This window comes from Pseudorca crassidens, chromosome 13 (genome assembly GCF_039906515.1).
Source record: "Pseudorca crassidens isolate mPseCra1 chromosome 13, mPseCra1.hap1, whole genome shotgun sequence".
In the NCBI taxonomy this organism is placed as follows: Eukaryota; Metazoa; Chordata; class Mammalia; order Artiodactyla; family Delphinidae; genus Pseudorca; species Pseudorca crassidens.
The window spans coordinates 16,015,563-16,134,720 of record NC_090308.1 but is presented as its reverse complement, the minus strand read 5'-3'; the positions used below and the strand labels follow the sequence as shown (position 1 = coordinate 16,134,720).

General features: G+C 37.1%; 1 protein-coding gene and 1 pseudogene across 4 annotated transcripts; one reads left to right on the top strand and one right to left on the bottom strand.

Annotated features, from left to right (window-relative positions):
- Positions 1-31,234: 31,234 nt before the first annotated feature.
- On the top strand, positions 31,235-117,935 carry TAB2 (TGF-beta activated kinase 1 (MAP3K7) binding protein 2). Of its 4 annotated transcripts, XM_067701808.1 has the most exons (9): positions 31,235-31,646; positions 56,283-56,431; positions 70,562-70,616; positions 79,408-79,598; positions 87,183-88,683; positions 104,530-104,690; positions 104,906-104,999; positions 106,254-106,334; positions 115,885-117,935. In XM_067701808.1, the coding sequence occupies exons 4-9, from the start codon at positions 79,497-79,499 to the stop codon at positions 116,025-116,027; spliced, it is 2,082 nt and encodes a 693-aa protein (XP_067557909.1). In that variant the 5' UTR covers positions 31,235-31,646; positions 56,283-56,431; positions 70,562-70,616; positions 79,408-79,496; the 3' UTR covers positions 116,028-117,935. The 4 variants fall into 4 exon arrangements, with proteins under 4 accessions (XP_067557909.1, XP_067557906.1, XP_067557907.1 ...); XM_067701805.1 differs by lacking the exon at positions 70,562-70,616; XM_067701806.1 differs by lacking the exons at positions 56,283-56,431; positions 70,562-70,616.
- LOC137205119 (large ribosomal subunit protein eL30 pseudogene) lies at positions 74,553-75,921 on the bottom strand (annotated as a pseudogene).
- Positions 117,936-119,158: the final 1,223 nt, after the last annotated feature.

Sequence of the window (119,158 nt, the reverse complement as noted above, 5' to 3'; positions counted from 1 at the left end):
CAACAATGAGCTTATTCAAAAGTTAAAGTTATTTCATAGCTAATCATATGACCTATTTCCTTGACATTCCTAATTAAATTCCTTTGTTTTTCTTTAATAAAAATATCATATAATTCAAGCTAATTACGAAAGTTTTCATTGTTACTCAATATATGAGGATTGAATTAAAATATTTTGACTAGATGAATAAATTAACTTTTCCAGGCACATATCTTTATTAGTTCCCCTGACTGAAAAGTTGACAAATTGGGAGTTTCCAACTGAGTTTTGCTTCCCAATGAAAATAACCCTGTGAACTCCAGAAATTGCTTTCTTGGGCCAGGCTTCATGACCAACAGGCCTCTCGTTATGGGGCTTACTAATTACAACAGGACATTAGAAAACTTTTGAATTGTCTCTCTTCTTCTTCATTTAGAATTGGGGACAGGGGATGGGGGGATGGAGAGAGGAGAAATTTGTAGTGAAGTGTAAATGGAATTATTTTATTTTGAAAGATCATTGAGTATAAAATGTTCTGAAATATTTTCTTATATTTAATGTAGAATAAATTCATTTTATATAACTCTACCATCTCATTCGGGATAATTATTAACCCAACTGTTGATTCTAGAGAGAAGTCTGGAAACTACTATTGAAATTTTTTTCTTTTTGAGTTATCTCCAGCAAGCTGTCATTAATTCACTCCTTATGTGTGTTGCTGTTTATTTGCATGGGTTTTCTGGTTTCAAAACAAAACTGGTCTCAGATGCAGGTGTCCTGGCTTGTTGTTTGAATCTTTGCACATTCCAGTAGCATTTTCCATTGGAATGTTGAATTTAATGAATGACAGACCAGATGTTCCAGGTACATCAGCCTGGGTTGAGAAGGGCATATGTGACAGTAACACGATGCCTTTTTTTTTTTTTTTTTTTTGCGGTACGCGTGCCTCTCACTGTGTGGCCTCTCCCGTTGCGCAGCACAGGCTCCGGACACGCAGGCTCAGCGGCCATGGCTCACGGGCCTAGCCACTCCGCGGCATGTGGGATCTTCCCGGACCGGGGCACGAACCCATGTCCCCTGCATCGGCAGGCGGACTCTCAACCACTGCGCCACCAGGGAAGCCCAACACCGTGCCTTTTAAAAGCATTAATAAATTACAATTCACTTCAACTCTTCAAAATTACCATCCTCTAAATATAAGCTTAACATGATCTTTTAAGGAGAAGTTTACGATATCTTTCAAAATGCTGTAAGATCACTTCACAGACAATATGACTTCATTTACATCATCTGATAATATTAGACGAATCATCATAAAAATGTTTATTCTGCTGTGATAATTTAATTACTGTAAAACGTCAATAATTCAATACAGTGTTATAAAAGCGATTGTTTCAATGGTAAAAAGGCAGAGATCTAGAGAGTGATCTTTGTTTAATAACTTTGTTTAATAACAAAGTTATTAAAATAACTAGTTAGTTAATAAAATAACTTTGTTATTAAACACTCAATAACAAAGTTATTTTCCCTGAAAAAAAATCTTAACAAATAGAAAGCTTTTAAAGCTATATATAAGTGAACAGCTATAAATCCTAAGTGTCATTGTACAAACCCAGCATCTGTTTTGCTCAAGAGTAATGGCATTTATGTATGTACGTATGTATGTCACTAGCTGTATTAGTTTGCTAGGGCTGCTGTAACAGAGTACAACAGACTGGGGCAGCTTAAACAAGAGAAATTTATTTTCACACAATTCTGGAGGCTGTCTGTAAGACTGATTCTTTCTAAGGGCCATAAAAGAAGGATGTATTCCACATCTCTCTCCTTGGCTTATAGACGGCCATCTTCTCCTTGTATCTTCACAGAGTCCTCCCTCTGTACCCATATGTGCCCAAATTTCCTCTTCTTATCAGTCATATTGGATTAGGGCCCACCCTAATGACCTCATTTTAACTTTACCTCTTTAGAGATCTTATCTCCAAATAAAGTCACGTTCTAGAGTAGTGAGGGTTAAGACTTCAACATATAAATTGGCAGGCGAGGGGCTAGGGGTCGCAATTCAAATTACAACACTAGTTTTATCAATGGTTTCTAACATAATTTTACCACCTGCTGTTTTGATAAGCCAAGACACTCAGATAAAGCAGCTGCATTGGTTAGGTTATAGCTTCTTTCTCTTATCTAATTGCAAGGTCATGTGTTGTTTGGTATTACTCTATAACAAATAGCACTGCACATAATATAAATTATGTTCCCGAATAAACAGATTGCTTTATGGACAACTGTTATTAAAATGGATGCCACAGTAAAAATACCTATGAACTGGAAATGCTCTTAAAGAGTCAGTAGAGAGTAAACCTGGGTTCTAGTGCAGCTTCTACCATAGACCAGCTTTGTGACCCAACCTCTCTGAACTTGAGTTTTCTCACAGACTTGTGATGATCAGATACAACCATTAATATAAGAGAGCACTGAAAACCATACAGCGCTATGCAATTATAAGGCATTTAAAAAACTTTTTTAGAGTGAAATATAACGCAGATATAGAAAAGTACATAACCATGCCATCTAAATTACTGTTTTGTTTCTTCCTTTCCAGTCATTACACTTTTATTTTTCCTTCTCACCTTACTGTACCGTCAAAACCTCCAGTACAATGTTGAATAGTTTTCATCATGAGTGGATGTTATAGTGGACTCTTAAGATATAGTGGACTCTCAAAATTCTCTGGACGGATTTGTGGAAGATCTGATTTATTTCTTTCATAAATATTTAGTAGAGCTGCCAGTGAAGCCATCTAAGCCTTTACTTAGCCCAACTGTCTCTCCTTTGAAGATAATCTATCTTTTTTTTCTCTCTGCTTGCTTTAAAGACTTTGTTTTTGTCTCTGGTTTTCTGCTGTTTCGTTACAGTGAGTTTAAGTGAGGTGTTTTGTTCTTCTTTTAACTTACCTGGCTTGAGAATTTATAATGTGTGGATATCTTTCATCAGTTCTGGAAAATTCTGAAGCATTATGTCTTCAAACATTACTCTTTCCTATTGTCTCTCTCCTCTCCTTCCAGAACTCCAATTAAACATGTTAGATATTCTCTCAGTATCGCTGTGTTTCAACCCTCTTCTTGTTTCTCTCTTCTCGGGATAATTTCTTCTGACCTATTATATAGTTCACCAATTCTATTTTTAGCTGCCTCTGACCTATGGTTAAAACCATCCATTTAAATGGTTAAAACCATTTAAACTAAATTTAAACTAATTTTTTAGTTTAAAAAATTAAATTTTTTCACATATGTGTTCATCTACTTCTGGTTTTTATAGCTGACAGCTTCAAATCCACCACGATTGCTCTTCTCAGTTATGTTTGTGCCTGGTTATCTTTAACCATGCACTACATATTGCATTTGTAAAAGGAATAATTTATAGGAATAATTTGAGGCTTACAGTGAAGGCATTTTCCTCCAATGAGGATTTGTGCTTACTTCTGCCAAGACTGGCATACTACCAACCCAAGACCACCTTACACCAAATTCAAGGTTTGGCATTCCCAAAGATCTGAAGGAGGTCAAGCTGATTAGGGGATTTGAGTAGAGCTCAGTATCTCTGAAAATACACATGATATTCCTAGGAAATGCATTTTTGTTGGAGAAAGATAAGTAGTTTTAAAGTCAGAAGACATCATTTTAAATCAAGACTGTACTACTTACTACATGTGTAACCCTGAACCAGTCATTTAAGCTCTTTGAACTTCAGTTTTGTAATTTATAAATTGGAGATTATAGTATTTACTCTTCAAGGTATTCTAAGGGAGAATTAAAATACGGAGGACATTTTACAAAGTCTAGTACACATACAGACACAGAGAGAAACGTTATTTTTCCTTATTTCAGGGGCAAATCCCATAAAATGATATTATATTCTCCCACTTGACAGAACCTTTTTGAGAATTTTGAAGATAATCTCAGCTAAAAGGATTAACTCTGTAACTGGCTAAGTACATTCCTTCCCCTTAATGTTGTTTTTGAATTAAAAATATATGCCTAGCTCCATTGTTACTATCAATCATAGCTTTTCACTGGGGATTTATTTAAAGAATCTTTTTCATGCTAAATAAATACAGAGATTTAATTTTTTTCCTTGACTGGACAGCTAACTCTGAACGTTTTTACATATTTCAAATACAACAGAAAATGAAAAGTGTTACAGTGGAATAGAAATGCTATGTTAAGAATCTGTCTAATTTTAGTGGAAATGTTCATCTGTGAATACAGCATTGGTTTGAAATATTTAATTCTGGTCAAGAGACTATAGTAATTACATTAGTGTATCTAACGTCAGCTGCCATTATAAGTTGCAACAGAAAGAAAGTTAATAGTGCAAATTAGGGGAAATCTATTTTTCCTATACCCAGGTTTTTGCTAGATAAAAATGAAGCTAGATAAACTAGATAGCATTTTTGCTAGATAAGTGTCTTCGGGATGAAGAAAGAATCATTTTTTTTCTTTTTATTGTTATTAAAGAATGTTGGTCTTGAAGTATTAACAATATAGGAAGAATAACTTATATAGGACTAGAAAGATGGTAAACTGAGGATAGACCCTGTGATCCTGACCATTTGTGAGTGAATACAGGTAAAGGGATTCATCCTAAAAAGTCTATATATTGTTAATAGTTACTCTGATTAAATTTAAGCCCTTATTTGTATGTTTGGCTCAAGAGACCTCAAATGTCCTATTTCTCTCATATAAAAGGAAAAATCAGACAGAATGGTTTTGATCAATAAGACATGTTTGCTGAATCATGGGTATAAGATTGACTGGAGTCAGATAATCTCGATTCTAGAACTGATTCTGCCAATAACTCTGATCTTGAGCAAATCGTTTAGTTTCTGCACAGGTCAAGTGAAGTGCATGAAATGGTCTTTAAAATCACTTCCAGCTGTAAAATTCTGTAGTTCTGTGGGTTATTTTAAAATTCAATTTAGGACTGAAAGTGACGCTTTAGGATCATTCTCTTTCCTTCCACCTTTTTCTGATTGAATGTTATTCTTAGAGAACAGTTTAGTGTTACGCAACAGAACTTTTTGTCAGTCATGTGTCTAAAATCAACTCTCTCCCCATTACCATGTCCCCCCCACCTCACCCTATCGCCCCCCCCCCCCACACACACACACACTCCACTGCAGTTAAAAGACAGGCCCAATGTCAGACTGAGGAAAGGACCAGGGGTTCCAGCATGAAATTAAGGAGGCAAAGACAGGGAGAGGTGGGCTGAAAGCTGAGAGAGGGGTTGTCAATACCAATGATCCTTAGCTTCAAGGCCTAAGTCACTGGCATGGAATATCCTGGACTCTGCATCTTTTGCTGCATGGAAAGGGAGGATCCTGCCTCAGTTACCCAAGGGCATTCGATGCACCTTGGCAAAAATGAACCCGTGTGTAAATTGAATGCTGTACCATTCAGGGCTTGGGGAGTTTTGCTATGAGATAACCGGGATAGAGACTGAGTGATGACAAGAGACTGCCTTCCCTCTCAGCCTTGGAATCATCGTGAACTGGGATAACTGGCAGAGGTCCACAGTGCGGTTGGCCAGAGACAGATCTCTGTGGGACAGTGCGGGCTCTTGACATGGTGGTCAGCAACCATATAACACCACCAGTGACACAAAGGGCAAATCTCTAGCACTTGAGGCAGCCAAAAGCAGAAGGCATGGCAAGGAGCCAACAGCTGCGGAGTTTAGCCCCAAGGAACATTTGAGTTCTCTCTCCTCTAATGGATATTAACGGGAATTACAATAACCCAGGGAAAAAACTCAAAAGCCTACTAATCAAGTCATAGGTTCTTGGGGACATTATAATGTAGAGTATTAAGGTCATTGTAATCTTAATTATACACTGAGGTTGTTGAAGCCTGCAGTATAAAGATGATGTTTTCAACTATTAAAATTTCTTAAAATGAAGTCCAGCAGGGAGTTAATAAGGGGATGAAATGGTCATTTCTGCATATTACACTTAAACATTCATCAAAAAATATATGGTTAGGAGTAATAAGAACCCATGTTTATAAATCCTAACTCTATGAATGCCAGTCCACATTTTAAAATCTCTTTTTATTTATTTGTTTCATCCATGTGAAAGTTATTTTGTGTCCAAAAGCTGTAGTGTCTTCATCTATTGTTTCCATATAATATTTTGTCTTCACTAAGAAGAGTGCTAGGTATTCAAAGAATACTTGTCAGAAAACACTATACTGAACAGGTCAACATCCTTTCAAATCTTATTTTTGTGATTGCAAAATAAATCACTTTATAAAACTATCGACTCAGAAGTCACTGAGCCACCATTTTGGAGAACAGAAGGAAACTTTGAAGGATTAAGACATATCTACTCATTACATTCTTATATTATTTAATATAAAACTATATATGCCATTTGAAAAGCAGTTTTGACAAAGAGGTATAAAATTAAATCTATTTTCATATCCAAGAAGGAAATCATTGACATATACAAAGTCTTAAAGTCCTGCCTGTTGAAACCTCTCGATCAGCTTCTATGAACTTACAGCCTGTTCTGTTTCACATAGCCATTCAAAAATATGCCCAAGAAAGGCTCAGGAGCAGATCCCATCATTCTCACAAATGCTAGAAAATTATGATCATATATGTGTATGCATATTTTGTGTGTGTATATGTATACATTATACACACAAATATATAAGCCTGTTTTGTTTATATATGCATATTTGCAATTTTTTATCAGAAAAGTCATATACCAAAATGTTAACAGTAGGTAATTCTAGGCTTAGAATTATTAGTAAGTTTGATGTTCTTTCAGGTATGGTCCAGTTTTTCTAAAACAGCCATGTATTACTTGTGAAATAGAAATATTTATTAGAACACTATAGACGAATAGTTTATGGTTTGGAAAGATGTTCATAACAAAAAGTGGGTATTTGGCATCAGACTTCCAACTTCAGAGAGTATAACTGACCAAGGGCCTCGGGCGGCTGCTCTGAGAAATCTGTCCACAGCGTTTGTGCCAAGGCCACACCCCCACTGTCTGCTCGCAACCAATGACAGCCGGACAGGGTTAGTAAGGCAGGCCTCTTCCCCGGGGACGTGGGACTCCTCTGATGGCCAATTTTCAGTCCTGGACTCCCCCAGAGACTTGCTGAACTTTCCCTAGATGACACCACTCAACCTCCTGTCTTTCTCTCCTTCACTTGGGATCAGACCTAGATCACACTCTGATGCCCCTCCAGCCTCTCCCAGCTCCCTCCCCATTTTCTCTCACAGGTGTTTTCCTAATGAGATTCAGGTACCTTTAGTCCTATCTTGGTGTCTGCTTTTCAGAGAACCTGAAATAACACAGGCTACAAAGCAATATAGCATATTATAATACTTTGGTTAAGGAGAAAAATATACCTGTGGGTGTGTATGTGTGTGTACGTGTGTATATTTCCATTATGTATATACACATATACGTTTACAAATAGAAAAAAGCATGGAAGAGTTTCTCTCTCTGGATAGAAAGAGTATAGGTAATTTTGGGCTTATCTGTATTTTCTTAAATTTCTAAGTATGTGTTACTGTGTAATAAATGAGAAGTAAACTTTTGCATGTTACTAATTTAGTTCGATCAGTGACAGATACATTTATGCCTAATTTTACGTTTTTCCAGATTGGTTAAAGATACATCCATTCATTCATTTCTTCACAGAAACATCTGTTACTCCTGTTATGTGCAAGTCCTGTACTAGGAACCACGGCAGATGCAAAGATAAAGGTGAATCAGTGAAGTCAAGGAAGGAGGAACCTGAATGGAGATGAGTTGTCTGTGGGAAGTGCCCTGAGACAGGCACAAAGCAAGTGCTGTGAAGGTCCAAAAGATGGAAAGAGGACCCCTGTTAGGAAGACCAGGGTCTCGCGTTTCAGCTAGACCCCGAAGGAACAGGTAATTTTTTTTAAATTTTGGAATCTTATTGAAACCACCTCAGGAGTTTGGATCACAGTTCGGGAGTGCCTCAGAGTTTGAGTGCCTTGTTTATACTCTCTCATGTGTCCCAGTGCAGGTAACATTGTTCATGGCACTTTGCACTTTACATCGCCATTTTCCCATCCACCAACTTTCTTCTTCTGGGGGTTTCCCTGCCAGCCCAGGCCTGCACCTGAATCAAGGAGTCATTATCTAAGGTCACTGTATTCTTGGTTTTCTGGCCACCTAGTACAGTTTCCTCAAATTCTTCTCTCAGCTTAAAGGAGTTCTCATTAATTTGAAAGATACTCTTGGTTTTTACAGTGATCTCGTCTTCATTTGTACTGATGGGCACAGTGGGTTTTGCCAGACAGCTCAGATTCCTGCTGGCGCCTCCTATTCTTTCAGTAACAGGAGTCTGGGAATTCAGTCTTCAACTGTCTGTTTTAGTCAGATAAACTCTCTTTCTGGAGCTTCAGAAGTTGGGCGTGTCCTTCACCAAAGACAGACACATTATAGAACAGCTCACACTTTGATGGGTAAAGATGGAAAAAATGACAGGTGCAACAGCAAAAGGTTAGATCCCAATGCTCTACCAATGTTCACAACGTAGTTGATTTTACAAATTAATAACATGTACCCTGGTTTATCTGTGGAAAATGGCACAGGTGAACCACGACTAGGATCTCACAGGATCTCCCATCATTTCACCTAAAGGACTAGACTCATTTGTTTAAAAGTGACTCAGTACTGCGGTCTTTCCAAATTTGGGAGTATCACTTGAAAACTGTTGAAAATCATTTTGTCATGATTAGAACATCTTTTTTCCTGTTCAAATATCTTACTGAAATGTCGAGTATTAATATAAGTAGGGGAGAATTGGGGTGGGAGTGTGCGTCATTAAGATAATCTATTATTAAATTCTGCTACATGAGCCCATCATGTTACTTGGCTCACCACAAGCTTGAAATTCAAACACTGCAATAGCTTGTCTCTTTGAACTCATTTCCTTTTTCTAAGGATACCATCCAAAGTTCACAAGACTGTTCAGACTCAGGAACCATTAAACATATAAAAGCACCTCCAAGTCATTTTTTCTTATCTCAAATGTCCTGCCTGTTCTCTGCTGTTAATAGATGAGGTGTTAGAAATGAAAAATCCTGACGTTATCATGTGGAAAGAAAAGTAGTTCAAAGAAAAAAACAATAGAACACAAAATTTTTCAGTGAAATGCTGACTTTGAGTGTAACATAGACAAAGCAGTTACTCATAAATCTGAGGTAACATTCTTTTCAATTTTTTTTAAAGAAATGCTATAGTAGCTGAAACTAGAGTCTAAAGTGTTTCCTTCACATGTCATTTTTTTCCTCCAATTCAGATACATAGACTTATTATTTTAAAATTCTTCAGAATTCATAAGGTTTCCATTTTATAATAGTGAGCATTTCAGCATTTATTTTGGAAAAAATTGTTTAGAAAAATTTGTGACTTTTTCTAGTAAGTAAACCAATAACTAGGTCTAGGAACATGACAATTATTCAGTGCCTCTCCTCATCCCGCCTCTGAACAATCAAACTTGGTTTTCATTTTTTATTTTTTGTTCTTGTATTTATATAGGAATTTTGCTCTAAGAGAAATAAGAGGAAGAGTAAGAGGGGGTTCTGTTCTACAGATCTATAGAATTTGGACTAAACAGTCTTACTGAAAATTTACTGTGTGCTTGGCGTCATGCTCCTGCTGGATTCACCAGGGCAGGAAGGTAGGGTGGGGTGGGAGAGACCCTTCATATACAGAGACATATGAAGGCATGAAAGACCATACAAAGTTTATCATCTTAAGTTTGTAGTTGGTAAACTTTCTGACAATAAGAACTCCTTTTTAATCTAAGTATCTTAATAATGTGGCCCTCTCCATACAGCAGCAGTTGTACTTTGGTCAATTTCGCTTTCAGACTAGGCTTGGGACCTATACGAAATCACTGTCTCCTTACAATAACCCCATGGTCTGCGGAGTTGGGCCCCTTTCTCCGACTCCAAGATCTGAGGCTGAGACACAGTTCTTCTCTGTCCAAAGATGGGTAGCGTTGTGAGTCACAGAACGATTCTGTTGCAAACATGATAAGCATTAGGCCTCTGAATCCCATAGCAAAGTGGGTTGAATTAAGGATTTTCAGTCATTTTTGCGTAATAATGTCTGCAGAGCCGAGAGGACTTAATGTCCAGATAACAGTGCACATAAGACCTGGTTCAACAAGGATAGAAGAGTGACAGGGACAAGGAGAGGAGTTCTCTTGTATCCTAAAGACTTACATACGTGGAAATTTACACAGTTTGGGGAAGGGTAAGTATGGCTGGCAAACCAAAAAAGAGGCAAACTGCCTGTCTCTCCTCCATTCCACCCACCCCCTGCCCCTGCCAAAGAACCTGCTGCAAACCTCAGGCAGCCGGTGCCGCTCAGACTTCTTGTCTGCTGCCCTGTCAAGGTTTCCTTTCCTTCGATTCTTTTAACCATCGTGGAAACGAGGTCAGTACTCTGTGATTGTCATTTCATTCCAAATTCTTGAAATATTTTATTATTTACAAAAGATTTCCCTACTGACTTAGGACAGGAAAAATTATGCATGTGCAAAACCTGAGAGTCCTAATCATAAAAATTTCAATCGTCGTGGCTTTAGTTAAACAAAGATTATTCCTAAAGAACTTCTGAAGGAAAATGTGTAAGAGACATAGCTTTACTTCGTTTATTTTTATTGGAGTTTCACATTGTGTGTGTATGTATAAGTAACATATTCATTGCTAAAAATTCAGAAAATACCACCCCCGGAAAAGTATAAAACATAAAATAAAGGTGACCCCTCTTGTCGTCACCCAGTGTTATGTTTTGGAGCCTATCTTGCAAGAATGTTTTCTATACATATACATCCACTGTTTTCAATGTGATCAGTTTTTTTAAATTATCTGTCACGCAATCTGCCTTCCTCACTTAATATAATATTGTGGCATCTTTTCATGTCAATGTGTGTAGTACATCACCCTTTTAATCTTTGCATCATATTCTTTATAAATGCGCCAGAATTTAGCTGGTTACTCATTAAGATATATTCTGGTTGTTTTCTATTTTTTTGCTATCATAAGGAAGGTTGAAGTAAACATCGTTGAACATATACCTTCAAATATATGTCCAATTTTTTCCTCCTAGGAGTGGAATTGTTAGGTCAAACAGTTTGCATATTTAAAATTCCAATACATGTTATTAAACAGCTTTGTGGGAAGCTTATACTATTCTACTCCCAATCCCAGGATATAAGACTGCCTCTGTCTCCACCGTGCCAACATTGAGTTTCCACATTTTTTAAATTTTCACCATTAATAAACAAAAAATTAAATCTCATTGTTTTTGAGTGAAATTGACTAGTGAGAATGAATTTATTTCTCTATGTTTATTGACCATCAGCAATACTTTTAAAAACAACCCCTTTATGTCCTTTGTCCATCTCCTGTTGGCCTGTAGGTTTCCCACCTTATGACTTTTAATAAGCCTTTATATATTAGGGATAGTAATACTATTCTATATAGACTATAAACTCCATGAGAGCCAAGACCATCTTCTTCATCACCACGTGGCCAGCCTCTAGTGTAATGCCTCACCCAAGGCAGACACTCAAAAAATATCTGCGGAATGACTGACCTTATCCCTCATATATGTTGTAAGTATATTTTTCCAGTTTATGTTTTTCTCAATCTTTTTTCCCCATCCACAAGTTTTTAAATTTCATGTCGTAAAAACTCTATCAATATATTTCTTTACATATTTGAGTCATGTAGTTCCCATCTAAAGATTATTAAAAAAAATGATATCAACAAGCATTTGTGTGTACACCACATGTTCCAAGAACTGTTGTAACAACTTTACCTATGTTCCTTCATTTAATCCTTATAACAAGCCTTTTGTCTAGTCATTGAATCCCACCCTACCCCCACCCTAATTATTTCTCCTTAAAAAAACCATTCTAGTTCTTCCTCTCAATTGATTTCATTAATTTTGATGTGTAATGCTTTCACATTTTCTAAATCAGGAGGAAAGGGAATAAAATGAGATGTCTCACAAATATCATATGATATCGCTTATATGTGGAATCTAAAAAAAGGGCACAAATGAACTTATTTACAAAACAGAAATAGAGTCAGAGATGTAGAAAACAAACTTATGGTTACCAAGGGGGAAGGTGGGGTGAGGGATAAATTGGGAGATTGGGACTGACATGTACACACTACTATATATAAAATAGACAACTAATAAGGACCTACTGTATAGCATAGGGAACTCTACTCAATACTCTGTAATAACCTATATGGGAAAAGAATCTAGAAGAGTGGACATATGTATATGTGTAACTGATTCACTTTGCTGTACAGCAGAAACTAACACAAAGTTGTAAATCAACTATATTCCAATAAAAATTAATTTAAAAAAAATTAGATGTCTCACTCTCTCCCCCTCATCTCAGCTGCCCCCATTTTCCTCCCCAGTGCATGTATGTGTGTGTGTGTATGTGTGTGTATTTCCCCTTTTCTTTACAAAAACTGTAGCATGCTATACACACTGTTCTGCAACTTTTATTTAATGAAATATCCAGATGCTCTTTAAAATTACTTTGTCAACCTTTGATTGTGCTTGAGTTAAATTTATAACATTGGGGATAATTTTGTCCTTAAAATATTATCTTCCAACTCAAGGTATATTATTTCTAGTTTTCTTCTAGTTTTTCTTGTTTTCTTCAGCAGAGATTTTCATTTTCTTATAAATCCTAAATATTTCTTAAGTTTGTTTCTGAATAGTTGGTCTTTTTAATCTTTCTCCATCTGATACACTGGAAGAAAAAAATACCTCTTTTGTTTTTTTAATGTCATTTACTTTATTACCAATGAGGTAACATATTTTCATACATTTATCGGCCATTCGTATTCTGTGACAATTCATCCTCTCATCTTTAAACATCTGAATGACAGAGGCTTGGAAAGCTGCAGAGGGCAACTAAAACCATTGTTCAACACATTGAAAACCTAATTCATTATTTCCACCAAAAGCACTTCTCCGTTTCTGTTAATGTGATAACAATTCACCATTTTGTAGGCTCAAAATCAGTCTTCCTTTGATAAGTTTTTTCTTCCTTACCCCTTTCATTTGCCTAAAATGATTTGATAAAAAATCTACCATCTGGGAGACCTTCAAGATGGCGGAGGAGTAAGACGTGGAGATCACCTTCCTCCCACAAATACATCAGAAATACATCTATATGTGGAACAATTCCTACAGAACACCTACTGAACGCTGGTAGAAGACCTCAGACTTCCCAAGAGGCAAGAAACTCCCCACATACCTGGCCGTGTGGCTGACAGGACCTTGGTGCTCCGGCCGGGTGTCAGGCCTATGCCTCTGAGGTGGGAGAGCCGAGTTCAGGACATTGGTCGACCAGAGACCACCCAGCTCCACGCAACATCAAACGGCAAAAGCTCTCCCAGAGATCTCCATCTCAACGCTAAGACCCAGCTCCAATCAACGACCAGAAAGCTACCGTGCTGGACACTCTATGTCAAAAAACTAGCAAGACAGGAACACAACCCCACCCATTAGCAGAGAGGCTGCCTAAAGTCATAATAAGGTCACAGGCACCCCAAAACACACAACTGGACGTGGTCCTGCCCACCAGAAAGGCAAGATCCAGCCTCACCCACCAGAACACAGGCACCAGTCCCCTCCACCAGGAAGCCTACACAACCCACTGAACCAACCTTAGCCACTGGGGTCAGACACCAAAAACATGGGAATTACTAACCTGCAGCCTGTGAAAAGGAGACTCCAAACACAGTAAATTAAGCAAGATAAGACAGAGAAACACACAGCAGATGATGGAGCAAGGTAAAAACACACCAGACCAAACAAATGAGGAGGAAATAGGCAGTCTAACTGAAAAAGAATTCACAGTAATGACAGTAAAGATGATCCCAAATCTTGGAAATAGAATGGAGAAAATACAAGAAACTTTTAAAAAGGACTCAGAAGAACTAAAGAGCAAACAAACAATGATGAACAACACAATAAATGAAATTTAAAATTCTCTAGAAGGAATCAATAGCAGAATAACTGAGGCATAAGAATGGATAAGTGACCTGGAAGATAAAATAGTGGAAATAACTACCGCAGAGCAGAATAAAGAAAAAAGAATGAAAAGAATTGAGGACAGTCTTAGAGACCTCTCAGACAAAATTAAACACACCAACATTTGAATTATAGGGGTCCCAGAAGACAAAGAGAAAAAGAAAGGGACTGAGAAAATATCTGAAGAGATTATACTTGAAACTTCCCTAATATGGGAAAGGAAAAGTCAGTCAAGTCCTGGAAGCACAGAGAGTCCCATACAGGATAAATTCAAGGAGAAACATGCCAAGACACATATTAATCAAACTATCAAAATTAAGTACAAAGAAAACATATTAAAAGCAGCAAGGGAGGGCTTCCCTGGTGGCGCACTGGTTGGGAGTCCTCCTGCCGATGCAGGGGACATGGGTTCGGCCCCAGTCTGGGAGGATCCCACATGCCACAGAGCGGCCGGGCCCGTGAGCCATGGCCGCTGAGCCTGCGCATCCGGAGCCTGTGCTCCACAACGGGAGAGGTCACAACAGTGAGAGGCACGCGTACCACAAAAAAGAAAAAAAAGAAGCAAGGGAAAAACAACAAATAACATAGAATGGAATCCCCATAAGGTTAACAGCTGATCTTTCAGCAGAAACTCTGCAAGCCAGAAGGGACTGGCAGGACATATTTAAACTGATGAAAGGGAAAAAAATACAACCAAGATTACTCTACCCAGCAAGGACCTCATTCAGATTTGAGGGAGAAATTAAAACCTTTACAGACAAGCAAAAGCTAAGAGAATTCAACACCACCAAACAAGCTTTACAACAAATGCTAAAGGAACTTCTCTAGGCAGGAAACACAAGAGAAGGAAAAGACCGACAATAACAAACCCAAATCAATTAAGAAAATGGTAATAGGTACATACATATCACTAACTACCTTAAATGTAAATGGATTAAATGCTCCAACCAAAAGACATAGACTGGCTGAATGGATATACAAACAAGACCCGTATATATGCTGTCTACAAGAGACCCACTTCAGACCTAGGGACACATACAGACTGAAAGTAAGGGGATGGAAAAAGATATTTCATGCAAATGGAAATCAAAAGAAAGCTGGAGTAGCAATTCTCATATCAGACAAAAGACTTTAAAATAAAGACTATTACAAGAGACAAAGAAAGACACTACATAACGATCAAGGGATCAATCCAAGAAGAAGATATAACAATTGTAAATATTTATGCACCCAACATAGGGACACCTCAATACATAAGGCAAATGCTGACAGCCATAAAAGGGGAAATCAACAGTAACACAGTCATAGTTGGGGACTTTAACACCCCACTTTCACCAATGGACAGATCCTCCAAAATGAAAATAAATAAGGAAACATGAGCTTTAAATGATACATTAAACAAGATGGCCTTAATTGATATTTATAGGACATTCCATCCCCAAAAAACAGAATACACTTTCTTCTCAAGCACTCATGGAACATTCTCCAGGATAGATTATATCTTGGGTCACAAATCAAGCCTTGGTAATTTAAGAAAATTGAAATCCTATCAAGGATCTTTTCTGACCACAATGCTATAAGACTAGATATCAATTACAGGAAAAAAAATCTGTAAAAAATGCAAACACATGGAGGCTAAACAATACAGTACTAAATAACCAAGAGATCACTGAAGAAATGAAACAGGAAATCAAAAAATACCAGAAACAAATGACAATGAAAACACGACAATGCAAAACCTATGGGATGCAACAAAAGCAGTTGTAAGAGGGAAGTTTATAGCAATACAATCCTACCTCAAGAAACATCTCAAATAGACAACCTAACTGTACACCTAAAGCAATCAGAGAAAGAAGAACAAAAACACCCCAAATTTAACAGAAGGAAAGAAATCATAAAGATCAGATCAGAAATAAATGAAAAGAAATGAAGGAAACGATAGCAAAGATCAGTAAAACTAAAAGCTGGTTCTTTGAGAAGATAAACAAAATTGATAAACCATTAGCCTTACTCATCAAGAAAAAAAAGGGAAAAGACTCAGATCAATAGAATTAGAAATGAAAAAGGATAAGTAACGCAGCTTCCGGGAAGATGCCGGAAGAGTAAGACGCGGAGATCACCTTCCTCCCCACAGATACACCAGAAATATATCTACACGTGGAACAACTCCTACAGAACACCTACTGAACGCTGGCAGAAGACCTCAGACCTTCCAAAAGGCAAGAAACCCCCCACGTACCTGGGTAGGGCAAAACAAAAAAGAATAAACAGAGACAAAAGAATAGGGACGGGACCTGCACCAGTGGGAGGGAGCTGTGAAGGAGGAAAGGTTTCTACACACTAGGAAGCCCCTTCGCGGGCGGAGACTGCAGGTGGCGGAGGGGGGAAGTTTCGGAGCCGCAGCCGCGGAGGAGACCACAGCAACAGGGGTGCGGAGGGCAAAGCAGAGAGATTCCCACACAGAGGGTCAGGGCCGACCGGCACTCACCAGCTTGAGAGGCTTGTCTGCTCACCGGCCCGGGCGGGTGGGGCCTGGAGTTGAGGCTCGGGCTTCGGTCGGAGCGCAGGGAGAAGACTGGGGTTGGCGGTGTGAACACAGCCTGCAGGGGGTTAGTGCGCCACGGCTAGCCGGGAGGGAGTCCGGGGAAAAGTCTGGACCAGCCGAAGAGGCAAGAGACTTTTTCTTCCCTCTTTGTTTCCTGGTGCGCGAGGAGAGGGGTTTAAGAGCGCTGCTTAAAGGAGCTCCAGAGACGGGCGTGAGCCGCAGCTAAAAGCACGGGCCCCAGAGACGGGCGGGAGACGCTAAAGCTGCTGCTGCCGCCACCAAGAAGCCTGTGTGCGAGCACAGGTTACTATTCACACCCCTCTTCCGGGGAGCCTGTGCAGCCCGCCACTGCCAGGGTCCCGGGATCCAGGGACAACCTCCCCAGGTGAACGCACGGCGCGCCTCAGGCTGGTGCAACGTCACCCAGGCCTCTGCCGCCGTAGGCCCGCCCCGTACTCCGTGCCCCTCCCTCCCCCCGGGCCTGAGTGAACCAGAGCCCCTGAATCAGCGGCTCTTTAACCCTGTCCTGTCTGCACGAAGAACAGACGCCCTCCGGCGACCTACACGCAGAGGCGGGGCCAAATCCAAAGCTGAGCCCCGGGAGCTGTGAGAACAAAGAAGAGAAAGGGAAATCTCTTCCAGCAGCCTCAGAAGCAGCGGATTAAAGCTCCACAATCAACTTGATGTCTGTGGAATACATGAATAGACAACGAATCATCCCAAATTGAAGAGGTGGATTTTTTTTTTTTTTTTTTTTTTTTTTTTTTGCGGTACGCGGGCCTCTCACTGTTGTGGCCCCTCCCGCCGTGGAGCACAGGCTCCGGACGCGCAGGCCCAGCGGCCATGGCTCACGGGCCCAGCCGCTCCGCGTCATGTGGGATCTTCCCGGACCGGGGCACAAACCCGTGTCCCCTGCATCGGCAGGCGGACTCTCAACCACCGCGCCACCAGGAAAGCCCGAGGAGGTAGACTGAGAGCAAGATTTATGCTGTATAGCTTTGCTTCCACCATTTGTCCTAGGGTTCTATCTGTCCATTTTTTTTGTTGTTTTTTTAATTTATTTTTTCTTAATAATTATTTTTTTATTTTAATAACTTTATTATATTTTATCTTACTTTATTTTACTTTATCTTCTTTCTTTTTTTCCTTCCTTCCTTCCCTCCTTCATTCCTTCCTTCCTCCCTCCCTCCCTCCTTTTTTTCTTTCTTTCGTTCTTTCTTTCTTCTACTAATTTTTTCTTTCTACTTTTTCTCCCTTTTATTCTGAGCCGTGTGGATGAAAGGCTCTTGGTGCTGCAGCCAGGAGTCAGTGCTGTGCCTCTGAGGTGGGAGAGCCAACTTCAGGACACTGGTCCACAAGAGACCTCGCAGCTCCACATAATATCAAATGGCGAAAATCTCCCAGAGATCTCCATCTCAACACCAGCACCCAGCTTCACTCAACGACCAGCAAGCTACAGTGCTGGACATCCTATGCCAAACAACTAGCAAGACAGGAACACAACCCCACCCATTAGCAGAGAGGCTGCCTAAAATCATAATAAGTCCACAGACACCCCAAAACACACCACCAGACGTGGACCTGCCCAACAGAAAGACAGGATCCAGCCTCATCCACCAGAACACAGGCACTAGTCCCCTCCACCAGGAAGCTTACACAACCCACTGAACCAACCTTAGCCACTGGGGACAGACACCAACAACAACGGGAACTATGAGTCTGCAGCCTGCAAAAAGGAGACCACAAACACAGTAAGATAAGCAAAATGAGAAGACAGAAAAACACACAGCAGATGAAGGAGCAAGATAAAAACCCAAAAGACCTAACAAATGAAGAGAAAATAGGCAGTCTACCTGAAAAAGAATTCAGAATAATGATAGTAAAGATGATCCAAAATCTTGGAAATAGAATGGGAAAAATGCAAGAAACATTTAACAAGGACCTAGAAGAACTAAAGATGAAACAAACAATGATAAACAACACAATAAATGAAATTTAAAATACTCTAGATGGGATCAATAGCAGAATAACTGAGGCATAGAACAGATAAGTGACCTGGAAGATAAAATAGTGGAAATAACTACTGCAGAGCAGAATAAAGAAAAAAGAATGAAAAGAACTGAGGACAGTCTCAGAGACTTCTGTGACAACATTAAATGCACCAACATTCGAATGATAGGGGTTCCAGAAGAAGAAGAGAAAAAGAAAGGGGCTGAGAAGATATTTGAAGAGATTATAGTTGAAAACTTCCCTAATTTGGGAAAGGAAATAGTTAATCAAGTCCAGGAAGCACAGAGAGTCCCATACAGGATAAATCCAAGGAGAAATATGCCAAGACACGTATTAATCAAACTGTCAAAAATTAAATACAGAGAAAACATATTAAAAGCAGCAAGGGAAAAACAACAAATAACACACAAGGGAATCCCCATAAGGTTAACAGCTGATCTTTCAGCAGAAACTCTGCAAGCCAGAAGGGACTGGCAGGACATATTTAAAGTGATAAAGGAGAAAAACCTACAACCAAGATTACTCTACCCAGCAAGGATCTCATTCAGATTTGATGGAGAAATTAAAACCTTTACAGACAAGCAAAAGCTGAGAGAGTTCAGCACCACCAAACCAGCTTTACAACAACTGCTAAAGGAACTTCTCTAGGCAAGAAGCACAAGAGAAGGAAAAGACCTACAATAACACACCCAAAAAAATTAAGGATATGGGAATACGAACATACATATCAATAATTACCTTAAATGTAAATGGACTAAATGCTCCCACCAAAAGACACAGATTGGCTGAAAGGATACAAAACAAGACCGAGATATTTGCTGTCTGCAAGAGACCCACTTCAGACCTAGAGACACATACAGACTGAAAGTAAGGGGATGGAAAAAGATATTTCATGCAAATGGAAACCAAAAGAAAGCTGGAGTAGCAATTCTCATATCAGACAAAATAGACTTTAAAATAAAGACTATTACAAGAGACAAAGAAGGACACTACATACTGATCAAGGGATCAATCCAAGAAGAAGATATAAGAATTGTAAATATTTATGCACCCAACATAGGAGCACCTCAATACATAAGGCAAATACTAACAGCCATAAAAGGGGAAATCGACAGTAACACATTCATAGTAGGGGACTTTAACACCCCACTTTCACCAATGGACAGATCATCCAAAATGAAAATAAATAAGGAAACACAAGCTTTAAATGATACATTAAACAAGATGGCCTTAATTGATATTTATAGGACATTCCATCCAAAAACAACAGAATACACCTTTTTCTCAAGTGCTCATGGAACATTCTCCAGGATAGATCATATTTTGGGTGACAAGTCAAACCTTGGTAAATTTAAGAAAATTGAAATTTTTTCAAGTATCTTTTCCAACCACAACACTATGAGACTAGATATCAATTACAGGAAAAGATCTGTAAAAAATACAAACACATGGAGGCTAAACAATACACTACTTAATAACGAAGTGATCACTGAAGAAATCAAAGAGGAAATTAAAAAATTACCTAGAAACAAATGACCCAATATCTATGGGATGCAGTAAAAGCAGTTCTAAGAGGGAAGTTTATAGCAATACAATCTTACCTTAAGAAACAGGAAACACCTCAAATAAACAACCTAACCTTGCACCTAAAGCAATTAGAGAAAGAAGAACAAAAAAAACCCAAAGTTAGCAGAAGGAAAGAAATCATAAAAATCAGACCAGAAATAAAAGAAATGAAGGAAACGATAGCAAAGATCAATAAAACTAAAAGCTGCTTCCTTGAGCAGATAAACAAAATTGATAAACCATTAGCCAGACTCATCAAGAAAAAAAAAGGGAGAAGACTCAGATCAATAGAATTAGAAATGAAAAATGAGAAGTAACAACTGACACTGCAGAAATACAAAACATCATGAGAGATTACTACAAGCAACTCTATGCCAATAAAATGGACAGCCTGGAAGAAATGGACAAATTCTTAGAAATGCAGAACCTTCCAAGACTGAATCAGGAAGAAATAGAAAATATGAACACTGAAATTGAAACTGTGATTTAAAATCTTCCAACAAACAAAAGCCCAGGACCAGATGGCTTCACAGACGAATTCTATCAAACACTTAGAGAAGAGCTAACACCTATCCTTCTCGAACTCTTCCAAAATAAAGCAGAGGGAGGAACACTCCCAAACTCATTCTACGAGGCCACCGTCACCTTGATACCAAAACCAGACAAGGATGTCACAAAGAAAGAAAACTATAGGCCAATATCACTGATGAACATAGATGCAAAACTCCTCAACAAACTACTAGCAAACAGAATCCAACAGCACATTAAAAGGATCATCCACCATGATCAAGGGGGGTTTATTCCAGGAATGCAAGGATTCTTCAATATATGCAAAACAATCAATGTGATAAACCATATTAACAAATTGAAGGAGAAAAACCATATGATCATCTCAACAGATGCAGAGAAAGCTTTTGACAAAATTCAACACCCATTTATAATAAAAACCCTGCAGAAAGTAGGCATAGAGGGAACTTTCCTCAACATAATAGAGGCCATATATGACAAACCTACAGCCAACATCGTCCTCAATGGTGGAAAAACTGAAAGCATTTCCACTAGGATCTGGAGCAAGACAAGGTTGCCCACTCTCACCACTCTTATTCAACATAGTTTTGGAAGTTTTAGTGACAGCAATCAGAGAAGAAAAGGAAATAAAAGGAATCCAAATCGGAAAAGAAGAAGTAAAGCTGTCACTGTTTGCAGATGACATGATACTATACATAGAGAATCCTAAAGTTGCTACCAGAAAACTACTAGAGCTAATCAATGAATCTGGTAAAGTAGCAGGATTCAAAATTAATGCACAACCATTGTAAAGCAATTATACCCCAATAAAGATGTTAAAAAAATTAATGCACAGAAATCTCTGGCATTCCTATACACTAATGACGAAAAATCTGAAAGTGAAATCAAGAAAACACTCCTATTTACCATTGCAACAAAAAGAATAAAATATCTAGGAATAAACCTACCTAAGGAGACAAAAGACCTGTATGCAGAAAACCATAAGACACTAATGAAAGAAATTAAAGATGATACAAACAGATGGAGCGATATACCATGTTCATGCATTGGAAGAATCAACGTTGTGATAATGACTATACTACCGAAGGCAATCTACAGATTCGGTGCAATCCCTTTCAACCTCTCAATGCATTTTTCACAGAACTAGAACAAAAAATTTCAAAATTTGTATGGAAACACAAAAGACCCCGAATAGCCAAAGCAATCTTGAGAAAGAAAAACGGAGCTGGAGGAATCAGGCTCCCAGACTTCAGACTATACTACAAAGCCACAGTAATCAAGACAGTATGGTAGTGGCACAAAAACAGAAATATAGATCAATGGAACAGGATAGAAAGCCCAGATATAAACCCACACACCTATGGTCACCTTATCTTTGATAAAGGAGGCAAGAATATACAATGGAGAAAAGAGAGCCTCTTCAGTAAGTGGTGCCGGGAAAACTGGACAGGTACATGTAAAAGAATGAAATTAGAACACTCCCTAACACCATACACAGAAATAAACTCAAAAGGGATTAAAGACCTAAATGTAAGGCCAGACACTATAAAACTCTTAGAGGAAAACATAGGCAGAACACTCTATGACATAAATCACAGCAAGATCCTTTTTGACCCACCTCCTAGAGAAATGGAAATAAAAATAAAAACAAACAATTGGGACCTAATGAAACTTAAAAGCTTTGCACAGCAAAGGAAACCATAAGCAAGAAGAAAAGACAACCCTCAGAATGGGAGAAAATATTTGCAAATGAAGCAACTGACAAAGGAATAATCTCCAAAATTTACAGCTCATGCAGCTCCATATCAAAAAAACAAACAGCCCAATCCCAAAATGGGCAGAATACCTAAATAGACATTTCTCCAAAGAAGATATACAGATGGCCAAGAAACACATGAAAGGATGCTCAACATCACTAATCATTAGAGAAAAACATGACAGTGAGGTATCACCTCACACCAGTCAGAATGTGCATCATCAAAAAATCTACAAACAATAAATGCTGGAGAGTGTGTGGAGAAAAGGGAACCCTCTTGCACTGTTGGTGGGAATGCAAATTGATAAGCCACTATGGAGAACATTATGGAGGTTCCTTAAAAATTAAAAATAGGACTACCATACGACCCAGCAATCCCACTACTGCACATATACCCTGAGAAAACCATAATGGAAAAAGAGTCATGTACCACAATGTTCATTGCAGGTCTACTTACAATAGCCAGGACATGGAAGCAACCTAAGTGTCCATCAACAGATGAATGGATAAAGATGTGGCACATATATACAATGGAATATAGCTGAGTAATATATATAGTTGAGTAATAACTCAGCTATAAAAAGAAACGAAATTGAGTTATTTGTAGTGAGGTGGATAGACCTAGAGTCTGTCATACAGAGTGAAGTAAGTCAGAAAGAGAAAAACAAATGGTGTATGCTAACACATATATATGGAATCTAAAAAAACAAACAAACAAACAAACTAAAAAAAATGGTTCTGAAGAACCAGGGGCAAGACAGGAATAAAGACACAGACGTAGAGAATGGACTTGAGGACACGGGGTGGGGGAAGGGTAAGCTGGGACGAAGTGAGAGAGTGGCAGGGCCATATACACACTACCAAATGTAAAATAGATAGCTAGTGGGGAGCAGCTGCATAGCACAGGGAGATCAGCTCCGTGCTTTGTGACCACCTAGAGGGGTAGGATAGGGACGGTTGGAGAGAGACGCAAGAGGGAGGAGTTATGGGAATATATGTATACATATAGCTGATTCACTTTGTTATAAAGCAGAAACTAACACATCATTGTAAAACAATTATACTCCAATAATGATGTTAAAAAAAAAAATCTACCATCGAAATTTCTCTTTCTCCTGACTTTTTTTTTTTTTATTGCCACAGGTTTGTTCAGGTTGTCCATACCTTTGCCTAGAAATGATTGACTTTGTGGTCTTCCCACCTCCAGCCTCTTCTTTCTCCACCGAATAGAGGACAGATGAAGTACAGATGCAAGTATATTCAGTTGCTCATAAGACTTCAATGGTACACTACTGCCTACCAAACTTAGTTCGTAATGCTACCTTTTTCTGTTTTCTCTCTTACCACTATCCTACGTTTTTCCTACAGTCAACAAAACCAAACTACTGAACATTCCCAAAATATGGTCTATGCTTTTCTGACTTTATGACTTTGCACCTACTATTACATGCACGTGCAATGCCTTCCCTTGTTTTTGTTTGTTTGGTTTGGTTCTGGGGGGGGGTTGGTCTTTTGCAATCCCGTCACCTCTTCAAGGCCCATCTGGAATATAATCCCCAAGAAACCTTTCCTGTGATCCCCTCTTCTTCTGAATTTCCAGAGTAACTTTGTTTCTCTTAAACTTCCCACCCTATTATTATCATCATTGTAAATTTTTTAAGCAAAGAGAAGATGTCTTGCTGGATGGTATGGTGAAAAGGACCTGGGCTATGTGGTCAGAGGATCTGTTCAAAGTCCCACTGTTCACTTAATAATTGTTTTAGATTACCCAATCTAAAGTAAGTCATTTAACCTGTTGAACCTTAAAATCTTTAGTTGTGAATTGGTGGTGGTAGTAATGATGTAGAAAACAAAAGAAACTGTGACAAACAGAGAAGATAATATATGTGAGAAAACCTTGTAAATTGTAAAGCACTGTATAATAAATAGTGGTTTATAACTGGGTTATAAACTCTGGGTTCCTATCACATTTGTGCATCGCGCCAGTGTATCAACGTGCCATATTCTACATCAGACAGTCGCAACATTTTCTGATAAGCTCTTGCATCATGATCTAGTCTCAAAAATGGAAATCAGCATGACTGGTTGGCTGGGAAGATAACAGACTTTTTAACTAATGGTTATCTAAAGGTGAAAAAGAGCCTTAAAAGTACTGAGCACCCCAGTCCAGCCTAAAGCTAGATTATGGAATTTAAACACTAGCTTATTATGCTGGCATAAACTATTCTGAATGAAACAGATTTTTATTCAAGAGTTTATGATCTAGGGTGAAAGGGAGAGACAAAGATGAGAATATTAGCCATTCTAATTCTCTCTGTTTTCAAGTCTAGTCCTGAGGCAAAGGGTAGCTGAGTCCATGAAAAAGACTGTTGATTTCTCATGGATCTGCCTGTTATTATTATTCTCCTGGAATAAGTTTTTAAATTATTCATAAAAACTTCTGGTGCTTCTACCCACAGTGGCATCACACAGCACACACATACCATATTTGGTACACATGAGAGCATGTGACATAAATCACATTGTTTATCCTAGAGAGAAATAAGACAACAATTAATGAGTGACCCTCTTCCTTCATATCACTATCTCCTTTCCATAAGTTTTTAATCCCCTACCCAACACTCTTACTCTGAGCAAAGGACCTTGCTTTCTGCATATTCAAAAGCTTGGAGGCCACCACAACCTCTCTACTGTCCCTCTTTCTAAGATTAAATTTCTCTACATTGTCACCCATTGTTCTCCTTTTAGAAAATGTTTTTATTGAAGTACAAAATATTTTCAGTAAAGTGCCTAAGTCACGCTTAACTTTAGTGTATATATAACTCGATGGATATTTGCATGTGTTTAAATCCAAACAATCACCACCCAGATCAAGATGAAGAATATTTTAGTGCCCCAGCAGGCTCCCGCATGAGTCGTCCTAATCAAAACTCCTCATCCTGTACCCCCCAGAGGTAACCACTATTCTGAATTGTATTACCATCAGTTTCTTTTGCCTGTTCTTGCACTTCACATATACAGAATTATACAATGTGTATTCTTTTCTGTCTGTTTTCTTTTTCTCCTCTCAGAATGTGCATGAGATTCACTGATTTTGTTAAGTGTATCAGTAATTAATTCGTTTTTAAATATGTAACTGTTTTATTAAGATATAATTCACATACCATAAAATTACCCTTGCAAAGTACAAAATTCAGTGAGTTTTAGTATACTCAGAGTTATGAAACCATCACCAATATATAACTGTAGAACATTTTCATCATCCCCAAAGGAAACTGTGTACCAATTAAAAGCCACTCCATGTTCTACCCTTTCCTCCAGCCTCTGGCAACCACTAATATACTTTCTGTCTCTATGAATTCACCTATTCTGGACAGTTCATATAAATGGAAACATACAATACGTGGTCCTTTGTGACTCGCTTCTTTCATTTAGCAGAAGGTGTTCAAAGTTCATCACTGTTGTAGCATGTATCAGTGCTTCGTTGCTTTTTATTGCTGAATAATATTCCATTTATCGGTTTTTTGATGGACACGTGCATTTATTTCTCCTGAGTGTATACCCAGGAATGAAATTGTTGGTGTATAAGAATTCTCCAGAGAAACAGAACCAATAGGATACAGAGAGAAAGAATGATGGAGAGATTATAGGAAATTGGCTCACATGATTATGTAGGCTGGCAAGTCCAAAATCTACAGGATGAGCTGGCAGGCTGGATAGCCAGGGGGAGCCAGTGTTGCAGTTTCTGTTCAAAAGCCTGCAGGCTGGAGAACCAGGAAGAGCCTATGTACCAGTTCAAGTCAGGAAGCCATCCAGTTGGGGAAATTCCTCCTAGTGGGGGAAAAGTTGTTCCTTTGTTCTATTCAAGCCTTCAGTGATTGAATGAAGCCCATCTACATGGTGGAGGGCAATCTGCTGTATTCGATGTCCACCAATTTAAATGTTAATCTCATACAAAAACGCCCTCACAAAAACACCCAGAATAATGTTCAGCCAGCTGTTTGGGCACCATGGCCCTGCCAAGTTGACACATAAAATAAAACAACATAGTTAGGTCATAAAGTAGGCATATGTTTAGCTTTAGTAGACACTGTCAAAGAGTTTTCCAATGTGGTTGAACCAATTTACAATCCCATCTGCAGTATATGAGAGTTCAGGTTGCTCTACACTTTTCTTTGCTAACACTTGGCACTGTTGGACTTTTTAACGTTAGCCCTTCTGTTAGGTAGGCACTGATATGTCATTGCGTTTGTAATTTGCATTTTCCTGATGAGAAATTATGTTGAACACTTTTCTGTGAACTTATTGGCCATTTGGAAATCATCTTATAGGGTACTTCTTCAAGAGTTTTTCCTTATTTTAAAAATTGGGTTGTTTGGTTTTTCTTTTTGATTTATGGAAATTTTCTCATATATTTTGAATGTGAGTCCATTGTCAGATATATGTATTGAAATATGTTCTCTCTTTCTTATTCACTTTCCTGATAGTGTCTTTTGATTAACAGAAGCTTTTTTAAACTTCCCATTTAGGTCTATGATCCATCTTGAATTAATTTTTGTATATGGTGTGAGGTAGGAGTCAAGTATCCTTTTTTTCCATATGAATGGCCAATTGTTCCAGCACCATTTGTTGAAAATATATCCTTTTCTCACTGAATTGCAGCAGTGCCTTTGTCATAAATCAAGTTCTATTTCTGGATTCTCTGTTATGTTCCTTTTGTGTATTCATCTGTCTCTGTGCCAATACCACACTGTCTTAATTACTGAGACTTTTAATGAGTCTTTAAACGTGGTAGTGTTAAGTCTTAAGTTTGTTCTTCTTCAAAATTGTCTTGGTTACTATAGACCCTTCTATTTCCACATAAATTTTAGAATCACCTTTCAATTTGCACACACACATGCACAAACACACACAAATATTTTAGGATAGTCTTCCTTTCTTAATTATTTTTGTCTCAGAAAATGTCCCTTGTCCTAAAAAGCTAAACTCTTCTTGTGCCTTCAATATTATTCCTATAAGTTTCTCTTAGACGCTCAAGAGTCATCATCTCATTCTTGCACCTTCAGTCTTTCCCTCTACTTTGAATCTGTGCTCCAGACGCGCAGGCTCAGCGGCCATGGCTCATGGGCCCAGCCGCTCCGCGGCATGTGGGATCTTCCCGGACCGGGGCACGAACCTGTGTCCCCTGCATCGGCAGGCGGACTCTCAACCACTGCACCACCAGGGAAGCCCCCTAAGCCATTTTAAATTGGAATTTGTTACATCCTTACTGATAGACCGCTTTATATAAATTCATTATGTCTCATTTGGGCTATTGCAATGCTATGCAGTCTTTATGCCCTCAACTCTAATCCATTTCATACATGTGCTGCTAGATTATCCTTCCTAAAGAACTATTTGATCATATTTTTTGTCTTGTCCAAAAGACAACTTCTTTAGTAACTTCCCGTTGCTTAGAGAATTAGTCCAAGCTCAGCAGTTCAGCATTTGTGGTGTTGTACAGCGCTACACTCTGTTACGTACCTTGCACTATGGATACATAGAACTAAGTGCGATCCCTTGAATATGCCTCTCCCTTTCCCGCTTTGTTCATGTTGTCTTTGCCTGGAATTCTCTTGCTCCATCTCCACTTGCCTGTACACAATCTTCTTGAAACTGTCCCTGACATTTCCTCTACTGCCACCCCCTGCAAAGTAAACTCTCCTTCTTCTAAGCTTCTATGGTGTTTATTACCATCTACTTTGTATTGGTGTTATTTACATAGTGTATTCTCTTCTACTACCAGTGCTGTTCAATCATAGAACTTTCTGTGAAGACGGTTAATGAGCACTTGAAATGTGGCTAATGCAACTGGGGGCCTGAACATTTCATTTTGCTTAATTAATTTAAATGTAAATAGCTACAGGTAGCTAGTGGCCACACAGCACTAGACTAAAAGACTCTTGAATGTAGTATAGGGATTATATCTTGTTTTCTCTCTCTAATCATTACAGAGAGCATCTGAAAGGCACAGTCTGCTTTGTTCCCTCATGTTTTCTCCACAGAGCCTTGTGGATAATAGACACTGAATATTTATTGGATCACTAAATATGGATATCACATTTACCAAATATATAGTAAGCGTTCCTATTTCTGTTCCAAATTCAAGTAGATTAAATAGGTGAGAAGAAGGAAAAGTTGAATGACCAAAACTCCCATCTGTCACTGAGAAACAGATGGCTAGTTCCATTATGAAAGGATATCTATTTCTCTATCTCTACCTGTCCATCTCACAACATTCCTTCTCTTGGTTAAGTAGGGAACTCTGCAGTTTAAAGCTCTTTGTTTTTTAAAACTTATTTTGCAATAATTTCATACAGTGAAAAATTGCAAGAATAGTAGAGAAATTCCCATATTCACCAAGTTTTTTTAAAATATTTAAACTATTTTAAAATTTAAAAATAACCAAGGGGACTTCCCTGGTGGCCACAGGGAATATTTCAGTGTGTTTTCCGATGAACAAGAATATTCTCATACATAATGTATTCAGGAAACTTAACATGGATAACGTACTTTAATCTACAGTTCATATTCCAACTGCATCGATTATCCCAGTAACATGCTAAAGTATAAAATTTTCCTCCTCCAGTAAAGATGTAGTTCAGGGTCACATATTGCATTTAGTTGTTATGTCTTTAGTTTCCTTTAATCTGCAGTTTTGTTTTGTTTTCATGACATTGAGCGTGTTTTAAGAATATGGGCCAGCTATTTTGTAGAATTTTCCTCTATTTGGGTTTGTTTGATGCTTCTCATGATTAGATCCAGGTTAAAGCTCTTCAGTGTTGGTGCAAGGATGTATTGTTATACATACCTTCTCTGCCACCCACTGGTTCTTAGACTTGAGCTATTCACACCTATCGTGTTCATAAGTTTACAAAGCATTATATTTCTATTAAAATATGTATATATACATTTCATTAAATTTCTAACAATATTTTGTATAAAATATGTAATTCTACCATTTCAAAAGCAATTTTTGGCTCTATATTTTATAGTGGTTTCAAAGAGAAGTGAAATTTACTTAATAATGGATTCAATTTCTCTAAACTCATTTCATTAATTACCTTAACATTTAGTTCGGAAATAGTTTCTCAGAAAGGACTACGGTGAAGTATTAAGGTTCAGTGATTTTTTTTATTACCAAGCATTGCATACATTAAAACTATAGTCTTCCCATTTTTTAAATCCTAATTTACTCCTCTTAATATCGACAATGGAGAGAAAAATACTTAAATTCTGATACAGTAAGTAATAATAAGTACTTCCGGCTTCTGACGTGGTAAAGGTTTTGAATTGGTGCCCTATCCCAATATTTCAGGTATTTTTAAATGATGAGTGAGGGGAAAAGAACTGGCAAAAGTACCTTAACCGTAGAGAAGCCTGTACTTCTTAAGAGATTTTTGTTTTGTTTTGGGGGTGTGTGTGTGTGTTTAAAGGCTCTCGCTGTAACTACAGCGCTCATACTGGAAATAGAAAAATAAAAATGGTCCTTCAGGATTTTTCTGGGGAGTAAGAATTGTTTCAAGGAAGAAACTGGCAGAGAAATGGACAAAAATTTTAAAAATGTAGTGTTTTGGACACCATTAAAGCGCTAGAATGTTTAAATAAATATCTTACATTGTGAGAAACGTGTGAGTGTTAAACACGTTTCATTTTAGGGGGAAATTAAACAAATATTTCTTTAAGAAGATAGAAACAGAAGTCTTTGCTTCGCCTGCCCCCCCGCCCGAAGTTAAAGTGTCTTTGGCTCTGCTTCTAGGACTTCTAGGAACGTGCAATTTAAATAAAATCGAAACAACAAAACCCTTGCAGTATTTAGACTGGTTTTTTCTTTCCAGCGCTCAAGAAGACTCAGAGCCCAACATTTTTTTCCAAACTCGAAGCTGCGAGTTCCGAGCCTTCTAGGACGTGTCCCGCACACTCTCGGGACGACTCTGGTCTCCCGCTCTGACCACAGTCAGCCAGCGGCTCTCGGCGCCGCCTGCCTCCAAAGGGGTGTGTCCCCGCCCCGCCGCGGCCCACCTGCCGCCCTCGGCGGCCCGGGCCCGGGGAAGGCGCGGAGCTGCTGCAGTGCCGCGGCATCGGGTCCGCCCCCCGCCCGGAGCTCGAAGCCCCCTTCCCGCGCGGCGAGGCCAGCAGCCCCACTGGTCCCGCCGCCCGCTTCCGGACGGGCCGAGCCGCGGGGAGCTGAGTTCTTTTCTCCTTTCGACCTAAACTGCTATCGGCCCCCGTTGGGGGGTAAACCTGCTCTTTCTCTCCACACACACACCCCCTCCAAGTAACGGCGGCCGGGATAAAACTTAAAAAGTAGGATCGGGCCCTCCTCTGGCCGTTTGCCTCGGCGCCCCCTCTAGCACGGCCCCGGCGGCTGCCCGCGCCAGTCCGCGCGACCGGGCAGCGTTCTCCCTGCAGCCTTCGCAAGACGGGTGTGGAGTCTGCGAGAGTCGGGGGAGGGGTGCAGGGCGGAGAAAGAGCATCTCCGCGCCGCCGCCACCGCCGCCGCCGCCGGCCGCTCCCCCGCCGCCCGACTGGGGGAGGCCTAGTCACAGCCGCCGCCTCAGCAGCGCCCACAGATCTCGCGGTGTTTGCCGGCGGCCGCGCCGCCATATTGTGTGACAGTATTTTGATTTGCACTGGACTGGCGGAGCCGCGGCGAGAGCGAGCGAGAGCTGGGGGGGTGGGGGGAGGGCAAGCAAGCGCGAGGGGGGTGGGGGCCGAAGGAGGTAGGGAGGCCGAGCGAGCTGGAGCCGAGGAGCGGGGAGAGGCGACGCCACCCAGCCATCGTTTTTGATCTGCAGCAGCCGCCGGCGGGGCGACCCAGCCCGACCCCCTCCCCTCCCCCTCAGCCACGAGCGGCGGCGGCGGCGGCGGCGGCAGCCGGAGGGAGTTGGCGGCGGCGGCCGATCGGAGGGGCTGAGCGGGGAGGGAGGGAGAGCTGAGGTGTCCCCCCTGCCGGGTGGAATCGGAGGCGGCGGCGGCGCTGGCGGCGGCTGTGGTGGTGGAGGCGGCGGCGGCGACGGTGGAGACGGCTGCCGTAGTGGGAGAGGCGGCGGCGGCGGCGGCCGAGGAGGAGGAGGGGGAAGCGGCGGCGGCGAAGGGTAAGCGGACAGCGCTGCCGGGCCTCGGCGGGATCCCCAATCCCGGCTCTCCCCTCAGCTCCCCGCACCCCCCCCTTCATCTGGAAGGGACTCTGCCGACTCGCGAGGCCCTTGCGGGGCGTCCGCTTCTTCCTCTCGCTCTTCCTCCCTCCGCCTCCTTCCTTCCCCAGTGGCGAGGCAGAGAGGGAGGCCCCCCAAGTCCTCCAGACCGGGCGGGGGTGGGGAGCATCGGGCCCGGCCTGGGCTCCCGGGAAGAAGTGTGTAGGGGGAGGGGGAGATTCATTGGAGTCGGGCGCCGGGGAGAGCCCCGGGTGGGGGAGGGTGCCGGGGGCGGGGAGGGCCCCTGCCTGCACGGGTGCCCCCGGCCCGCCCCTTTGGCATGTGTGAGATATGGGGGGGCTGGGCCGGGGGGGACGGAGATCTCCTCTGGGGGAGCCGTGGCCCGAGGAGGGATGACTTAGGGGCGAGGGTGTTGCGGGGAGAGATCGAGGGAGTTACGTGGAGGTCGAGGGGAGAGCGTCTTTCCTTTTCCGTTGTGGGTTTTCTGCAGCCTTCTGGAAGTGGGGAGCCAGCCCCGCTGTGAGTGTGTGGCCCTTAGATTTCAGAGGATAGTTCTAGCTTTCTGTCCTGTCAACCTCAAACCCTAAGATTGGGGTTGGGGCCGGGAGGCTGAAAGGGTCTGGGTATCGCTGAACAGGTGACAGGTGTATCTTCCCGTTGCTGATGCTGTAAGGCTGCTCGGGCTGGGTAGTATAGCAGAGTGGCGGAGCCCATGTGGCTTCGTATCTATGCGTTTGGCCATGTTTCATTCCATATATAGTATATTTGCGATGTTCGGTTTCCATTCTTCAAGTCAGCTTAATTGTCGTGGAGGAATTCTTCAAATGTTTCTGATAAGCTGGGTTTCCAGGAGAGTGGAGGGAATTTGCAGCTTCACGGGGGTTTCGCAGGAGTTCATGCGTTTCGGGGTCTCCAGTGCGAGGCTGTTTTGAGTGCCTCTCTTCATTGGAAAGTTCTTGAACACTAAGGTCGTATTTGAGGCAACAGTGAGGCAGTATACTTTTGCATCCATTTTGTCTGTTTTAGGTAAGTTTGTAAAGTGTCGAACTTTAGGGTCAGGTTGATTCGCATTTTATAAAAGGAATTCGTTTGTGCTTTAGCTCACTCTTAAAGAGTACGTTGCTCATTATGCAATTTCAGATTTGGCCGGGAATTTTGGTGGGCATGGAATACAATTTTGCTTTCAGTTTTTACACTACTGCTGCTTACCACACTCTTCATACAGTAGCAGAGTATTGACACCTTTTTAAAAGTATCTTTGAATTCCTTGGAACAGTGAAGTCGTGATTGGTTTTAAACCCTGACAGTTTGAAACTTCAGATTTTGAAACCACTGCATTTTCTAATAAAGACAGACACGCTCTTCATCTTACTGTAAGCTTTGGCTGAGCACTTAAATTAGAAACAATGGGAAGAATTGTCAGATAAATGAGTTACAAATTAAAATAGGGCCAAGTTTAAAAAGGATTCAATAGCTTTGAAAAAACGTGTCTGGAAGGAATATATTGAATGATGGCACTATCAGTGTGTTAACAGGAAATAGAACAAAAATTCCAGTGATTCAGAACTTCTGTTGGGGTTTTTTTCCCCTTAAATCTAATCAGTTTCTAATAGAGGGTGCTTAAGATTTAAATCTTTAAAGGATCAACTGAAAGTTGAATGCGTTAATTAGATGAGTAAGTCATCCACTGAATATACTCCGTTATTTCATTTTTCTCTTGGGCACGTGGAATACCTTTTCTGAGTTCAAAAGTATTCTCAGGGGACACTGATGAAATGCAAGTGGTTCAACCCTCTTTAGTGAACTGTCACATAGTAGAACCTGTGCCTTTGTAACTTGTTAAGAAGTGGATAAATGATCAGTCTCATCTGATACAAATTTCCTGAAAAATAAGTTTTTATTTAATCTGATTTGATTGAAATAACACCTATATTTGGTCCTCTCTTTACTGGAAAGAAGCGCTTGCCTTCAGCTAGTGATATTGTTTAAAACTTGCATACAGTTATTGCATCTAATGAAATCAGGAGGTTTTTAAACTCTGCAGAGTTAAGTGGGCACAACTACTCAGATCCCCAGTTACGTTATTATTGAGAATTGCTTGTTTAGTATTAGTAACACGTTATACTTGGGTAAGTGTCATAACATGTCTTACCCAAGACACAAGACATAGTCTTGTGTCTTGACAGAAATAAAAATTTATTCTACTTCTGTAGTTTTCTCTGTAAGGAAAATTCTTTTCTCAAAATACTGTTGAGGATGAAATCTACATATGTATCTATGAACATATGGCATTTTGCAAAATGGGTGTGATGGGCACCACTTACATGAAACTTTGTGAGTTTCGCGCCAAAAAAGTCCCATGAGGAATGTGTGAATTTTCTGAAACAGCATTTATTTTAGTTGTATAAATTCATCAAGACTAAAAGTGTATTTTTTAATGGTTATCAACTTACTTAAAAGGCACTGTTTGCCTTGTTATAGATGTTTTGAAAAAAAGTTCCTGATAATCTTTACAACATACAAAGTTTGTAAGTTAAACTGTAATTCAGAAAAGCTTCAATTTCATTATATCTCTACTTGGCCATGCTCCTATGACCCAAGAGAGAACGGTAGTAGCACTTTTCCGTTGTTTCACTTATGTCATCTTTATTTGGTCCATCTAAGATTGGGACTCTATAAAATAGAAGGATTATGAGGAAATAACAGAGGCAAATGTGAAAATGGGGCAAAACAGTAATAAGGAGGAGAAGCTAGGGGATAAGATGCTAGTAGAGGATTAGATGAACAGTTTTAGGCAACTAGGAAAATGGAAATGTGGGTAGTGGTGGGTGCCAAGCACAGGAAGGTGATCATGCTGAACGATTCTAAGGAGGTTTGGGCTGAATCCTTCGGTAGACTCTCACAGTCTATATGTCATTTTATTTTAAGTCCTCTGTATTAAGATGGTAAGGATTTGGAGACTTGGAAATTGTATGAAATCTAAACGTATGCATGTTCATATTTATTTGCCTCTGGCTCATATTTCCAAAATACTTATAATATTTTAACATTTCATTTTTTTATGATTCTGACCCTAAAAATCAAGGACACTTACTTAATCAGAAAGCTAAAATCCCTGAGTAAGTACTCAGGGGTGGCCAGTACTGTACTTTTTTGTTTGTTTGTTTGTTTGTTTGTTTTTGCGGTACGCGGGCCTCTCACTGTTGTGGCCGCTCCCGTTGCGGAGCACAGGTTCCGGACGCGCAGGCTCAGCGGCCATGGCTCACGGGCCCAGCCGCTCCGCGGCATGTGGGATCTTCCCGGACCGGGGCACGAACCCGTGTCCCCTGCATCGGCAGGCGGACTCAACCACTGTGCCACCAGGGAAGCCCAGTACTGTACTTTTTACATTCCCTTTAGTAAACTGCTAAACTCGCCTGTGATCTTGATAAGAGTCAGAGATTAAGAATGGCTGTCTTGGAAGCAGCCGCATGGCACAGGGATATTGGCTCGGTGCTTTGTGACAGCTTAGAGGGGTGGGATAGGGAGGGTGAGAGGGAGGGAGACGCAAGAGGGAAGACATATGGGAACATATGTATATGTATAACTGATTCACTTTGTTATAAAGCAGAAACTAACACACCATTGTAAAGCAATTATACCCCAATAAAGATGTTAAAAAAAAAAAAAAGAATGGCTGTCTTTTTCTTCATTTTCTAAGTATTCCATCCCTCAAAACACAATGTTTGGTACTAAGTAGTATTTACTACTAGCCTTCTAGCGTTAAACTTATGCATTTTACTTAGACTTTTCACTTTGATTTTTATTGACTCATTTTACAAAGTATGCTTAGTTTCTAATTTCTTAATCCTCAGAAGGAATGGGCTACTGTTAAAAGCACAGTAAGATGCGTCAGCTGAGAAGTTGATGTTTTAGAAGGAGATCCAAGTCAGAATTGCCACAAAGCAAAATTGTGAATATTAATATCAGTAAAAGATCTCTGTGAAAATTGATTAAAGTTTTGCCACTTAAAAGTGCTTTGTTCAAAATATAATTCATGTAGACCCCCGTATCTCCTGACAGTGCTTTATAAATGAGGCTTTGCCGAATGTATCTTTTTGATTTGCCTCAACATTTTTAATGTAAAACTTGAGCAAGAAATTCTATTGGATTTCTGATAATGTTTCAGTTCAAAATTTGGTATCAAGGGAGTAGTAAATTTCTTTAGACCTTTAATATCTTAACATTAACCTTTTTAGTGTTTCCTGCATAGTAAAAGAGAAACTAATATTTATTGAATACCTACTAAGTGCCAGGGTTTCTATCGTTTCACAGATATTTATTGAGCACAGGGTTCTTTGAGATATTGGAGATGGCAGCAGTGGATAACACAGACAAAATTTCTGTCCTCATATAGTTTACATTTTAGTAGTGGAAGATATAATAAATGAGTAAAATCAAGCGTGTCTGGGAGAAAAAAGTACTGTGGAGAAAAGTAAAACAGAACAGGAGGTTGGGGAACAGACATTGCATATTTGCTCTTTTAAAAACTACATAGTGGATATTATCTTTGATTTCAAAAACAAAAACTTCCATACATAAATATTTTTCTTTAAGAATATACTTCAAAACTAACACAACATTGTAAATCAACTATACTCCAATAAGAAACTTTTTTTAGAAATATACTTCATAACTTGGGAACAACATTATGTTTGTACTTCAGAGTTTTAGTTAATAGCGATTTCCTATTGTTAGTGCTTCAGAAAGCTGCTTTGTGGCTCAATAGAAAATTTGGAGTCTGATATCCTGGTTTGAATCCTGGTTTGCCACTTACTAGCTTTGTGATTTGGGGCCAACTACAATTTCTCAGCCTCTCTGAGCTTGTTTTCTTCTCTGTAAAATGAATAGAATACCTATAGGGTTGTTGTGATGCCAAATTATACATTTTGTGTAAATTATCTGATATATAGAAGGGGCTCAATAAACTGCAACTTTTTTGTCTGTTGCTTATCTGGAGTTATAAAACAAAATAGTTGATGTTGGTAATCTTTCCAAGAAGCTTTCACAGCACTGTGGGGGACATTGTTTAATACACAGTTTATTTGAACAACTAAAGCACTCTTCTCTGATAGAATAAGGTTAATTAAAACTCAACTGTAATTTATGATCACTAATACTTTCTGGAGCGTTTGCACATGTTATCTAGTCAATATGCTGTCAGGAGTAAACCTAGTCTTTATGATGAGGAAAAGTTGTGACATATCTTGATGAGCTGGATTTCAGCATTTTGACAAGTAGATAAAAATGTCGTATAAGATCCCAGTTCATGGAAGTACTTGTGAAACATTTAGTACAGTTTACATATTCAATAAATGTTCGCTTTGTCATTAGTTTATACCTTTATTGTGTGAAAAGGGGTAATTCAGAGAATTCACAAAGTATTAAGGAAAACTTTTATGAAGAGAAAGTAATGCAAATTGTGCATAAGTTTTATGAAGAAAGAGTGGAATAGTCAAATTGCAATATTTGTTTTTCATTTTTAGCCTGGGAAATCACTAAACTGTCTCAAGGACAAACCGTGTCTTATTTTCCTTTCAGTCTTGACTTCACCATATCTTCAGTGCCTGGCCTGTACTTAAGGAGCTCAAGGAATACTGCGCGTTCAGTGCTGAATGGCTCTTAGTGATAGTTTTCCTGTGTATCACAACTCTTTTTGGTAGTAAGCACCTTCTGGTTTTGAAAAGTGTTTGCACTGGACTTAAGTCTTTGAATCTCTAGTTTTAAGCACAGACTCAGATATCACACAAAATCTTCTGAATGCTATTTTTTTGAATCTAGCCAAAAGTTTGAAAAAACATCCTAGAAGTTAAAAGGAAGAAAAGAAAGAAATTATTTGCAGCTAAATTAATATTTATTAACCTATTCCTATGAAATTGTTGACATTAAAGTGAAAAAGTGAATAGAAATGTTTAAAAGCAGATTAGAAAAAATAATTCATGTATAATTATGTGCTCTTAACCAGCCTTTAAAAGACAAGTTTGTCTTACCTCTTTAAGGCAATTTCAGTGAAACTGTACATTTATACTGACATTATGGATTAAATGGCTCAGTCACTTTCTTACATTCCTGTGATGTGGGGAATATTGGTGTTTTCACGGAAAAGGGAAAACATCCCACCCCACCCTACCCTACTTTAACAGTAACCATTTTTCAGATGTTTGAATCTTAGTACCAGGAAGCTTTTTCCTGTTCTGTAGCAAGTTATTCTCTGCCTAATGAATAATAATTTTAGCTTTCCTAAAACTGAAGACTTCCCTTAAGTTCTAAGATCTTTAGTCATTTATGCAAAATATTTCTTGGCTTTTAAAAAAATTCCCCTTGAAGATGTATGGAAACAAATTGCTTCATTTTTAAACTTGGCATGACACAATACTGTTTTAGAAATGAGATAAAAATATCTACAATTGGATATTTTTATACTCTTGTGGGTTTTTGTTTGTTTGTTTGCTTTGGACTGTAATAACCTACCACTGGAAAGGGATACTACTACAGGGTGTCAGTTTGAGTGGCTTCAGAAAGAAAGTCAGTCTGATTTATCCACAAACAGGTACAACATAGACCAGGGCATTTTAAGAATTTGTAGTATTTTAATTGCCTTGTTAAAGAAAGTGGCATTCTTGTTTCACCTAAGAAGAAAAACAAAAAACAGTCCTGGTACAAGCCTCAGAAGCCAAATAATAAAGTAGAGGTTGGAATGGTCCTGCAGAGAGAGACAGAGAGAAGCAAGAGTAAAGAAGTGTAGAATTTAAAAGATTTTGGTGGAAATATATGAATGCTGATTGTTTTTAATAAAATTATTCAAAAGAATTACTCTGTTAAAGAAAATTCGTGGTCTCTGCAACCAGCCCCTGCCCAAGCTTGCCAAAATAGTAAGTCAAAAGCAATGCCACATTCCGAGGTATAGTATAGAGATTGGTGCTACCATCAAAAACTTCAGAGTTTCTGGGGGTTGATTCTGACCATTTAACTTGTCTGTTTGGCTAGTGCAGAAGACAGGTTCTGGGAGAATAACAGATGACAGTGAATTATTGAGGGGGAAAAAGTGCACAAAAAGAGTAAATTTTCAGTTAGTAAATTCTTTTTATTCTTTGGTTTATTAACTATACTTTCATCTGAATTATTAAATAATACTCTTCTTTTGAGTTTTAATGTTTAAAGTTTTCCTCTAACATTTATATTAAGGAAAACTTATTTTGACCCATAATATCTTAATGTTAACCTTTTTAGTGTTAGCAAAATGGAGCACATCACAAGTTTGCTTCCTGTCGGTTTGCCAGTCAGGCAGGCCAGATACTGCTTGTTTCATTAGTATAGAGCCAATGGCAGTTCAGCGGAATGATTTTCCATTCCCTATCAATGGGAGGAAATACTTGCCAATACAAATGAAAACTTGAAATCTGCAATTTGACCTTGCTGAACACAGTTCTCACACCAGGCAAGTTTTGTTTATCAGAGAAATCAACAGAAACAATCATTCTGATATGAACTGGGAAAATAGGAGTAGAAGGGAGTTTACCTAGTTTTAATTCTCTCAGCTGCTGAAGAAAATACTACTTTTGAGTTTGAGTTGGTCTCTGTTAACTTGTCAACTTGTCAACCTCCTCCCTTTTAACTAAACATCTTAATTTTATCGTGTTGGGAATCTGTGACGTATGATAAGAAAAGACCTGGTCTTTAAAGTCAGATGAGCCCAAGTTCAAATGTGAGTTCTATTACTAACTATAGCTTTGTGGTCTTGGGCTAATCACTCAAACTCTTTGACTCTAGGACTTGTCTTTAGAAAAATACATAGGTATAATAATACCTACCTTGCATGGTAGTTTTAACTACATTATCTGTATTTCTTATGTTAGCTAGCTCTGTATTTATGTTACCTAGCACAGTACTTACCTCAATTTAGTAGACATCAATAAGTAGTCGTCAAAATGTCTGATATATCCTATGCTTTTTGAGGCAGATTTTCTTCCCTGTAACTTTCTTATATCAATATTAGCTTCTATTTAGCGAAGCTCAGTTTCAAAAAGTATTAATCTTTCAAACAGAACAAGGTGAATTATTTTTTCTAGTAGACATATAGCTCAAATAATGGGAGGTAATCTTACATTTGGAATTTAGCTTTGTTAGGTTTTTCTTTCAGAATACCTGTTCAATTCATTTTCCCCAACAAGTAGAATAAAAGGGAAATAACTTCTATACTGTTTAATTTACTGTACCTCTTCAGACCAAGGGTGAAATAAACAAAACATCACCATTATTATTTTAATTACAAAATAAACATGCACATTATTAATTCTTTGTATTTTTCTTATCTGTTCCTGTGAAAAAGCCCACATTTTTAATTTGAAATTAGTTCACAACCCATGATTTAGGTTTTTTTATGAAAAGCATTAGAAAATTGGCATGGATCGGATTTTGAAAACACTGAAAATATATGAGCTTAAATATAATACTATAAAACATATACCACTTTATCTGTATAAGGTGACCTTCGTAATTTTTTGTTTTAAATTGCTAGTTAATATTTTTTCAATTATTTTAATAGTATTATTTTCTGTGTCCATATTTCACATTCAAAAAAGATACAGTGCTGAATTTCCTGATGTTCATTACTGGGTTAACTGTGATTTTTTGCTTTGAGTTTTCCTAAAAGTTTTTTTATCTTAATTCATTGAGTGAACTGGTGATTGTTGTAGAATATTTTGCTGTACTAATTAGTATTAATTGCTATTGTATAAGTAATATTTTAACCTACTAATAATACAGTTTGTATTATACAGTGATGCTTATACAAACATTTTCTGTTCATCAGCTTTTATTGGTGCTATGTTATCACTAGAAAATAGTAACAAAGAAGATAGCAATATAGGCAAGAAAGTTTGCTTTTTAAAAGGGCTTCAGAACAGAGTGTTTGTTCCATTTTAATTCATTGAGCACAGATTGTGGTATAATTGCTTGGTTAATTTTTAAAAGACTGTTAGTGACCTGACAAACATGGGCGTCTACTCTTTGGAACTCAAGCAGATGCATGTAGGCATCACAGTTAAGTAGTTACTAGAACTGAAGAGAAAAAGTACTCACGATATCTAAGGGACCATTGACAAACAAAAGTTGGTGAAAATACAGGTACTGTGTGTTTGCATTGAGAGTAACTTGCTGTTTACCTTGTGACTAGCATATACCTGAACTGTACTTAACTAAGTACTGTTTGCTACTTTATGATGATTTTCTAAGGAAATGGAAAAATAAACATGTGGAAGTGGGGTTTCAAAAAATAGAAAATTTCCATTTCCACAAAGCCAATTCTGCTTTTTTACATATGAAAATGTATTGACATGTATTGGTTGGGCTTGACTTTTCTTTTTCTCTTTTGAGATTTTTCTAGCTGAGGTGGTGCTTGGGCCTGAGTGAGACATCCTCATTCTCTTCATGAGATTTTCCCCTCATGAACAATGGTATGAATTTACAGGATGACTGTTCAGAGCCGTTGCTGTAGCTCTGTGAGTGGAACAAGAAGTACTCTTTTGAGGAAGGTAACTGGTTCATGGGAAAAGTGAACTGGTGATCTTCGCCAAACCAAGCTACGGAAGCAGTACTTCAGTTTCTATAGGGTATCACATGACCAAAAGAATAGAAAGAAACTCCATAGAGTTTGTTTCATATGGCTTCTATGATATACCTGTGCAAAATAGCTAACCCAAAAAATCTTGCCTGACTCATTCTTTCACCATGCCTCATCTCTACCTTCTTTATTGGTCAACCTAATTCACCTATCCAGTAGTTTTGAATTAGTTTTGAGTCCTGCTGTGTGCCAGGTATTTTGCTAGGTGATGGGATTGGAAGGATGACTAACATATTGTTCTTGCCCTCAAGGGACAGGTATACAAGCTATCAATAGTGTACTAACACTAGCAAATGCAGTGACAAGGTTAGACATAAAACACTTTAGGAATCTACAGGAGGGAGTGTCTGACTCAGTGAGGGAAGGAGGGATATAAGAGGGAATTCTTCATAGGAAGGGTGACACAATCTGTTTGTGTCAGATAGGCAAGGAAGAGGAGGACAAGTTGGGAGAAGAAAGGCCATTGCAGTCAGAGAGAACAACATGCATAAAGGATGGAGGTAGCAAAGTCCACACCTATTCAATACTGTGAATAGTTACACAGTGCATTAGGTACCAGTGGTGGGTTAATTGGAAGTGAGGTGGAAAATGAGAAGAAAGAGCATGAAAATACTTGTATGCTCTGTAAAGTAGATTTGACTTCATCCCATAAATGATGGAATGTTTAAATTAACATTCTAGAAAGATTTCTCTGGCTGCAGTGTAGAGAATATTTAGAAAAGAGTGGGGGGGGGGCGGGAGGTAGCCTTATAACCGTTTATTTGAGAATTGATAAAGACGTGAGTTAAGGCTGTAATTAGGGAGAAGAGTAGGTGATGAATTTGAGAAGAGAATACTGAGTGTGAAGTAAGTAAGTAATCACACATGCCCTGGCTTGAGTACCTGAGTGCATAGTATAATGCCTGCCATTCATCAGCACAAGAGCATACCAGGGGCAGTAACAGGTGAGGAAGATGTTTGAGTTCTGTTTGTTGGTTTTAAGGTTCCTAGAGAGAGAAAAAGAGAAAGAAGACATCATTTTATTTGGGAGGCAACACGGAAGTCTTCTCTGATTAGATGACATTTGAGCAGGTGCCTGAGTGAAGTAATAAAGGGAAAGAGCTTTCTAAATAGAGAGGCAGGAGCATGCTTGCCGTGTTCCAACAGCAAGAAGACCAGTGCAGTTGGAGTTAAGAGAGCGGGAGAAGAGTGGATGAGATCCTCTCATCTACTGATGTGCTTTCCATGTAGCTATTTAGATCGTAGAAAGGATTTTAGTATTCAGGATGAAATTAGAAGCCACGGAAGGATTTTAAGATGTGAGCTATTTTCCTTTTTTTCCCCCTTTCACTCTTCAAGAATTGCTATAAAAATGGAATCATGTGTTGTGTTATATATTTTGAGATTGGCTTTTTTTCACTCAGCGTTATGCGCTTGAGATACATCCAAGTTGTTTCGTGTATCAGTAGTTCATTGCATTTTAATGCTAAGAAGTATACCATTGTATGGATGTACCACAATTTGTTCAACCATTGATTGAAGGAATTTTGTGTTTCCAGTTTGGGGCTCCAAAACTAAAGCTGCTGTGAACAGTTTTCCACAGGTTTTTATGTGAAAATACTTTTTCATCTCTCTAGGATAAATCCCCAGGAATACAGTGGCTGGGTTGTATGATAAATGTATGTTTAACTCTGTAAGAAACTGCCACTTTTCCAGAGTGGCTGAACCATTTTACATTCCCATCAGCAGTATATGAGAGATCTAATTTCTCTGCATCCTTGTCAGCATTTGGTATTGTCAGTATATTTTTTATTTCAGCCATTCTAATAGATATGTAGTGACATCTCTTTGTGGCTTTAGTTTGCATTTCCCTAATAGCTAATGACGTTGAATGTATTTTCATGTGCTTGTTTGCTGTCTGTGTATCCTCTGTGGTGAAGTGTCTGTTCAAGTCTTTTGCTTATGTTCTGATGGGATTGTTTGTTTTCTTGTTGTTGAGTTTAGTGAGTTCTTTATATATTCTGGACACAAGCCCTTTGTCAAGTATGTGATTTGCAAATATCTTCTCCTGATCTGTGCCTTATCTTTTCATCCTCTTAATGGGGGCTTTTGCGGAGAAAAAAAAAAATTGATGAAGTCTAATTTATCTTTTTTTCTTTTATGAATTGTGCCTTTTGTTGTCAAGTCTAATAAGAGCTCTTTGCTTAACCTTAGGTTTCCAAAGGCATTCTCCTATTTTCTTCTAAAAGTTTTCTAAAAAGCTTTACATCTTGCGTATGTAGATCTATGATCCAGTTTTACATAATCTTCACATAAAGGTGTGAAGTTTAGATTGAAGTTCACTTTTTGTCTGTGGATTGTTCAGCTGTTCCAACACCACTTGTTAAAAAAAAATATCCTTCCTCCATTGAATTGCTTTTGCACCTTTGTCAAAAGTCAGATGGCTGTGCTTGTGAGCGTCTGTTTCTAGATTCTTTATTCTGATCCACTGATCTTTGTGTTTATCTCTGTACTACTACCACACTGTCTTGATAACTGTAGCTGTATGGTAAGTCTTAAAACCAGGTAGTAAAACTTCCCTAACTTAATTCTTCTTTTTCAGAATTGTTTTAACTATTGCATTTCCTTTCCATGGAAAATTTAGAATCTATAAAAAAATCATGCTGGGATTTTGGTAGGAATTGCATTAAACCCTTAGATCAATTTGGGGAAAATTGACATTTTTATTTTGTTAAGTCTTTCAAGCCATAAACAAGTTTATCTCTCCTTACAGTTAGGTTGCCTGATTTCTTTCATCTGCATTTTGTAGCTTCCAACACACAAATTCTATACATGTTTTGCTAGGTTTATAACTAGATACGTTTTTTTTTTTTTGGAGCAGTTGTAAATGATACTGTGTTTTAAATTTTGGTTTCCAGTTGTTTATTGCTAGTTTATAGCAATATGGTTGATTTCTGTGAGTTCACCCTTTATCCTGAGACATTGCTAAACTAATAAATTCTAGTAGTTTTTTTGTGGAGACTGTGGGTTTTCTAATGTGTGTATGAATAGAGACAGTTTTATTTCTTCCTTTCCATTCTGAATGCCTTTTATTTCCTCTTCTTGCCTTACTGCTCTGGTTGGTACTTCCAATACTGTGTTTAGTAGGCGTGGTGACATCAGACAAGCTAGTCTTATTCCAGATCTTAAGGGAAAGCATGAAGTCTGTCACCATTAAGTACATGTTAGCTGTAGGTTTTTTGTAGGTGCCTGTCTCTTCCTAATTTAAGAATCACTTGATATGACCATACGGTTTTTCTTCTTTAAACTGTTAACTGAAGGTAACTTTCCTTGTTAAAAGATTCACTCTGGCAGCTCTTTGTGGAATAAACTATAAGAGCAGGGCAAAGATGTCAACAGGGAGGCCATATTGGAAATTACTGCAGTTATCCAAATGAGAGCTGATGGTGGCTTAGACCAGAGTAACAACAGGAAAGAGTGTGAAGAGATCATATTTTGGATATATTACAAACCATGGGTGGGCAGAAATTGCTGATGAATTGGATCTGAGGCATAAAAGAGAAGTCAAGGATGACTCCCAAGATTTTTGGCCCAAGCAGTTGGGAAGTATGGAGTCGTTGTTGGCTGAGTTGGGGAAGACAGTGAAGTAACAAGTTTGGGCTGGGCAATCAAGAGTTTTTTTTTTTTTTTTGGATGTGTTAACTTTGAAAGGCCTACTAGACACTTAACTGGACCTATCAAGTAGGTAATTTGATATGCAAATGGAATTCAAGCAAGAAATTCAGGCTAGAAATAGAAATTAGAGAGTCATCAGTTGAGTTGATATTTGAGAAATTATAGTGATAGTTATTAAAAATTATACCTGTAACCTTTTTCTTTTTACTGTGCCATTGTTTAAGGCTTATTAGCAAAAAGCAAGATTCTCCTAGCACGTGAAGAACTTTGTGAAAATTTTGATTGGTTCTGTTTATCAACACTGTTGTTTATCTCACATTGAGTGCACCAGAAATTATGTGGTTGGGAGACAAATTTGGGGGATATATATTTATTGTAATGTGTATTTAATCATGCTTATTTGAAAAGTAGATGGCTATAATAGTAGTATAGACACATGTGCTTTACTAATTTTCAGAGCTTTGTCCTAAATCTTTGTAAATGAAGTAGCTTTATGCGTATTGTGAAAAGGGTTTGACACTATTATTAAGTGACTGAAAGGCTTTCTGTGGCAACATTTCTTTTGTAGATAAAACAGATAGCCAAAGAGACAGGTCAAAAACAAAAATTTAAAATAGGAATGCAAAATAGCTAGCAAGGAGAGACTTAGATTTCTGACTTAGAGCCAGAATTAAATTGGTAAAGGGAAAGGGTAAGCCTCAGTTTACAAACGTGGTAAAAAGATCTTCTGAGTTCCATTCAGGTATGTTTTCTTCATATTAAGGTATTCTGGAAAATACTTTTTTAAGTGGCATGATATTTTCTGTTGTAACTGATTAATGCTTTTTCTTATTTATAATTTAAATATCTCAGGACTTTTTTTCCCCTATCACAGGATTTACCATATTTTATTATAATATTCTGTTTATTTTTCAGTTTCTCCCACTAAATAAGTTTTTACAGCATCAGTACAATGCCTTGACATTTAAGCTCTATGTAAATATTTGTGAATGAATGAGTGAACACACATACTACTAAAGTTTAAAGCTAGAAGATTTGCTTGCTTTTAAAAGTAAGTGAGTTTTTGAGATTCCAGAGTATAGGTTTTGGTCAAATGTCTTTTCTGGGGCTTCCCTGGTGGCGCAGTGGTTGAGAGTTTGCCTGCCGATGCAGGGGACACGGGTTCGTGCCCCGGTCCGGGAAGATCCCACATGCCGCGGAGCAGCTGGGCCAGTGAGCCGTGGCCGCTGAGCCTGCGCGTCCGGAGCCTGTGCTCCGCAATGGGAGAGGCCGCAACAGTGAGAGGCCCACATACCGCAAAAAAAAAAAAAAAAAAAAGTCTTTTCTGAGTAGTACCCTGATGCTTTCAAACAAATATTACACTCCTGAAGAATGCACCCAAACATAGCAACATTACTAACCCAAGGTCAGTGAAGCACACATTTTGCCATTTGTTATTTGTTCTTTTTTCCGAGTGGTAGTGGATTTATGCAAAATCATCTAAAGTTGGCCCAGACTTCTTGTACGGAATGGAGCACACATGGCAAATAGTAGGCTGGGCTTAGAGTTTAGACCATAGTAGTATCTCATAGGAAATTTCCTATACACATTTGAAAAGAAAGTAACTTTCATCTGCCTTTAGGAGGACTAGGTCCTCCCTATTTCCAGGTAGATGGTAGGGGTATAAGCCTCTTTTCTCTTCAGTTAAAAACATTTTTATTTACCTTCCCTCTTTGAGCTTTACAAGACAAAAATACCCTGAGCCATTACTGTTCCAATTCAGATTTAAGCCCCAAGAGAAGAGTTATTTTTGAAAGCCATAATATTTTATTTCCAGATCCCTAGTGTGTTTGTATGTGTATGTTTACGTACGTGTATGTATGTATATAGCTGTATATACATGTATATATTGTGCTAGTCAATGACATATTAATGAAATTAATAGGAAAAATGGCTTTCCTCTGGTATTGTTGACACCAACATAGTAAGAATGTAAATTGTTTGGTGCTCTGTTTTAGGCATTGTGGGGAATAAGGCTGGGGCCAGAGGGGGGCGGGGCGCTATATAAAATAATCCTTATTTTCTCTGGGAGAGAACAATGTGTAGTCAGCTGAGTCTGATACAGAGGTACCTACTTCTCATGATTATTGAGAGCATTAAATGAGTGAATGCATTATAAATCATTTGGCCCCGTGCTTAGCACACACATAAATGCTTAATAAATGTTAGCTATTCATTGTTACAAAATTATTATAAAAATAATAAAATTAAAACTTTATTGTTATTCCTTTTTTCATTTGGCTTTCTTGATTCCATTCTTTCCTGCATTTTATCTAACTTTTCTGACTCCTTTGTTGTAAGTTCTTGGTCTTTAAGTCTCCTCTCTTCCTGCCCAACCTCTTTTCCATTATTCCCTTGGTCAATGTCATCACCTTCTACCAAAACTCAGTACAGTCTAATTCTACAAAATCTTTTACCTCTCTTGGGGAGGAAAGTGACATGATCCAGCTATGTTTAGGAGCTAGAAAGCTTGTTACCACTGTGAAATATAGCTTAGAACGGCCTAAGAGTGGAATGAGCCATCAGATAAGAGATTATTGTGTTACTTTGATTATCCAGGTAAAAGATACCTGAACCAGGAGGTTGTGGGACTACAAAAGGGGATTAATGCAAGAAACATTTGTGGGAGTAATCAGTAGAACTTTGCCAGTGATTGTATATGGTGAGGAAAAGAATTGAAGACCCTGAGATTTCTAACTTCAGAATCAGTGCTCTGTTATTAGTAGTTAACATATAGCTATATTATTGCGTGGGAGGCAGTGGGTTGAGTTTTGGATAAGATGACTTAAGGTTACTAGCATGGCACTGTCAGACTATTTATTTGTTCCAGTCCCACCCACTTATCCTTCCCCCTTACTCACTCACTCAGTCTCTGAATTCCATTGCTATTAGTCTAAGAACTTTCCTTTAAGAAAAGTAATTTCTATTTGGTCATAAACAGCACTAGAGATTGAAATGTGTGGAGAGCAGTTCCTTGTTTCCTACCCGCATTCACATTATCCTCCTCTTTTGGGCTCTTCCCTCCGATGAAAAAGATTACTTCGAATAGTATTTACCACCATGACTGCTATCACCCACCCAACTTCTGTGATATTGGTATTTAAGTTTTTATATTTTTATATAAAGTAAATGAGGCAATTTGGCAGAGCTCTTTGAAGAAGAATAAAACTTCATGAAGTGTTTGTGATTAAAATATTAATCAGTGAGTAGAGTAATACCTCATTCATCTAGTATCATTAGGCAATAAATATTCTACAGACAATTGAAACTTATCCCCAAATCTATTTCTTTATAGACTTTATGTATAGAGATTTTAATGTTATATTTATATACTATGTAGATTATATATATATTTTTAATAGCTCCAAATCTTTTTCTTTATAATGTTTTATATGATTTACTGCCTTCTGAGAACATTTCTCCACCCCAACTTTACCTATTCTGAAAGACAGAAACAGCTTTTTGTTCCAGAGCCTCATAATGAGAATCAGGAACCCCAGGTTCTAGTCCAAGGCCTAACAGTAAATTCTTGTGTGCGTTTTTGTTTTTCATTGTTTTGGGGGGTTTTGTGGTTTTTTGTTTTTTGTTTTTTTACCTTGAATCAGTGGACTCTGGAATTGTGCCTGGCATGTAGTAGATGCTTAGCAAATATTTTTTGAATGAATCATTGTTTTATGCCTACTTTAGCACTCCGTTCCTGATTTATTACTTGGAATTCATTACTGCCAGGTAAATAAGTTTCTGAGTTTTTAATATAATATGACTATCTAGGTTCTGATTGAGGTGAATTATTAATATTAAGCTTAATTTATGAGTCTGTTTTTGCTGCTTAGTGGAATTTTCAGTCCTCTTGATGTATTTTCTGGTACTTAAACTTCCCAAAGAAATTGTCTTCTGATACTTGGTTTATTGAGAATAGTTTCTTTATTGAATACATTTGATGTGCCTATATTATATGTGCAGTGTCCTGTATACAAGCATGTCACCCATGTCCCCAGGGATCTTACACCTTGGATGAAGAGATGCGGAAGTGGAACTCGAAGAAAATAATTACATGTTGGGTCATGAAGCATTGACCCACAGGTACATTAGGAGTTCTAGGAATAGAGAGATCCATGTGAGCTGAAGAAGTAGAAAAAGAATTCGAAAAGGAGATGGAACATGAATTGCTTTTCAAGAGATAGTTAAGATTTTGATAAGCATGCAGGTGGAGAAATGATATCCTAAGCTAGAGCAGTAACATAGTCAGGAATGAAAGCAGGGTTGAACATGTTCAGACAAAACCTGACTGAAGTTCTCTGACTGTGGGGACTAGTGGGAAATAAAAGTAGGTGGATTTAATAGGGTTTAATTCTAGACTCCATAACCCTGAAGAGCATCTGAGGAGAGAATTTAAAGGAGTCCCTGAAAAAAAAAATCTGTATATTTTTACCAACGAATAACCTGTAACTGAAATTTAATATTTCCTTCCATTATGATTTTAAACAATAAAGCACAGTAGTATTAGCAGTACCTGTGACTTTATTACTAATAGAAAAAAAGCACAGATATTTTCATATTACTTTACTGTTGTGGCTGTCTCTGAGTACAGTTTATGTAGATTACTACTTCAAAATTATAGTTGTTATTAGACCCCTGCTGGATTTTATTGTTGAGTGTTAATAAAGAAGCAAATATATCATAAATATGGGTTCTAAAGAACACTTGATTACTGTGCTTTTCAGTATAATTGATTTTCTTTGTGATCATTTATTTTACTCATTAAAAATCATTCTTTTTAAAAAATAATTAGCTATATTTCAGTAAAACTGGCCTTTACTGAAAAGCCGGGGTTGGCCAGGGGGGTGTCCGTGATACCAGTCCTAGTGGAACCAAACTGGAGAAGACCTTGAAAACCACACTGAGGAATTTTAGTTGAAGTGATAAATAGGGGAGCGGCCTAGTATATTTTTCATTTGTTTGTGTTGTTTTAATTACAGAATAAATACGTCAATTTAGAAATTTTTAAAACTTCATAAAGTTTTAAAAAAAAGAGAACCTCTTCTTAGCTTACAGTTATAGATAAGGTAACAAAAATTCATCTATAATCCCACAATCACCATCTTTACCCTCTTATTATGTATCTGTTCCAGTTTATTAAGTTCTTGTGCAAAGCAGTGAAATATTTTAAGTGGTTATATAGGAGCCTTTCTTAATCTGCTTGATGGGTCTGATGGAAAGAACTTAATGGTAGGGAGGTAAACCATGGGTCTGGTTGTTTAGAAATTGGATGATTGGGATAGTGTGGTAGCAGTAGTTGTGGAGTAGAATTGGCAATTGTGGTGTTTGGAAAGAAGAACCTATAGGACTTGGTGGTAAATATGGAGGCTGAAATGCATGGAGTGGTGTAAGGGGAAGTATCAAAAAGAAAGTTAAGAATAGGGTGCCTAAATTAGGATTCTTGGAACAATATTGTACAGGTCCATGATAACTTTTCTGAAACCCTGGGGCCAGCTATGTTTTGGAATTCATAATTTTTTGAATTTTAGAAAGGTAACATGTGTATATATTGTATACTATGTAACATGCCCAGCAAGGTTTGAGGCATCACCCAGTAGTTAAACACTAGTATCTCTGCAGTGAAAAATGGAAATGTTTACAGTAAGTGGCTAAATAAAGCCTATAAGTAGCTTCACGTCAGTTCAAAGCAGATTTTTGCCACTACCAGATGAGTTTTGACATGAAGCTTCATAAAAAATCTTTTCAGAACTTTTTAGATTTCAGAACTGTGGAAGTGATTGTGAACTGTACTGACTGTAATATCCAGTGAGGAGAGTCTCAGGAGTTGTGTTTTGAGGAATGTTAGTTATTAAATGGATGAAATTTGAAGCAGTTGAGAAAGGTAAAGGAAGGCAAGAGAAAACTTAAGGTAATTTCAGTTTTCAGGCTAACAAGAAAATTGCTATTTCTGATAAAAATGGGAAGTTGAAGAGGGGAAGCTAGTTTGGGGAAGAGTTTAAGTTTAAACTTAAGCACAATTAAGAGGAAAAAAAATCTTCCTGCTTCACATGAGATTCCCTTTTATTTCTCATGCATTCTGTATCATGGGTAAATGAGCTTAAAAGTTTAGAAGTGTTGGAGTAGAAAATTTCCTTTTAAAATGAGCTGTTAATTTTCAGAGCCTATAGACTCTGATGTTGAGATATTAAAGTACTTCTAGCTTGGGAGTTGTTGGAAAGGTATTCCTAGATAACAAAGGGTTGTGGCCCTGCTCACTAGAACAAAACTTGGACAATAGACCAAAAGGAGAAGAGTGAGGTACTGGTCCTCTAACAGGATACTTGTCTGTATGGCTGAATCATTAATACGGCCATATTTATAATCATATGAATATATTCAGAAGTAGTAATTGGTGGAGAAGCAGTGGTAGCTGACACGTTTTCAGTGCTTAATACATGTACCAGGCACTGTTCTAAGTGGTGTTCAGCAAACAGTCTAGTGGTATCTGTTCCTGCCTTGTAGACTAGGTCATGATTATCAACCTAGGTAGGAAGCATTAGGCTAGGTAGTGGTGTGATTTTGATTCCCAGTTCACTCTAAAAATCTGGAAGATAGATAATTAATGCACGAATATATAGAATTGAGTAGGTTTTAACTTTATTGCCATTCCATGATTTTTTTAAAAAAATTACTTTGATAAATGGACTCATACATTAGTATTGTCATATTAGAAATATGGACAAGTATCTTTAACAAAAATGAAACAGGGGCCAGTAATTACTCTTGAAATTTTAGTTGCTTTCTATTTACTATATATGTATATATTTGTTTTATGATTCATAAGTTTAAAAAGGCAAATTTTGCTTAAACTTTTATTCAAATTCTGCTACTGACTTGTGTGAGTTGAACTTTATATTTTTCTTCTGTTAAATAAAGATGTTGGACTTAATAATCTCTAAGATCCTTTCAACATCAAATTCTATGATTCTGAATGCTTACGTTTCATCAAGTAGAACAGGAAGGTTAAACTACAATTTAAAGGAGCTTCTCCCTAGATGATGCTGTAACTGTAGATGAGATGCCAGAGCAAGAAGTGAGAGAATAAATGTCATAGATTTTACTTATACATCCTTTTGACAAACATTAAGAAGTACCAAAATAAGGAACCTAGGACGCTAGAAGAATATGCAATATTGACCAGAAAAGTTTTAAAGAAGAGAATGATCAGTAAGTATTCAAGTTAGTAATTAATCAATCAAGTTAATAAAATATAGAGGAGGGAACCCTGGACCTGGAGTTAGAAAGCCACAAATACATCTCTGGCCCTAACTCTGCTGCTTATTGGAGTTTTGATAATCAGTAAATTGATGTATTTTTCTGAACCTTGCAAATGAGAGTAATAATTACCTAGCCTTACTGGGTGGTTTTTCATGAGCATCAAATGATATGGTGAATTAAAAGTGCCTAGTAAAACTTAAAATATTCTATGGGAACTTCCCTGGTGGCGCAGTGGTTAAGAATCTGTCTGCCAGTGCACAGGACACGGGTTCAATCCCTGGTCCGGGAAGATCCCACATGCCATAGAGCAGCTAAACCCGTGCGCCACAACTACTGAGCCTGCTCTCTAGAGCCTGCGAGCCACAACTACTGAGCCCGTGTGCCACAGCTGCTGAAGCCCGTGCGCCTAGAGCCCATGCTCCACCACAAGAGAAACCACTGCAATGGGAAGCCCACGCACCGCAACGAAGAGTAGCCCCAGCTCACCGCAGCTAGAGAAAGCCGGCGTGCAGCAGTGAAGACCCAATGCAGCCATAAATGAATAAATTTTTAAAGAATAAAATATTCTATGAATTTCCTTTAAAAAAACAAAATTTAACAGTACATTTGAAGATCTAATTGGATTTATTAAAAAAATATGAAACAAGCCGCAAAGTTTTTGCAAAATGGTGGGTAAGGCTCCTGAAGAGGTTATTGGATTTGGTGATTTGAATAAAACTTACCAAGGGATAAAACTTGAAGGCAGATTAAAACAAATTTGAGACCATAGCATAACTACTCAGTAGAGAAGTTTGGCAAGGCACAGATGGTGAGAGAGAGATGTCCTAGCATAACTTGTTTATTCTTTGCATTGCTATTGCAGTTTTTTGTATGCATGGTTGTGCTCCTTACTAGATTAGGAAGAGAGGGCAGGAACTGCAGTTCATTCTCAGTTCCTTGAATAGAGTAGCAGTTTTAATAAACAGCTTTGTGAATAAATACTTGCTGAACAAGACTTAACTGATAAGGAAAGTTTTTGTGGTATAAATGTGTTCATGGATATATGTTTAAGATGGTTAAGACTTAAACAGGTTCGTAGGTTGAAGTGAGAGATTGAAAAGAAAGGGTGTTGTGGAAATGTGAAAGAAAGGGATAGGATCCGGAGCCACAAATGAAAATGCTGGTCTTAGCTGATATGAGACTCTTTCCTGCAAAAAGCACTAGATAATTAGCTGTGTATATCAGAATATAGAGAAGAAAAGGTAAACTTCCTGGTTCTTTTTATAAAGCCACGTAACGTAAAATATGAACATAAAAGATTGCACATCAGTCTCACAAAAGTTGGTGCAAAAAATGCTTAATAAAACTGTCAAATGGAATCTAGCATTACATTAACAGAATAATACTATAACTGAGTAATATTCACTCTAGGAATGTAATGATAAATCAAGTTAAGTCATATTAGTAGGTCACGGGGGCTATGAATATCTTGACGGATATCAAAAAAAAGGGAAATCAACATTTATTTCTAATAAGAATGCTTAGTGAAACAAGAACGAATGAACATAGCCAAGATTTTATATATCTCAGACCGGAAGCCAGCATTTTGTTACTAGAAATGGTAAAATACTAGAATTCCTATTTTAGTATTTAGTGAAATACTAAATTCCTTTTTAAAAGTCATGAATCAAAAAAGGTCTGGCCAGCATTACTGTTACATAATATTGTCTTGGGAATGCTGGCCAATATAATTAGACCAAAAAACAAAACAGGAGGTGTAATTATTGAAAGGGAGGAGGCACATTTATTTGTAGATGACATTTTATATCTGGAAAATCCAAAAGAATCAACTGAAACATTATTTGAGTAATGAGATTTCAATATGATAGTAGTTATAAAATAAAAACAAAAATTAATGGTTTGTCTATAAAAGTGTTTTTCTTGATGTCTTTAAACTGAAAGTCTATCCATATGGGTTAATGAATAGGAATCCTCATTTTTAAATACTTTTTTTTTCTTTTTTTTTGCCTTCTGGCAAAATTTAGTTTAATCTTTTCATCTCTAAGTAAATTGCAATCTCTTTTGAGTAAGACTCTTTCTTTCCATGTTAACTTTTAAAAACTATTTGAAATAAAGTTGTAGCAGTGAATACATTTCGAGTAACTTTAAGGAAATTTCTTTTTCTTTTTCTTTTTAAAATTCCTTGTGGCCTGCGATAATGCTCTATTACTTGGTAATGCCAGGGAAGGTGTAATCTGATCTTTGAACCATATTTGGTAAATAATAATTTTGTGTGGAACCCACTGTTCTATCAGTAAGAGGAAAATTATTGCTCAAATGTAAGGCTTTTCTTTGCCCTTAAAGCATTTCCTGACTTAAAGACCTAGTTAGATCATACATTGATTCCTTTTGTTTTTTAAAAGGCACTGTATCCCAGATCTATAACCTTTTAACCTGTTGACAAACGTATTTTCTCCTTTACTTGGAGGAGGAAGAATTACATGTCTACTTACTTGTTTACCACTAATTCTCTTTATATCCTAAATGTAAACTGTTATATTTTTATTTATCATCAATTCTCAGAACTGAGCGTTCTTACATTTGCTTTGTTCTGAAATCAGTGTTGATGAATCAGTTATATCTCTTAGGATGTGACACAGTTGAGTTATTTAAACCTAAAGCTTGTTACACAGCTGTTGCTTTAGCATTTATTAAAATGAAAGCTTAAGTATACTCATATGTTTAGAACAAAAAAATAATGTTCCATTATGCAGAAAAATGTATTGAATACCTACTGTGTGCCAGGTCATTAGGTGCTAATTCTCATGACAATCCAGTGAGGTGGGGGATGGTATCCCATTTAATAGACCGGAAACTTCTGCAGAGTTTTAGTTTATACTGGAACCAGATTTGAACCTAGATCTTTCTCCACCTGAATATTTTCACCTGCAACATGCCATCACAGAAGGTGGAAAATTGACATTTTTCTTAAAAACTACTTTCATTTTATTTTGCTTTGTTGTGTTTCTAGTTACTAGAAATGCAGGGAGTTAAGTTCTTTGAATCCTTGTCTTCACTACTTTTTTGTCCTGTTACAGTTCTCACAATCTGCCATCATTTGACAGCAGCAGAGGGTTCAGTTTATTTTGACTGCTGTGGGATTGATTCGTTTCTTAGAGAGACTCCTAAGGGTATCAGCTCACCAAACATAAGGACATCATTTCCAGGCCCTAGTAATCTATTTAGTACAACAGTCTAACATTTTTAATAGCCTACCATTTCTGTAACCTTTGTAGTTGCAAGTTTTGTGTGTGTGTGTTTTTTTAAATAATGTGGACCTAACCAAAAAAAAAAAAAAAAAAATCATTGAATCTGTTTTGGTAATGGAAAAAAGAATTTCCAGTGTGGTTAAGAACCACATCTTATGAGCTGTTCTTTGCCTCCCTCTTTAAGAATTACAAAGTATTTTTAAAAATTGGAACTTGAAATTCAGTTCATTGCTTGGATATATATAAAGCATTTCTTAAGAAACCTCTGACAATTGATTGTAGGAATTTAGGGGAACAATTAGAAGATGATTGGAAATAAGATAGCAAAAGAGAAAACTGACCTGAAAATGAGGACTTTACAATTCCAGTTTTACCAATGAAAGTGAATTTATTGTTGTTTTTCTCGTTCTTTTATACTCTGTGGTTCCATATTGGACAGTCTATTGCTAAAAGCCAATAGAGATTTCATAAAGGCTACTGTTTTAGTTTCTAGAGTTAGGAGTTCAGAGTGGAGTTGTGTAGATTAAGACAATGACTGAACTAATGCAAATAGCATCTTCTGGTAACTTGTAATTTAAGAGATTCTTTTCCACTTAAGAATATTTCATGTGAGAGACATTGGGGACTACCTCACTGCTATTAGATCTCAATGTTATCTGGTCACGTTTCTTGTTCTGCCTACCCCTAGTTTACTCTAGTTTCTCTTCTGCTTTCAAGGCTCCAGACCCAGTTCCTGGACCTGCCCTGGAAAAGAAGTATCCAGTAGAGATGAGCTCACTGCAGTTACTTAATTAAAAATTTGTAAGCTGCAAAAATGGCAATGGGCCAATCAAGAACAGCTACCATTTGAATTTTTCTATTTCCAGGTATGCTAAAGTCCATGGTACCAGCCAAGCTTAGCCATGTAACTGCCTTACTATGAAATCTATAATAACCAACACTTTACTTTCAAAACTTGTGGTCATCTTGCTTTAAAGTTTGGTAACATCCCTAACACCTAGATAACATGCAGCTAGTATTGACTTTAATGTACCTTTGCCTGAATATTTCTAATTTAACTTGTTTGCTAGTAGTAGCAAACTAATGCAAAAACCATTTAAGAAAAATAAATTTGACATGCTATTGAGTTAAGCCCTGTAAATCTCCAAAAAGTACTCTGGTCTTCATTGAAAAGTAAACAGTAACCACAAAACTGTCTTCCTTTAAGAGGTTCACATGTGGTACAAGTAGTTTAGAGAATTAAATGAAACCAGTTCTCTGTCCTGAGATCCTCAACTATTCTGCACTACGAATGCCTTCACATAAAGAGTTAATATGGCTTTCAAAAATTGGAAGAAGATTCCTAGATAGAATCAAGTAACGTATTATGTAATACTTTTGCCTGAAGAATTTAATTATATTTTAAATGTACGTATATAACTAGTATTTGCTATGTTTTTACTTGATTGCTCAAAAGAAACCAAAGTCATTAGTAGTTGGAATGTCGTGAAATTTAACAACAAAACTAAAAACTAAGGTTTCTTGCTACCTTAGATTTTAACCGAGAAAAAACCACTTATGAATGGTTAGAGGGCTGAGGTCACTTAGCTTTTAAGGACATTTACTGCTTTTACCAATTTGTATAGATTTAGAAATAATTAATCCATAAAAGGTGACTTTATTTACTAAATGGGTAGATGACCTTACACATCCTTTGATTTTAAAGTTCAATTCAGTTAGGTTAGAGATTACCCAAAATTGAACAGAGGAATTTTATATCCCAGTTGTGATTTTAAAAGATGATTCCAATATTCTAGCTTATGCTTTGTATTCCTTCCTCCAGTGTTAATGCATAATGAATTTAATGTCAGCCAGTCTTGTCAGCATTAGGTCACTGATTATGTGCCACTTCATTTGTTTGGTATGGAAATAATTATATCTCACTGAGTGTTGAATTAGGACTGGAAAGAGTTACTACCAGAGTTACTATAGGGTCATTACCACTGGTAGGTGAATTGAAGGGGAAATTAGAGAGAATTGCTACAGAATTTCAAGTTGTACTGGTTATCACTGGGGCTATGAGTAATGGTGAAAGTTTTCTACATTATTAAATGCAAATTGTGTATAAAACACTGTGCTAGGCACAGTAGGGATGTAAAAATAAATAAAACTTGCTTTCAGTCAGTTTACAAACAAGTGATACAAAAAAAGTATCATAATAGAGATAAGCAATGTACTTGAGAGTGCCAGAGAGAATCAACTTTGTAGAGAAGGTAATATTTCTACAAAACCTTGAAGAGTAGATAGAACTGTTTAGCGAGAGTGACAAGAGTACTCCTAAGTTATGGAAGTCAGAGTATATAATATATGCTGAAAATTGTGAGCACTCCAATGTGCCTACAGAATAGTAGGGTACAGAAAGAACATGATGGGTGATGGAGCTGCGTCACACATGCTTTCAAATGTCTGATGAAGGAGTTTGGATTTAGTCCAGTAGGTAATGAGAATCCATTGCAGGTTTCTTAGCATTGGCACACTTAAGTCAGTGAGGCTTTTGAAAAGCTGACTGCAGTACAGTGAGGCTTTTGAAAAGCTGACTGCAGTACAGTAATTGATAAGGTTAGAGATTAGGCAGTAGGAACACCTATAAAGGACAACACTTATTGTTATGTGATTGGGCATTATGTGTGAAGAGTTTTACCTGCAGTTTCTCATTTAATCCTTACAAGAATGTTGTAAGAAGTAATTGAAATAATACAGGTTAACAGCGTTCATCACAGAGCCCAACCTGTAGTGAGGCTAAACCAGAGTGGTTATGCTATAGGTTCAGAGGAGAGTGCTCTTGTCCACCTTTATGTATGGACGTTTAAATCTCGTCTGTCAAGACTCCTGATGATTGAGCGTTGTTGCAGTTGCTAACTGTATCGGTAACAGTTTCAGCATTGATAACATAGGCTTTGAGTTATTTGAAAGTACATTGAGTTGGCTCAGTTCAGGTACTTGCAAATAAATTCTTTCTATTCTGCTCTTACTCTCCTACCCACATATCAGAATACAAGTAGTGTTATGGGGAAATATGTAGGAAATAACTTTATAGGGAAAATATTCTGCTTTAAGCTCAATTGTTTATGCTTAATTATACAAGTAATACATGAATATATATCCTTATAAAAAATTCAGACATAACAGAGATGACTAAATCTCCTTGGTCCATCTTCCATCCATGTGTCCCTTTACCCAGCCGGCTCTCATTAGTGTTACCCTTTCAGAGCATTTCCTGTGCATTCATATAAAAATAATCTGTCTAAAAATTTTTTTGTATCCTTTTTTTTTTTTAACACAAAGAGTATCATTATACATGGGTTTTGCATCTTTTTTCATTCAGTAATGTCTTATAGGTCTTTGCATATAATTACTTGGATATCTTACTCCACTTAAAAAAAAGTTGTATGATGTTCTTTAGTATTGCTATACAGTAATTTATTTATTCATTCCTCAATGGTCATTCAGGTTGTTCTTTTAGTAATATACACTCCAGTGACATCCTTATGTGCTCCTCTTTAAACACATGTGTTTGTCCATAGGTTAGATACTTTATATTGTTATAGATAGAGCTCTGGTACTTAATGATCAGCAACAAATTTCATTTACAACTGATTGCGCTAGCACTGGGTAGTGACACCACAGTTGAGAACTGCTGGCCTAGAATACTGTTCTGCTACTGACTTAGTTGGAACTGTAGATATATCTCTTAATACGTCTTTCCATGATTCTCTTCAGTTAAAAAGAAAAAAAAAGTGGTTTACCTGTTGTCTTCTCTGCTTCGCATGTGGGGAGGATGAAGTAAGATAACAAATATATGCTATAAGAAGTCCAATATAAATCTGAATTCTACTAATTTATAATCTCAGAAGCAGGGACCATATTTTATTCATCTTTGCATGTTTAGAACACATTACCAGGCTTATAGTGGGCAATGTTTGTGGAATGGATCCCAGATATCAAGGTGAACCAAAAAGTAGATCATATTTATGAGGAAGTTCCAGGCCACTATAATTTTCTTAGCTCTTTTACATTATCTAGAATCTGTACATTTTTCACTGAAAACTTTCTACCTTTTTAGCCTTATCTCACTTACCCTTCTACACTACAGCTATAATTCTTCAAATTTATTCTTTCATGGTCTTTCCCGCAACACAAACAGTAGTCAGTGATATCCTGCAAGACTTTTATGATTCATCTGTAGTGGCTAAGTTCAAGCACTACATTCTTTGTGAAGTTTCTCCTGCCTCTCCTTAATTCCTAAGTTTTAGACACTTCCTCCTGATCTCCACTGCAGCTTATACACTGCTAAATGGCACAGAGTGAATGTTGCTGAATGAATGCATGCCCACCTCTGGGACTTGGTGGAATGTCACAGAACCAGGCAGGGCTTGGAACTTCAGAGATAAATTATCTGAATCTGGAAAGTGAGAGGCATGTTGTTCTTGCTGACTTGTGGGATTCAGCACATATGGTGCAGAGGAAAGCAATTAAGATCATCTATGATATGCCTGTGCCTACCCTACTTCTTCAGCCTCTTCCTTTATCACACTTTTTCACTGTTAGTCTCACTCCCTGCACTTCAACATTAACCAGCTTCTTGTGGTTTTCCAAACTTGCCATGCATTTAAAGTCTTTTCCCAGACAACTACTTATGTTTGAAATATTCTTTCCCTCTTGCCTGACAATCTAGCGAACACATTTTTATCTTCCAAGACCCAGCTTAGGTGTTGCCTTCTTTATTTTATTTTTTTTAAATTATAATCTTGTGATCGTTTTGTTTTTCATGTCATCATTCTTTTTTTTGAATTTTATTTATTTTTTTATATAGCAGGTTCTTATTAGTTATCCATTTTATACATATAAGTGTATATATGTCAATCCCAATCTCCCAATTCATCCCACCACCACCATCCTCCCCACTACTTTCCCCCCTTGGTGTCCATACATTTGTGTCTCTATTTCTGCCCTGCAAACCGGTTCATCTGTACCATATTTCTAGGTTCCACATATATGCATTAGTATGCGATATTTTTTTTTTCTCTTTCTGACTTACTTCACTCTGTATGACAGTCTCTAGGTCCATCCACGTCTCTACAAATGACACAGTTTCGTTCCTTTTTATGGCTGAGTAATATTCCATTGTATATATGCACCACATCTTCTTTATCCAGTCGTCTGTCAACGGGCATTTAGGTTGCTTCCATGTCCTGGCTATTGTAAATAGTGCTGCAGTGGACATAGGGGTGCAAGTGTCTTTCTGAATTATGGTTTTCTCTAGATATATGCCCAGTAGTGGGATTGCTGGGTCATATGGTAGTTCTATTTTTAGTTTTTTAAGGAACCTCCATAGTGTTCTCCATAGTGGCTGTATCAATTTACATTCCCACCAACAGTGCAAGGGGGTTCCCTTTTCTCCACACCCTCTCCAGCATTTGTTGTTTCTGGATTTTCTGATGATGCCCATTCTAACTGGTATGAGATGATACCTCATTGTAGTTTTGATTTCCATTTCTCTAATAATTAGTGATGTTGAGCACCTTTTCATGTGCTTCTTGGCCGTCTGTATGTCTTCTTTGGAGAAATGTCTATTTAGGTCTTTTACCCATTTTTTGATTGGTTTGTTTGTTTTTTTTTTTAATATTGAGCTGCATGAGCTGTTTATATATTTTGGAGATTAACCCTTTGTTGATTCATTTGCAAATATTTTCTCGCATTCTGAGGGTTGTCAATTCGTCTTGTTTATGGTTTCCTTGGCTGTGCAAAAGCTTTTAAGTATCAATAGGTCCCGTTTGTTTATTTTCGTTTTTATTTCCATTACTCTATGAGGTGGATCAAAAAAGATCTTGCTGTGATTTATGTCAAAGAGTGTTCTTCCTATGTTTTCCTCTAAGAGTTTTATAGTGTCCGGTCTTACATTTAGGTCTCTAATCCATTTGGAGTTTATTTTTGTGTATGGTGTTAGGGAGTGTTCTAATTTCGTTCTTTTACATGTAGCTGTCCAGTTTTCCCAGCACCACTTATTGAAGAGACTGTCTTTTCTCCATTGTATATCCTTGCCTCCTTTATCATAGATTAGTTGACCATAGGTGTGTGGGTTTATATCTGGGCTTTCTATCCTGTTCCATTGATCTGTATTTCTGTTTTTGTGCCACTACCATGTTGTCTTAATTACTGTAGCTTTGTAGTATAGTCTGAAGTCAGGGAGTCAGATTCCTCCAGCTCCATTTTTTTCCCTCAAGACTGCTTTGGCTATTCAGGGTCTTTTGTGTCTCCATACAAATTTTAAGATTTTTTGTTCTAGTTCCGTAAAAAATGCCATTGGTAATTTGATAGGGATTGCATTGAATCTGTAGATTGCTTTGGGTAGTAGAGTCATTTTCACAATGTTGATTCTTCCAATGCATGAACATGGTATATCTCTCCATCTGTTGGTATCATCTTTAATTTCTTTCAGCAGTCTTATAGTTTTCTTTTGTCTTTTGTCTCCTTAGGTAGGTTTATTCCTAGGTATTTTATTCTTTTTGTTGCAATAGTAAATGGGAGTGTTTCCTTAATTTCTCTTTCAGATTTTTCATCATTTGTGTATAGGAATGCGAGAGACTTCTGTGCGTTAGTTTTGTATCCTGCAACTTTACCAAATTCATTGTTTAGCTCTAGTAGTTTTCTGGTGGCATATTTAGGATTCTCTGTGTATAGTATCATGTCATCTGAAAACAGTGACAGTTTTACTTCTTCTTTTCCAATTTTTATTCCTTTTTTTCCTTTTCCTTCTCTGATTGCTGTGACTCGGACTTCCAAAACTATGTTGAATAATAGTGGCAAGAGTGGACATCCTTGTCTTCTTCCTGATCTTAGAGGAAATGCTTTCAGTTTTTCACCAGTGAGAATGATGTTTGTGGTGGGTTTGTTATGTATGGCCTTTATTATGTTGAGGTAGGATCCCTCTATGCCCACTTCCTGGAGAGGATTTTTTTTTTTTTTTTTTTGCCATACTTGGGCCTCTCACTGTTGTGGCCTCTCCCATTGCATAACACAGGCTCCAGACGTGCAGGCTTAGTGACCATGGCTCATGGGCCTAGCCGCTGCACGGCATGTGGGATCTTCCCAGACCGGGGCACGAACCCGTGTCCCCTGCATCGGCAGGCAGACTCTCAACTACTGCGCCACCAGGGAAGCCCATCTGGAGAGTTTTTGTCATACGTGGGTGTTGAATTTTGTCAGAAGCTTTTTCTGCATCTATGGAGATGATTATATGGTTTTTATTGTTCAGTTTCTTAATATGGTGTATCACATTGATTGATTTGCATGTATTGAAGAACCCTTGCATCCCTGGTATTAAGTCCCACTTGACCATGGTGTATGATCGTTTTAATGTGTTGTTGGATTCTGTTTGCTAGTATTTTGTTGAGGATTTTTGCATCTATATTCATCAGTGATACTGTTCTGTAATTTTCTTTTTTTGTAGTATCTTTGTCTGGTTTTGGTATCAGGGTGATGGTGGCCTCGTAGAATGAGTTTGGGAGTGTTCCTCCCTCTGCTATATTTTGGAAGTGTTTGAGAAGGATAGGTGTTAGCTCTTCTCTAAATGTTTGATAGAATTTGCTTGTGAAGCCATCTGGTCCTGGGCTTTTGTTTGTTGGAAGATTTTTAATCACAGTCTCAATTTCAGTGCTTGTGATTGGTCTGTTTATATTTTCTATTTCTTCCTGGTTCAGTCTCGGAAGGTTGTGCTTTTCTAAGAATTTGTCCATTTCTTCCAGGTTGTCCATTTTATTGGCATTTAGTTGCTTGTAGTAATCTCTCATGATCCTTTGTATTCCTGCAGTGTCAGTTGTTACTTATCCTGTTTCATTTCTAATTCTATTGATTTGAGTCATCTCCCTCTTTTTCTTGATGAGTCTGGCTAATGGTTTATCAATTTTGTTTATCTTCTCAAAGAACCAGCTTTTAGTTTTATTGATCTTTGCTATTATTTTCTTTGTTTCTATTTCATTTATTTCTGCTCTGATCTTTATGATTTCTTTCCTTCTGCTAACTTTAGGTTTTGTTTTTTCTTCTTTCTCTAGTTCCTTTAGGTGTAAAGTTAGGTTGTTTATTTGAGATTTTTCTTGTTTCTTGAGGTAGGCTTATATTGCTATAAACTTTCCTCTTAGAACTGCTTTTGCTGCATCCCATAGGTTTTGGATCATATTGTTTTTGTTGTCATTTGTCTCTAGGTAGTTTTTGATTTCCTCTTTGATTTCTTCAGTGATTTCTTGGTTATTTAATAACATATTGTTTAGCCTCCATGTGATTATGTTTTTTCGGGTTTTTTTCCCTGTGATTGATTTCTAATCTCATAGTGTTGTGGTCAGAAAAGATGCTTGATATGATTTCAACTTTCTTAAATTTACTGAGGTTTGATCTGTGACCCAAGACGTGATCTATCCTGGAGAATGTTCCTTGTGCACTTGAGAAGAAAGTGTAATCTGCTGTTTTTGGACAGAATGTCCTATAAATGTCAGTTAAATCTAGCTAGTCTGTTGTGTCATTGAAAGCTTGTGTTTCCTTATTAATTTTCTGTTTGGCTGATCTGTCCATTGGTGTAAATGAGGTGTTAAAAGTCCCCCACTATTATTGTGTTACTGTTGATTTCCTCTTTCATAGCTCTTAGCAGTTGCCTTATGTATTGAGGTGCTCCTATGTTGGGTGCATATATATTTATAATTGTTATATCTTCTTTTTGGATTGATCCCTTGATCATTATGTATTGTCCTCTCTTGTCTCTTGTAATATTCTTTATTTTAAAGTCTATTTATCTGATACGAGTATTGCTACTCCAGCTTTCTTTTGATTTCCATTTGCATGGAATATCTTTTTCCATCCCCTCACTTTCAGTCTATATATGTCCCTAGGTCTGAAGTGGTTCTCTTGTAGACAGCATATATATGGGTCTTGTTTTTGTATCCATTCAGCAAGCCTGTGTCTTTTGGTTGGAGCACTTAATCCATTCATGTTTAAGGTGATTATCGATATCTATGTTCCTATTACCATTTTCTTAATTGTTATGGGTTTGTTTTTGTAGGTCCTTTACTTCTCTTGTGTTTCCCACTTAGAGAAGTTCCTTTAGCATTTGTTGTAGAGCTGGTTTGGTGGTGCTGAATTCTCTTAGCTTTTGCTTGTCTGTAAAGCTTTTGATTTCTCCGTTGAATCTGAATGAGATCCTTGCTGAGTAGAGTAATCTTGGTTGTAGGTTCTTCCCTTTCATCACTTTAAATATATGATGCCACTCCCTTCTGGCTTGTGGAGTTTCTGCTGAGGAATCAGCTGTTAACTTTATGGGAGTTCCCTTGTATGTTATTTGTCATTTTTCCCTTGTTGCTTTCAATAATTTTTCTTTGTCTTTAATTTTTGTCAATTTGATTGCTACGTGTCTCGGTGTGTTTCTCCTTGGGTTTATCCTGCCTGGGACTCTCTGCGCTTCCTGGACTTGGGTGGCTATTTCCTTTCCCATGTTAGGGATGTTTTCAACTATAATCTCTTCAAATATTTTCTCAGGTCCTTTCTCTCTCTCTTCTCCTTCTGGGACCCCTATAATGTGAATGTTTTTGTGTTTAATGTTGTCCCAGAGGTCTCTTTGGCTGTCTTCATTTCTTTTCATTCTTTTTTCTTTATTCTGTTCCATGGCAGTGAATTCCACCATTCTGTCTTCCAGGTCACTTATCCGTTCTTCTGCCTCAGTTATTCTGCTATTGATTCCTTCTAGTGTATTTTTCATTTCAGTTATTGTATTGTTCATCTCTGTTTGTTTGTTCTTTAATTCTTCTAGGTGTTTGTTCTTTAATTCTTCTAGGTCTTTGTTAAACATTTCTTGCATCTTCTCCATCTTTGCCTCCATTCTTTTTCCGAGGTCCTGGATCATCTTCACTATCATTATTCTGAATTCTTTTTCCAGAAGGTTGCCTATCTCCACTTCATTTAGTTGTTTTTCTGGGGTTTTATCTTGTTCCTTCATCTGGTACATAGCCCTCTGCCTTTTCATCTTGTCCATCTTTCTGTGAAGGTGGTTTTTGTTCCACAGGCTGCAGGATTGTAGTTCTTGCTTCCGCTGTCTCAGTGTTGCCTTCTTTAATTAATCGTTTCCATAAACCCTCCACTTCCCTCAGAATTGATGGGTCCCTTCTTTGTTTCCCATGTATACTGCAGCACAACTCAGTTACAGTTCAGTTATTATATTTACTTGTTGATGTATTGTCTTCCCCTACTAAAATGTAAATTTCTTGAGTGGAGGCAACTGTGCTTTTATTAATTTTAATATTTTCAGCACCCATTATCATATAGAGTGACTAGTAGACACTCAACAAATGTTTATTGAGTAAGCAAAATATGTATACTATATAGTACATATGCAAATATAATATATAACAGTAATATATTAGAAAATGTGTCATTTCATAAATCAAAATATGAAGTAGATGATCACTTTCATATATTTTTGCAGTTCATATTTTCTTATTATGAAAGTCTCTAGATTTATGGATAAGCATTGTATAATGAGATTTCTGGTTCTTTATTCAACTATATTATACAATTAAAAATATTGAGTATTCTCTAAGGGTATCTATAATTGTTTGGAGAATTGTGAAATAGATTTATATGTAATAAATCTGCTGAGATAGAAGTTTCTGTACAGTTTTGAGATTATTCTTGACCATCTAATATAAAATTCATTCCCCATAACTATAACAAGATTAACAGCCATCTTTTCAACAGTTTTGTAGTGTTAGATTTGAAAGACTGGCACATAACTTAACAAAAAACAAAATTACTTTATTTTAGAGAGTTGATTCAATTTAATATTGTTTCACTGTTTTAACCACTCATTTTAAATACACTGTAATTTCTTTTGAAGATTCTGAATACTGTTATAGTAATGAAATCTTTCTTTTAAATGTTTTCCTTTGCACATAGATCCTTATGTACTTTCTCCATTAGCAGGCTTAGCAGTCTCATGATTCACCACAGTTGTCAATTACCAATCAAGTGTATGTATATGATTTTAAAATTACTGATATAACTTTTTGTTAGTTATTAAAGGTTTTGGAGATCAAGAATAACTGTCCATTTATACTGTGTCTAACTCATGAAGTTAATCATCACACTCTCAGTGCCGTAACACACACACATACCTAGCATCTGGCCAGCAGTCTACACTGGGGAGAAGTCAGCTAAGGGCCATGACAGTAGAAAGAAGATGGGCAAAGTTAGATGAGATGAACAGAAAAAACAGGGGTCAAGGAAGGGGTTGAAACTACATGGAGATGGTGAAACTTCTTATAACTTTCTCTGAATCTTCATCTTAAAATGCCATTCTAGATTAATATTTTAACCACATTATTATAATTTTTACATGTCACTGAGACTGTTAGTTCATTCCAAATGTTTATGGTTGATGTAAGATGTAAACTGGTTCTTTCAAGTGCTTTCATTTCTTTTTCTCCTCTTTTTTTCCCTTTTACCCATAAATAGGAGCTTATTATCATATCACATATTTATATCATGTTTTCTTTTAAAGATATTTGCATACAGGATGCATTATCCAAAAATTACATGAAAAGGGGCTCACTCAGAAGTAACTTTGTTTCCATCTTAAAGCCCTAATGTATTGAAAGATAATAATGGGGTATGAATTGGAAAATACACACAAGGTAGTTAGTTATATAATATGTTTTGATGGATTATAACCATTCTGCCTTAGATTTATTGCACTTTTCTTGATCCTTAGAAAATGGTAGCACTCACCACAAAACCACAATACATAAATTGCCAAGTGTGGCTGACTTGCACATTCCTTTTAGAGGAACTTATAACTGGTAAGCCTTTTAACCATAAGAAATGGTCAACATTCAATGAACTTGAGGCAGTGTATTAAATGAGAAAATTGGGAAATTTTTTTTTAAGAGGAGGTAATGTGGATCATTATGTTACTTCAGTTATTAATATTTACTGTTTTTCTTTAGAAAATAAATTACTGTAGGCTTATAAAGTTGAGAAATACATTTTCTGGTAACATAATCCTTTGTTCCCTTTAATCTTTTAACTAACACTAAATCTGAACATGATAGGTAAAGTAAGTAGCATTTAGGTGACTAACTTGGTGTGTTTCTGTTATTTTATTTTTGCAAATATCTATGTAAAATGATTCAGTATTACAGCTGTTTTATGCTAAAGTTTATGCTACAGGTGAATTATACTTACCCTGTTTTTAATTGTAGATGATGATAGTATTTGAATTTTAGATTTTTAATTGCCATAGCTATAATTCTTACATTTTAAATGTTAGGAAAATAACTTGATATTATAGAATTTGGGGGGCAGTGAGTTTGCTTTGCCTTAATAAAGATGTAATATCATGCTCCAAGAAATACAGTTCTAAAAATTTGCTGTTGAAGTTAATTTTGAGATTTTTCATTATTCAATTAATGGCATTTGTAAATTCTTTTAAAGTTAATCAGATGTGAAGTGCATCAACGATTACCTACTTGGCATTTGATGAGATACTTACATATTACACCAATAATGAAAAAGGTATTTTAAATAGTGTATATAATTAGGAAGGTAATACTTTTTTTTTAAGTTTAATTCTGAAATCTTCATTGAGGCCAAAAAGTTTCAAAACTTGCTTTAACTTTAAAAAAGTTATAGCTAACTCACTGCACAGTCTGATCCTGTCAGCCAGTCCACAGAGAGACACAAGTTAAAATTAGTAATAAGAAACTGTTAACATCATATTGACAACCAAATATGTAAGTTGAAACATTCTACCTTCCAATTAGGCATCCTGGGGAGTTGAGTAACCGTTGTTGAGGTCAGGGGCTTTGCAGTACAAACAGTTCTGTTAAAATTTGACATATGTGTTCCTAAAAAACACCATACTATGGAAAATAATACAGTCAAAAAATAAAAAAACAAAACCCTACAAGACTTACGGGAAACATGGAATTGGGGTACAACACTCAAAATGTCATCAGTGAACATTTAGAAAGATAGGAACCTTAAAAAACATGATAGTATAGTTTTACACATGTTAAGTGGCTAAGAAATATGTAAATACTTGTACAATATTTATACAAATAAATATTGTATTTTGCTTTTAAACCCTCCTGAAGTTTGCCTTGTAAAAGAAGTTTCCACATAGTTGTGGAAGCTTGCTATTGTGAAGTGGTTGAAGAAGGGTTTTCTGAAATCACAAGGGAAGTTGAACACAAGTTGTGGATGGGTGTGACTGATTCCACGAAGATGCAGTGAGCTGAGGTAGCTGGCAGATGGTTGAGGTGTGTTCACATTCACATTTTGTGTATTCACATGCAGCTTGTTTCAGCTGAGTATGGTTTTCTGCATTCACCTAGTGTTTCTGGCAGATAAAATCACAGCAAAATTCATTTAGTGTTCAAATTGTTCCCTAACATATCAATTGCATTGAAACAAATTTACAGTTTCAAAACAAGTATTACAGCAGCACGGACATAGCCAGGGGTAAGGCAGACACTTTAGTTTGGAGGGATAGCTACCATTTTTTATAGTAGTCTTTAATCTAGATGTATTCTGATCTGTATTTAGAGATTTATTGCAGCAATATTTTTTGAACATCTACTACTTGCCTTACACTTTCTAAGTGTTTAGGGTACAGCAGCAGTGAACAAGGTAGTCTCTCCACTTTGAAACTAACATTACTTGTGTAAAAATTTCTGTTTGTTGTCAAGGGTTAGTTTTAGGAGGTAAAATTGGATAGATGAATGGAAGAGGAAGTCTGGTAAAAGGAGTCTACTGGGCAGCAAGGCTTTTCTCTTACCTCTTAAATATATATACTTTTATAAGACAATTTCCTAGGGTTCTATCCAACTCAAGATTTCATTGTTTATAGAAAAAATTATCGTCTCTGGAAGTCACTGTGGAAATCAGAGTTAAATTTTAGGATGGTATATATGGTTAAAGTGGAAAGACCTTCTTGTCCACAAGCTAAAGGAGAATCCTAATGCAGTTGAGAAATGAACTTTAGTTTTATATATTTCTTCCTATTTCTCTGTGATATTTCAACATGAACTGTATTTTTTTTTGTTATAATAATTAAATTTGTTCCAGCAAAACTCAACCATGTACAAACTGGGCAAAGATAAAATATGTATACCAGTTTACATAATAATACTAAACCGTTAGTGTTAACTCAAGATCTTCTATGATAAAGGCCACTGTACACTTGCAGCCTTCATTGGCCTTTCTCGTCTTCTCTTGTAGATACTCACCACCCCAAACTCCTTCTTCATAATTCCCTTTCCTCCTGTCCCTCCTTCTTTTAGCCAGACAGGTGACTGACTCATTGTCTCCAGAACCTGCCCAGTATTTGGTTGCCTTGCTTCATACTTTAACCTTATTTAAGTACCCATGATTCAAGACCCTCCCACACCTTCCCTCAGCCCAGAGAGCCCTTTAAACACCTATAGCACAGTTTATATCACTTATCTGGCACTTATATGCAACCTAATATTTGGTTTTCAGGTAGCTTTATCTGAGTTACCTAATTAAAACAAATTATTTGTCCCATATACATGGGAAAGGAAGGCCTCAAAGGCTCAGTCAACTCCTTCAATATTCTGCAGCCAGAGTGGCCTGCAGCTGTGTTTGCTAAGGTTTTGTTCCTTTGTACTTTGTGGAAATTCATGATATTTAGAATAAATAATTATTACTACTAGTGTTTGTAGTTTTTGCTACAGGCCAGGCAAGTGTAATACCATTAATTTTCACTGTTTTATCACTAATCCTGTAAATTCTTGGAGTTTCCTTCATTTTACAAGGAAGAAATGATAGTGTTAATGGCTACCATTTACATAAGCTATTTTATTTACTTGTTTGCTTGCTCTGTGTTCCTTTTTATTATCTTATGTGTATTACTCAAAATCATGTGAGGTAGCTACTCTGTCATCACCATTTTGTAGGTGAAGAAACTGAGACACAGAGGAGTTTAATGATTTGCCCAAGAAGACACTGCAAGTAAGTGACAGATTAAATTTCATAAATAAATGAGCACAAATTATAGAATCCTAGAATTTATACTTAACCAGCCATTTAATTGTCTCATCTTATTAAATGAAACAGTGCCCACTAATGTAGAAATTGAGGGTGAAATATTTAGCAGTGTTATTTCTGTTTTTAACTATTAATATGTTCTTTTGCCAGAAAATTTTAGAAACAGATGGTTAGAGTATTGTTTCTTGAAATTCTGCTTAGGAAAGTTTTAAGCTTATCTGAGAGTTACATTTAATTTATTCATTGATTTCTTTTTTTTAATAAGACTTTAATAATAAAGGCCAACACTTTGTCAAGTTTAAATTACATAAATCTAAGTAGTTTATATAAGATACATTACCAGTTACTCCGTTTTTATTTATCTTTTTATAAATTAATTAATTTATTATTTATTTATGGCTGCATTGGGTCTTCGTTGCTGCACGCAGGCTTTCTCTAGTTGTGGTGAGTGGGGGCTACTCTTTGTTGTGGTGCACGGGCTTCTCACTGTGGTGGCTTCTCTTGTTGCAGAGCACAGGCTCTAGGCACACGGGTTTCAGTAGTTGTGCTCACAGGCTCTAGAGCACAGGCTCAGTAGTTGTGGCGCACAGGCTTAGTTGCTCCGTGGCACGTGGGATCTTTCTGGTCTAGGGATCGAACCCATATACCCTGCATTGTCAGATGGATTTTTTTTTTTTTTTTTTTTTTGCGGTACGCGGGCCTCTCACTGCCCTGGCCTCTCCCGTTGCGGAGCATGGGCTCCGGACGCGCAGGCTCAGCGGCCATGGCTCACAGGCCTAGCCGCTCCGTGGCATGTGGGATCTTCCCAGACCGGGGCACGAACCCGTGTCCCCTGCATCAGCAGATGGACTCTCAACCACTGTGCCACCAGGGAAGCCCTGTCAGATGGATTCTTAACCACTGCACCACCAGGGAAGTCCACTCCTTTTTTCTTAAAAGTTAGATCTCTGGGAATTTTGCTTTCCTCCATCATTTATTTTGTATGGTACCTCCTGGCCAGGAGCAGTCAACTTTAATCTTTTACATATCGGTATAGTCATAGTTTGGGGGTTTTGTTTGTTTTTTAATCTCTTGTCAAGGTTTGTTTAAAAGTAATACATCTCATCTAAATCTATAATTTCAATAGCAGAATAGTAGTGTTTACCCCTATCCCCTCCCCTCTCACTTCTCCCCATTTATCCTGGGGTTAGAATTGCGAGAGCTTTGCTGTTTTCTTGGACTTGATGGAAAGCCAGCTTTTGGTCACATATGGTTAATATTCTACAGTTTTTTCATTAACAACACACACACTTTTCTTCCCAAAATGCTAGTAGGGGAAGGACCTTGGCAATATAATCCACCCCTCATAATAGATTAAGTGTAGGCTAACAGTATTTACAGGAAAAAGTAATATAAATACTGAATATGGATTTAAGCAAAAAATTGTGAAATAAGTATTGGGCAGATGGACATTGGAGTGAAGAAGCATGGTTATATTATGGGATGGGAACTAAGTTATAAAGCTAACTCTTCATTTTCCACAGTAGGAAGTCCATAGAAAATGTATAAAATTGAAAAATCAAGAAACAGCCCTATAATCATCTTTGTATAATGTGGAGAAACAGCTCAGTGTTGACGGTGGAATATGGAATAGGATAAAAGTGGAGAGGCATGAGACAGGGAAATTGCTGGTTTCTCGATAAACTTTGTAGTACTGTTTGGCTTTTAAAAAACTATGTACATGTTTTCTTCTTTAAATTTTTATTTAATTTTTCATTATAGGGTATATCCTTAAAATAGTTCCGGAACAAAAAATTAAGATATTTTAAAATCAATTTTTGTATATAATGTTTAGTGTTTGGGCTGGAAGGAATGTTGGCCTTTAGGGAAAAAATTAATAATGGCTGTATGATGTTTTATACATAATATAACCAAGAATATTTTTCTTTGACTGTTCTTAAATTATATGGTAGGATTGTCTCATCTATGCTCAGATTTTAATTAATGCCAGCACCATAGATGCCTCTCAAATGTTTATCTGCAGCCTAGACCTCTCCTCTGAGCTCCAGGTCCATATATCCCAACTCCCTCTGTGATATCACTGTTTTGAGGTTTTAAAGGTACCCTCGACTCAGTGTGTTCAAAACTAAACTTAGAATCTACCCCTTTGTTTTCTTGGACCTTTTCTGTTGTTCCCTAGTTTATAGATGGGACCACCATCTGAGCAAATAAGAAAGCAACCTTTATACCTCCTTCTTTACCCCAGTATCTAATCCATCTCAAAGTTCTATTAAATTTTACTTCCTAAATATCCCTGAAGATTTTCCTTCTACTCACTGTCCATTGCTATCTCTGCAGTTACAAGCTATTAACTATTTCATGGTTACACTACAGCATTTTTCTAACTGGTCTTCTCATATATTCTTTTGCCCCTTTTCTCTGTACTATAGCCATTCTTCATACATACAGGTTTTCTTGATCATGTCACCTTTCCTGCCTCTGAGCTTAAATCTATCAGTGGCTTCCCATTACCCTGAAGCTAAAACCTCCAAATTTTAATGGCCCAAAAGGCACTTCACGATGTGGCCCCTACCTTTTTCTTGCTGCTGCTCTTTATAGTTTTTCCTCATGTACTCCTTTCCAGTCTGTTTTTGAATGATGTGAAACGGATGAAAAAGACTGCTGTGTCAGCAACAAGGTAGACTGAGATAGCAGGCAGCAGATCTGGTAGCAGGAGGCAGACAGAATATAAAATAGTGGACACGTTAAAATAGTTACCTAAATTATGAGCTTGTTTTGATGTGCCTTTAATCCAGGAATGTCTGTGACCTGGAGAGCAAGGGTATAGACTCTAATACTTGTATCTCCAACATGGTATCTGCTGCATACTAGGCACTCCTTAAATTTGTGGGTTGTGGATGGTGATGATAGTCTAATTTTAAATATCCAGTTACCTCATAAATGCTCAAATTTTGATCAGACCTATAAGTTCTGTTGCTTTTCTTTATTGTTGTTTTTTAATCTGAAGACTGTGGTCTCTTCTTGTGAGTACAGTTAAACCATTATTCGTGTTATACTCTTACAGTCCTGGAAGAATTCACCATGGTAAACAATAGTGAAAATGAAGACTTGATAATTATCATAACGTGAAGTCTGAGTGAGCCATTAACTGATACTTAGTACTCTGCACTGTCATAATATTGAGAGGTCAGAAATAAATTGCTTACATACTCTAAGAAAGGAAAGAATATGGCACATTTTGTAAATCTTTCCAGTATATTTATGGTTGGGTTTTGTAGTACTGTGTATACTCTGCTACTGTTTAGAATCCTTAAGAAATTATTCCTCCTAGATCATTTGAGCTGGTGGCAGGTTAGGTGCCAAAATTTTGCACCTACTGTTAGAAGCATACCTATAAAGTATGACTTCTTTATTTTCTCAGAAGAGCAGTCATCTTGCATCTTAACCATAGAAAATATATTTTTGTTTATTATTAGAAATAATTTTCCAGAGTAAGTTGTAAGGTATTTCTTGGTTTTCCTTTCGTAATTAAATAAATACCTGTTTGTTTCAGTAATGTGTTTAGTTGTAAAACTTATTCATTCACCCACAAAGGCTATATTTAAAAATAGTTATCTTGCCTTGTCCTTAAAGTTTACTTTTGCTGGATGCAGGATGTGGGTTGATTGTTTATTTTCCCTTTCAGCACTTAAATTTTGTCATTTCGGTATCTTCTGGACTCCACTGTTTTTGATAAGAAGTCGGCATTCATTTGAATTGTTGTTTCCCTGTATTTCGTTTCTTCGGCTCCTTTCAAGATTTTTTTTTTTCTTTGGTTTTCAGCACTTCGACTGTTAGGCCTCTCTGTGGTTTTCTTTGGCTTTTCCTGTTGAGGGTTTGCTGATCTTCTTGATCAAGATCTTTTTGTTTGTTTGTTGTTTTTAAAACAGGCTCTGGCCAGTTTTATTATAGAAAAATTTTGCATGATTTACTTTTCACTAATCTGTTTTGGCATGCTTCTAATGATATCAGAATCACCTGGATCATTGATAGCCATTGTGCATATTCTTTGGTATTTCCCACATGCTGTGCCCAATTCAACATTATTGCCACTGTAGATGGATACCAGTTTTGGCCAACATGGCATAATACTCTGTTTCAGATTTCCTCAATCTGAGCAGTTGTAGGTGAGGATGACAGGTTTCACTTTGCCTTGTCTTATTTTCAGAGCCTGCATGTACCCCAGCATGTACTTTCCACTTTTCATAAGGAGTTGGAATCTTGAGTTGATCTAGAGTCTAGAGTTGATTGACTTAGGCAACTTTTTTGTCTTCTTTGTGACCACCACCTTCCTGCCTTAGGTGCAGGATGGCGCCCAACCAAGAGCAACCTCCAAGATGGCCGGGGAGCCAGTCAAGACCTTCTGGATGTGTAAATTTATATCATTTACTAACTTGGGGAAATTTTTAGCCACTGTTTCATTAAATACTTTTTTCTACCCCATTCTCCCTCCCCTTTTCTTCTGGATTTCCACTTACAGGTATATTATATTAGAGTTATTGATTCTTTCTCACAGGTCCCTGAGGGTCTGTTCATCTCCCTACCTCAACCATTTTTTTTTTCCTCCACTCTTCAGGTTAGAATGATTTCTGTTGCTTTGTCTTCACGTTCACTGACTCTTTCTTCTGTCATTTCTGATCTGTGGTTAAATCTAGCCAGTGAATTTTTTTATTTCAGACATTTTTCACTTCTTGAATTTGCATTTTTTTAATAGTTTCTTTCTTTTTTTTTTTTGGCTGAGAAATCCAAGTATATTTGCCTTTACATTCTTGAACATAGTTAAAATAGCTGCTATAAAATCCTTATGTGCTAATTCTAGCATCTGGGTCATCTTGGGCTTGGTCTCCCTTAGTTGCCTTTCTCTTGAGAATGGGTCAGTTTTTCCTGTTTCTTATGTGTAGTAATTTTAGTTTATAACTTGGACATTATGAATGACACATTGTAGAGACTCTGGAGTCTATTATGTTCCTCTAGTATTGATGTTTGGGTATTGATGTTTGGTTGGTGGTTTGCTTCCTTACTTGTTTGTTTCAGTAGGCAGTTAACTTGGCTCAACTCAAACTTCAAACTGAAATGTCAGTTCTGTTATTTTAGCCTTAGCCTGGCTGTTTGGAATCTCTCGCATATGTGTAGTTTGGGGATCAGAGATACGTGCAGAATTTATACACAGAATTTGGTGTTTCTCTCCTTTCTATGATTTACTGGCTAGATTTTCAGCTGTTGTGGTCATGCCACAACATGACCTATCCTTTGGTTCATTAAGTGAGTAAGACTATGGATTTACTTGTTTGGGTTTTAGCTGAGCAAACCAACTGAGGCCTGCTCTCTGGCTAAAAGCCATTTAAAAAATGGAAAATCACCCTGTGCTGTCCACTTCTTCTACGTACTGACTTCCTTCACCTCCCCACCCCCAGCACCACCACTCCCCCTTTGCTGTTTCTGCCTTCAATCTCTTTATGCGTTGTCTAGTTATAGAAGTTGCTCATGAGAGAATTCGTCCAGTAGGAGCTACTTAGGCATTACAGGAAGTGGAATCCCTAAAATACAGTTGTACGTTTGAACAATTTTCTTGTTTGTGTACTTGATAGTCTTTATTAGAAAGCAAGCAAGTGTGATAAGAGTTTTTCAAAGAACTTTAGAAATTTCTGTATATGTTTTAACAATAGAATAAGTTGAAATTTATTTACATGATTCATCTACTTTTAAATAAGAAAGGTTGTCCTGAATTAGACTGAGAATTTATTTATTTGCCTCTCCCTCAAATTATGTATATAAATTTCCAATCTAGGTTATTTGAAATGCATGTTAGAAGCAAAAAATATGAAGAAACCATACAGTAAAACCTTTATTTCATCCAACAAATGTTACATCTTTGACTTAGATCCTGGGGATACAGCAGTGAACTTCAAAGTTCGTAATCCTGTGGAGCTAACGCTTTAGGGATAGGCAGGTGGGTAGGTAGGTATGTCAGATATTGATAAATGCTATGAAGTAAAAGCAAGGTATGAGGATGTGATAGGGAGGGAAGGGAAACAAGTGTGGCATTATTTTAGATAGATTGGTCAAGGAAGCAGTCTCTGAGGAAGTGACATTTGATCAGATATGTTAATGAAGTAAGAGAGAAAGCCATGCAAGTATCTGAGTGAAAAGTGTTCCAGGCAGAAGGAGCAAGGAGTCTAAAAGTCCTAAGGGAGGAATGAGATTGGCTTCTCTTTGGAAAGTAACCAGTATGAGGGAACTTAGTTTGGAACTGAGGGAATAAAGATGGTGGTAGGAGACAAAGCCCCAGGGGTGGTAGTTAGCCAGGGGCCTTGTTTAGGATTTTGTGCTGGGGAAATGATTGTTCTGATTTACTTTTCACAAAGATCACTCTGTTCAATAGAGTGGGAGGTGGGGGTAGAGCAAAGAGTTAAGGCAGGGAGGAGACCAGTTAGGAGACCTTCGCAGTAGTAGTCTAGGTGAACTATGATGGCAGCTTGGACAAGAGCGGTAATAGAGGTGGGGAGAAGTGGTCAGATTCAGAATATTCTTTTGCAGATAACAACCAACCAAACTTTATAATGGATTAGATATGGCATGTGAGAAGGAACAACTGAATGATTGGTGGTACCATATACGGAGATGAAAGAGACTGGGAAAGGTTTGGTTTGGATGGGGGAAAATTGAGAGTTCAATTATGGACATAGTAAGTTTGAAGTGAATTTTAGATATCCAAAAGGATATGTGAGGCAGGCAGCTGGTTATATTAGTCTGGAACTCAAGGGAGAGAGAGCTCCCTTGGTGTTGGACATACAGATTCGCAAAGCCTCTCTTTAAAGTAGTGTGTTTGGATGAGATTACCTTGAAGAGGAATGTAGGTGTAATTGAAAAGAAACCCTAGATCTGAACTCCATAACTCACCAACATTTAGATGTTCCGAAAGGGAAGAGGATCTGACAAAGGAAACTGAGAAGGAGCTGCTAGTGGGTAGGAGGAAATCCAGAAGAGTATAAATCTCAGAGGCCAAGTGAAGAAATTGTTTAAAGAATGAGGGAGTGGTTGACTACAGAGAGGTCTGGTGAGATGAGGCCTGAGGAGTGACTGTTAAGTTTGACAACCTGAAGATCCAGGACAGCTTTGATAAGTGTAGTTTCAGTGGAGAAAAACTATGAAAACCTGACTGGGGTGGATTTAAAAGTGATAAGAGGAAGGAAATGAAGACAAAGTATAAACCACCCTTTCAAGGAGTTTAGCCCAAAAGAGGGAATGGGCAGATAAATGAGCTGATAGCTGGAGTGAAGTCAAGGAGGCTTTCTCAAGATGAGCAGTACTGTAGCCTGTTTATCGCCCTTTATTGTTATGTTTAAATATCTTTACTAATTTCCAGTACTTTTCTTTTCTCCTGCAACCCTTTTCTAGAAACACTACATTGAGTGCTAAAAATTGTGTGTATGTGTGTGTGTGTGTGTGTGTGTGTTTTAGAAATAGATTTGAGAAATGTGTAATGCAGATAACTTGGTTTGGCAGTGCTTTTACCTATGAGATGTAACTAAGCTAAAGTCACACAGACAAAAGAATTAAGGAAGAATTAACCAAATGATAATAAAAAGCTTGAGAGTCTTTACCAAACATGATATCTCAATGAGCTTTTATTGTGTTGAGGATTCGGGAGGCCTGTCATAACTAAATTTACTCAAAAGTGTTTTAATATCTACTGTTATGCTGAAAACTGTCTACAAAGCACTAGGTGTGTAATAATGGACAAAAGAGACGTAATTCCTATATTCATAGAGTTTACAGACTTGTATTTAAGCTTATGGAAAAGAGAAATGCTACAGATAAGAAATTTGTTTTAAAGAGATTGTCGTATTGTCAAATTTATACTAAAATGAAATGTATTTTAATTATTATGCAAATGGAATGATTTTAAATATTTTAATATGTTATTTAGGTTTAATATACTTTATACTATTTATATCCCAAAGAGGCTTTCAAGATTAAGCACGGTTTACATTAGGAATATTAGGAATATAAATAAGTTAGGTAATTCTCAACTTGGGCCATACGTTAGAATCACTCGGGGAGCTTTTAAATATCCACACGCTCATGCTGCTCCCAGCCAATTAAATCAGAACCTCTGGGGTTGGGGCCCAAGCATTAGCATTTTTAAAATACTGATTTTATAGAAACAGAGGGAATAAAATGCTGCTAAGGCCCTGAGAATGAATTGATTACACATTTAAAGATTAAGTATATCTGAAAATTAAGGCAAAATATCAAATGTTTTGATTCACAGATCAGGTTTAGACAAAGCAGGCAAAGCTATTTGTAGGACCAAGCTTTTTCAGGATCCAAACTTTAAAAATTTTAAGTAGAATAAACAAGATTACTTACCTTAGACTGTCCTCTGATCATTAAGAAAAAAATCAGTAAAGTTACTCAGTTTTCCATTTTAAAACAACCTTGACAGTTTCTTATTTGAATGCCTTTTGGCACAGCCATTATAAAGCATACAAATACATAGGAATTAGAACATTTTAGAGTTTGCCACCAGTAGTTATAAACTGACAAGACAGTATAACTATATGGGAAGCATTATAGGACTAAATAATATTTTTATAGTTTATATTAAATGTTAGGTACTAAAGCACATACCCTTTTGTATTGAAATTTTAAATCCACAACAATATTCATTCTATAACAGTTCTCATTAAAGTTTTTTTTCTTTCTTTCACAGAAAATGCTTGGACAGAAGAGATGAGTACTGTTTCCACTAAGGCCTAGAATTGCCTACTGTACAAATAGTCCTGATCAGGCAATATACGAATGGCCCAAGGAAGCCACCAAATTGATTTTCAGGTTTTACATGACCTGCGACAAAAATTCCCTGAAGTACCTGAAGTTGTTGTATCCAGGTGCATGTTACAGGTCAGTGTTCAATGATTTCTGAATTTATTAATACAAACTTGGTATTTTTTTAAACACTGAAAGAAAACTCTTTTATCTTCTTTGGCATTAGTGTACTATGATGGAGAGATGAGCTTTAGTGTCTGATAGTCATGTGGCCTTTAGCAAGTTGTTAGGCTCTCTGTACCCCATCTGTCATATGGATCATACCTACCTTGTAAAGTAGATGTGAGGATTAAATGAGATCTCAATATAAAGCATTGATACATGGTCCACACTTACTATGAGCTTGCTTCACTCCCCCCTTTCCCCATTTTGCCAGAACTTTTAAAAATTCCAGGTCTTCATATGAAAGTGAGAAAATCATTAAATAAGGAATCAGGAAACTTGAGATCTAATCCTAAATGGGCACCCTAAACATATTTGACAAGTAATATGCCTTCTTTTGTACTTTAGTTTTCTTATTTGTAAAATGAGGAAATTTGACTAGACAATGCCTGAAGTCCCAATTCTAAAGAAGAAAAATGTTTATTTTTAAGTTTTCCAATTAATACCACTATCTAATAAATTTTTACATTTTTCTTAGTACGTACAATTTTAGAAATCCGTAATTCTAAATAGTTAGTGATAGTGTACCTTCTCATTTGATTAAACTGGAAACCTTTCTATCAAGAACTATTTTTCAGCTTGTTAAAATGGAGATATAAAAAAGTGATTTGGTTTCAGACATATTTATTCTTGATGAATGATTTTTAAAGTTTGAAATTATATGAAACTTTAAAGGCTCAATATCTGTACTTGATATCAAGTGACTACATTTTGTTCACACCCTATCATCTTTTTATCTGTACATTTAATTGGTCTACCCACCTTTAGTCTAACCCAGCTTTGGTCGCTCCTATCTATCCTCCTCACTTCTGCTAGAAATGTCTTTTTAAATGCAGGTTTTATCATATTTACCTGTTTAAAAACCTCATGGTTGTTCCCCATACCCTTCAGAGTAAAGTTTATATATCTTGACTAGGACATACTAGGTCTGTGATCTAAAATCGTGCCTTCTTCTGCAGCATGATCTCTTACCCAGTCCCTCCTCCCTCACACCCTATGCTATAATCATCCTCAACTGATTGGAATTCTCCAAACACGTCTGGCTCTTTCTGTGGTATATTGTTTAAGAGCATATGTTTTGAGTTAATAATACTGTATTGTATATTTGAAATTTGCTAAGAGAACAGATCTTAAGTATGCTTACCACCAAAAAAGAAAGAAAGAAGCCAGGGTGGGAGAGTTGGGGGATGGATGGAGGAAGGAAGGAATGAAGAGTTGACTATGTGAAGTGGTGGATGTGTTAATTGTAGTAACCATTGCACAATGTATATGTATATTAAATCATCACATTGTATACCTTTAAAAAACATCATGTACAACCAAAATATATACAATTTTTATTTATCAATCATACCTCAGTTAAAGCTAGGGGGAAATAAATTTAAAAATTTAAATAATAACAAATAGTCTATATTTTCCTGATAGAGACTTGAGTTCAAGATTTGACAGTTATTAGCAGCAATTGAATTAACCTCTCTGACCCCCATTTTCCTCAGGGGTACAATGGGAATAAAGAAAGTTCACAGAGAGTTAAATGTGATAATGCAGGAAAGCAACTAAGGATACCTGATTCATAATGAGTGCTCAATAAATGTTAGCAACCAATACGAATAACAGTAATAATAGTGGAAGGCCCATAATGAATATTTGGTGAATGAATCAATAGTCCATATTTGTTGATATCGGATGTGCAGCGAAATGAAAGAGGAAAAAAGGGTAATAAAAATGGAGTCAGAAGCTAAAGAAAGTATGGAAAGAAGCAGAGATAGGGGAAGGTATCTTCCCCTAGAACTCAGGTACCTCTTCCTAATTTTTCAAATAGCATTTTCTGATAAGACTATACTGAGAATGTTCAGTGAATCATTGAAAACTACAAAAATATTATATATAGGTTCTTCAATAAGACTGTATAAGATTTGCTACTGGAAGAACTGTCCAGAACATGGAGGGGGTGGGGAGGGAGGGAGGAGAGAGAAACTCTTACAGTATGATCTTCAGGATATATTAAGTTAAAAAAAAAATGTAGAGCAGTATATATAGATGTATGTAAATACATCTATAAATAAATATTCACATGTATGTACGTCTGCCCCTGTTTGCATGAGGAAATACTGGAAGGATTAAAAACAAAGTTAATAAAAGATGGTTACCCATGGTGGGCAAGGAGGAACAGGCCAGATGGGAGTGAGACTTCTCAGCGTGTATCTTTTAATATTGTTTTGATCTTTGTAAATGAATTACCTAGTTTTTTAAAAAATAAAATAAGTAAACATGTTTTCAACTTTACCAAAAAATAGAAAATAGATGATTTAGAATTTCTTTTGGGCCCCCAGTAGTATCAACTTTCACTGTGTTAATCTGGTTTTACAAACACAAACCTCCGTATGGCATGCTTCCCAACACCCAACTCGCTTTAAATTGAGTTGCTAATCATTCGAATAATGTCCCTTTTAGCTGATATAACACAAATGTGACAAGCAAGGAATGGGGAGGGCTCCTCTGGGGATACAACTAAGGTGTAAGTTTTCCCAAATTTAGAGTTACTTTTAAACTGTAACGGCAAATAAGCTACCTCTAAATGTAGTATAAACACCTCTTATTTGGTGACAGCCTTTCTTTTGAGAGCCACTCTCCCTTTCTCAGTTGGGTAGGCTGTCTTTTCTCTGGAGGGATCCTCCCTATAAGATACTGGTTCAGAACTTTTCTAGATAAAAAAAAAAAGTATATAGAATATTGAAAATTAGTAGCTAAAGAATCATGTCACACTACCACTTTGTATACATGTTCTTAGGAGGAGAACAGAAATATCTATCCTCTGTTCTCTTCCTGACTTTGTTTACTGTTCAGCCCCCTCTTTTTGGAACTACTCACATCATTTCCTTGTGCTGTGGATTCTCTAAGATAGCTATGTTATCAGTGGATGTAATTCATATCTTTAAAATTTGGTAATTAAATCATAACTTAGAATAGTGTAAAAATATTGCATAGTTGACACTTTAATTTTTTTAACTGAAATTTTCACTAGTTTTTAATTCTTTTAATATGACGATTAAATCTGTAAGTTTAAAATTGCTATTTCTTGGTCTTCCCTGGTGGCGCAGTGGTTGAGAGTCCGCCTGCCGATGCAGGGGACACGGGTTCGTGCCCCAGTCCGGGAAGATCCTGCATGCCACGGAGCGGCTGGGCCCGTGAGCCATGGCCGCTGAGCCTGCGCATCCGGAGCCTGTGCTCCGCAACGGGAGAGGCCACAACAGTGAGAGGCCCGCGTACCGCAAAAATAAATAAATAAATAAATAAAAATTGCTATTTCTTTTCAAAGTAATATGTTGTGTTACTTACCATATCCTTAATTGAAGCCTTCTCAGGTGCTCTCCACCCATAATCCTTATTCATATTTCTATTAAAACACCTACCATTGTACATTATATTTATTTGCATACACATTAATCTCCTCCACTGGACTGTGAGATCCTTAAGAGCAGCGATTATATTCCTTTCTACATCCTACTGGGATGCTCAGTAAATATCGGTTGAAAGAGTGAATGAATCAGAGTTTGAGAAGGATGATTATAGTGTATACTTTGATATTATCTGTAATGTCTCTGTGCAAGAAGCTTGGAGAAAAATGAAAGATGAACTGAAAATAATGATTCAGACTCTTTTGTGGTTTTGAAAAGAATGCACATTTGTATATATATAAAAAAGCAGTGATTTTTCAACCTTTTAAAAACTCATCCCATCTCTTTTGATACACTTAAAGGGAGTCCTATACAGTTTCCCACTAAAAGTAGCCAGGGCTTCTTTGAGAAACAGCTGGTCCCAGGTCTGGGATAAGATGTGTACAAGATGATCTTAGACATCTTGTCATATTAGAAAGCAAGGAAGCTATGAAAGACTAATGGGCTCGTGTCATATGTACACAGGAGCCAACTTGGAGTCATTCCCACTAGGCTGAAGATAGGATATAATGACCACAATCAGTTGACACATATCAAAATGTTAAAGATACAGGAGTTTATAATGATACTGAAAATAAGTGTCACCTTTGGAAGTTGCTAGGGCACCAATTCATTATTCTAAAAGCCAGTAAAGAGAACTTATTTATCCTGCCTCTTCTGTGCAAAGAGTAAGTAAATAGTTAAAGAGATCAAGTTCTATGAGGAAGAATTGCAGCTAATACATGAGAAAGGAATCTTATATTTGGAATATCACCAAGAGCACCATTTTGCAACCCCTAATGAGATAAAGTTTCTAAACAGTGATTATCATTGGCTGATAAAAATCATTAGCTGGCGCTTCCCTGGTGGCGCAGTAGTTGAGAGTCCGCCTGCTGATGCAGGGGACATGGGTTCGTGCCCCGGTCCGGGAGGATTCCACATGCCGCGGAGCGGCTGGGCCTGTGAGCCATGGCCGCTGAGCCTGTGCGTCCGGAGCCTGTGCTCCACAACGAGAGAGGACACAACAGTGAGAGGCCCGCATACCACACACACACACACACACACACACACACACAAAAATCATTAGCTGGATCAAGCTGTGACAACATCAGAACCTACCAATCAGCCTTAAGATCACAAAAAGACAGGCAGATATATTATTGTGCCTCCTGTGTGATACACTATGAAATAAAGCCCATACAGGGTCTTGCTAACAATTTGTACATGAACCTGCGCATACCTCTAGTTGTACCTTCTAGTTCACAGTGAAATACAGAAAATATTGATACCACAGGGTGCAATCAGCTAATCCAGATGGGAAATCTGCTGGACAAATGATCATTTTTCAAAAAACAAATGGCTTAGAAAATTTGAGAAAGAGCGGAGGATTAATTATTATTATAAGAAATCTAAGAGGCATATCAACCAAATGAAATATGTGGACCTTGCTTAGATCCTGATTTAAACTAACTAAAAAGATACTTATGAGACAATCAAGGGGCTTTAACACTATTTGGATATTATGCGATCTTAAGTGTTGATTATTTTAGGGTATGATAATGGCACTGTGGTTATGTTTTAAGATACATACTGAAATATTTACAGATGGAAATTAAATAATGTCAGGCTTGATCTAGCTTGATGAAGGGAGCAGCTGGGGCTTACACATTTGATGAAGAAAGATTTGCCATATATTGATATTTTAAAAGATGCATGATGCATATAGGAGAGTTTGTCATATTTACTATTTTCATATGTGTTTAAAATTTTCCAAAATAAAATGTTTAATAAAAGGTACGTTTCCTTTTATCCTATTGTAGCCTTGTAAAATCCCTGTAAGTTCTTTTATGTTTTGCTGATAAGAAACTAATGTCTGTAGAGAGTAAAAAACCTAAGGGCACGTGAGTTATGGCATAGCTGGGACTAGGACATATTAAATAATGAGAGATTATAAAGAATTGAAAGGATTTTTGAGAGCTCAAGAGAATTAGAGAAGAAGACTTTTTAAATGGGAGTATCAGCTTTTAAAAAGGAAGTGTGGGATTGGATTTAGTAGGGAATATACATTTTAATTTGGGAATGTCGGCAAAGGAGATGAGAAGAAGAGGTCTTTGTGAGCTTTGACTTAGGAGGGAGAAGAATTTACTAAGAATAGCAATAAACTAAAAAAAAAAAAAAGAATAGCAATAAACTTAGCTTGAAGCAAAAAGCATCAGTTAGGTTTGGCAAAAGATAAGGTCTAACTATGATAAGGAGTAATCAATTGATAAAGATTGTGATGAATTTTTAAATTTTCTTTGAAAAACTAGTATATATCAATTCAGAGTTATGTGTAGGATAAAAGGATTTTTATAGCATGAGAGATTTGAAGTGTTCGTTTGGGGAAGAAAAAAAGTCAAACGTTGCTCACTAATCTTTTCTTTCGTATTATCTGGTCAAACTGTGGACTACCATTTCTTAACAAGACTTCGAGATGCCTTTTAGTTCCATTTTCTCTAATAAGATTTTATCTCATGTCAAACCACCTGTAGACATTTTAACTTGGCTATATTCATCCTCTTTATGTCTAAAACTGTCCCCTTTCTGTCAGGCTCTTTGTCTTCCAGCTGTCTTTGAATTCTCTTTCTCCCTTATAGCCAAATTGTGTTGACTGTTTATTTGTAGTCTTTCATAATTTGTTTCCACCATCAGTCATTATTTCATATCTTCTAACCGATCTTCTTGGCAAAAAGTTTTCCTTTCCTCTTCATCTTAAGTATCAGTGGAGTTCTTTATCTTCCGCAAACACCCTTTGTGTCTTCACTTCTCTGTTAATGAATGTTCAGTGGCTCTCCCCATTGCCTGTATTAAAGCCCAAACTCTAGTATAACTCATTTTTAACAAGCCCCAATTATTTAACCCCAATCTGCTTTTCTAACAATTTGTTCCACAAAATTTCCAATACAAACCTTTAACTCCAGCCAGATCTGCTCCAGTCACCTTGTTTAGAACATACTCTTCCTTACTATCACATTTATGTCTGTCTTTAGGCATGCCATTCCCTTCACCAGGAATGCCTTTTTTCCTATCCAAGTCCTACATATACTGTGAAACCCATGAGATTATACCTCCCTCATTAACACAGTCCTTTCTGCAGTAGCCTACGGTATTAACTCTCTGTTGAACTTCAATACCACTTATTATTTGACATATATTCATGTTTTAATAATGTTACCTTTTCATAAATCCATGGTTTGTCTCCCTAATTGAGTTGCAAGCTCTTCTAGGGAAAAGTCTGGTTTTATACATCATTTGAGTCTTCCACAGTCTCAAACAGAATGACGTACATATCGTAGGTGTTCAGTAAATATTTTTATGGATAATTTATAAGTAGTTTCTTTTGAGAATTCTTTAGAAACAGTCTAATTGTTTTTTTGTTTTGTTTTGTTTTTCATTTCTCTGGAGTAGAATTATATGATGCTATCTAAAGGCAAAGATGTGATCTCAGTTACTCTGGAGGCTACCTTGATCTTACATATGTATATGTATGTGGCTTGTTTGTTTTTAACACAAGAGGAAGCACATAAGGAATTGTAATGCCTTTGTTATGAATCTTAGAACTTTTTAATTTAAATACCACAAATAATAGTTTTTAAAAGGTCATTGGTTTAAAAGAATTACATAGCACATGAATATGCAAAATATTAATTATACAATATTATATGCTTAAGTTGAATGCTTATATTTTGTTCAAAATTCAAACTGCATTTTTAATTAAGTTGTAATTTTACTATATTTGCATGAATCCATTTTACTATAAAATAACTCCTAAAACAGAATACTGACTTTGTTCACTTTTAGCTATTGCTAGTTAGAGAACTTTTCCATTACATTAGTAGTGAGGATTTTTAATTCAACTATTTGCATAAATACTAGTTCTTCTCAAGTAAAAGAGCTCAAGTGTATCTGTTATAATTGTATTAAATAATCTCTTGTTAATCGTGTAATATTTAAGTAGTGATGAGAGTATATGCATTGGCTTCTGGTTGTTAACACAAGCTGTTTTTATTTCGTCTTATAGAATAATAATAACCTGGATGCCTGCTGTGCAGTTCTCTCTCAGGAGAGTACAAGGTATCTTTACGGTGAAGGAGACTTGAATTTTTCGGATGATTCTGGAATTTCTGGTCTACGCAATCACATGACTTCTCTCAACTTGGACTTGCAGTCACAGAATGTTTACCACCATGGAAGAGAAGGAAATAGAATGAATGGAAGTAGGACTCTAACGCACAGCATTAGTGATGGACAACTTCAAGGTGGTCAGTCCAATAATGAACTATTTCAGCAGGAGCCACAGACAGCACCAGCTCAAGTTCCTCAAGGCTTTAATGTTTTTGGAATGTCCAGTACATCTGGTGCTTCAAATTCAGCACCACATCTTGGATTTCACTTAGGCAGCAAAGGAACATCTAACCTTTCTCAACAAACTCCAAGATTTAATCCCATTATGGTAACTTTAGCCCCAAATATCCAGACTGGTCGTAATACTCCTACATCTTTGCACATACATGGTGTACCTCCACCTGTACTTAACAGTCCACAGGGAAATTCTATCTATATTAGGCCCTACATTACAACTCCTAGTGGTACAACTCGACAGACACAACAGCATTCTGGCTGGGTATCTCAGTTTAATCCCATGAACCCTCAACAAGTTTATCAACCTTCACAACCTGGTCCCTGGACTACATATCCTGCATCTAATCCTCTGCCACATACCTCAGCCCAGCAGCCAAATCAGCAAGGCCACCAGACCTCTCACGTCTACATGCCCATCAGTTCACCTACTACTCCACAGCCACCAACAATTCATTCGTCTGGTAGCTCACAGTCTTCTGCCCATAGCCAATATAACATTCAGAATATTTCAACAGGACCTCGGAAAAACCAGATTGAAATCAAACTTGAACCCCCGCAAAGAAGCAGTTCTTCGAAACTGCGTTCTTCTGGACCTCGAACCTCCAGCAGTTCCTCTTCGGTTAACAGCCAGACCTTAAACAGAAATCAACCCACTGTTTACATAGCTGCCAGTCCCCCAAATACCGATGAGGTGATGTCCCGTAGTCAACCTAAGGTCTATATTTCAGCTAATGCCACCACAGGAGATGAGCAGGTCATGCGGAATCAGCCCACTCTCTTCATATCCACAAACTCTGGAGCATCTGCTGCCTCCAGGAACATGTCCGGGCAAGTGAGCATGGGGCCTGCCTTTATTCATCACCACCCTCCCAAAAGTCGAGCAATAGGCAATAACTCTGCAACTTCTCCTCGAGTGGTGGTCACTCAACCCAATACAAAATATACTTTCAAAATTACCGTTTCTCCCAATAAACCCCCTGCAGTTTCACCAGGGGTGGTGTCCCCTACCTTTGAACTTACAAATCTGCTGAACCATCCTGATCATTATGTAGAAACAGAGAATATTCAGCACCTCACGGACCCTGCTTTAGCACATGTGGATAGAATAAGTGAAGCACGGAAGTTGAGTATGGGATCTGATGATGCTGCCTACACACAAGGTAATAATAATATTGGCAATGGGATCATTTTCCATTCTGGGCTTAATTGGTGTACATTTGATTTCACTGCAGAAGTGGATATCACCATTATTTTATCTTTTAAATGTTGCCTGAAATAATACTATCTTAAGAACCTTTGAGAGTGTTCATATAAATTTTGAATATCAGTTTTATCTTATAACTTGAAGCTTGAATGGTAGCCTTATCAGATCTTCAGAATAATCAACTCTTGATTTGTCTGTTTTCTTAACGTTCATAAAACTTTCTTTTCAGTAACTCTGTCACCTGTAGTGATGCAGATTTTCCCCTTAAATTTTCTTCAAATAAAAATTCATAAAAACATTTTAATAAGAGATTAGTGAACTAATATAGTAAATCTGCCTTCTTTGACCAGAAGAATTCTCTGTTCTTCATTTTTCTAATACAACATTACTTGTCTTATTTTATAACAAAATTTAAATTGCTGTGAATTCTTGAATAACTCAAAGAGAAATTTGAATCCTGTTCCTGGTACTTATTTCTTTCAGTCTCCCTTAAACATCAGTTAGTGCAACCTTTCTCTTTGTTCGGAATTGTGAATGAAAACATTAGTTTTAAATCTATCTCACTTGATTGTCCTTTTCTGGAACAGGCTAGTTAATATTGGTGTAATACTAAATTATATCTATATTAATTCAATTAGAGATAATTTCTATCATATCACATTTTATCTGACCCCTTAAGTTATTTAATCTTCCGTAGGAAACTGTTAAATTCATTCAGATAAAAAAGGAGAGGATGTTTGTCTTGACTATTGACTCAGGTTTTGTAAATTAGCTGGAGTCCTTTAGAGTAAGGATGTATCTCAGTCATCCTTATATCGCCAATGAATTGTTCCAAGTATTATAGATTGGAAAATACTGTATCACCCCCATGCAGCATGTAGCCTCCTACTACTATTAGTACCACTTGTCGTTTTTAGAATTTCTAAAAGTAGTGATTTTACTGCTGAGTTTCTTAGAGGAGCCTGATTGTTTTGGTTTATTTTATGTTTTAAACAATTATATTCTAGTGATTCACAACCCAAGCTAGGCTGTGGTGCTTTCAAATTCTGTAATCACCTACGAAGCTTTCAAAACATAAAAATGCCCAGATTCAGTCCACACTTGCTCAATTAGAGCTTCTTAATGGTGAAGCCTGGGTGCACGTGTGCATGGGTGCCCATGTGTGTTTTAAAGCTCCATGGGTGATTCTGATTTCACTAGAAATTGTGCTGAGACTTTATTTTCCATATATCTGTGACTAAACTGGAACCATTTTTGTTTAGTTTTGGCAGTAAATTATTTTTAATATAACAGTATTTTTTTCCACTGATACTTAATTCCTGTTCTTCCCTCAAAGTCCTTTCTTCTCCTCTCCTTCCAACAAAATAGTAGATTTGCTGTGTTTGGATAGTTACTGATTCTTAAATGGAGAGTAATTTTTTTCTTCCAGTTTTATTGATATACAATTGACATATAGCGTTGTATAAGCTTAAGGTGTACAACATAATAATTTGATTTACATATGTACATCATGAAATGATTACCACAGTAGGTTTACTGAACATCCATCATCTCATATAGATACAATATTAAAGAAGTAGATTTTTAAAATGTTTTCCTTCTGACTGAGAACTCTTAGGATTTATTCTCTTTTTTAAAATTTTTTTTTTAATATTTATTTTTTTGGCTGCATCGTGTCTTAGTTGCGGCACGCGAGATCTTTCTTTGTGGCGCCTGGGCTCTTTGTTGCAGCGTGCAGGCTTCTCTCTAGTTGTGGCCGGCAGGCTCCATACCACACAGGCTTAGTAGTTATAGCAGGTGAGCTCAGTAGTTGTGGTGCGCAGGCTCCAGAGCGCATGGGCTCTGTAGTTAAGGCACGTGGGCTTAGTGGCCCCGCGGCATGTGGGATCCTAGTTCCCCGATCAGGGATCGAACCCACATCCCCTGCATTGTAAGGCGGATTCTTAACCACTGGAACACCAGGGAAGTCCCTCTTAGGATTTGTTCCTAACAGCTTTCATTTACAACGTACAACAGTGTTAATTATCTTTACTGTGTTGTGCATTACATTCCTAGTATTTATTTATCTTATAACTAGAAGTTTGTACCTTTTGACTGCTTTCATCTAATTCCGCCCCCCCCCCACCTCTGATAGCCACAAATCTGATGTCTCTTTGTTTGTTTTTGAAGTATAATTGACCTACAACACTGTATTAGTTCCTGGTACACATCATAGTGACTCAATATTTCTGTACATTTCAAAGTGATCACGATGATTAGTTGTCATCTGTCACCATACAAAAATATTACATAATTATTGACTATATTCCCCATGCTGTACATTTTATGCTTGTGACTCAGAATTTCATAACCAAAAGTTTATACCTCTTAATCTCCCTCACCTGTGTCTCTCCTCCTCCCACCACCACCCCCAGAGAGTAATTTATTTTATGAAGATAACTCGATAAGGGGAATTTTTGTTTAAAGTAGATGTGAGATATTTGTATACTAACTGGAGTGTGAAAATAAAGTATTGCTTAAATGTGCTAACTCCAACTTCTCTCCCATTCTCTCTCGACCCTTCTCTAGTCAGGATTTTTCCCACTGCAGTCAGCCACAACTGCTCCTGTCAAGGTCATCAGTGACAGCATCGTTACTAAACCCAGTGGTCTTTCAGCCCTTGTCTTCCTTGATCTGTATCAGTAGCCTTTGCGGCTGTCAAGCACCTTCTTCTCTGTGAAACATTTTGTTCATTTGACTTACTATAGGATAATACACTAGGATTCCACCTCTCCTTTTATTCTTTGGTGGTTCTCCCTCATCTCTCTGACCTTTCACTTCTTTGTTCTTCCACTTCTTTGTTCAAAGAAGTGAGATCAAAGCCTCAGAGTTCAATCCTTGGGCCTTCTCTCTTTTCTGTCCTTACCATTCCCTAGATGATCTCAGCCAGCCTCATAACTTTAAATATTATTCTATGCTAATAGCTCCCAAATTTGTAACTCTAACCTGGACTTATTTCCTGAATTTCAAGCAGTTTAATTAACTGCCTACTTAACATCTCCATTTGAATGTTTACTAGGCATCCCAAGTTTACTCTGTCTGAAACAGCTTCTGACATTGCCCCGAACTTACTCTTCCTATCTCCATTAATGGCAGCTTAATCAGGCCAGAAACTTCAGAAATACCACTGACTCCTTCCTTCTTTCATATTTCACATCTAATTTGACGATAAATCCTGTCAACTCTAACCTTCAAAGTATATCAAGAATTCTTTTTTCTTACCACCCCCGTTCATTGTCACCACTCTGGCCTGAGCTACTGTCATCTCTTATGAATTATTGCAGTAGCCTACCTGCTTTCACCCTTGCCTACTTACGGTCTTGTTTTAACTCAGCATCCACTGGGATACAGTTTTAAAACATAAGTCAGATCATATGACTCCTCTGCACATGATCACTACCTATTTCATTCAGCCATCCACTGCCTCTCCCCCATCTCTTTTCCTTTTAGTTACCACCTCACTCACTCTGTTCCAGCCCTGGTGGCCTTCATGCTACTATTCTTTAAACATAGAAGGCATACCTTAGAGCCTTTGAACTTGCTATTCCCTCTGTCTGAAATTCTCTTCTCCCTGACTCCACAGTTAACTCCCTCACTCCCTTCAAGTCTTTACTCAGAAGTCTACCTTTTCAATGAGACTATCCCTGATCTCCCTATCTGAATCCACCCCCCAGCATTTCCTGTCTCTCCATCATTGCTTATATTTGCTCAACGGGGAAATGAATAATCTAATATTAAGATATATAACAGCTAATACCTGCTGAAAGCTTATAATGTGCTAGGCATTGTTCTGAAAGCCCATTTATTTCTCACAACCAACTATAAAATAGGCACTAGTAGTATTCCTGTTTTCAGCTTAAAATACTTAGGAACAGATAGGTTAAATACCTAGCCAAAGGACAAGTAGCAGCGTCAGGACTCTCACGTAGGCAGTTAACAGAGCCCATGGCACTGTCTTTCCAGATTTTCAAAATAAACCCTCTGGAAAGATGCTTCAGGTTTATCTTGTACCTTCATATAACCCCTGGTGCACCACTGTAGGGGCTGTGTATGCCTCAGTTTGAGAAGCATGGAACTAGAAGATCACTCAATAAAAATAAATAAAAACAGGCAGCTATCACAAAAGAAATCACAATATAGATAATATATAGCTATAATTTGAAATAACTTGAAACAATAAAGTAATAACCTTGGTAGATGTAGGAAGCACCTTTTTATTTTTTTCTTTTATTTTTGGCCGCACTGCGTGGCATGCGGGATCTTAGTTTCCCGACCAGGGATCGAACCCGTGCCCCCTGCCGTGGAAGCAGGGTCTTAACCACTGGACCACCAGGGAAGTCCCGGAAGACCTTATAAAGACACCTGAAGGTAAAAAAAGCTTTGCTAATGAATAAGGGATCTGTTTTGAGAGCTCAAAGGCTACAAAAAAAAAACAGGTTTCCCCAGAATGGGCCACTCAAATTATTTCTCTTTACTGAACAACCTCCAAACAGCTATAACAACCATGATCACTTTCTTTAAGCGTACCTACCTATGTAAGGAATTTCCTAACATTCGTATGGCTGTGTACCCTTGTGTTATCTGCATGTGCACACGGTACTGGGGTGGGTGCTGTTCTGCAACCTCTTATCTCATTTCCCTCTGTTTAACGTGGAACTGGTGTTGACCAAGATTTCTGTATCATCCAGTGCCAAAATCTTGATCTAGTGTTTCATTGACTTGGTTCTAGTCAAATCAAAGGACTGTTCTTTCCAGCAAAATGCATCTCTTGCGATGTTAACTTATACATGTGTAATGCTTTACAGTTTACACAGTACTAAATGAGGTGACCCAAATAATACTGATCTTTAAGTAAGGATCTTTTCTGAACGCTAATTTGTGTGGTGTGGGTAATAAAGAGAAAAGAAATATCCCTGCCTCCTGCAGTGAAATTGATCTTTCTAAAGCTCCTGAATCATACTGTTTCAGAGTAGAAGAGCAAGTTAAGCCAGGTACTAGAATCATGGGAAAATACTTTTCTCAAATTGAGGCGAGAACGTGCCTAAATAAATGTGGTAAACAAAACGCATTATTTTTCATTTATTTATCATTTAACATTTGAAATATAAATATACTACAATAAAAATTTCAAAAATGAGAATTTCTTTTTAAAGATCTATTGTTTCATACGCCCTCTGCTATAGAATGAAAAAAGAGGACAGTTAATGAAACTTCTTTCGGGACCCTGCTCATCTCAGCACCAAGTCTATCACCATCACCCCCTGTAAAGGAAGTAAATTATACTTTAGTCCTTAATCATTCACTGTCTTCTGAGACTTTCTGGTGTCCTCCCCGCATTCATAGAAGTTTGCTTTTTGTAACACTGGAAACTTCTATAGGTGTGGAGAACAAATGCTCCACTCATTCAAACCAGTTTTCATGGTAGGGGATTGGGGGCAGTGGCCTGTGGTCTGTGTTTTGTTACAGTTGCCAGAGGCTCTTACCAGACTAACATTGCTGCCAAAAATGATTTCATCTTCTCCATTATTGCTACAGAAAGCATCTATGGCATTGATCTAGCTAAAGTAATAAACATTTTTAATGATACTTTAATACTTTTTCTTCCAGTTATATTTATGGTCCCATTACATTGTCAAACAGCAACTATGACTTTAAACCTAAAATAGAAATACAAATAAGAAAATGTATGAGAGGAAATTAGCTTCTTGGACTTTCACATTCCTTGTCTTTTTTTTTTTTTTTTCTGTACGCGGGCCTGTCACTGTTGTGGCCTCTCCTGTTGCGGAGCACAGGCTCCGGTTACGAGCAGGCTCAGCGGCCATGGCTCACAGGACCAGCCTCTCCGCGGCATGTGGGATCTTCCCGGACTGGGGCACGAACCCGTGTCCCCTGCATCAGCAGACGGACTCTCAACCACTGCGCCACCAGGGAAGCCCCTCCTTGTCATTTTTTTCAGCAGTACTTCCCTCCAAATCACAACACCTTTCTATTTAATGAGATTTAATAAAAATGCTAATCATGACAAAACTTGAGGGGGCTAGATATTCTTTTCAAAAGGAACTAGAAATTAATTTAAATTTTAAAATTTGCACTTTGACTCTGATTCACCTGCTGATTGGAAATGCCTTTTTTCGAACGTTGACTCACTATGTTGACATTGAGGTCACATTAAATTAACTCAGTAGTTAAGCTTGACTTCAAACCACTTAAAGAATTTTTTTCCTTTCGAATCTGGCCTACTTCTCGTAGGTTCTTCCTGGTCTTAAGACTACCTACCTTTTTAATTTGGAATGAATCTCAAGGCTGGAAGAGACTTGTTTCATCTAGAACTCTGCAACAAACGTTATCCAGTCCACTTACCCATCCAGCAGTTGGTCCTGCAGGACCCCTGTCAAGCGTAAACCCATTGTGTACTGCGTGCTTTCTGAGGGAGAAATTGCCTCCTAAGGCAGCACATTCCATTTCTGAAGAGTTCTGCCTACTAGCAAGTTATTTCCTATGTTAAACTGAATTTTCTACAAGTATTAATGAAAATAACATATCCATATGGTAAAAGAAATTTAACCCAAAAAAGGGAAGATACAATAAAAATGTCTCCTTTTGACCCCTGACCTGTCCCTTCCCCCAGCCATCCCACTGTTCAATTATCAGAGGTAATCTCCATTAGCAGTTCTTGATCCTCCTTCCCTTTATAATTACTCTCTCTCTCTGTCTCACACACTTTTTTTTAATGGGAATGCAATATATGTATATGGGTATACATAAATACATATATGTGGCATTATATAATATGTACATACTCTACAGTATGTATAACATAAACATACTCTTTGGGGATATATTATATACTTTTTTTGTTTAACATCTTAAGATCATTTTATTTTAGCATGTACGAATATTTCATTCTTTTAATTTACTTTAAAAAAGTCTTAGTCATTATTTTAACATTTATTGAGATAAAGTTCATCAGTCATTTACAGTGTACAAGTCAGTGATTTTTAGTATAGTCACATGTGTGTAACCATCACCACAACCAATATTAGAACATTTTCATCACTTCAAAAAGAAGCTCCGTACCCTTTATCTGTCACCTCCTATCCCATCACCTCCACCCTCAGCCCTAAGTAGTCACTAATCTACCTTCTGTCGCCGTAGACTTACATATTCTGGACATTTCATATAAGAGGAACTACATAATATGCAGTCTTTTGTGACTAGCTTTTTTCACCTAGCATAATGTTTTAAAAGCTCATCCACCTTGTAACACGTGTTAGGACTTCATTCCTTTTTATGGCCCATTATGCCATTGTATAGATATACTGCATTTTGTTTATTCATTCATCAGTTCATGGACATTTAGGTGGTTTCCAGCTTTTGCCTATTGTGAATAATGCTGCTGTGAACATCTGTGTACAAGTTTTTGTGTGGACATATGTATACACATATGTGTAGGTATACACATAAGAGTAGAATTGTTGGGTCCTGTGGTAGCTCTGTGTTTAGCCATTTGAGGAATGAACTGTTTTCCACAGTGGCTGCACCATTTTGTATTCCCACCAACAATGTACAAGGGTTTTGATTTCTCCACATCCTTCACCACAGCTGCTTTTTTCTTTGATTCTTGCCATCCTAGTGGCTGTAAAGTGGTATCTCATTGTGGTTTTGATTTACATTTCTCTGATGGCTAATGATGTCAAGGATCATTTCATGTACTCACTGGCCATTTGTATATTTTCTTTGGAGAAATGCCTGTTTATTTCCTTTGCCTATTCTTTAATTGGGTTATTTGTTTTTATTAGTGAGTTGTATGAGTTCTCTGTATATTCTAGATATAAGTCCCTTATATGATTTGCAACTATTTTCTCCCATTCTGTGAGTTACCCTGTCACTTTGATAGTGTCCCTGAAGCACAAGTTGTTAATTTTGCTGAAGTCCAAGTTATCTTTTTCCTTTCATTATTTATATTTTTGCTGTCATATCTAAGAATCATTTGCCAAATCCAGGGTCATCAGGATTTACCCCTGTGTTTTCTCCTGAGAGTTTTATTGTTTTAGAGCTTAAATGTTGGTCTTTCATCTATTTTGAGTTAATTTCTGTGTAATGGTATGAGATAAGCGTCCAGTTTCATTCTTGTGCATGTGGCAGTCCAGATGTCCCATCACCATTTGGGCTGTTGTGTTATTGCTGCAAAGTTCTCTCCTGTACCACAGGTGGCCTTTTCTTTTTCTTTTCTATACTGGAGTAGAGTTGATTAACAATGTTGTGTTAGTTTCAGGTGCACAGCGAAGTGACTCAGCTATAGGTATAGCTATAGGTATAGGTATAGGTATACTAAGGTATCTACTCTTTTTCAAATTCTTTTCCTGTTTAGGTTGTTACAGAATATTGAACAGAGTTCCCTGTGCTATACAGTAGGTCCTTGTTGGTTCTCTATTTTAAATATAGCAGTCCAGCACCATTTGTTGAAAAGACTCTTCTTTTCCCATTGAATGGTCTTGGGACCTTTGTAGAAAATGAGTTGACCGTAAACACATGGGTTTATTTCTGGACTTTCAGGGTTTTTTTTTATTATCTGTATGTCTATCCTTATGCCATTACTACACTGATTATTGTTACTTTGTAGTAAGTTTTGAAATTGGGGCAGGTAAATTCTACTTTGTTCTGTTTTTAGATTGGCTCTTTGAGGTCTCCTGCTATTCCATATATAATTTAGAATCAGCTTGTCACCTTCTACAAAGAAGTCAGCTAGGATTCTATAGGGATTACACCAAAACATTTTTCTAAATATACTTGATTTTTTTTTTAAATGCAAACAGACCAAAAAGGGTTTATGATGGAAAGTTCCCCTCCCTGGAGACAACCAGTAGCTGGTCACAAACAGTTCATTTTGTGTTCTTCTAGAAATTGAAATTGTATATGAAGCATATGTATATTTATACCTTTTTTTATACAAATGAAGCATAGTATTTTACTCTCCGTCTTTATCAGTGTTTTTGTTTTTATCTCTTTGAGAGTATTCCATGTCAGGCATTGCAGATCTGCTTCTTTTAAAAATGACTGCATAGGGCTTCCCTAGTGGCGCAGTGGTTGAGAGTCCGCCTGCCGATGCAGGGGACACGGGTTCATGCCCCGGTCCGGGAAGATCCCACATGCCGCGGAGCGGCTGGGCCCGTGAGCCATGGCTGCTGAGCCTGTACGTCCAGAGCCTGTGCTCCGCCACGGGAGAGACCACAACAGTGAGGGGCCCGTGTACCGCAAAAAAAAAAGAAGAAGAAGAAGACTGCATAGCATTTTGTACCATGATCTCTAATCAGTCCTTTTTTGACAGATCTTAGGGTCTTGTTTTTACAAACTGCTGCAGTAAAAATTTTGTGCATACAAATTTTGCCTGCACCCAAGTATGTTAGCAGAAGAGATTCCCAGGAGTGGAAAACTGCTGTGTCAAAGGATATGTGCATTTTTAATCTTGATAGATGTATCATTTAGGCTTGGTTATGCTGCTGTAAGAAACTGTGTCTTTAAACAACAAAGGTTTATTTCTAGTTCACTTGCCAATTAGATTAGCTGGTGGGCACTTCTACATCATCCTCACTTAGGTACCCAGGTTAAGGGAAGCTCCATCTCTGTGCTTCCGTGATTGTTCAGGCAAGGCAAAGGACATACAGCAAATCAGCTCTGACTCCTTAAGCTTCTGCTCCGACACTTGTTACTCTTTAGAAAAAACAAGTCCACATAGCCACCCCTAATTCAGAGAGAATGGAGAGGCGCCGTTCTACCACATACCTGGAAAGCAGAGAGGCAGAAATATTTGGTGAAGGACACTGATGACCGCCTCAGTGCATGTTGCCAGTTTTAATTTTGAGACTCTCTCTAAAGAGATTCTACCAGTTTATACTCCTATATTTATACATGGGGAACATTTTTAGTAATATTTATAAGAATGTCCTTTTCTTCTTTCTTTCTCCCACCCATCACTATGTAGGTGATTGAAAAAAATACATCTTTGTCTGTCTGATAGGTAAAAATATATTGTTTTGGTGTTTTTAAATTTGCATCTTTGAATATGAGTGAGGTTGAGCATCTTTTCATGTATTAATTTTTAAGCCATTTGTATTTCTTATTTTGTGAACTTGCTTGTTTTGTGCCTAGTCTGTTTTTTCTTTTAACTTGGTCAATAAATTTTTTTGTTGTTTTATAAATTTTTTTATTTTTGTACATTCAAACTTTTTAATCTTTTTTTCCTCTGCCTTCTGTTTATGTTTAGAAAGCCCTTCTCCACTCCAAGATTTTGAGAGAAAAGAACAGAAATCTTGTGTGTATCTCCTGTTTAGTTATAGTGATACTCCTTGAAATCATATCGAACTGGCCTTATTTCTCTTTCATATGGCATCCCTTCAAAAACTTGAAAATAACTACCATATCCCCTTTTAAAGTATAAATCTTTCTAAGCTATAAACATTCCCAATTCCTATTATGGTTCATCCAGTTGTATGCTTTGAGGCTCTTTAGGTGTCTGTAGGCCCCAGTTTTCTTTTTCTCTAAAACAAAGCTTTTAGACAGTATCTGTATCATAATGCTGTAAGAGTACATGCAGCATCTTAATTATATGGAAATAAATGACAACAAAGTTGTCTAGCAGGGGTCCCATACTCATCTATTATTAATACTAATATATAAGTAATTTAAATTTCTTAAAAATATAATTACAGAGGTTAAGCATTATTTTCTTGGTTTTGTTGTAAAATGTGTTGCCCAGATTACAGGCCCAGTTGCAACACTGTTGCAAGATCTGATTTCAAGCTGTCCTTAAAAGTGGCAAAATAGATTAAAACATCAGCATGCTTTATTTTAAAGAGTAATTGCCGTCTCTGAATCTTGTGACACAATCACCAAATAAGCGATTGTAATTACACAGTGGTATATAAAGCATCTAAACATCCCTGCTGTCCACAGCTGCAGTCCAGAGAAATCTTGATTTATTTTAGAAGGTGACATTGTGCCTTTTGGGGTACAATGACTTAGGCCACATGGTACCACACTTGGGCATTTAAAATTGCCCTGACAGACAAAAATTTTAAAGACAGTAGAAATAAGTGTCTTATGTTTCCAGTGATAAAGTTTATCTCCTTCACGCTCTCTTTTTTTTTAAATAAGCCTAAAATCTTTGTATCCATAAATGCCTGGTACATTTTCCAATGGCAAAGGCGTCTTTTTTTTAATATGCCCATCCAATTCTCTTATTTTTTTTTTTAACTTCTGGAGAAATTAGATGTCATTTACATTTATAGAATGCCTAAAATTAGTAAAGCTAGCGCTGTCTGAAACTTCAGGTGAGTTTTTCTATTTACAAATAAAGTTGAGTAATTTATTGTCTCCATTGTTTATTGGAAGCTGGCCAAAGTTCGGTAAAGACTACGTTTTCCGAGATTGCTGTGTGAAATATCTAGTATGCCTATAGAAGCGGTTTTAAGAGCCTTAGTATGTATTTTAAGTAACTAATTGTCAGTTATTTTAACAACCACCAGGGGGCGTTGCATGCCTAAATTACCTTTATTCATTAAAATTTAATTTTGACTGAAAGAAGATTTAAAACGTACTGAGTATTTTTTCTCTACCTGTTATTCCTCCTCCTTTTTTGTCTATTTAAAAGGACAAGGTAGATAGTTAAGTTTGGAAAACTGAAGAAATCGTTGTATGATTGAAATGTTAAATATAACCCTTATTTCCTTAGTAGAACTAGCATATAAAAGAGCCATCTTTCTGCAGTGTCAGCAACCTAAAAAAGTCTTGCCATATTTTAAAATTATTAAAATTTTGCTAAGTAAAACATATTAGAAGTACACATTCAAGGAGACTTTAAAATAAATGTCCAATTTTTGTTTTAACAGTATTTCCTAGACATTTCTATTTCATTTTACTATCCATTAAAAGTCAAATTATTGTTGTTATTTTACATTTAATAGGTATTTATCAAGTGCCTACAATTTTCAGGGTTAAAAATAGATACAAGGTGATACAAAAATGTTTACCCTCAAGGAGATTGCAGTTTAATTGAGAAATGTACTTTATCATGAAAAATCTAAAATGCTGAATTTTTCCAAGTGAAAAATGAAATGAACTCATCTAACAAAAAAAGATTCCCCTTTAGTGTGAAATGATTTATAAATACAAAGTAATAATATGTAAGCTCTTGATGTAGTTTATTCCCTTTGTTTCCTTCCTTCACACTTCACTCATGGTAGTAATTTACTTAATGCCCTTTGAACTAGTACAAAAAGTAATTTCAGTTCCATTACGATTTAAATAATTTAGGATTCCAGAATAGGGAAAATTAATGTGATTTGGCTGAATAATTAAAATATTATTACAATGCAAATATTACAAATGAAGCTGCAGCATAGTCTTTACCTGTGCCTTATTATGGTTTAACTACTTGTATATAATTGGATATTATTTTAATTTTATCAAGGTATACATACTTGTGTGTGTGTGTGTATATATATATATATATATATATATATATATATATATATACACACACACACACATATGTTCTATGTATAACTACTCTATATAGACCACAGTAATGTATCTAGGTATAGGTCTTTTTTTTTTTAATCGTCCATTTTTCTACATTCACTGGACCTTCAGTTTGAAGGCTAGCATCTCCCTTCAGACCAGGAAATCTCCTGATTTCCAGTTTCTTATTGCCTCTTTCCAGAACTTATTTTAATCAGCTATTTAACGTCCTGGACCAATTTTCTATTTATTTCTCATTGTCATATTCTCAGTATATCCCATTTCCTTGTCCTTCTGTTTTGTAGTTGAGATTTCCTTAAATTTTCTGTCAGTCCATGTATGAAATGTTCATTTCAGCAGTAATGTTTTAACTTCTAAGAGCTAGTTCTCCGATTCCTTTTTCATAGCAGATTGCTGTTTTATGGATGCTCATTGTCTGAACTCTCTTAATGGTGTTCATTAGAAGTTGAGTTCTCTCATCTCCCTATTCAGTTATATTCACTTAGTCTGGGTTTAGTCTTTCTCTTTATCTAGGTCTTTCACATGTCAGATGTTACTCAAATGTGTGGTGATCCTTGGCTATTGCTTCATATTTGAGAATGAAGGACTATGAGGGCTAAAAGCCCTGGGTAAGCAAGTGAGACTCGTCACTTGGCAGACTTTGCTTTGTGAGGAATAAGTGAAGAGCCTTCTGCTGCAAGAGAACACTCCACTATCACCACCTAGCATTCTTTGTGTATGGGAACCAGCTTGAGAAATGTGTGTTTGAAGGAGCCTTAAGAATAAGCATACAGCTACCTGCCCTTCCACAGGATGGGGAGAGATCAGCTGTTCCATAAAGAGACATCCAATTAACCCCCTTTTCTGGCCCACTCCTCACTTCTGCCTTCTGTTGTTACCTTCATTCTCCAAAGTCTGGAGTCTCTTTAGGTTTCTGCAGGCAAGTTAGCTGCCTCTTTGCAGTACAGTACTTGCCTATGAGACTGCAGCTTTCTCCTCCATAAACCTATGCCACTTCATCTACTTTCATTCTCCAGAAACTTGTTGAAATTTCTCGTCCATTTATTGCCTTCTTCCTATTTTTTATCATTGTTGGATTCTATCAGTTTTATTCCTCTGTCATTTTCTTGGGGTTTCAGGAGGCAGAAGATTATGTAAATGCAATGCTCAATCATCTTTAAATGGAAGTCCTCTCTAATATAATTGATTCTTCGTATTTAATTGTTATAACTCCTTACTTTGAGGTTCTCTCCCTGCCCTCGTGGTATGAATTTCGACCACTCAGAGTGTAATATAGGTTGGGTTTCAATTTCTTAGAAAATCTGTTCTTATCCCCTCTCCATATATAATATTAAATAATATAACAAATGTATATCTTATTTTCTAATTCAGCACACATATGAATTATCACATATCATTAGAACCACTAAGTAAATGTGTTTTAGAAGAGTAGCCCCCGCTCGCGGCTACTAGAGAAAGCCTGTGCGCAGCAATGAAGACCCAGCGCAGCCAAAAATAAAATAAATAAATAATGTATTTTTTTTTAATTGTGGGTTTTTTTTTTTTTTACATATTTAGGAAAAAACTTTTCGGGAGAAAATCTCCATTACTTTTAAGAAATACTGCTTTTAAGTAATCATTAATTTGAACAAATGTCTAATGCCACTTGAGACATGTTGGTAGGTGGTTAGGGTTTAGAAACGAAGGAAAGTGTATTACGTACTCCTAGTTCTCCTTTGCCTTGCCCTTCATTCCCACTTCGTGCTTCCGTCTTTCTCCTCTTATTATCCCACTCAAAAATTAACAGCCCGCTCCTCATCTTTTTTAAGAGAATAAAATAAACCCTAATGCAGAATTCTTATATTTTGGAAATAGAGGGATAAAAGTCTGCAATTCAAATAAAATAAACCAAATTAATAAAAGCCTGACAGAACAAGCTTGGGGTAGGTATGGATGTAGAGAGACATGGTGAGTTTTCTACCAGGAACATGTGTACCTCCAAGAACACTGCCCTGTGTTCTTAGAATATATATTAAAATGGGGGAGAGGGTAGCAAGAATCTGTCATGGTTTTTAAAACTTGAAACATAATGCCCTAATACTCTTTTCTTCCAATAAGTAAGAAAGAAGAATTACAGAGGAAATACCTGTGGATTATATTAGTGTCAAATTTTTGTTGGGAAAAATTATGTATTGTTTAAAGTTAATTTTAAAGTACTTGAGCCTAACTAGCCTCCCGCACCTCACACCCTAATTCTGATTCTAGAATACACTACCAGATTGAATGGCCTGAATGTATATAGCCTTTTCCTTATTTTTTAGATTCATGGAAATTTGAGTTTGATTGATGATGACTGTTTAGCATTAATCTAATCTGTTTAATCGACTTGACTTTTTCATTTTTAGAGGTTATTTATTGTATTTTCCAAAATCTGCCTGTTTTCTCATGGTAGAATCATCCCAAGCTGCCTTTTAATAGAAGTCTATTCAGGTATCTTCACTACCAGGCCAGTGTCCTGAGAAGTGAAGCTCACATTGTCCAGAGATGGCAGGAACATATACCAATTTTTATGGTTTAATAAGGTTTCCCAAGCAATTCATCATTCATGCGACAAGATTGATTGCTTATTTTCTTTCCGTATGAAATCTTAGGAAAATATTTTCACAAAATGTAATTGCAATATAAGAAAATGTGTTTGATTTATCTGAATGGTATTGTTTTTAATTTGCAGTTTGAGGAATTTAATGTTAACATTCATATGAATTGAAATCAGTTTTAGTTGTTGTATACATCAAAATGGATTTAACCTAACTCATGTTCCCTTCTAAAATATCTATAACATGTCTATATTAGGATACCTTATGTATAGTCCAAACATGTCAGACTTTTTGGAGTAGAGGGGCTTATCCTTTCAAGGGGTCAAATTTGAATTAAATAGTAAGTAGGTTAATTGACTCTACTAGACCTTTTGAGCGGTTATAGGCAAAAATGCTGTCATTGGCCATATTAAAACCTCCCCCCCCAAAAAAATGAGTGACATTTGTATGCTTAAAATAATTTTCAAGTAAAAAATTTTGAAATTTTAAATGTTTAACTCACAATATTTTGTGTTATTTTTATCTTTGGGATTCTTGGCAGCCTCTCGCTTGTCACAGAAGTAGTCATTGTTTTGTTTTCCCAAGGCTGTTTAAAGGTTAATTGACTAACCTGGGTGGGTCCTCATATTTACTAATATGTATTGCAGCTCTTTTGGTACATCAGAAGGCCAGAATGGAACGACTTCAAAGAGAACTTGAGATTCAAAAGAAAAAGCTGGATAAACTAAAATCTGAGGTCAATGAAATGGAAAATAATCTAACTCGAAGGCGTCTGAAAAGATCAAATTCCATATCCCAAATACCTTCAGTAAGTCTTCCTTTCTCTAACTGTTGTGACTGCTATGCTTGAACATGAGAATAGGCAATCTGTCATAAGTATAAAAGCTTGATCTTGTTTTCTAGAAATGCTCTTAATTCATACTTCTTTCTCTGTCCTTACCTCCCCCTGCAAAATTTCACTCTTTCTAAGCTAATAACACAAGAGGTCAATGTAGATCCATCTCACATGGAATTATTTTTCAGCTCGAAGAAATGCAGCAATTGAGAAGTTGTAATAGACAACTCCAGATTGACATTGACTGCTTAACCAAAGAAATTGATCTTTTTCAAGCCAGAGGTAAAGTTCAATGCATACTCAGCTGAAATTCATTTTTACCAACTCTTTTCCCATGGCTAAAACCAGACTTATCAATTGTGATCTTACTGTTTCAGATTTGACTTTGGAGTGTATAGTGCTACTTGGATTTTTGTTTTCACTCACTCTCCACTCCCCCCCAAAGTTGTGTATTTGGTTGAGGAGTAATTTGATACATTGTATAGCCTTCAAATCCCCTTTAGTCATGTGTTAAGGGAAGACAGTGATCAGTATGTCTGGCTGTGTTGTCAAAAGTATTGCTGTTATGTATTAGTATAATCTGGTACAATATTTAATAAGATTAAGATGTACGTACCTCATATACCTTTTTCCCTTTCAAGAATTATGCTTTTAAGAACATAATTTAAAAGGCATCGCCACCCTAATGGTACTTTCTTAATTGCTAAAATAGAGAAGAAAATAAAAACACGGCTTATATATTTTTAGGACAATGATAGTTTATTATACTTGAGCTATTCTTGACAAGCAATAACTGCTTATTGTAAAACAAAAAAATGTTTACAATTCAGTTCCATAGACAACTAAAAGGAATATTTATAACTTAAACCTAATTCTGAAGTTTAGAAATAATAGAAATATATAGAATGGAAAAGACAGGAAAGGGAAGAAGCCAAAAAATAAGCCCTTAATCATACTTCTTAGTATGTGCCAAAATCCATTAAACTGAAAGATGATTTGTTTTATTTTAGTAAGTAAGCTGTTTATCTTGAAACATTCATTGAAAATGCCATAATTTAACTTTGGAGAGAAAAAGGAAGTTAGTGCCAGTCTAGAAACTATAATTCTTGAACTTGTTCCTTTTGTTTAAAATCTGAAGCTTTGTATTACATTACTACAAGGTTTTTATACTTACTTGAAGCCAAGCTATTTAGTTGCTTAAGACCATGTTAAAATTGTATTTTAAATTGTTAAATTTTAAGTTATCTTGTCACATAGAACAGGCGTCTAGTTCTAATTCTGTTACTGTCTTACTGGCATTAATTTGACTTCTTCCCCAATTTACCACTTAGACCTCTGTTATGGGTACTATATTATACCTATCTCAGCTGTTTTTGAAACCCTGACATGTAATTTGACATTAGAGGTGCAAAAAGTATTTATTTCTTCTATTTATACTGTGATATTTTTTAGAAAAAAAATATTTGGTTTTTTTAACAATTTTTTTAATATTTTTGAGCTATAAGCATTGATATACTTACTTTTTATGTATTTCAGGACCACATTTTAATCCCAGCGCTATTCATAACTTTTATGACAATATTGGATTTGTAGGTCCTGTGCCACCAAAACCCAAAGGTTAGTGTGTCCAGTAAGCGTGAGAACTGTTGCATTTTGAAAAGCAAGGTTTTGGAAAACCTTCCACTCTAGAAGTGCTTCAAACTTCGGCATTCTTGGATGGATTCATTCGGAAGATATTTATTTTCACTTACATGCTGGGAATTGGAGGGGTGCAAAAATGTAATGTACTTAGCTCTTGAAAAGTAATATGCATGTCCTAAGGATTCATCATATACTCCCAAAATAGCAAATCTTGGCCAAAAAAAAAAAGATCACCAGGTGCGGATACTTGCATTCTTTGAAATTTTAGACAAACGTTAAGGAAGACACCTTAGGAAAGTTTATTTTTCATGAGTATTCTGTCCTATATAGTTTACGCATAGTTCTCTGTAATCAAAATACTCTGAATTTTAGACAAATGGTTTTTTAGAATAATTACCTATTATCATTTTTACATCACTGATATTCACAGACTGTATAGACACCAAACTAAGAAATGTCGGAACATTTGTTTGGGTTTTTTTACTCCAGGCGTTAAAAAACATATAAAATGGGAATAAGAAAGAAACAAGTATGTTACTAGTTTTTTAGTTTGTTACAAGAATTTTCATAGTCTCTTTCAGTATCCTGTGCTGTCCACTCGTTTTTGTTCAAGTATAATTTAATTAGGCCTAGCTTTATCTTCATATTTTTTAATTTAAATGTCTTTAAACATCGTTAGCTGGAACGTAATGAACTCTTATTACAAAGGAGCAAAAGTGAGATTAGGGTATTTGGCATAGTACACGGGGAAGCCAGTGTTCAGACATTGGATGCTATTTGGATGTTAATTGAATAAAGGAATAAAGAAAACAGTGGTATAGCCTAGCTTCCTAAAATAAGCAAAGTGAGTATTTTAGCCTCTAAATGAGTTGCCTTAATACACTCTTTTTTACTGTCTTTCAAAAACTAAAATTTTCATATAAAAAGATCCTGTTTTGTTTCAACATAATCCAGTACTTATGTGTTGAGGTTAGGAGGGAGGTGGAATATAGATGAAATAAGATTTGTCTTGAGAGTTGTAGAAGCAGGATAAGTGCCTGAGGGTTTATTTCACCGTTCTCCCATGATAAAAAGTTCGAAAAGAAAAACTCCAGTACTTAAAAACCTTTGCACAAAAGATAGAAGCTTGTGTACTGGCTACTTTGGGAGAAATAAAGAATCAGTCATTTTTGCCTTAAAGCTAAAATAGGGAGTTACTAGTTTCACTTATAGAGGTTTACTTAGTTCTTGAAATCAGTTCTACTTCACAATGCAGGGGTGTTTTTTGTTTGTTTTTTTAACATCTTTATTGGAGTATAATTGCTTTACAATGCTGTGTTAGTTTCTGCTGTATAACAAAGTGAATCAGCTATATATATATACATACATCCCCATATCTCCTCCCTTTTGTGTCTCCCTCCCACCCTCCCTATCCCACCCCTCTAGGTGGTCACAAAGCACCGAGCTGATCTCCCTGTGCTATGCAGCTGCTTCCCACTAGCTATCTATTTTACATTTGGTAGCCTATATATGCCCATGCCACTCTCTCACTTTGCCCCAGCTTACCCTTTCCCCTCTCCGTGTCCTCAAGTCCATTCTCTATGTCTGCGCATCTTTATTCCTGTCCTGCCCCTAGGTTCTTCATAACCATTTTTCTTTTTTTTTTAGATTCCATATATATGTGTTAGCATACGGTATTTGTTTTTCTCTTTCTGACTTAACTTCGTTCTGTATGACAGTCTCTAGGTCCATCCACCTCACTACAAATAACCCAATTTCGTTTCTTTTTATGGCTGAGTAATATTCCATTGTATATATGTGCCACATCTTTATCCATTCATCTGTCGATGAACATTTAAGTTGCTTCCATGTCCTGGCTATTGTAAATAGAGCTGCAGTGAACATTGTGGTACGTGACTCTTTTTGAATTACGGTTTTCTCAGGGTATATGCCCCATAGTGGGATTGCTGGGTTGGGTTGTATGGTAGTTCTATTTTTAGTTTTTTGAGGAACCTCCATACTGTTCTCCATAGTGGCTGTATCAATTTACATTCCCACCAACAGTGCAAGAGGGTTTCCTTTTCTCCACACCCTCTCCAGCATTTATTGTTTGTAGGTTTTTTGATGATGGCATTCTGACCAGTGTGAGGGGATACCTCATTGTAGTTTTGATTTGTATTTCTCTAATGATTGGTGATGTTGAGCATCCTTTCATGTGTTTGTTGGCAATCTGTATATCTTCTTTGGAGAAATGTCTATTGAGGTCTTCTGCCCATTTTTGGATTGGGTTGTTTGTTTTTTTGATATTGAGGTGCATGAGCTGCTTGTATATTTTGGAGATTAATCCTTTGTCAGTTGCTTCATTTGCAAATATTTTCTCACATTCTGAGGGTTGTCTTTTTGTCTTGTTTATGTTTTCCTTTGCTGTGCAAAAGCTTTTAAGTTTCATTAGGTCCCATTTGTTTATTTTTGGTTTTATTTCCATATCTCTAGGAGGTGGGTCAAAACAGATCTTGCTGTGGTTTATGTCATGGAGCGTTCTGCCTGTGTTTTCTTCTAAGAGTTTTATAGTGTCTGGCCTTACATTTAGGTCTTAAATCCATTTTGAGTTTATTTTTGTGTACGGTGTTAGGGAGTGCTCTAATTTCATTCTTTTACAGGTAGCTGTCCAGTTTTCCCAGCACCACTTATTGAAGAGGCTGTCTTTTCTCCATTGTATATCCTTGCCTCCTTTATCAGAGATAAGGTGACCATAGGTGCGTGGGTTTATCTCTGGGCTTTCTATCCTGTTCCATTGATCTATATTTCTGTTTTTGTGCCAGTACCATACTTTCTTGTTTACTGTCGCTTTGTCTGAAGTCAGGGAGCCTGATTCCTCCAGCTCCTTTTTTCTTTCTCAAGATTGCTTTGGCTATTCGGGGTCTTTTTTGTTTTCATACAAATTGTGAAATTTTTTGTTCTAGTTCTGTGAAAAATGCCATATGTAGTTTGATAGGGATTGCACTGAATCTGTAGACTGCTTTGGGTAGTATAGTCATTTTCACAGTGTTGATTCTTCCAGTCCAAGAACATGGTATAACTCTCCATCTGTTTGTATCATCTTTAGTTTCTTTCTTCAGTGTCTTAGATTTCTGCATACAGGTCTTTTGTCTCCTTAGGTAGGTTTATTCCTAGGTATTTTATTCTTTTTGTTGCAGTGGTAAATGGGAGTGTTTCCTTAATTTCTCTTTCAGATTTTTCATCATTAGTGTACAGAAATGCAAGAGATTTCTGTGCGTTAATTTTGTATCCTGCTACTCTACCAAATTCATTGGTTAGCTCTAGTATTTTTCTGATAGCGCCTTTAGGATTCTCTATGCATAGTATCATGTCATCTTCAAACAATGACAGTTTTACTTCTTCTTTTCCGATTTGGATTCCTTTTATTTCTTTTTCTTCTCTGATTGCTGTGGCTAAAACTTCCAAAACTATGTTGAATAATAGTGGTGAGAGTGGGCAACCTTGTCTTGTTCCTGATCTTAGTGGAAATGGTTTCAGTTTTTCACCATTGAGAACGATGTTGGCTGTGGGTTTGTCATATATGGCCTTTATTATGTTGAGGTGAGTTCCCTCTATGCCTACTTTCTGCAGGGTTTTTATCATAAATGGGTGTTGAATTTTGTCAAAAGCATTTTCTGCATCTATTGAGATGATCGTATGGTTTTTCTCCTTTAATTTGTTAATATCGTTTATCACGTTGATTGATTTGTGTATATTGAAGAATCCTTGCATTCCTGGGATTAACCCCACTTGATCATGGTGTATGATCCTTTTAATGTGCTGTTGGATTCTGTTTGCCCATATTTTGTTGAGGATTTTTGCATCTATGCTCATCAGTTATACTGGCCTGTAGTTTTCATATTTTTGTGGCATCTTTGTCTGGTTTTGGTAGCAGGGTGATGGTGGCCTCGTGGAATGAGTTTGGGAGTGTTCCTCCCTCTGCTATATTTTGGAAGTGTTTGAGAAGGATAGGTGTTAACTCTTCTCTAAATGTTTGATAGAATTCGCCTGTGAAGCCATCTGGTCCTGGGCTTTTGTTGGAAGATTTTTAATCATAGTCTCAATTTCAGTGCCTGTGATTGGTCTGTTTATATTTTCTGTTTCTTCCTGGTTCAGTCTTGGAAGGTTTTGCTTTCCTAAGAATTTGTCCATTTCTTCCAGGTTGTCCATTTTATTGGCATATAGTTGCTTGTAGTAATCTCTCATGCTCCTTTGTGTTTCTGCATTGTCAGTTATTACTTCTCCTTTTTCATTTCTAATTCTATTGATTTGAGTCTTCTCCCTTTTTTTCTTGATGAGTCTGGCTAATGGTTTATCAATTTTGTTTATCTTCTTAAGAACCAGCTTTTAGTTTTATTGATCTTTGCTATCGTCTCCTTCATTTCTTTTTCATTTATTTCTGATCTGATCTTTATGATTTCTTTCTTTCTACTAACTTTGGGGGTTTTTTGTTCTTTCTCTAATTGCTTTAGGTGTAAGTTTAGGTTGTTTATTTGAGATGTTTCTTGTTTCTTGAAGAAGCACTGCATTGCGATAAACTTCCCTCTTAGAACTGCTTTTGCTGCATCCCATAGGTTTTGGGTCATCATGTTTTCATTGTCATTTGTTCCTAGGTATTTTTTGTTTTCTTCTTTGATTTCTTCAGTGATCTCTTCGTTATTTAGTAGTGTATTGTTTAGCCTCCATGTGTTTGTATTTTTTACAGATTTTTTCCTGTAATTGATATCTAGTCTCATAGTGTTGAGGTCGGAAAAGATACTTCATACGATTTCAATTTTCTTAAATTCACCAAGGCTTGATTTGTGACCCAAGATATGATCTATCCTGGAGAATATTCCATGAGCACTTGAGAAGAAAGTGTAATCTGCTGTTTTTGGATGGAATGTCCTATAAATATCAATTAAGTCCATCTTGTTTAATGTATCATTTAAAGTTTGTGTTTCCTTGTTTATTTTCATTTTGGATGATCTGTCCATCGGTGAAAGTGAGGTGTTAAAGTCCCCGACTATGATTGTGTTACTGTCGATTTCCTCTTTTGTGGCTGTTAGCATTTGCCTTATGTATTAAGGTGCTCCTATGTTGGGTGCATGAATATTTACAATTGTTAAATCTTCTTCTTGGATTGATCCCTTGATCATTATGTAGTCTCCGTCTTTGTCTTTTGTAATAGTCTTTATTTTAAAGTCTATTTTGTCTGATATGAGAATTGCTACTCCAGCTTTCTTTTGATTTCCATTTGCATGGAATATCTTTTTCCATCCCCTAATTTTCAGTCTGTATGTGTCCTTAGATCTGAAATGGGTCTCTTGTAGACAGCATATATATGGGTCTTGTTTTTGTATCCATTCAGCCAGTCTGTGTCTTTTGGTTGGAGCATTTAATCCATTTACATTTAAGGTAGTTATCGATATGTATGTTCCTATTACCATTTTCTTAATTCTTCTGGGTTTGTTATTGTAAGTCTTTTCCTTCTCTTGTGTTTCCTGCCTAGAGAAGTTCCTTTAGCATTTGTTGTAGAGCTGGTTTGGTGGTGCTGAATTCTCTTAGCTTCTGCTTATCTCTAAAGGTTTTAATTTCTCTGTGGAATCTGGGTGAGATCCTTGCTGGGTAGAGTAATCTTGGTTGTAGGTTTTCCCCTTTCATCAGTTTAAATATGTCCTGCCACTCCCTTCTGGCTTGCAGAGTTTCTGCTGAAAGAGCAGCTGTTAACCTTGTGGGGATTCCCTTGTATGTTAATTGTTACTTTTCACTGCTGCTTTTAGTATTTTTTCTTTGTTTTTAATTTTGATAGTTTGATTAATATGTGTCTTGGCGTGTTTTTCCTTGGATTATCCTGTATGGGACTGTCTGTGCTTCCTGGACTTGATTGACTATTTCCTTACCCATATTAGGGAAGTTTTCAACTATAATCTCTTCAGATATTTTCTCACTCCCTTTCTTTTTCTCTTCTGCTTCTGGGACCCCTATAATTCGAATTTTGGTGTGTTCAGTGTTGTCTCAGAGGTCTCTAAGACTTTCCTCAATTCTTTTCATTCTTTTTTCTTTATTCTGCTCTGTGGTAGTTATTTCCAGTATTTTATCTTCCAGGTCACTTATCCATTCTTCTGACTCAGTTATTCTGCCATTGATTACTTCTAGAGAATTTTAAATTTCATTTATTGTGTTATATGTCATTGTTTGTTTGCTCTTTAGTTCTTCCAAGTCCTTGTTAAACGTTTCTTGTATTTTCTCCATTCTATTTCCAAGATTTGGGATCATCTTTACTATCATTACTGTGAATTCTTTTTCAGGTAGACTGCCTATTTCCTCTTCCTTTGTTTGGTCTGGTGTGTTTTTATCTTGCTCCTTCATCTGCTGTGTGTTTCTCTGTCTTATCTTGCTTAATTTACTGTGTTTGGAGTCTCCTTTTCACAGGCTGCAGGTTAGTAATTCCCATGTTTTTGGTGTCTGACCCCAGTGGCTAAGGTTGGTTCAGTGGGTTGTGCAGGCTTCCTGGTGGAGCGGACTGGTGCCTGTGTTCTGGTGGATGAGGCTGGATCTTGCCTTTCTGGTGGGCAGGACCACGTCCAGTTGTGTGTTTTGGGGTGTCTGTGACCTTATTATGATTTTAGGCAGCCTGTCTGCTAATGGGTGGGGTTGTGTTCCTGTCTTGCTAGTTGTTTGGCATAGGGTGCCCAGCACTGTAGTTTGCTGGGTGAAGCACTGAGTGGAGCTGAGTCTTAGTGTTGAGATGGAGATCTCTGGGAGAGCTTTCGCTGTTTGATATTACATGGGGCTGGGAGGCCTCTAGTGGTCCAGTGTCCTGAACTCGGCTCTCCCACCTCAGAGGCTCAGGCCTGACATCTGGCCAGAGCACCAAGACCCTGTCAGCACCCGATCTCTCTTCGGAAGACAGGGCTGGGCCTTGAGAGAGACAGATGTGGAAGTGTGTGGGTGGTCTCTGCAGTCAGAAGTCCTGAGTTCCAGTGCTGACTTTCCTGCTAACAGGTCTTTAGCCTCTGTTTCTTTATCTGCTAGTGTTGGAGGGTCTCCTGCAGAGTCGGCGGTGGCTGTGGCTCACTGTGGGGACAAGGACACTGGCAGCAGAAGTACTGGGAAGTTCTCCTTGACGTGAGCCCTCCCAGAGTCTGCCATTAGCTCCACCAAAGAGCCCCATCCCATGACTCTTTTTGAATTATGATTTTCTCAGGGTATATGCCCAGTAGTGGGATTGCTGGGTCGTATGGTAGTTCTATTTTTAGGTTTTTAAGGAACCTCCATACTGTTCTCTGTAGTGGCTGTATCAGTTTACATTTCCACCAACAGACAATGCAGGGTTTTTTATGGGTTTTTGTTCGTTTGTTTGTTTGTTTGCTTTTGCGGTATGCGGGCCTCTCACTGTTGCAGCCTCTCCCGTTGCGGAGCACAGACTCCGGACGCGCAGGCTCAGCGGCCATGGCTCACGGGCCCAGCCGCTCCGCGGCATGTGGGATCTTCCCGGACCGGGGCACGAACCCGTGTCCCCTGCCTCGGCAGGCGGACTCTCAAGCACTGCGCCACCAGGGAAGCCCAATGCAGGGTTTTTTAACAGCTAAAATGAAATGTGGCAATCACAAGTCATCCTGTGCCACCTAATTTCCTCTTTTTTCAATTCTGCTGGTTACTTAGTTTCCAAATACCACTCATAAATAAGAGTCATAATTCTAAGTACCAAAAGAGATCGTGCAGATGTAAGAAAACCATTGGAGATTTTTCCATTTAAAAAAAAATTTAGGTCCTCTATTGATACCTTAGATATTACTTAAATAATGAAGAAGATTCTGGCACTTAATAATTGATTGAAGTGTTAATATAGATTGAATTGCCTTCCTAAAAAACCTTTGTAGTTAAACAAAAAGGAAAGACAAGGTTTTACTGAAAATGTGCCAGGTAGGAATGTTTTCTAACCTTGGTGAGACCAAAATTCTAGTAAGTAGACTGGATTATCCCCAGATTAAAACAGTTATGCTATAAAATGTTTCCCAGGTATGGAGTGTGAAATAATTGTAGATGGTAAAAAGTCAAACTTTTTTTTAACTGTATTTATTTTAATGTGTCTTAGAGGATACTAATTAGTACTGTCAGACCCTTGATTTTTCAAATATTTTTACTTAGGTAAACCTTAAATAGATATTTGTTTTAAAGTTATTCAATTTAAAGAAAATTACTGTATAAATAGTACTTCCACGCTGCCCATGCATGTGCCAGAAATTGTGGTGATGCCTAAAAAATTCTGACCAATGCTTAAAGTGGGAATTTTGCAATAAAGTGTTTAACGCCAAACAGTAAAGTGCTGCTAAAGGGGTACAAAGTACCAAACATAACTTAATGATTTTAAATTTGTTATAGAAACTTGATATTTTCATCTACTATATACAATAGTTTGTCTTTTAAAATAGCAGAAAAGGTATCATTTAGTTATCAACTCCATGGAGCAGGTAGAATTTTCAAATTAATATACATTATCTTAACATAGTTTGGAAACCACAAATTATAAACCTTGACTGGAGAGATCCAACAATGCATGCTCCTTTTACTTGAAACGTCTCCACAATAATTTGTAGGGATACTATTCTGAAATTATAATGGTACCTCCCTCTCCCAAAAAAGTAGTTTCATAAACGTAATTTCATCTTAGATACAACCATGGAGGAATATAATTATTCCTTATATTTAAGTTACCTCTGTACCTTCAAACATTCTAGAACATTGGCCTCATAAAGCTGCAGTGACTTTATTTTATAGGTAAGAAAGATTAGATGTAGAGGATACATGATTTATTATCTAAGATCACAGAGCAAAGAAATTAGGAGTTAGTAGCAGAGCCAGGAGTAGAACTCCATTCTCACAACTCTTAATCTTTAATCTAATAGTCTTTCTCGTGTTCCATAATAAATATGATTTTAAAATAAAGTGAGAAATAAAGTCTGGTAAAATTTTATACTGATTTACTCCAAGGTCTATTGTCGATATTTAGTTAAATAAATAAGATTTTAGAAATTAGTTCATCTTTATATTTTATTTGTGTTGTTCAGATAGAGAACATTTAACAAAAACTTCCATTCCTGGTAGAAAACAAAAATATAAATACTACTTCAGTGAGAAATGAAACTCAAACTTTAATCAGACATAAATGCACTAGCAGTATTACATTGTGGTTGGACACCTTTTCACCATGTTAGGTGACATTATGGTAATCTTGGCTATTAGTTACCATATGAATTGACTTCCCTTTTCTCCTGCTATAAATTGGGGGAAATGATGCTCTTTTCCCCTTTGAGGAGGTATTGAGGTGGTTATGTCATGTACATGTTGCTGTTCCCCGGTGGAGAGGTGCCGGCCTGACAGAGACAGGTTGTAAGGATCAAGCGTGTGTGTCAGTTTCAGCTAGATGCTTCACTTGTTTAACAAGCTGTTTCATGCTGTGCAGTACAAATAGTGTTTAAAGTTGCCAGTAATTTATGACTTTGCGATTTTTGCTTCCTTACAGATCAAAGGTCCACCATCAAAACACCAAAGACTCAAGACACAGAAGATGATGAGGGGGCTCAGTGGAATTGTACTGCCTGTACTTTTTTGAACCATCCAGCCTTAATCCGTTGTGAACAGTGTGAGATGCCAAGGCATTTCTGAGCCAAGAGGCCCTATATCTTCCCTAAAACCACATCTGAAGTTCAAGAAACTAGTCTGTCATCAGGGGAAAAGTTTCACTGCTACATAGGATTTTGTCAAATTGAAGGTGTGACAAGATGGTGTTGTGCTAATGTTAAATGTCAGCCCACAGAGCTAATAATACCTCAGTCTAATGTCATGGGCAGTTGAAATTCATCACATGAAGGTAATCTGCTGAAAGACTTGGTTGCCCACTGCCTAACCATGTACAGTGTTACCAGTAGCCCATTAAGGATAATTCTCAATATATTAATACCTAGGTGTTCCCAGTACCTTTTCCCCTCATGTCACTACTGAATTTTGACAGGAGGAAGGAACAGAACAATGGCTTTTTTTTTTTAAAGCTTTCGGTGAAACACTACAAACATGAAGAAAAGGAACAAGGTTTAACTATTTAAAAACTGTTTGCTGCCATATAGTGCCAATGGATAGGGGAAGAACTTCACAAATCTGTGGTACTCTTGGCTTTGTCTTTGTCTTCCCTGAAAACGTCTCCACTCTGTGAAGCCAGCATCTAGGGTCTAAAGATGAAAAGAAAAGCAGCATGCATTGTCTGTACAAACATGGAGTGAGATATCCCAAAGCCTTTCCTACTGTACAGATCTCTCGAGTCTGCTTTAAGTGATTTCTTTTCTTCCTTATTATTTTCTTGTATTTCTATACGTATAGTGTAATAGTCTTTTGTTAACTAATTTTCTTTTTTCCTTTTAGTGATTAAGCACGATCATGTCCCTTTTTAAGCCTTACCTGAGAGAAGCAATGCCTTAAAATAAAAAAAGCATTAATGAAATGAAACTATGCACAAAATAACTTTCCTCTACTTATTCTGTACTTTGCCCTCATGAGTGCCGATGTTCTGTGAAGACATACAGATGCTGCACAGTGAATTGCAGAAAATATTACAAGACTTACGTCTATAGGTCACACTATATACTGACTTTAGCAGTGGGTAACACAACACAGTGTTTTATCTTCCACAGGGAAGCTTAAAACAAAAGATATTTTTAACCCACTGACAGCAACAAGGTTAAGCTTGCTTTATCTGCCTCGTGTCCCACAGAACTCTCACAAGAGATTACTATTGGGAAAGTACAGTTTCAAAACCAGCAACAGCAGCAGTACCTACAGCCCTTTTTTTGGAGAGAAGTTTAAATGCTTTACTGTTGGGGCAATCCGTTTCTAAACCTGACTTGGTGGCAGTATCATGTATATTTATAAAACAAGGCTAGTCATATTTAGGACAACTGAAGAAGAGCTGGAAAAAAGAAAAACAAGCAAACTTGAACACTGAAGCAACCTCAAGCATCTCTTTATTCTGATGATATATTTTTATAAGGAAAATAAATATTCAGATGATCAGGAGTGTATATAACTAAATGAAATCAAGAAAAAGAAATAACAGTATGCATTTTAAAAAACAATTATGGAATTATATATCAGTGCTTAGAATGGGGCTAAGGGAAGTGCTGAAATGTAGCAAAAGATAGGAGGTAATGTAGACTGTCACCCACTGTAAATGTTTGCAAATGAATATTTTTAAATAAACAGGATTATTACAGGTGATTCTATATGAATGTCAAAGCCTTAACCTCCAGGCTTTGCATCTTGTATATGGGAAGAACTATGACAATCCTAGTTAATTAGACAAACTCAAAGCCCTTACATTTGATGCGTTTTGTTTTAAAAATAGGCCTTGTTTTTCAGCTTCATCTGCAGTTCTATGTGAAGATTGATAAATCAGTTTTTACTTGTTTTATTAATAAAACGTAATTTGGATATCTTGAGTTGATGGTTTTGTGATTTAGCTGGGTAAAAACTATCTTTGTAACAGATAAGTTATTTATAAAAATTAAAACACTTCTATTCTAACGTGGATTTTGTGACTTGTTTTTAAAGTCTGTGGGACAGGAGATAATTTATGCCCCAGCAGAACCTTTGATAGTTAATATAAACCAGAGAAAGCTCACTCTCTAGAGTCTTCTCATGACATCACGGCATTCCACTGCATTGCTTGGATTCTTTGTATCAATTTCCGCAGGCTTCTTTTTAACTAATGAGTGAAAGCAATCATGTTTAAGCTAAGGCAGAAAAATGAATATTGCTTTTCTCAGAGTTTATTATAGCTTTTTCTTTTGTTTCTTTTGGGGTTTTTAAATGCGATTTCTTGGGCCATTTAGCCTGAGTAGTCATTTAGTTAATATTTGCTCTCTCGTATTATGTGTAAGTGCTGAGGATGGTGGTGCTTCCCTTGAAGAGAACCTTTACATTGAGTTTTCAAAAAATTATGACTCAGTTTTTCTGAGCTTGAAAAGAGCAGAGTGGCCCTTGCTGACCTTGTTATGACATAACTTACAGACAGCTCTGCCTTGCCCTGACTGGTCTTTTAAACCTAGTAGGACATAAATATTCTTTGCCAGGGAATGTGAGGTCTGGATATGTTGGTGGTCTGGAGACTACCTTCAGGAATTATTGCACTAAAATAGAATTGCAGGCACTAAGAGCCTCAGATGGAAAGATGGACTTCGTTTCTCGTTGCTGATCATCCTTGGGTGCTGACATGCTTTATATTGAAAGGGGAGGTGGGCAGTTAGCGGTTCATGTAAACTGGACTTCTCAGGAAAACTTTTAGTTTTAACAAAATGTTGGCCAGTATCTACTATATAACTAGTATGTTATACAAAGATGCATGTTGTATTGAGAATTTTTGTGGAAAAAATATATTTTTCTTTTAAAATTTCCATTTTTTTTAAATGACAAGCAGGGCCAAACTACAGTGTAATATTAATTGACTTTATATTGGAGAATTGAAATTGTACCTAAACTCATATCTATGATAGCTCAAAACTATATTAGCTATTTAACTTATATTTTAATCAAAGCATGTATAAATAGCAAGGTTAACTGACATTTCATCAGTTTCCTCTATCCCGGTTTAATGTTGTTGGGAAATTATAGTGAACAATGATAAGTTTAAGTAAATGGTATGAGATATAATCGTCAGTCTGTGAGTAATTGAAGTTGACCGTGTTGCCTTAGGAAATAATATTAAATGGCATCAAACGCCATTCCAGATTTGATATCTGCGTGCCAGG

What these genes read in the sequence shown, in the direction of transcription:
- TAB2 (XM_067701806.1), top strand. Translation starts at nt 79,497, where the DNA reads ATGGCCCAAGGAAGCCACCAAATTGATTTTCAGGTTTTACATGACCTG. An exon ending in TATCCAGGTGCATGTTACAG is followed by an intron (nt 79,599 to 87,182) that starts GTCAGTGTTCAA and finishes TTCGTCTTATAG; the next exon opens with AATAATAATAACCTGGATGC. An exon ending in CCATATCCCAAATACCTTCA is followed by an intron (nt 104,691 to 104,905) that starts GTAAGTCTTCCT and finishes ATTATTTTTCAG; the next exon opens with CTCGAAGAAATGCAGCAATT.